At 38.6% G+C, this 144,179-nt stretch overlaps 1 protein-coding gene across 1 annotated transcript; it reads right to left on the reverse strand.

The window, feature by feature from the left end:
- Positions 1–43,894: 43,894 nt before the first annotated feature.
- On the reverse strand, positions 43,895–115,735 carry FGF18 (fibroblast growth factor 18). Its single transcript, XM_070956152.1, has 3 exons — positions 115,555–115,735; positions 71,207–71,313; positions 43,895–44,161 (listed from the first exon to the last, which is right to left on the reverse strand). Exons 1-3 carry the CDS (start codon positions 115,733–115,735, stop codon positions 43,895–43,897), a joined length of 555 nt encoding a protein of 184 aa, XP_070812253.1.
- Positions 115,736–144,179: the final 28,444 nt, after the last annotated feature.

Genomic DNA, 144,179 nt, shown 5'->3' on the forward strand with positions numbered 1-144,179 from the left:
GTATACATTTTATAATGCCATCTAATTGATTCTCGGTATAAAGGTACGCTCTTATTCTGATTGAAAAAGAATCAAGAATTCTAATTATTTAATCTTTTTCAGACCAACGCATGGTGGAAAAAGCATAGATCATTAAACACTAAGGATAAGAATGTTCATAAAATGAGAATCCAGTTTTCAGCAAATATTCCAGTTACATTTGGAGAGCCAAACCACAATTTTTGTTTGGGTAATTAATTATCTGGCCCTTGTGGCTGCTTTGAAGATCAGAAAAATAATATTCTGAAGCTGGGAATTGAATTATTTTCTCCCTTGTGTCTATGCAGCCTAGAAATGCTGTTACTGGTATGTTTGTGCAGGTCTTAATAGGAAAATAATGCCTTTATTCCTGTCCATCAAAATGTCAAGATCTGATACAAAAAGTTCATTGATAAATATATTAGCTCACAGTGCATTTTTCTAATAGATTAACATAGTTACATACAATTTCTTTTATGATGTGCTTCCTATCTTGATAATGGAATTGCAATACAAGGATGTTACATCAAGGAGAAGAAAGGGAAGAAAGGAATAGGATTTAATCCCAGAAACAAATTTATCTATTTTGAAAATATTTTCCCCCATAGCTTACAATTGGCCAAATAAAAATTATGAACTCTAATCAGAAATTTCCCATTTCATGTCTGATTTAGTGTCAGAAAAAGGAGAATAAAGCTATAGAAATCCAATATATTTAGAATTAAAGCATAGCTTGCACAGAAATATAGGATGTTGTCTTTGCTCACTGGAAGTACAATTTTCAATTATTGGTACATAAATCAAAGAAACTGCCAATTATAATAAATATTTTATCTTCCGAAGAGTCTGATCCAGTTGTAGTCACATGTAATAACATGTAAAAGAGAACACATATCTGAAGCAAGACTAGAAATCTGTGATCTTCTATACATTGATGAAGTTAAACATCCAGATTTTTCTCAATATTGGTTATAATATTGGAGATTTTAAGGGCTGCAGCTTGGCAGTGTCTTGATGTTCATAGTTTCCCACCTCCTTTCTTGCCCTTCTGAAGTAAAAGAAAAAATATATATGTTGCATGCCTCTCTGAAATTGTATTTAGCTGGCTCCAAATTCTTTTGAGCCTCTGGCATTTAGGAACTCAGCTGAAGAGAGTATGCATAAATATTTGTATATATAGCCTGCAAAGATTATACACACTGCATTTTACATTCATTTTTGCTAGTCTGTATATTTATGTACGCAATTTGTCATGTCAAATGTTTCTTTTGTTCATATTGTTCTCAAATAGGGCTGTCTGTGTACCTTCCCATAAGGTACACAATTCAGCAAATTTTCAAGTTAGAAATTTTGTAGTTCAGACACGAGTGCAATTTAATTTTCACATATCTGCGAGAAGTAAACTTCTTTCGTGTAACTGTTGTAAGAAGCGAGATGAAGGAGAGGCCCATGCCACAGTAAGGAAGAGAAAGGTAGTGTGCATTTGGCTTTTTTAAAGCTAAAGAACAGAAATTGAGATGACCTGCCCCTCCTGTTCTTTTTACTGTTAGTTTTTAAAGAAATTCACACGGACCTCCCATTTCTGTTCACTCCCATTTAATTCTCCATTTTTCACAAATGCAACACATTAGTAGTTTGGCACAACCCTACAAATTCCTAGGTTTGGCCATTAGCAATAAGGATAGACTAAGAGAAGGGCCAGGAAACAGAAGTGTAATCCAAGTACAATATATGTTCTGACCATCAGGATTCCTGCAAATCCTGTAGATGCAGCGGCATCAACAGGTGTATCATTCCCCAAGTATGCAGTTTGCCATAGAACTAAGACCATGAAGGTTCCCGACCAGGAGCAGCAGCCAAAAGAAGCTAATGCCATCCTATGCTGCATTCATAGAGGGATCGAATCAAAAGCATGTGAAGGTCTAGCACCGTTTTACAAAGCTTTAGTAAGACCACACTTGGAATACTGCATCCAGTTCTGGTCACCACAATATTAAAAAGATGTTGAGTCTCTGGAAAGAGTGCAGAGAAGAGCAACAAGGGGGGCTGGAGGCTAAAACATAAAAAGAATGGTTGCAGGAATTGGACATGGGTAGTCTAATGAAAAGGACTAGGGAAGACATGATAGCAGTGTTCCAGTAGTTGAGGGGCTCCTACAAAGATGAGGGGGTCAAACTATTTTCCAAAGCATCAAAAAGCAAGATGAGAAACAATGGATGGAAACTAACCAAGGAGAGAAACAACCTAGAACTAAGGAGTAATTTCCTAACGGTGAGAGCAATCAACCAATAGAACAGCTTGCCTTCAGAAGTTGTGGGGGCTCCATAACTGAAAGCTTTTAAGAAGGGACTAGACAGCCACTTGTCTAGAATGGTATAGGGTCTCCTGCTCGAGCAGAGGGTTGGACTAGAAGACCTCCAAGGTCCCTGCCAACTCTATTTTTCTATTCTATTCTATTATTATTATTACACTTTTGACAAATTTGGAATCTTTTCCTGGAAAAGCAGGGCTCGTTCTCAGCATGTTCTATTACATGCAGCTTTGAATATTATAATGTGTTTTATTTAGGGTATCCCTTCAAGATCTGTAGGAAATTAAAATTGGTACAGACTGCAAACAGACTGAGCATTCATAGAAACAAGGCATTGGGATCCTAGTAAGCTTGTTTGGCTTTTGTTTTGACCAGACATGATGGAAATTCTGAATATAAGACGCTGATACAATTTGGGACCACTTTATCGAAAACACTGCCTGCATCACACCTAGTTGTCTTTTGAAATCAGCATCTGAGGTCTTGCTCTCTGATCCAACTGTGAAAATTGTGAGATTAGCCAATATCAGAAACAGAGCTTTTTCTGAGGTGCCTCCATATTCCAACATGTCACCTAGTGGTGGGATTCAAAATTTTTTACTACCAGTTCTGTGGGCGTGGCATGGCATGGCTTGGTGGGCGGGGCAGGGCAGGGCATGGCTTGGTGGGCGTGGCATGGCATGGCTTGGTGGGCATGGCATGGTGGGCATTGCTTGGTGGGCATGGCATGGTGGGCGTTGCTTGGTGGGCATGGCATGGTGGGCGTTGCTTGGTGGGCATGGCAGGGGAAGGATACTGTAAAATCTCCATTTCCACCACACTCCAGGGGAAGGTTACTGCAAAATCCCCATTTCCTCCAGATCAGCTGGGACTCAGGAGGCAGAGAATAGATCAGGGCAGGGCCAGCCAGAGGTGGTATTTACTGGTTCTCTGAACTACTCAGAATTTCTGCTACCGGTTCTCCAGAACTGGTCAGAACCTGCTGAATACCATCTCTGATGTCGTCCCCCACCCCCACCCTTGAAGTAGGAAGAGACTCTCCTCATTGGCCTTCAGAAAGATTTGAAATACTGGGTTATCAATTTGACTTTAATTATATATTTAGCGTCATGCACATATATAACTAAGGCTTTAGGTTAATCATTATTTTAAAGACATCTACAGAAACAAAATGATGATATTGATGATGATGATGATGATGATGATGATGATGATGATGATGATCACCTTTCTGCAGCACTTAAGTTCTCTGTGGTTTGGAAACCTTTTTTTGCAATTCCTACTTTAGATCATTTCACTGAGATACCATTACATGTCATAGTGCAAAAGTAAAGATAGTTCTCAACTTACCACAGTTTGTTTATTGACCATTCAAAGTTATAATGGCACTGAAAAAAGTGACTTATGACCATTTTTCACCCTTACAACCACTGCAGCGTCCCCATGGTCACATGATCAAAATTCAGATGCTTGGCAACTGGCTCATATTTATCATGGTTGCAGTGTCCCCAGGGTCATGTGATCCCACTTTGTAACCTTCTGACAAGCAAAGTCAATGGGGAAGCCGGATCCACTTAACAACTCTGGCAAGAGAGGTCATAAAATGGGGCAAAACTCACTTAACAAATGTCTCACTTAGCAACAGAAATGCTGGCCTTGATTGTGATCGTAAGTTGAGGACTACTTCTAGTCCTAACAAAAACCATTTGAATTTCCAGTTCCAGTAGCAGTGAATTGTAGGGGGCTTGCATATTGCTACCATTTTGAAGAAAGGTTTCATGGGTTGGATTTGCATTCCAGAAAGCTATTAGAAGCTGCCATCTGTCCTGGTAAATTTTCAAAGCTTTTGATAAACTTTCCAGAAGAAATCTAGAATTAAAGGCATCAGAACTGTTGGTTCTGCTCTCTTTAATGGACCAGAAGTCTTAAGTTCAGTTAGACTGAGTGGGTGGGGGGGAAGGCCAGTTGTTTTGATTTTTCCTTTTTGATTTTTTTTTTTTTTTAATAAAAAGGCCAATATGCGCTTCTAATAAGAAAGACATTTCAGCAAAGGATCAAGCTAGGGCTTTCTTAGAAAAGCCAGATCCTGCTTTCCAAATCATCTCTTGTGATTCAGGAATGTGCCAAAACATTTTTTATGCATATGTTTACAGAAATGACAGTATAGCATTGAAATGGAAATGTGCAGCTTCAGAAAGCTACAAGAAATACCACCAGAACTAGATATAAATGGGCTGGCCTGGTCCGTGAGGTTTTGACAGGAACGAACATTGGTATTTCTTCCGAGCAGGATAAAGAGTCAAGTGGGTCCAGACCTCTTTGATATGGCAGCTCCAGGTCATTAACTACCAAACCTCAACTAGTACTGGCCTAAAGTAAGTCAGTCATTTGGACAAGACCCAACGGACTGTCTTTTTTCTCCTCTGGCTTAGCTTTCAGTCACATCTGATTCCACTCTGTGGAATGCAGTTCAACTGGCCCAGAGGACCTCCCCTCTCGACACCAGGTGTCCAGCATGGTGGGAGCGAGGAGAGGCGGTGGGCATTCCCCTCCCCTCCCCATCAATGCAGGAGTTAATGGTGGGGGTACTTCTGGTTATCATTCCAGTCATAAACAAATGATAAAATACTTCCAGGAATAAATGAATCCCTAGGTCAGCCATGCTGTGAAGGGGGAAATATTTAAGCGTTGTGAGTGTGTGTGTGTGTGTATTTAACTAAACATAGTTTAAAGTTGAGTAGGATTTTAAATCAACACGGCTCGGTATAAAAACATGCATTTTTCCCCTCTCTCTCTCTCTCTCTCATCAAGACAAGCAGGGAAGTGTTAAGCTCCCGTCTTCAGTTCTCTCACATTCACATTTAAAGGTCGTTTGGAATAAGAGAGTCAATATTCCCGTTAACTCTGTTCGTTTGAAATTGTGTGTGTATTTGTGCAGCTGTCTCTGGAAACCTTAATTGGAGCAGAAGTCCAGTACGACACCACTGTGGCCAGCGCAAAGGTTCAGCCCTTCAAAAACAAACAGAAGGACTAAAATCAACAACAACAACAACAACAACAACAACAACAACAACAACAACAACAACAGTGGTAGGGGCTTGGGAAGAGGAAAAACAACAGGGTGGGGGACCCGGCCAGACCTTCTTCTCCTTCTTAACCTGGTGATAATTGATAAACAAAAGGTACAGCAAGGAGAGCTTTCATCTCTGGCATGTTCTACCACCCCTTCACTCTAGTAGAAGTCATAACCCTCTTGCTGGCTGGCTGGCTGTCTGACTGTTCTGAGAGCTAGAGTCCCAGGGCATCAGATGGAAGATACCAGCCTGGGCCAGGCTGGACTAGGGTGGGGCAGTTCTTACAGAAATGCAGGGAACAAGGAAAAAAAATGCTAAGCTGCCTTCAAGAGGTGTTTTCTTTTTTAAAGCTAAAGAACATATTGCAAGGTCAACTGTTAATCTAAAGGTTGTTGTTGTTGTTAGTTGCGAAGTCCTGTCGGACGCATTGCGATCCCATGGACAACGTTCCTCCAGGCCTTCCTGTCCTCTACCATCCTCTGGAGTCCATTTAAGCTCACACCTATTGCTTCGGTGACTCCATCCAGCCACCACGTTCTCTGTCGTCCACTTCTTCTTTTGCCCTCAATCGTTCCCAGCATTAGGCTCTTCTCCAGGGAGTCCTTCCTTCTCATTAGGGGGCCAAAGTATTTGAGTTTCATTTTCAGGATCTGGCCTTCTAAGGAGCAGTCAGGGTTGATCTCCTCTAGGACTGACCGGTTTGACACCTTGCAATCCAAGGGACTCACAGGAGTCTTCTCCAGCACCATCTAAAGGTAGCAGCAGCTAAACATGTTCCAGTGTACAGTAGCATATTAAATAACCATGAGCGGGAGCAAAGTTGTCTTTGGTGGGGATCTCTGAAAAATACCAGAGATGATGCAGTATGTACTTTTCTATAAACTGGGGATTGGAGGTGATGGGTAGGGCCCTGTAAGCCATCTTTTGCAGTTTCTGAGATTTCACTACCGAAGTTCAGCAGTGTAATTTTTCAGCTATAGTAGAAAATGAGCATATAACAGAGTTCTGATCAGCCTAAGGCATAAGGAAGGTTGGTTAAAATTCCATCCTATCCCACTCTACCCTTGAGGCTATAATTAGGCCTACCTGATCTAGGTTGCAGAACTCTAGAGGCTGTTAGATGGCAGTAAAGAAGTTCAGAAAACTCTATTTGGTGCCACCTAGTGGTCCTTTCTATCTTTACATCACAGATCTGGTAGTCCTAGTCATAATGTCCTAGCCATTCCCAAAGTGGCTGCTGTTGACTGAAAATATGATTTAAAGTAAAGTAAAGTGATCCCCAAAATCAGTTAGATTGTCCATTCCAATTTATCAGCTCTTCTTGGTAACTTGGGGTATAGTACCTGAATTGCTGATCTTTCATGCATGAGAACATCCATAGCTTTGATTTCCATACTATTGTATATGTATTTGCAACACAGGGGTACCATTTCAGTGGTATTTGACTATTTCTAAACTTTATTTATGAGATTTGAGGGGGGGGTGTCAGGGAGGACAATGACATCACAATTGTTGGGGACAAACATTTCCAATTTATAATTCAGATGATTAGGTGAGAATAAGAGCCATCTATCTTGCAAAGGCCTTGTTGTTATCTATCCACTCTGATCTTAATATTTCTGAGAGGAAAATCATGCTACTGAAAATTGGGATTTCTTTTACTGAATTCCATCAGTACCATTTCAGGAGCTGCATATTCAGGCCATCCATGGAGGAGATCAAGATAGCATCTGGGATGTGGACATGGATGTGACCATGTGAACAATGCACATAAAAAGGAACTGAGCTTCAATTACACAATCGCAATCACCTTTGTGCTATTTTTTGTCATTCCCCTAAAGATGCCTCTTGATGGATCTCCAATATTAATCAGTCCACTGGGGTTTTTTTTTCTGATGTCTCAGAAATAAAATTAAACATAAGCTTCTATGTTATTCATACAGCCTTACACAATCATAAAATTATTCTTGGGCTGAAGCATTTTAAACTAAACTCCTATTGGTTAATTTTTGGTTGTTTTTATGTATGTAAAGATATTCCTCCACACAGAGCACTAGATCAGTGGTGGGTTTCAAAAATTTGTACTACTGGTTCTATGGGCGTGGCTTGGTGGGCGTGGTGTGGCTTGGTGGGCGTGGCAGGGGAAGGATACTGTAAAATCCCCATTTCCTCCCGATCAGCTGGGACTTGAGAGGCAGAGAATAGATGGGGGCGGGGCAAGTCACAGGTGGTATTTACCAGTTCTCCGAACTACTCAAAATTTCCGCTGCCGGTTCTCCAGAACTGGTCAGAACCTGCTGAAACCCACCTCTGCACTATATCATAAGGAGAAATCATTTTTAACACAGCTTTCTTCTGTGGTAACAATTTTATGTGTTCATTGATGGTAACGGTACTGTAGTCAGAATGAGCACTTCATGAATAATCTATCTACTTAGGTTTCAAGAAGTAACTGAATCAAGCACCAGTGTATTGTTTCCATGAGGACTAGGTTCCCAAAATAACAAGTAGGAAATAATTTCTCTTTCTTCTAATATTTAAAGAACCCCATAATTTGAATAGGAAATGTCTAAATATTGTGCCTTGTTATTCTCATGGAATAACAATGTATAAATAATCAGGAGGATATGATAATAGTTATGTTGTGTGCATGTGTGTATATTCAGACACACATATAATAGTATCTTTAGCCTTCTTCAGGCAAACATTTATAAAGCATTTTTAAAACTCATTTTAGTACCAGCATCTTTTAAAATATTCATTAAAGTAATGAACTCAGAACTGCTCAGAAAAGCGGCACAAATTATGAACTCAGAACTCTATAAAAATGGTATTCAGTTGTTTCTTTTCTCTTCTTTCAGATTTGGGTCAATGTACATGTGTAGTTGCAATGTATGGCTATGAAAGTTGGACCATAAGGAAGGCTGAGAGGTAAAAAAATTGAGGCCTTTGAACTATGGTGTTGGAGAAGACTCCTGAGAGTCCCTTGGACTGCAAGGCAATCAAACTGGTCAGTCCTAGAGGAGATCAACCCTGACTGATGTTTAGAAAGCCAGATCCTGAAGATGAAACTCAAATACTTTAGCCATTTAATGAGAAGGAAGGACTCACTGGAAAAGTGCCTAATGCTAGGAACAATTGAGAGCAAAAGAAGAAAGGAATGGCAAAGAATGAGGTGGCTGGATGGAATCACTGAAGCAGTTGGCGTGAGCTTAAATGGACTCCAGAGGATGGTAGAGTACAGGAAGGCCTAGAGGAAAGTTGTACATGGGGTCGTGATGGGTCGGACACAACTTCACAACTAACAACAACAACATGTGTAGTGCATTGACCAGTGAGGGTAGATTCTGGTCTGAGCAAACTGAAGAATTTAAATGGAAGGACAGTTTGATTCTTTAAAAGGACAGGATGGAGAAGGACTACATCATCTTCAAACACAAGTAATCTGCAAAAATTATTTGCAGCCTTTAAACAAATAAAGTACTATGAAAGAGGAAAATATCATGTCTAGAATGATTTACATTTTCTAGTTGATTACTAAGTATGAGGAATATGGTGGCTCTTTTTTAAATTCTACCTTCTCTTTGGAGAGTTGTCTGAACAGTGGGGTGTTCTAATCCTTAATGTCCGAAACAGACATACTAGCAATTTGAATGTTAGGAAACAGGCTTTTCTATCCTTCACACCTAATTTGCTATTGTTTCTTTTCAAGTCTTTGGCTTCCCTGTGGCTTTGGTGCCCCTCCTTCTGTTTTATGGCAGCCTTTATGTGTTTTGTATGGGGGGTCTTGCATGGTACATAAGGATCCTTGAGGTCTAGTTAGAATCCCCTCTCAGATTTAGCCCAAGGAAAACACAGACCTGATTGATTGTTCTCTTCATGCTGAAGAAGGACCCATGACTCTGCCAATTAGGCCATTAACCCTTTTGAACTGTAGAGCTTTTTATGGGATAGCACTTGATTATTCCAATCTCCCCTTCTGCTTCACATTCTTATCCCTCTTCCCCTTTACTCTTACTGGGTATTTACCATAGAGTCAAAGTGTGATCTATTGACAATTTTTCAAACATAGACAAAGCTCTCTCAAAATGTTCAGCTCTAAGAAACATCCCATGTTAAAGTATTGTGAGATTTACCTCATGGATTTTTGCTCAGAACGTGAAGTCTTTAAATGAGAGGATAGTCAATATCTTATTTTAATTATTATAATTAGCGTGTCAGGGTGACTTGAAATCAAATGTGCAGAACTTAATTAATGAGGTAGTATTAAAAAATCACATTTTTTTACCTTTATATGAGTTTGTCTTAAGGTATATTATTCATTCAAGCTCATATGAAGGTGAGAAAGGCTGTTTGAGTCCAGGATTTTGTTTCCACTGTGACCAGTCAGCTGTTTCTAGGTAGACTATATCCAGGACCTCATGGACTCGTATCCTCCCATCTATATAAATAAAATATAGCTATGATGATCAATTATAGTTTTGCCCTCTGAAAATTGACTGAACCTCTTTTAAAGCTGTCTAAACTGAAGGCCATTACAACATCTTGTGAAAGCAATTAAATTGGGTTAGGTGTGAAACATTTTCTCAGTTTTTATGTATAAATTGCTTCTCATTCCATAAACAAAAAACAAATGAACAAAATCAATGGTTTAGTTGGTGCTTTCTGGTTAATCATCTCATTTGCACTGAGATAAATTCAAATATAACCCGGATCCAAAACTCAGCTTCTTTTTTTTTTTCCCTTCGAAAAAGTGCTATCAGAGTCCTGATATTTTGTAAGGTACAAAATACAATATAACCATATTATACAGTTCTTAAGTCACTTAAGGCATAACAATAGAACATTGGTAAATGAGCCAAATATTCTATCACCAAGTAGATACCAATTTCAATAAAATTCTTGGCTTAGAACTTTCAAATCTCCTCCAGATATGTGTTAAAAAGTACCATAATGGTCATAAATGCAAGGATTGGTTGTCACTTTTTTCACTGTCATTGTAACTTTGAACAGTCACTAACAAATGTTTGTAATTTGAGGATTACCTGTAATTTTGTTCCCTGATTTACATGTTTTGTTTAAGAAGTATGGAGTCTGAGTGTATTCCTCTTCTAGTGTAATGTACTGGTAGCATTCTCATTGACTTAAGCAACTGTTCTACAGAATTGGATTGATGTAAACCAGTGAGTTAATGGGTGCTAAAGTATCCTTCTTACTTCATTAATATTGTAATACAACATAAAACACACATGCTGTTCAAACAATTGAGCAAATTAGACTGAAATCGCAGTAATTCATCTTCCCATGAAAGGGCAAACTTCATCCATAGTATTTTTCATAGGACTTATTGATGTTCAACTCAACCATACAATGAGGCTAATTACTGGGTGCATAAAATCTACACCTAGTTACTGGCTACCAGTTCTTAGTCACATACTTCCCCCGCACTTACAACGACAAGAAGCTCTCATTCGGGAGTATAGTAAGATCCTGTTAAATTCCTCTCTACCCATTCATGGCTACATTCCTGATCTCTTAAGATGCCGATTAAAGTCAAGAAACCCACCACTCTTGACAGCGCTTAAGCTGCTGGCCGATCATCAGAACACCACACAAAAGTGGATGGAAGTGTGGAGTAGCTATTCCCCCCAAGATATTTCTGAGCATATTAATCCTAATAGTATACCTCCAGGATTTAATTTACCCCGACACATATGGGTGACATACAATAGAATTAGAATGACTCATGGGGTGTGTGCCGACTCCTTGTATAAATGGGGAAAGACACCTTCAGTACAATGCAATTGTGGGGCCCTCCGACAGACTATCCAACATATAGTGAGGGAATGCTCTAACAGAAGGTATCCAGGAGATTTTAGGGACTTCCTCTGCGTAACAACGGCAGCTACTGACTGGATCTTCAAACTCGACATTAAACTCTGAAATGTTATTTCTGTTTTCCTCTTAGGTTTTCTTACTGCTCTTTTTTAATTTTTAATTGTTTTAACCTGTAAAAATGAAGTGTTTTAATATTGTGTGTGACCAGCCATATGCTAAATAAATAAATAAATTCATAGTAAATACTTTGAAGATCAGAGGTGGGTTTCAGCAGGTTCTGACCAGTTCTGGAGAATCGGTAGCGGAAATTTTGAGTAGTTTGGAGAACCGGTAGTAAAAATTCTGATTGGCCCCACCCCCATCTATTCTCTGCCTCCCAAGTCCCAGCTGATCAGGAGGAAATGGGGATTTTGCAGTAACCTTCCCCTGCCATGCCCACCAAGCCACACCCAGCAAGCCACACCTACAGAACTGGTAGTAAAAAAAATTGAAACCCACCACTGCTGAAGATGGCCTCAAAAACTCTAGTACGGGGCCAGGAAATGCCCACTTCCATTGTAATAATGTGACATAGTAACAATAAACAACTCTGACTAGTTTGTAATCTGCCATGTTAAAAATATGGAAGACAGTTGAACAATAAAAGTACATAGAAACAGATAGTCACAATTTAATTCAATGCAATAGCATTCCTGCAACATTAAGAGACAACCAAAAGAACTTGCTCTTCTGTAATACAGGAAAGTAAAATCCTGCTAACATGTAGTGATCCTAAAATATCATTATATAAAAACATGTGAGCTATCATAAAATGTGAAATGTATGAAATAAACTATTATCTCCCATACCTATAACACTTGGAAACAGTAATTCTAGATCATTTTCCAAGGATATTAACAGGATTACTAGGATAATATATAGTATGTAAATCATTTGAATAGTTAATTCTATAACAAACAACTATTAGTATTACTGTACTTTGAATGCCTGTTGCCAATCATTTTACTGCTATACTCTATAGCTTAGACTGGAACTGAAATGTGGTCAATAACTTTTTGGATGAGGGGTGATGCTAGCAGTTTTCAAAGAGGCTGTGTTGCACTAACTCCTTAAAAAGTTCTCCCTGTCCATCTGCCTCTAACCTTCCTTTTGGAAGATTACTGAGGCTGTGGTCAGAGAATAGCTATAGAGTACCCTAGAGGAAGCAAATTATCTGGTCTCTTTCAAATCAGAGTTCAGACCTAACATGAGTTACTCATGTTAACATTAACAGTAACTAATGTTAACAACATTAGTTACTCTTATGGATGTCATGTATTGTGATCTGCGGGATAGAAATATGTCCCTCCCAGTTTTGATGATCTGTTCAGAGGCAATGAACACCATCAAAAACCATCAAGGAATACCACCAGAGGTATCTCTTTGAACCTCTTCTAGGGTTTAGGGATTGAAGGCCTTATTCTGCAGTGGTTCTGGTTTTTTTCTCAGTGGGCAGGATTAGTTGTTAGTGGTGGAAAACAATGAGATCAACCAGGCAGTTTCTCTGTCTTCTTTCCCCTGCTCTATAACATGTACAGCTTGGAGTATACTATCATGAATATGCTGATGATACTCAACTCTATATTACTTCTCCAGACCATACAAGAGATACTGTCAACCCATTGCTTGGAAGATCTGTGAGTCTGATGGGATGAACAAGCTGAGCCCAAGCAAGTTGAATCTTCTGTTTGTCCATCATGGTTTTCTCAAATCTCCAATGTTGTCTCCTGATGGGGTGGCACTGTCCTGAAGGAAAAGATTTGAGGACAGTCTTCCTGGACTCATGGCTATTGCTAAAAGGGCAGGTAATTGTGTCTCCTGTGGGGCCTTTACCCAACTTCAAGCTCATTAGTTGCAACTTATCTGGAATGTGAGGATCTCCAAGAATAACTCAGGTTCTCATCATCACTCATCTGGACTACTGCAACTTGCTCTACATGGAGTGGCCTTTGAAAACTATCCACTGAAAACTACCCTTTCAGTTAGTCCAGTATACAATGGGGTGGGGGTGGGTTATGTGTCAGCACAAGCATGTGACACCAGTACTCCAAAGTAGGGGTCTCCAACCTAGGCTACGTTAAGACTTGTGGACTCTGGCTGAGGAATTCTGGGAGTTGAAGTCCACAAGTCTTAACGTGGCCAAGGTTGAAGACCCCTGCTCCAAAGCATTAGCTTCCAAATGTCATTCAAAATGCTAGTTTTGATCTTTAAATCCTTACAAGTCTTGCCTTCAGCAAATTTCCAGCATCATCCCTGCCAAGTAATTTTAATCCATCCACGAATCTCAGGAAAACCTGTTAGTTAGCTTCCCTGTTTTTCTGAAGCCTGGAGGATGGAAGCTCCCAGGTATGGTTTTTCTGTGATTGACCCCAGACTCTGAAATGCTCTCCTCCCAGAAATCTTTATCAATTCCCACTTTATTGGCTTTTAATACATTGATGAGAGACTATTAATTTACACAATAATGTTTTAATATATTCGATTTTTTAAAAAAGATAAAGGTTTCCCCTGCCAGTCTATATTGTCAACCACCAGCCTTTTGAAAATCCAACAGATAAATGAATGAATGATTAAATGAATGAATGACTGGATGAATAAAGGTTACTTCAGAGGCTCTAGATATATTTCTCACGCAACCTGTTAATATGGACATGGAAACAAAGCTCCATGAGTTTGCCAAAACTAAACACGGCATTTTTTCGGCTCATGTTATTTCACAGTTGGTTTTTTAAGTAAAAAATGTGTGACCTCACTTTAAAGTAGAGAACCTGCTGCTGCAGAATATAAGGTAACATGGTTGTTAGTTCCAGTAAAATTATGCACCGTATGAAGCATGTCAGAAATGAGTTCTTTTTCTCCATGGGGATCAAGAGCTCAGTGTAATGGATCATTTACTCCCTTGTTAAGTTAGCTCATTGAGTTTTAAGGGTGTTGACAACCTTGTATGTGAGAATGATCTGGTATTATATTATTTACTTAGCTTTCCAAAAAGTATTTGACAAATTCCCAAACCCTTAGGTTTGTAACGAAGCATAGCAATCATGCAATAAGAGATGGATTGTTGTATGGATTGGCAATTGGATAAATGGCAGGAAGCAAAAAGCAGGGGAGTTTTTGCAGAGGACAGTTTTCACTGGTTGGAAGGAAATAGTCGAGTGCAAAAATAGTATTACATTAGTTCATAAAATTTGGACCTGGAATGAGAAGTGAGCTGTCCGTCTACCACTTTTGCTGATCATATCACATTATTCAGAATGGTGAAACCAAAAGGAGCAAAGAGAGTGCAAATGGTAAATGAGATTCATTGTAATGTAAATTAATGCAGAGAGGAACAAGACTTGACATATGAAATTAAGAAGATCTAAATTGCCTTTGACATCTCTTTTTTAAAAGGCTATTAATATCTTGAGAAAAGTCCTTCAGTTTGAGTACAAACAATGCTGCAGCCCATTCTACCCCTTTACCTGCAGTGATCTCCTAAATGGTAGCCATCTCTTTTCTTATATGGATAAAGAACACCTTTGTGACTTTGCCTATCTTCCTTGAGAAGATATATGGGCTTTGGCCAATTGGACCACCTTTTGTGGTCTTGGATTGATTGATTGATTGATTGATTGATTGATTGATTGATTTAATATGCTGCCCATTTTACTATCAAGGGATTCTAGATTGTTGGGAGTAATACAAAAATGGAGGCAGGAAAAGTGGGATCTTTTTTAAAATGTATTTTTATTGATTTTTAATTAATAATAACAATAGAAAAAAAAGAACAGGATATAAAGATAATAATGATGGGGATACAGACATTGTCAAAGAAAAGAGGACAAAAAGAACACATAAGCAGGTCTAACAAAAAGAGTAAAAAATATGACAAAAGGAAAAAATTATTTGAAGCATTGGAAAGATAAATGTATTGTATTGTATTGTATTGTATTGTATTGTATTGTATTGTATTGTATTGTATTGTATTGTATTGTATTGTATTGTATTGTATTGTATTGTATTGTATTGTATTGTATTGTATTGTATTGTATTACAAATGGATTGTAAATGGATTGAAGACCAGATTGCCCTTGCCACTTACAAGTGGATTGCCTATATACGTAGATTTTATATAGACAAATATAATGAGATATAGGCCCAGTGGTCGGTTGCCCCTGGTTCGGACCAGTTCACAAGAACCGGTAGTAAAACCAGCCGGAGGCTCCGCCCACCGACCCCAACATCATCAGGAAGCTTCTGCGCGCAGCCCCATTGTGAACAAGTAGTAAAGGTAAGTAGAATCCACCCCTGTATAGGGCTCATTATTATACATAATACAGTAGGTTAAAATGTTAGTCATATAATGTATTAGAACTATATACCTATTTGAACAATATTTGCATTAGATAAGTATATATTGAATTTTAATTGTTTACTCTTCTAATGAGTAAACATGGCGGCGCATGGGTAGAATGCAATACTGCAGGGAATGGGACAACTTGCCACAACCAACTTGCTATGGCCAACTCGCCATGGCCAACTCGTCGCAGCCAATTCATCACAAGCCAACTTACTGCAGGACAACATAACAATTCTATTTAATTATTTGAACTAAATAAAAAATATTTCAATTTTTGCCATTCCCATTTAATCTGTTGCTCCTTTTGCATCCTTTCTTTAATGATTCCATTCCACCATTTCTTTGATATTAGTGCAACTCTTGTCCTATAGTGAGTTGTCCTGTGGCGAGATGGCTATGACAAGTTAGCTGTGGTGAGTTGGCTGAGGCAAGTTGGTCATGGCAAATTGGCCATGGCGAATTGTCATAGACCCATACTGCAGGCTACTTCTGCTGACTGCCGGCTGCCAGCAGTTTGGCAGTTTGAATCTCACTGGCTCAGGGTTGACTCAGCCTTCCATCCTTCTGAGGTCAGTAAAATGAGGACTCAGATTGTTGGGGACATAGGCTGACTCTGTAAAAACCATTTAGACAGGGCTGTAAAGAACTGTAAAGCAGTATATATGTGCTATTGCTATTGCTAATGACTTCTTTAAAAAGTACTAATTTCATTCCTCCTCTCCAACTTTGCTGAGCAGGAAAAACTAATCCCCAGACAATGGAAATGGAAGATACAGGAAGTACACGGGGAAAAAATGGCTAATGTTGCTCCATCACAGAATTAGCTCCAGAAATTCAATCCAAACAGAGGCCTCCCTTCATCCACCTCCCCCCACTTCTAATATGAAGTTCAGAATATTGTTTTTGCCTTCTGTGGTTCCTTACCTCTCTTTCTTGTTTTCCATTTCTCCAGCCAGAAAAGTTACAGCCATGCTTATAAGACCATCACTAATGCGTCCTGAGTTACAGTCAAGACCCTAACATTCAAAGCATTACAAAGGAGCTCACTTTGACAGCTTCTCACTCATAAAAGGTACTAATCAGACTTTGCTCTGCAAACTCTGAAAAGATGAATTCAGACTGAGATCTTATATATTAGGATAATAACTCTGTGACCATAATCAACTCTATCTATGTACTGGGATAAGGAATTGTTTTAAAGGTCATAGGCAGAGGTGGGTTTCAGCAGGTTCTGACAGTTCTGGAGAACCGGTAGCGGAAATTTTGAGTAGTTCGGAGAACCGGTAGTAAAAATTCTGTCTGGCCCCACCCCCATCTATTCTCTGCCTCCCGAGTCCCAGCTGATCGGGGGGGAATGGGGATTTTTCAGTAACCTTCCCCTGGATTGGGGAGGGAATGGAGATTTTACAGTAGCCTTCCCCTGCCACGCCCACCAAGCCACATCCACCAAATCATGCCATGCCCACCAAGCCACACCCACCGAATCGGTAGTAAAAAATTTTGAAACCCACCACTTGTCATAGGTTATGCTTGGAATGTTTGTGGGGGGCAACAAAGAAAAGTAGATAGAAAATTATCTTACAGACTGACAGACTTTAGATGATTGGTTGATTGATTGATTGATGCCTCACCTTGATTTTGTGTAACTCAAGGCAGCATTATTGTTGAGAAAAACTAACTGGCTGAAATTCACCCAACCAGCTTTCATGACTAAGGGAGAACTAACAAACACCCAGTTTTTAATCCAGTGCCTTAATCACTACGGTAGTCCTCATCTTACAACCAAAATTGGGACCAGAATTTATATTGTCAAGCAAAGCAGTTGTTGTGAATCAAGCCAGATTTTCTGATGCTTTTGTCACAGTTATTAAATGAATCCCTGCGGTCGTTAAGCAAAGCCGACTTTGCTTGTGGGAAGCTGGGAAGGCTTCAAATGGGGATCACGTGACCCAAGGATGCCGCAACTGTCATAAATATATGTAAGTTGCCAAGCCCCTGAATTTTGATCACTTGGCTGTGGAGAAGTTGCAACAATTGTAAAAGTGAGGATCCGTTATAAATTACTTTTTTCAATGCTGTTGTAACTTTAAACAGTCGCTAAACCAATGGTTGTGAGTCGAGGACTACCTGTATGCTAAAGTGGCTTTCTTGTTGTTGGAGCTTTATAGCATGGAGGGTTTCTTTCAGAATCAGAATAGAGCTGGAAGGGACCCTGGAGGTCTTCTAGTCCAGCCCACTGCTCAAGCAGGAGATCCTATATACCATTTCAGACAAGTAACTGTCCAGTCTCATTGTTCTTAAATGTCTGCATTTTATATGATGCTTCTTGTTCCAACAATAGGAAAGCATCAGGGGTTGGTTCTACTTACCTTTACTACCAGTTCGTACGCGCCTTCCTTCTGCGCATGCACAGAAGCTTCTGATGACATCAGGGTCAGTGGGCGGAGCCTCCCACTGGTTTTACTCTTTGGAACAGGTCCGAACCGGGAGCAACCCACCACTGGAAAGTATGTGTCTATAGAGATTCTCAGATATCCAGGTCATGGCTGTCCCAAATGTGCTTTTTCCAAGAGGCAATTGGACTTTTCTCTTGAAAAAGCACCTTTGAGACACTAGCATGTTGCCAAATTTATTGTGGCTCCCCATAATAAACAGCAGCAATGATTTAAACCAAGAATTCTTGTCTTATGAAGAGAAGTAAACTGTTCTCAGATATCCTTGTAATATCAGTAACCTATTATTGTAAGAGGGATGCGGTGGCTCGGTGGCTAAGATGCTGAGCTTGTTGATCGAAAGGTCGGCAGTTCAGCGGTTCAAATCCCTAGTGCCGCATAACAGGGTGAGCTCCTGTTACTTGTCCCAGCTTCTGCCAATCTAGCAATTCGAAAGCCCATAAAAAATGCAAGTAGAAAAATAGGGACCACCTTTGGTGGGAAGGTAACAGCGTTCCGTGCGCCTTTGGCATTTAGTCATGCTGGCCACATGACCACGGAGACGTCTTCGGACAGCACTGGCTCTTCAGCTTTGAAACGGAGATGAGCACTACCCCCTAGAGTTGGGAACGACTAGCACATATGTCCGAGAAGAATCTTTACCTTTACCTTATTATTGTAGGAAGAAAGTAATCCCTTCCCACCTATATGTATGTGAGTCCTGAATTATGTACCAAAGAAACATCAGACAAGTGGAGATCCATTCATTGGCAAGATCATGTTTCCAATCTGGCAGTCATGGATCGTTCCGAGTCCACCAACATTGAATTCCCGATTATCAGAGCCCAGATGAGATGGAGGGAAGACATTATCAGAATGGACATCCACTGTATACCTCACCAGTTGCTCTATGGTGCACTGGAGTCTGAGGAGAGATCTCAGGGTCGACAAACAACTTTGCATGCAAATGCTGCAAAGATGTTATAAAAGAAACCCTATGACATCCAGCCAAGAGAAGGAGAAGCTGTGGCTGCTTACAGAACTCGCTGGTGAGGCCCATGCTATGAAGCCTCCACTGGCTTTGAAAACAGGTGCGGCCAAAAACTGATAAAGAACTGTGAGTGGCGTCACAGAATAACACCCACAGTTATTACAATAACGGACTTCCAGTGCTCCCCATTGTGCTAGACACTATGCTTCCAGACTGGGACTGCAGAACCACCTCCGTGTTCATAGAGGAACTGCACAACAATGTGTCTTCAACAAAGAATACACACATATGCACACGCGCACGCATGCACACACACACACACACACACACACAAATAGGAACAAACTCAGGATAAAACTCTGCCCAACAGCTGCAGCTCTTTCAAATTACATAAGCTGCTGTGGGCCAAAAATGAATTGCTGACACACAGTTAGCAATTGTCCCTCCCACACGAGCTCAAATGCCAAAGTAATTTCTGAGAAATGGGGATCCTATCTTTTCCCCCCTCCCCCCCTCCACTGCATCTTTGGAATGCCACGATAACCGTTATAATTTAAAAGTTTGAAATCCTATGAGATAGCTGATCTTCGCATGTTCTCAGATGAGTTTTGATTTTATATAAATACTGTTTATTTACTCACCAATTTTGCCAGTATAACGTGAAATTGGAGAACAGTCTCCACTTCTGGAAAAAGTTTCAGACACTTGCTTTGTCCTAACATTGAGAGTTGTCAAGACTGACTGAAAATAAACTGAGTGGAACCAGCCAAAGGTTTATGCTTCACATGTTGTGCTTCTTACTTAGCGAAGGGTCATGGTTTTTCCACCTCCAACTTGGGTTCCACTAATTTTTTTCCTTTAGGCTTCCAAAAATATATATATAAATAAATACCAACAACAATGGGACTTATAGAGCAACGCACAAATGGCCTCCAGACCTCTCCAATCCGGTGATGGGATTCAGCCAGTTCGCACCACTTCGGGAGAACCAGTTGTTAACTTTCTGAGCAGTTTGGCAAACTGGTTGTTGGAAGAAATTATTAGGGCAGAGAACCGGTTGTTAAATTACTTGAATCCCACCACTGCTCCAATCCCTTTGCATGCACAGAAAGGGTAAAATTTTCACTTAATTTTTCTAGAGAACTGAGGAAGACTGTTTGTCTCAAAGAAGCAGCAGCAGAGATACTATTGGCAGCCACACTGAATTCTTTACTATACAGTAGTCCTTGACTTATGACCACAAGTAAAATTTATGTTGCTAAGCGAGACATTTGTTGAGTGAATTTTGCCGCATTTTACAACCTTTCTTGCCACAGTTGTTAAGTGAATCACTGCAGTTGTTAAATTAGTAACTTGGTTGTTAAGTGAAGCTGGTTTCCCCATTGACTTCGCTTGTCAGAATATCGCAAAAACTGATCAAATGAGCCTGGGACACCGCAATGTTATAAATGTGAATCAGTTGCCAAGCACCTGAATTTTTGATCACATGACCATGGAGATGCTGCAATGGTTGTAAGTGCGAAAAACGGTCATATCACTTTTTCCAGTGCTGTTGTAACTTTGAACAGACACTCAATGTACTTGCAGGAGTATCTTTCCAAGACACCGACCTATATAACAGGGCTGGTACCTTGGCAAGCCAAACTACTGCTCTGCAATAGCATTGTGGTCTCCTGGCTACTGTAACAATACCATGCGCTAATAATACTGAAAGAAGGAGCTGACAATCATAATTTTCTGCAAAGGACATCTTTGGAGTAAACAGCCGTAAGTAGGCTATTGTTGAAGTAAAGGAGGGAAGCTGAAATATTTCCTGGGGGGGAGGGTGTCGAGGGGTTGTTTGACACTTTGAATTTTTGTTGAAATGTCTTCCAACTCTAGACCTTGCCTCCCAGAGACCAGGGAGAGCGCAAAACGGAGTCTTTTCCTCCATTGAAGTCAATATCCGACAGCCAAGGAGGGGCATGGATCCTTTCCCTAGGTTCGGGCAGGTTCCGTTGCCTCCTTTCCCCTCACACTATCCACCTGCAACACAATCTGGGCAGTCATTTGATCCCTTCTCCTTATCCTCTCAACTCTTTCCTTTTGACTTCCTCTAGTTCCTCCTCATTCTCCTCCTCACTATATTCACATCTCCTAACCTCACATTTCTCTCAACTCAATTAAAAATAACAAGCCTCGATATATGCACAAGTCAAAAAGAGGACTGTGAAAGTATCCACAGAGCCCTCATATCCTGGACATAAACTGTTTCAACTCCTACCCTCAAAAAGACCCTATACAGCACTACACACCAGAACAACTAGACACAAGAACAGTTTTTTCCCAAATGCCATCACTCTGCTAAACAAATAATTCCCTCAACACTGTCAAATAATTTACTAAGACTGTATTACTATTATTCTTCTCTTCCTTACTAGTATCTATCTCTTCCCACTTATTACTATAACCATGTTGCTTGTATCTTTCAATTATATTGTTTGTACTTGTTTCCTAGTACGATTTGATAGCTTATTAGTAACCTTGACTATCACTAAGTGTTGTATCTTTTTATTCTTGAAGAATGTATTTTATTCTCCTTATGTACACTGAGAGCATATACACCAAAGACAAATTCCTTGTGTGTCTGATCACACTTGGCCAATAAAGAATTCAATTCAATTCAATTCTATTCTATTCTATTCTATTCTATTCTATTCTATTCTATTCTATTCTATTCAGAAAGCTACTGGGATGTTTTTTTCTTTTCCCTGGAAACGGTTCCTTCTTTTTTCTTTCTCTGCCCCTCCCCTCTCTTCCCCGCCTGAAAGTTCAGAGAGAGAGAGAGAGAGAGAGAGAGAGAGAGAGAGAGAGAGAGAGAGAGAGAGGTGGTGGAGCAAGGAAATATACTGTTTTTATTCCCTTCCAGTACTCTCATTCTGGTGTCAGCTAAGGCTATGATCACGCTGCCTTTAGGCCAGAAAAGAGCAAATGAACTGGACAGATTGGCAGAAATGAAGGTACTTTTTATACTAACATAAAGCACATGGGACTTTGAAGGAGCTATAAAGGGGCTATGGATTGGACACAGTCTTCTAGGCAAACACAGTTTGCACACAGTTTCCTCTGGAGAGATCAATGGAACAAGCCATAAATAACTTTCCACACTGATTTTGGTGGGGCTTCAGTGCAGCCAATTTAGCATTGGCTTAATCTGTTTAGGGCTACTTTTCTAGGCCTGTCATCTTCAACCTTTTCAGATTTAAGAACCACCATTATTGCCAGTTGTCTTCCCCCGCTCCACATCCATGGATCACTAGCAAATATAAACTTTTGGATGCAGAGCTACAGTATTTGGATGCTGGATGTACTCCAGCATCCAAATAGCTTTTTATTGTGGAGGAAAAGACAATAAAGAAATGTGATATAATAATTACAATAATTGAATGCATCAAACTTTGCAAGAGAATTTGTACCATTTGCTCAAGATACAGTTTGCAACTAAAAGGGGGAAACAGTTAAAACTAGTTTTATTTTCTCTGGCTCACTTTAATTTGGTTTTATTTTTGTTTTAACTTTTCCACTGTATTTAATGGCGACCCTTCTGTCTAATGTTTTGTGCAGCCTTGCTATTGTGCACCTACAAAGAGACGAGGGGGTTGCAATCTCAGGTTACATTAGTATTTAGAGGCATTGCATTAAGGTGCTGTTTTATTTCCCTTACAAATCTTTCCATTACTCTGCAGTTTCCATGGCTGCTCCTGCTTCCTGATCTCAAAAAACCCAATGAAAGGGTTTTTTTTTTTCTCTTTGAAGTCATCCTTTTAAATTTAGTAGCAGTCAGGAAAGCTATAGAAATGATTGTGCAGTCAACCCCAAAATATCTCAAGTACCTCACACTATAACTAAACAAAATGTAAAATCTCAGTCTGACCCAGTCATGATTTTTCAAAATGATGATTTCACCTAAAAAAAAAAAAAAAAGTGAAAGCAATTTCGCTACACTTTCTGGCAGATTAAAAAATAGGAAAAGAAACAGAACAGAAATTTACTATATTGCTAGAAGAAATGTAGGAAATATAGGGGAAAAATCATTTTGATGGATAAAATGTTCTGAATATTAGGATTGCTTTTAAAAAATCTTTTAACAGAACCCAAGTCTTGTCAGTTTGTTAACAGGTATCAAACAAAATAAGGATGCATAAAACAACTTACAAGTTTTAAAATGACACCGATTAGCTTCAGTGAAATGGCTGCCATATGTGCTCTTAGCTCATGCTTTGGGACTAATGACAGATGGTCTCTGAAAGCCATAATCAATATGGGACTGGGATCTTGTGATGGAGCATAATGGCTGGTGGTGAAAAATCTGTGGCAAACCAAACAACTGAATATAACCAAACAGATTTCTATTAGCTCTGGTGAAATGAAAGCTCATGGTGAAATGTAAAATTTGTTACTACTGGTTCTGTGGGCGTGGCTTGGTGGGGGGGAGGTAATGTGACTGGGTGGGCATGGCCAACTTTTCTTTTTTTTTTACTTTTAAAAGCATTTTTTCTACAACCTCTTCGGCCGAATTAGAATTAGAGTTAGAATTAGAATTAGAGAAGTGGGAGAAGATGTGGAGAACGAATATGAAATTGACAATTGCGACGGCATACAAAGAAAACCAGATGAAAATGTTTCATAGATGGCACCTCCCCCCAGCCAGAATTGCGAAAATGTTCCCTAGCAACTCCCCGAAGTGTTGGAAGTGCAAGACTAGTTATGGAACATACTACCATCAATGGTGAACATGCCCGATTGCAACGGAATTCTGGATGAAAATTAAAACTTGGATAGAAGAAATAATTCAGAATTCAATAGAGGGAGAACCAGAACAGTTTTTGTTAGGAATCTCGATAGAAAATTATACTAAAGAAATACAGTACCTCTTATTGCATATACTGACTGCAGCACGTATTGTATATGTGCAATATTGGAAGAAAGAAAACTCACCATCCGAAGAGGATTTAATTAAGAAAATTCTGGAATGTGCAGAATTAGATAAACTAACTAAAGAAATTAAGGGAAAAGAAGAATCAAAATACTATAAGGTATGGAGTAGATGGTATGAATGGTTGAAAAATAAGGAAATAAGATAAATGAATGAAGAAAGGAGGGGGAAATGTGTTCGAACAACTGATAGGCTAGAAGGAATGATAGAAAGTAGAAAATGAATGTTAAATAAGTTAATACTAAAATATCTGTAAATATTGATATATAGAAAGAATGGATCACTGCACTTAGCTGAAAAGAAAAGTGATATTTTCTTTTTTATTTTTCTATAAATGTTGTATGTCTATGTTTTGTTTTTAATGTGTTTAAAATAAAAAAACTTTTTAACAAAAAAATAAAAGCCTTTGATGATCAGGCAACTCAGCTGGGATCGTCAGAGCCTTTTAAAAGCATTTTTTCTACAACCTCTTCGGCTTTTAAAAGGCTCTGACGATCCCAGCCAAGCCACATGATCAGCAGAGGCTTTTTTTTTACTTTTAAAAGCATTTTTTCGGCAGAAGAAAAAATGCTTTTAAAAGTAAAAAAAAAGCCTCTGATGATCATGCGGCTCAGCTGGGCATGGGGAGTGGCAGGGATTTTTGCTACCAGTTCTCCGAACCACCTGCCGTCGTCACTACTGGTTCAAGCGATCCGGTCCAAACCGGGAGCATTTCACCCAGTGTACAATTCCTGACCTTATTATAAACTGTATCTTCTCATCTGCTTTGTGAAAAAAATGGCTTTCCATACATTTCGCCAAATACATTTATAATTTCCCTGTGATGCATTGCTTTAACAAAGTATTTAATATAGCTCAATATTTATTTTACATTTGTATCCTCCTATTGGGATTTTAGCATGGTGGTGCAGTGGTTAGAGTGCAGTACTGTAGGCTACTTCTTGCCTGCAATTTGGCAGTTTAAATCTCGTCAGGCTCAAGCTTGACTCAGTCTTCCATCCTTCTGAGGTGGGTAAAATGAGGACCCAAATTGTTGGGGGCAATATGCTGACTCTGTAAAACCACTTAGAGAGGGCTATAAAGCACTGTAAAGCAGTATATAAGTCTAAGTGCTATTGCTATTGTTATTGCTAGCGTCTTCCCAAAAATACAACAAATATTTAAAAATCACAATCAATAAAATTCAAATATAAAAAACAAACTAATCAGAAATCAGAATAATCCAAAACCAATTCAAAACAATTTAATAAAACAGGCATCCCACCTAAAATGGTTCTGGAAGAGCATCATTTTCAACTGTTTCTGGAAGGTTTAAACAGATTAAACAGATTAACAGGGTTGGAAGGGACCTTATAGGTCATCTAGTCCACCCCCCTCCGCTCAAGCAGGAGACCCTATACCATTTCTGACAAATGACAGTCCAATCTTTTCTTGAAAGTCTCAAGTGATGAAGCTCCCACAACTTCCGAAGGCAAGCTGTTCCATTGGTTGACTGTTCTTCCTGTCAGAAAGTTCCTCCTCATTTCTAGGTTGAATCTCTCCTTGGTCAGTTTCCATCCATTATTCATTGTCTGGCCTTCAGGTTCTACCTAACCTGATCCCTAGAGTGCTGTTATTCAGAAGGTATCTTCCAGTTGGCTGGTGCTACTACAGAAGAATATCGCCTCTATGACTCAGTCCCCCCCCCCCCACACACACCTCCCAAAACCACTAGCTGCTTTTCCATTTTTTAATTAGTTTATAATACAAAAATACAAAAGAAAATAGTAGAAAAAGTAGGGGAGGGAGAAGGGGAGGGGAAAATATAGGGAGGAAAAGGGGAAATAGAAAGAAAAAGTGTTGACTCCCTTTGGTGCAGTAGAGTAAGATAATAACATCATACCTCAACTTTTTACTTTTTATATAATAGTATAAAACAGCCATTTCTATAACAATAAACCTATCTAATCGGTAGAACCCAAAATCAAAGTTTCATTTTTCCCCACCTCAAGCACAAAGTTCCAAGTAGAAACAAAAGTAATTGTGTTTTTTTCCCCCCCTTTAATCAAAGCAGTCAATTTAGTCATCTCTGCTAACTCCATCAACTTTTATGCCGTTCATCCATTGTGGGAATCAAAGCGCCCTTCCACACTAGTTGCTTTTCCTGACAAGACTTGAACTGGGTGGGCCTAATATGGCGACTAAGTACAGTCCTGTGGGGAACTTGGTGCCAATATATAAAAGGTTTTATAAGTGAACACCATCACTTTAAATTGTACTAGGAAGTCTATTGAAACTCAATGCATCCTGTTTTTTTTTTCTTTTTCTTTTTTCTTTTTCTTCTTTTTTTCTTTTGTGTTATATTGTCCTGTGTTTTGTGTGTTATTTATATGATGTGTTGTTTTCTCTTTTTAATGGAAAATGTAAATAAAGACTATTTAAAAAAAAAAAAGAAAGAAACTCAATGCATCCAACACCCAAGTACTGTAAGCAGAAAAAAATCAAGGACAAAGCAATTTCCCCAAATTATCATATATGAACAGCCAAACTACACTCTATCGTGCATTGATGATGTTATTAGCCTATTGATACGTTTGCAAATGCAGAGATCATCAAAAGCCCAACAGCTCCCTCTTTTTTTTTTTTTATTAGCTGTCAAAATATTCTAGATCCCCAAAACCTGGATTCATCTTCCCCTTGACCCTTTTCAAAACAGCACTCAATCTGTTTGAATGGAGAAAGGCCTACCTGCCAGACCCATCCTTGGATCTCAGTTTTCAACCTGGGTTTCAGATTGTTTGAGTCAGTAGTGGGTTGCTCCTGGTCCGCGCGAACCGGTAGCGGCAGCGGGAGGCTCCGCCTACCCACCCAGACATCATCAAAAACACTCTGCACAGAAGCACCGCACGCTCGCAAAGCAAGTGCACGTGCCTGCGCGCTACCGATAGTGAACCGGTAGTGCCGGGATTTGAAATCCACTACTGGTTTGAGTGTGACTGTTTCCTCAGGTGAATGATTTCTATCCAGGAAGATAAATATGCTGCCTAACCTGTTCTAGAATCTCCCCCTCACTTAATATCTGTGTGAGGTTGGAACAGGAAATCTCTTTTCGCTGGTAAGCTCAAGCAGTTTTGGAGTACATGATGTTAAATTGCAAACGCAACATTGAGAATAATCAAAGGGGGGGGGGGGAAAGATGTCATTAAAGAATTAAGATGTAATTCAACAACAACTAAGGCAACTAAGTAATTATTTGTATGCCAATATAATAGATTACATGAGCTGAGATTTGCAGACTGAAGTAAACTCAATGTACTGTAAATAGTCTGAACAAACGGATAAAGAAGTCGAAAAAGAGTAAGCTGAAGCAGCAGTAAAAATTGTCCCAAACTGAGCAAGCAGCAGTGAACAGAAATAAAAGCTCCCTCCTATCATTGGCTAATGAAGACTAAGAAAATGAGTCCTTCTTCTCTCCCTGAATCTCACCTCTTGCCTCTCGTTGAAGTAGATAGTAGATAGTTTTATTTTGAGAATGCATAAATGCCCCCCCACTCCACCCAACGGACTATTCAGATTTAAGAGTCCATTAATTCACGGCACTATTTCTGTTATTCAGGCATAGATGCCATTGCTCTTACACCAGCAACACTCAAGAGGGAAGTCTTGCGGCACGGGAAAATGTCAAGGATTGAACAAAGGAGACAGTGTAAAGGGTGGGGGATCAAAGGAAACAATACCTGATACAATTCTGCGAGTATTTAGAAAAGAGTTAACTGGCTGACTTGAACAAGGTGGATTTTTCCTGAAAATAGCTCCTATTGAACATAGTGTGTCCTTCTTCACAGTAAACACACATAGGATTATATTGTAGATCTGCAGTCTTAAATAGTTACCAAAGTAAGTTGCTGGAATGCATTTTGAAGGTAACCTATCTACCTGAGAATAAAGGGATATACTGTAGTTGCAAGTAAAATATAGAGTTAGAAAACATAGTAAATATGGTAATTTCAAGGAGTTAATAAAACCAAGCCAATACTTTCTTTCCATTGCATCTGAACATGAGCTGTACAAGTAGTCCTTGACGTACGATCAAAATTTCTGTTGCTAAGTGAGACATTTGTTAAGTGAGTGTTGCCCCATTTTACGACCTTTCTTGCCACCGTTAAGTGAATCGCTGCAGTTGTTAGGTTAGTGACACGGTTGTTAAGTGAATCTGGCTTCCCCATTTGACTTTGCTTGTCAGGAGATTGTAAAAGGTGATCCCATGACCTTGGGACACTGCAACAGGCATAAATATGAGTCAATTGCCAAGCGTCTGAATTTTCATCACATATCCATGAGGATGCTACAACGGTTGTAAGTGTGAAAAATGGTCATAACTCACTTTTTAAAATGGTCACTAAATGAATTGTTGTAAATCACGGACTACCTGTATAAGAAATATTGATGAATTCAGCATATTGTTGTACAACAAAAGCCTTGGATTTATAGACCATTCTTTGCATCCCTTTGCTAAGCACTTCAATTTGGTCTTTTCTCTTTTCATGGTATGTCTGAATAAGAATGTCTGAATAAGAATTTAAAAAAAAACTTCAGAGAAAATGCCATACCATACATTGATTGTAATGGCATGCAGCCATTACAGTTTTCAGAACTGGCATAATAATTTTCAGGGATGGCTGTTTGAATAGAAATACAATCTCCTTCATCATAACTGGAAAGACTTCCTGAATGCCTACTCAGATTATTATCCAGGAGCTAATTGTTTGATGGGCAACATCAAAATTCTTCTCTGTTGCAAGCCTACTGAAATGTGAACAGTGGGTATTATATAATAGACCATGATATCAATAGAGGGAACAGCTTGAGCAAAGCAAGATTAAACATAAGAGCAGGGATGCACAATTTATCCTAAGCTAAAGAATTGATCTTTGATTGACATGCTAATTGATCTTTGAGACATGCATTCCAAAAAGTTGTGGCCAAATCTAAAATTACATTGGATTAAATATTATAGAGATCCTGGAACAGCAGTATGGTGAATGAATACGCTACATTTGATAATTTCTACATACCCAGAAATCCTACAAAATATTTAATCAAATTATGATTTTTATTCAGAGATTTTTGGGAGAACTACACATGGCCTTGGAGTTTCGAGTTCTGCCTTCCAAAGTTAGAGGTTAGAAAAAGAACAAATAAACCTTGCAAAATGATCCCATATGTTACGGAAGAACGCAGACATAATTCAAAGAAGAATAAGTCAATGAGGTTTTGGCTCTCTCCCGTTATGATCATTGATGCATCTTGCTAATACGTCAGAGATAGAAAGGTGTTATCAAAGCAATTACTGCTTTCCACTCTTGCTTTTTTTGCTGACTCTCTGGAACCCTGAAGGTTTATTTCCTATATCCCCCAGATAAAGCTCTCTTTGCCTAATATGAATTAAGGCATCATAATAAAAGTTTGGAAAAATTCAGAAAGAGCATGATTTAATCTGGGAATGTTTTCCATGAGAAAATTGTGCCTTTTCGTAGTTGAATTATTCTTTAGGATATTTCCAGGAAGTATAACAGTTAAAGGGAAAGGATGGCAACAGCATAATCCTCATCAATCATCAACTTATTTATTTATAACAATCTAAGGAAGACTCTACAGACAGCAGTTGAGCCCCTGCAATTAACATTGTCACACTGGGATCGAACTGCACCATTCCACTTCCTTCATTAAATACACGATATTTAAACTACAGGCTACAAAGTTTGAAGAAGACAACAATCCAATTCTGAAGGTGAAATAGTTTCTTAGTTGTCTGATGGATCCAGTATTTTCCCTAGGGGAAGGGGAGGAGAAATGGCATTTTTTAAATCTGCTCTGCCAACTTTAAAAAATGCCCCTTGTTGCAAGAATGGGAAGGAAATGCTTGAGAACAATAACAAAATTGGTCTAAATATTTTCTTGGGATGGGAATGGAGCTGGAGCAGTTCAGTTTCTTCAATACCTAACCCAATCCACATGTACCACCACCACCCACCCCATTTTCCCCACTCCAAGTTTTAGTATCTGGGTGGGAAGGAGTTCAGATGTATTTTGCTGAGGGCAAAAGGAGAAATATGATATTGGATTTCCCTGCCTGAATTTGAAGCTTGTTTCTGCATGTTTCTGCCTTGGAGGGGAAATTCTAATACAACTTACAAATCCTGAGACATCCTTCTAGAGTCTATAGAATTTGCAGCCTGGTTGTAGTCAAGATATCCACTACATATAACACTTTTTGAACAAAATGCAGAATGAACGAATTGGAGGGGACTTCAAAGGACATCCAGTTCTCCTTGGTGATGCATTCCTAATAGGTTGCCATGCAATCTCAGTTTGAATTTTTAAAAAAATAAACTTTCACATGCCATGGCTCATACTAACAGGAAGTTTTTCCTTATACTAACTAATTCCTAATTACCTAACACTGCTCCTGTACCTTTAACTAATTGACTTGGATCCTACTTTTTGGAGCTATAGAAAAGTAACTGTTTATTTCTGACTCACCATGCATCCCTGATATTTTTCTTCATGGCACATAACATTGCAAGCAAGATAACATGTGACATGTTCACTTATGGGTATGGATAGCAAGTTACATTTAAGAAAATGAACTTGAACTTTAAAAAATGAATAATAGGGAAGTAAATAAAACATATTGGTTTAAACCGCTTGTCTAGCAACAAACACTTACATGGCCCACAGATTTCCCCACAAGTTTTACATTATTTGATTCTTGGCCCTAAGTTTTCCAGAGCAACGTGGAAGTTTTACTTGACTGATGCATTTGCGGTTGTGTGGTTTTTCTGTAGAAATCCATCTCCTTGCTAATAAAATGTAGTCTCTTTTTGCAGGGATTAGGTTCCAAAAGAAGAGTTGGAGATACACAGTGGAACAGTTGATACTGCAAGGGAACGTCAAGGAGGCAGAATATAGCATTTACTCCAAGTAGAATTTGGCTTCCATTCCCTAGTTACCGTCCCAACGGAGTTTTCCATTATTTTGAGTGACAAGGATTCTGATGCTGTGGCTTTCAAAGATAACCCTCTTTGCAACCTTACATTTCGGGCCCAGGTTCCTATCCTATTAATAATATTAAGCAGGGCATTTAAATGAGTTCCCTCCTCCTGGGTGACTGTAAATTCTTAATTGTTTACCAGAAGATTTGTCACTTAAAATAAGCCATTCTAGGTACTCTGAGTTTAACTGACACTCACCCAAGTTGTTGCCAGCAGTTTTTCAAGTTGTTTTCTTCTGCATATTAAGAGACAGCCTAGCCCTTTCTCGTCTGGCTGCAGAGCAGCCAAAAAGAGCTTTTGATTTCCGTTCTGGTTTTCAAAGCTCTTGGCTTCCATGGAAAGGTGTTTAATGAAGCACATACCGTAAAGGTATGTGCTCCATCACAAAGTCCTGCTTCTGACTCCCTTTGCAATGCATGGTTACCCAGGAGCCTAAGAGATACAAAAGTGGCAAAGCAACCTGTAAGGAACTGGATCCTGTGGATGAAAGCTTCCTATTGATGAAATCGTGCCAAGAATGTGTTGAGACCTTATTTGCCTTCATACAAAGCCAATGTTTCCATTGATTTCAGTATTAACACTGAGATGGGAATTTCAAAACAGGGCTGCAGATCTCAGCGAGTTTACAATATCCTAGTCTAATTTTTGAAGCAGACTGCTGACCTGGGGTTCATTGTGCTTGCCATTTGTATCAAGGCCAACACATCGAGTAGATGACAGACAGACAGACAGACAGACAGACAGACAGACAGACAGACAGACAGATATAGATGACAGACAGATACTTCAATTTATTTATTTATTTATTTATTTATTTATTTATTTATTTATTTATTTATTTTATTGAATTTGTATACCGCCCTACTCCCGAAGGATTCAGGGCGGTGAACAGCCATAGAATAAAATTGCAGTCTTAGACCAAAATACAAAACGTATAATCAATAGAAGCCTTAATTAATATTATTAATAATAAACCCTCAGCAAGGCACTACCTTGATGTGGTTTTGGAGCTTGTGTGTTCTGAGGAAGATAATAGCTATGCCACAGATTCAACCATATTAGGCAGGTCTTATCAAAGGAGCCAAATGAAGAGTATATCTCTCATTAACAGAAACCCATAATAGTTCAGTTGTCACCTAAGTCAACAAGGACTAGAGTTGGAGTTCTTGGATATCTGGTGACAAATGAGCTACAGGAATGTTGGCTGTGCAATCAGGGCCAGCAGCTGCAGGACTAGTGGAAGAAAAGTTCACCCATTTGCAAATATGAAAAAATTAGAAACAGAGAAATAAGTATTTGTTATTCAAATCAAGTCCAGCAAGAAGAGGATACCTGAAAACAACATACCGGTTCAGGAATGAACAACATTCAGAATTAGAAATAACAGAGGCTAGCAGATCAAAAGTGACGTATAATATTAAATAAAGAATTCACAGAAATAGAATTGAAATAACTGCAAAGGTCTACCTAGGGCAAAGAAACTGAAACCTTGCCATTGGCATTGACAAAAATCACCACCAATCAATTACAAGAACAGAACAGCTTGCATCCTGGGATGATACCTTTGTCACCATCAAAGAACAACATCTGCCTATCCCAGGTCCTTCAGAAGGACTCAATAGGTGGACAAAAATGCCAAATCTAGTCTCAACAGCTGGCTGAACTAGTCAAAGAAATGTTGCTTCCGCATCACAAAGACTGTATACAAAGACTGAAAACAAATAACACTTTGCTATTGGAACAACAGACAGCCATTGCAGCCATTGTTGCAAAGAAGCTGAAGAAAGACTGGATCACTTAGTTAACTGTATGCACAGAATGATTACAAACATCAGCATGACAAAGTAGGAACAATGGTGACTTGGAAGATCAGCAAGAAATACCACTTGCCTCCCAGCAAGTTGTACTGGTGGGGTCTTTATGGTAGGTTCAAAGAAGACATGGGCATGGAGAAGGCTGCGTAGTCCCAGTCTAGCACAATGGGGCATTGGAAATCCACTCTCGCTTCCCCCCTCCCCACATTCTTAATTATAATTCATGGAAATTGAGGTTCCAAAACAGTATCCCATTGTCTGGAGTACTTCTGATCTGTGTTTCTGCAAGCCAAACATGCTCTTTTCACATGCAGCTAATTCCAGCGTCTCTTCTCCATGACTATAAGTTTATTCTTCTCAAAATCAGCCAGCATAACATCCCTTGTTGATTGAACCTCCTCGGTTCTCCTTGGGCTGGAACAGTAACCACACCCATTTCAGCACAAAAGTCCTCATTAGACCAGTTGATGTGGAAGCAGAAAATGCTATGAGACCCAGGCAGAAGCTATCTCAAGTCCATCCCAGGCATGAAGGGGAAGATGGTGCCTGGCCCAAAAGCAATTGTACTTCTGAACTGCTTGTGGATGAAAAGCAAGTGAGCAGATCAAGCATGAAAGCTAAGTAATGTTCACATTTCTTTTAGAGTGTACTAATAGAAGTATGGCACCTTCAGTAAAGCAGTCGGCTCAAAATAACACATAATAGCTCAGTACCAATGAGAGATCAGGAAAACGCCACCTGTTCCTTTTCAGGGTTAAAGAAAAGAAAATGGAGCTGTAGGGAGTTAGACCAGTATATTTATTTATTTATTTATTTATTTATTTATTTATTTATTTATTTATTGTTTGTTTGTTTGTTTGTTTGTTTGTTTGTTTGTTTGTTTGTGTCACTGCGTTTTTGTATTTACCAGATGAGCTCTTATTTTTGGACTCTAAGACTTACCGTAGCTTGCCAAGTTTCTTATCAGTAAACTAACTGCGCATGTCTACATTCCTTCACTTTTCTTCTAACTTTTCTTTGTTCTCCTGCCAGGAGAGGTCCGGCCAAGAGAGGTGGCGGGCAGGAACGTTGCCAAAATGTAACTAATTAGACTAGTGAGATGTTTTATTTTCTTTATAACAAATAAATGAGTTTTTCTTAGAAAACATATCTTCGGGTTTATTTTCTTAAGTATACTTCAAGGAAAAGCCTCGATTCATCCTCTGAATCAGTGGTTCTCAACCTTCCTAATGCCGCGACCCTTTAATACAGTTCCTCATGTTGTGGTGACCCCCAACTAGGGGTGGGTTCTAAATTTTTTTACTACTGGTTCTGTGGGCGTGGCTTATTTTGTGGGCATGGCTTGGAGGTCATGTGACTGGGTAGGCGTGGCTAGCTGGTCATGTGACCGGGTGGCCATGGCTATGTGTATAGGGACTACTCAGAGGGCTGAAAAAAGTCATTTCTGACAGGTCCTCGCACTTTTGAGTGGTCCTTACACTTATGACCATCCTCACATTTATGCCCGTGCAGCATTCTTAACAACCGTGTCACTCATTTCACAACTGCTTCTCTTCACCATGGTGACAAGATAGGGCAAAAACGTAAAATGTGAGGACAGTCGTAAGTTCGAGGACTGGTCAAAAGTGCGAGGACCAGTCAGAAATAACTTTTTCAGCCCTCTGAGTAGTCCATATGCATAAAAGGATACAGCAATAGAGAGGGATGAAGGAAGGGAAAGGAAATTAGAGTAGGAGGGATGGTAAGAGAGGGAGGAAGAGAGGAGGAGAAGGAGAAAGGAAGAGGAAATAGGGAGGAGAAGAAGAGGGGGAGGAAGAAAAAGTAAGAAGGAAAGAAAAGAGAGAGGTGGTAGGTTTGAGGAGAAAGATTGCTGTACAATAAAAAGATGAAAGGGAAGAAAGCCAATCCCAAACAAATATAAAGATATTAAGATAAAGAATGAATTGTTAAACTTTAAAGAATAAAAGAGAACAAATATGAATAAATAGCAATAATTAGAAACACAGATAAAAACATACAATGTATTTTCTTTGAACAGAGTATTTGGCCGGTTCACAAATTTAAACAGTGTTTAGTCATTTCAATTAAATTTACAATTTCTATATTTCCTTTTTGCCATATTTATTCATCTATTTTTGTAAATAACCAATATTACCCTTCATCCTCATCTCTAATCCTAATCAAATTCAATTTTTCCCTTCTATTCTATATTATACCCCTTCCCATTGTCATCTATTTTTATATCCATCCTCACATTGGTTAATTATGTAATATTATAGTTGTTTAATATAAATTCAACATTTTAATATAAATCAATTAGTTATATAACTACCTTTTTTGTATATTAATCAATATGAACATGAATATTCCAATTATTTCCATGCAATCCAATTTCTTATAAATCAATTAATTATATTTACCAATAATAATAAACCAAATAATTTCCCCATATTCCTCCAAACCACAACTTAACCATTTCTGTTTTCACAAATATACAACTAATAGTATCTCAATTATTACAATTCCCTAGTTAAATAGAGCTTTTTTTCTTTTGTGTTTTAAAATCTTGAACTCTCCTCTTTTTCCCTAAATTTCCCATTGTTTGCACCTACCTTTTTTGGTGAGGAAAAAGAAAAGAAATCTGCCTGCCTAATTTTCCAACCTTGCAGCAACAGCAAAGCAGTTTCAGTTTCGTTTTTCAGCATAGCTAGGGGGAAAAAAATTGCTCCAGCACTCTTTGCAAACAAGCAGCAGAGCCCTGAGCAAAACAGCTGAGAGTCGGGAGCCGATCTAATCAAGGGCTAATTAGCCTATGCTGAAGCTCCGCGAACCAATAAAATTACAAAAAAACACCGAACCATTTGTTAAATTGCTGACTCACCCGCCCCTCGCCCACCACTATTTATTGGCAATAAAAAGTGGTGCGGAGGGGTGGGGCACCAGCAGAATCCCACCACTGGCTATAGGGCGCCCCTTTGAAGCCCCGCGGCAAGAATTTGAACAGTTTTTTTTTTCTCTAGCCATCAACTGGGACTCAGGAGGCAGCAATAGATTGGGAGTGGGCGGGGTAAGCGAACGGCCGGTGATCCAACAGAGCAGAGAGTGTGAGTGAAGGCGTGGGGGGGGGCTAGAGAGGGCTTTGGCGACCCCTGTGAAATGGCCGTTTGACCCCCAGGTTGAGAACCGCTGCTCTAAATCAAGGTGCGATTACCCAAAAGCAGAATGGGATTAATTAGCACCCTGACAGTTTGCTTGTCATATTTCTATGCCGCCCACTCTCTGAGGACTCTGGGCGGCTTATACCAAAGACAGTATACTAAATAGCATATTGCCCCCAACAATCTGGGTCCTCATTTTACCCACCTCGGAAGGATAGAAGGCTGAGTCAACCTTGAGCCAGTGAGATTTGATCTGCTGCAGTACTGCACTCTAACCACTGCGCCACCTCGGCTCCTATTCAGCTGCACAACTGAATGTAGAGCATATTTTCTATATTTATTCTGTTATAAATGCTTAGAAACTGGTATTCTGGTCAATGTTGTGGGATTTTTCTTTATTTTATTTTATTATTTAGATTCCCACGGAACTATCAGTGAATGTCAGATTTCAACAAAAACTTCCTTTTTTCCCCAATGCCACCCACTGCACTGGACTGGAAAAAATCCAGAACAAGTATAGATTCAGCTTAAGTATTGTACAGTTATTCACCAATTGTTTTCCCATCCATCAAGTATTTAATATTACCAGGAAGAAACATCTCCAGTATTGACTGTTTCTTACCTTGCATTACAAAGTTGAGGGGCCTGTATTTTGTGTACAAAATGGATTGACATTCAAGTCTACTCTTCTTTTTCCTGTGGTTATTCCTGTAATCTGGTCAATACCTTCAAGGATTTTCACTCCATTCTGTGTTGTTTTTTCCTACATTATAGGTCCTGTTTAAGCTACATTAAGTGAGGTTTGCAACTGTTTCAGTCAATAATTAGTCTGGTTTCTGTGAGAGTCTATTATGTACTTTTTAAAATTGCCTATAATGGATCTCCAATTTGAACATTCACTAGATTTTTAGGATATCAGATTAAGGAAGTCTGACTTTAAAACAACCCCCTTTCTCCTATTTGCTCAAAGTTTGTCCCAAATCAATTTGTGACAGAATAATAATGTGAAAAGATATTGCCTATCAGATGGAATACGTAGATGTTACAGGCAGCAACAGAGAAGCTGATCTCCCACTGAAAACAGATAACCACTAAGGAATAAAAGCATATGAAAAAATTGTAAGTATAATAAATAAGATTTTATAACAACTATACTTTCCTATTATCTTGGTGCTCCAGCCAATGAATGCGAAGTAATTTACTGAACCACAGACTGAAAACCAAGATGCTCAGGATGTCATAATGCCAGTCGTAAATTTTGACTTGGGTCACAGATGGAACTACACCATCTGGGGAGGACAGTGACTATTGCATTCATGCATAATTTGTTGTGCATATATTTCCAAACATGCTGTATATTTCCAAACATGATATGAATAGCCATCCATGAAAGTAAAAAAGAATCACTGATTTTGTGAGATGAGCGGCAATAGAAATTAGACAAACAAACAAACAAATGTTCCTGGTGGACTTTGCTAGTTAAAGATCGTCTCTTTGGCTGTGTGAGAAAACAGTCCATGACGGCAGCTATTAACTAGAACAACTTTCATGAGCTCACAGATTAGCGTTTTTAACTCAGGCACTTAATGCTGTGAAGGTAGTTGCAAGATCTCTCTTGCCATTGGGCCTAAATTCAGCCTGCTGTGTTTTATATCCTTGGCCTTTCACATTCAACTCAGCTGAAATTCTCTTCTTCCTCCTCTCTCTATATACGACCACCATGACTGGCTGAAGTGGTCCTCCCCCCTTCCCCATGTTCCCACCGCCTTCGTTCTTAAGGAGATACAGTTCCTTTGAAGGAGTGCATTGTATGCGCCTTGTCTTTGTGAATAGTGGATTTCACCTCAGTTGGGTGCAGAGAAGCAGTTGCTTAGCTTTTGTGTGGTCCTCACGATCAGACCCCAAGGTGGTATGGTTTCAAGGCCCTGCCATTTACAAGGGCTAATTAAGATCCCACCTACAACCCTCCACTTAATTCATACATGAAGCAGTCAGCAAAAGATTTTGATTTCTCTTTTGGCTGGAAGACCTTTTGGCTCCTGTAAAGCAAAGGAGGATTAGGAAGGGAAAGCACATAAAGGTATGTGCAAAGTGTGTCAAAATGGCTGTCTCCCAGGAATATAAAATGTTCTGAGCAGAGAGGCCTAATTAGAAGCTGGTTCAGAACTGAGAGAGGCCAAACATGGATTATTGGTTCCATGGTATATAGACAGGTCTCCTGTTCCCTCATTCTCTCACTGGTTTATTTTCAGAAAAAGATCCTTTTTGTTTATTTTTCCTCACCTAGACCATAACTGTCTCAAAACCAGCAGCCAGATAGACAAAAAATAACATACCCCACAAAATGTCATATTCTCCTTGTCTGAGCTGGGGAAAAAAAAGATAATAGATTTAAAAGGTACCTTTTAAATCTATTAAGGCTACACCTCTTTATAAGTTCCACTGGGTACAGTTGAATTTATTTCTATATGAGCACATATAGTATCACAACTTTGAGATAAAGAATTGTTTACATTTACTAAGCCTGTCGGAAAAGAAGAAGCTATCTTCTACTGAAGGAGATCATGATCCATATAGCCCATGCAGATTCAGTTAAGATTTCACCTTAATCCTGCCTAGCAATTCCAAATAATAAACACACATACAATGTGTTGTGCCACTTCGCCAGACCTGGCATTTGTTGAGTTGGGTCTCTATAGAAATAAAATTTAAAAACTATATTTTTTAGTAATCTTGGATAACAATTATGAATTTAAAGGTCAGAGGCAGTGGTGTCAAACTCGATTTCATTGCGTGCTGCAATCAGGGTTGTGTTTGACCTTGGGGGGCTGAGGTGGATGTGGCTCAACATCACTCGTGTCGGGAGTGCCTGTGGTGGCCCGAGCGCTCTGCCAGCAAAAATGGGCTCCCGAGGTCCATTTCTGCTGTGACGGCCTCCTGCAACCCTCTGCCAATGAAAACTGAGCTCTGTTTTTGTTAATAGAAGCACCGCGGGCCAGTCCTTCACTGTTTCCAGGGCAGCCCTGCGGGCCAGATCTAAGCACCCCGTGGGCCAGATCCGGCCCTCGGACCTTGATTTTGACACCCCTGGTCTGAGGCATGAAGGTCAAGCTGCTTTTGGAAGTTACTGTCCAAAGACACAGAAGCCTTTTGAAACTGATCCGAGGGTTTATAGTTCTTGATAAATTGCTGTTTGATGGCCATTAATTTGCTGTTTGAAAAGAGATGAGACACATTAATGGGGTAGAGGGTTTCCAGGCTGCAGTCTTAATAGTTTTGTACTTCCAACCAGAATTACAGCAGTGTTCTCAGAATCATCTGCTAGTGACCAACAGTGGAAGAGGAATATCCTTGTTTATCTTTCCAGGTGAATAGAGGACTGTGTTATACATCATATTGAGCTAAAGAGGCCTTTGAATCAGTTTGCCATTTTTCTTATTTTCTTAAATCAATGTAACATTTGTTGTCTTTTGTTTCCTTTCACAAAGACTTCCCAGAGAAAACAGAAAACAAATTGCAGACAATGCTGCCTGTCATCCTATCCACACAACAAAAAAGATATATGATCACAATATGGGTCTGCAAAATCACATTCCTTCAGTGTTTTAAATTACTATATACAGGGTTGGAATGTAGATTTGTAATGGGAATTGTTGACTCTTAGCATCATTCACATTCTTCTAAGTTTACAACCAGTCCCATCTCCTAATGCTCTCCCATTATTGCTGAAAGCTTGAAGAAGTGGTGAAACATTACTTTTGTTCCTATCTTAGTCATAAGACATATTATAATATATCTCGTGTCCAAGGTTTGATCCCAGTTGTCATTACAAGAGGGAATGTAATTTAAAGTATGAACGCCTTGCAAATCCCTATGGCTGGCATTCCTTTTTGTTCCTTATGAGCAAGTCTTGCTACTTACCTGCAGGGGTCATTTATTGAACAAACAAAAAAGCTCTTTTCTGAATGTCTTTGCAGAGATTCTTCTGGCTCCCTTTTCCTGTGAGAAATCTTTCTTTCTCAGTAACCATTTCTCTTATAAAGCAAACCAAATGGTTAAAATCTTAAATTTGAAGTAAAGGCAACCACTTTATATGTGATTTCTGACTTTCTTGGCAGCAGTTTCACATCCATCCCTGGTCAGCAAACACTTGGGAAGAAGGATCAATTCACACTGGGAATTAACTGAAGGTGATTAGTAACCCTTTGCCACCTTTATTTTGTCCTATACGATTGCTAGTCTAAGACATTTTGATCTCTGAGACAATCACAAATTTACATCCCTAAAATCTGATTGCCAATGGCTGATGTTGTTACTTCAATTAATTTTTTTAAATTGTAATGTTCTGCCCTTTTATGAAACCCCAATTATCTATTACATTTGCTCAATAGGTTCTGGTTTCATGATTATTCAGAATATAAATGTTGATGTAGCCAAAAGTCATAACTGAATCATGAAAAATTATCGATTGGATACCCCTCTTTTATAGTAATGAGCACCTAACTGAATATTGAAGCAAAAGAAAAGGTCTGTTAGCTAAATCTTTAATTCCGCAATGTTGTCTTGGTATATATGAATCAAGGAAAACTTACATCCAAGTCATCCTTTGTTTGTAAGCACCAAGTATACCAAGCTTTCAAATATTTACATGTACTCATCAAGGTCTCAGGGTTACTTAAATTACTTCCCACAATTATAACAGGATTCCAATACATTTCTGAACCAGTGAGCTTATAATGAATAATGCTTGTGAAAACCTTGTTCAACAGAATTGCCTAACATCAAGACGGAGAACTGCATGAGAATCAAAGTACCAGCACTAGGTTTACCGGATATGCAAGCAGTGGTCCCAGTCTGTCCTGTGTTAACCTGAAATATAATGCATGTGCATGAAATAGGACCAAAGCACAATTCTAAATTTTGGGGTTCAAGAGCTTGCCTAGCAAATACTTTAGGAAACCAGATCAGTTATCCGTTAGCCTTTTCTCCACTCGACAGCTGTTATCATAATATGAAAGGAGAACCACGAGTACACATATCTTTGATGTTTCCCTACATCATTGTACTCACTGCTCTCCTCAGAGACTGGCCAAACCCCTGAAGCAGGCAGCATCTTGCTTGGCATTTTTTCCATGCCCTAGAAGAATTATAAGAAAGGGGGGGGGGGGGGCAAAGTCCAAATTGCCACTGGTCAATGGTCAGACTAGTCCAGATGCATTGTGCAAACTAGTCATGAGAGGGAAACATTCCTCATTCCTGCTCCACTCCTATCACTAGATTTATTGGTTGCAGTATAACAGTGATAGCATACTTTTTGGGTTTGGTATGTCAATTTGGATAATGCTTAACTTGACTCTGCTGGCATGTCACTCCACCCCCAGCACCCAAATAAAAGAGATCTAATCCCCCCCCCAAATCTAGGCCAACCTGAATAGCAGCACCCAGCAGTGCCGAGTCTGGGCCTAAAGCAGAGTCCCAGGCCTCCACTTCAGCCCTAAATCTACTGCTGCCACTCAAAAAAACATCTTCTGCCATTCCCCAAGACACACGAGCCTTGGAAAATGGTGCCATTGCCCTCACAGCCCAGTACTCTGGAACTGCCATGCACTACTTACTTTCAAATGGCATTCTCTTTCTGTTGGCAGGCCCTGCAGTCTACCTGAGGCTGCTCTGGGTGGCAAAAGACCTTTGTTCTTGAAACAGCTCCTAAAAATGCTCTTCTGTGGCCTACAAAAACCATGCAAAAGCACACCCCATTCTCATGAAATTTTTGGAAGCTGCAGACACCATATGAGAACATGGCTCTCTCTCACACACATGACCACTGGAGGGTTCAGAGGATACACACTTCCCATACGGCCTCCACACTCCCCCCAAAAAAGTGTGAGAATAGGGCATAGTTTTGAGAATAGTTGTTGTCAGGTGTTGGTGAACGTTGGCAAGTTACCTGAAATGTCATAGCATGTTACCTTTGACATGTGTGTCATAGCTTTGACATCATTGCAGTTTAGCTAATCCTTTTCTTTCTTTTTTACAGAGTAGCAGGGCTACATCAGGCTGAATAAATATAAATCCGAACATGGGCAAGGTTTAGCTGGTTGCAAGTCACCTCGATAGGAAGACTGAATGAAGAAGGGAGAAAAAGAAGGAAAGAAACCTCTCATTGGACAATTAACGACTGGGTCTCCCACATGCAAAAGCCTCTCTTGCTTTCTCTCCCATTCACTTGATTGAGAGCATTTTCTACAGCAATGCACATATTAAACATTTTTCTGAGCAATCACAACATATCTTGGTTTCTTATTTAAGGAAAATAAAGTTTATTTTAAAAGGCTTTTGACTAAGAGTGCATTTAAAAAAAAAAAAAGTACATAATCTTCTGAAGGTAAGCACACTAGCTCCCCAGGCCTTGCCACTTCATCTCACTGTCCTCTTGCTCCTGTCCTGGATACAGGGCTACTTCCAGTGGGGTCCAGCAGCGTCTTCAGATCTTGATTGGTTCCAGTTTGGCTAGAAAAGCGAGAAGCCTTTGGCTGACTAAGAGCAGGAAGGTCACCTTGCGTTGTGGAGAGGACACACTGGGGGCATTCAGTAATGGGATATCCCCATTATCCCCACTAAGCACTTAATAACAGGTGGTCCCCTAGTCAGCTTGGTCCCAGTAGAACACAATGGGCAAAAGAACACAGCAAGAAGAAATCCTTTGCACACCGCATTTCAAAACTCTGCCTGTGCTTGGACAAGGCTGAGCATTTTGCAGGAAGTCAACAAAGTGGAATGGGAAGAGATGGGAGGACTAGCATAACAAAGGAGAAACAATTATTTCCCGTCCTGGCACATAAAATTCTATTACTGATCTCTAAATTCTCACCGAGCCCAAGCTCTGGTAACAAGTTTAAGAGTCTCAGTGTAGTTTGGCGAAAAGCTGGGGGAGAGGGGAATGTATGAACAGCAGTAATACGTCTATGTGTTTTAAATAATTTTTAATTGCTGAGGCAGTAATACCTGGTTCATGGAACTGCAATATACAGAGAAATGAAATAAATAGCTTTATAATATAATACATATATATTTATATATATATATAAATATATGTATTATATTTATGTGCATAAATATAATACATGCATTCATATATATATATATATAATAGAGCTGGTTTTTAAAATACTCCCTTATCATTGGTGTATTAGGTTATTTTACTTAGTCACTTGAAGGTCATTAGCAGCATTCTCCAGAAGTGAGCAGAACAATGCAGGATCACAGAGTCGTGACACCTTATGTCATTGGAAACATTACAAAGGATTGAGGTACTGAGCCCTCCAGGGAAGCCCCATGCCAGATCAGCAGATCTTCACATCTCAGCCTAGCTTGCAGAGACGAAGTAACCAAGGGCTGCAACACCAGAGAATTATCCAAGGATTTTCAGGGGTTGGATGGGAGAGGGAGGGGTGGGGGGGAAAACTTTGGCTTTCTTTGGTTTTGTGGTTTTGGTTTTTTAGTATTATTATTATTATAATTATTATTATTATTATAACATGAACTTTTTCCCCTCTAGGGATTGGCTTGAATATGTTGTCCATTCCAAACGTTGTCCATTCCCAGTGAGAAATAAAGCACCTGTATGTCAATCCACAGCACAAAAAAGTCAATTTAAATAGAGCCATTCATTTTTTTTTCTTCTTCTTCAAGTTACAATAAATCTTTTACAGCTTCCCCAGTGGATTTCTATTTTTAACCCAGTCTTTAAAAAAAAAAATTAAAAAACAATGTACAAAAATAGAACTTCTCCCTTATTTTTAGTGTAAAAATATTTCTCTGGTACAGTTTATTCTTGTAGTTTATTTGCAAGACACTGCCTTGGTCTTTTAACTGGGGTTGGTTGGTCGTATTCTCCTAGTCCTCTTCGTCACTGTGGTATACTTGAAAGGTTTCTGTAACTCCACTTGTCCCTTTGGGTATCGTTTCATAAAGTGGACATCTTGCTGGTTCTCCCGGGTTTTGGGCCCTTTCCGGGGCCTCCCTTTTTTGGTGAATCCAACATACCAGCCTGAGTACTTTGCTGACATCAGAGCCGTGTAGTTGTTCTCCAAGACTTTTTCAATGAAGACACATTCTTTGCTGGTGCCATCTGGCTGCAAAGGAAACACAGAGAAGGTTTTTTTTAAAAAAAGTTGCCAAAGGTTTTCAAGCAAGGGGACAAATGTGGGCAGACAACCCCCTCCCCATCTATCAGAAGAGAAGCCACCAAATCACTACACCTGCACCCTCCATGGGGGGGTGGGGGAGGCAGCTCAGGGTGGGCCAGTGAAAATCTTCATTCTGAAACATGATTATCATTCAAGTCAACTCAACTCAAAGAGGAAATGGGATTATATTTAATGACTTCTTCCTTCTAACAGATAAAAAAGTATCATTTGATGACAACAATTGGAGGCACTCTGGGGCTTTGCCCCAGTCCTTCAGGGGCCTTGAGTGAGCCTGAAGTCTCAGGCTAGTATTATACCCTGCCCAGAGATATACAGCATGTATGCCGTAATGATGGAGGACTACAGTAAAAGCCAACAGTCCTGCAATAGTCACTGGTCTCTGTTTCCTTCAGGAATGCAGCTGTCCTCTGGTTAGAAAAGGAGCTTCCTATTTTATATGACTGAGGAAATATTTGTGAAATGATGGCTGAGTTTCTTTCACTTACCTGCCCATCAATAACAAAACCAGGATTATGCAGTGTTGCAAAGAAAAAAAAATATGTAATGCAAATACCAATTGTGCAGTCTAGCTTGTTGATATTTAATTTTTATTACCTAGCTGTTTGTTGTTATTATTTTAAACAGCTGAGTACAGAAGTACATTTTATAAATTTAACATGCTCAAGCAAGTTTCCTTCTTATCCCTACATAAAAAAGGATCCATCGTGCATGAAATTGTAACTGTCTCACTGCTGCCACCATAGCTGTATGCAGTCAAATATTTTTTTCAATTCCATGGTTGGCTAAATTCTTTCCTAGATAAATTTCATCAGAGTTGCAATCATGTGTGCTTAGAAGAGAAGGTGTAATATTGCTTTCTTTTCTTTAAGAAACCTATATAGTTTGTATTAAAAGCTAGTTTAAAAGTATATACAAGTAATTCAGCAAAATCAATGAAACACTCCAATCAGACAAAGTTAGGGGATGAGAAATCACATTCAGTTTCTCCATTATCATTCTCCATGTTCATCTATGCTAAACAAAAAGATCAAAGGTAACTTACTTATTTAAACTACACATATTGGACTTGTTTCAGAGATAAGTAATAATTGTAATGCTTATAATTTGTGTTGAAATAACACAGATGGATTATATTTGAGGATGTGTTTCTGCCAAGTTGGAGGCAAGAAGAAAATTCTTTAGCTTCTCTTTGGAACTGATCTATTGATTTCCTGCCAACACGCAGGGGAGTCACAGAGATATGATTCTAGAGATCTGAAGTAATACTGTATGTTGTCTTTTTGCACCAAATACTTGGTTCTTTCAAGCAACTGTTACTGTTGCCAAATCAGCAACTTTCAGAACTATGAAAACACTGCCATTACTGATACGATTCTAGCTCTCTGCATCTAGACTTAAGCAAAGTATGTACTTTTAAAAATAGGCGGGGGGGAGGGAAAAGGGGGAAAAACCCAAAGTTAAGACCAATCTAAAAATACGGGGAAAATGTCTTCAATTCATATTACAATACAAATTTAGTTTATAGTTCCCCAAGCAATTCACAAATGAAACAGTGTTACATTTCAGTATTTACATTTCTCAACATTTTATGGCACGCTTCCCCAATAAAAGTGCAAACATTCTATATGATTGTACACTTATTATATTTATTGAAAACATATATTGTAATATTTTATGCAAATACAAAAGTGTGTATTGTATGTTATGAGAAAATGTTTATAGAATTGCATCTGTTTGGTGAAATGTGCAAGAAAAAAACCCCAAATTCATTTTATGCAAATTTTAAAAAATAATAAACAGATGCAGAAATGGGATAAAGTGAACATAAAAGTGGATAAAAGTGGACAGATTCAACTATTCCTAGTCATTCAAAGATGTGACAAAGATACCGGTCCAAAATAAATATTTAATGCCTTGACTGAGAATGAAGCATGTCCTACATCAGGCTTGTTCAAAATTATGTCTCTAGCGCTTATTATTAAAATAGAATTTAGTAGAATGTTGCTGTTGTCCCAAAGGTCCAGCTTTCACTTTAACATCTCAGGATAGATGTTTTAGGATACCAAATTTGCATACAACTGATAAGTCAAAGAAACAGCATTTCCCTGCCTCTAAAGTAGCAATCAACATCCAAGAATGATCTGATATGGAAGATCATCACCCCCACACCTCAAATATGCAGGTGGTAAGAAACATAAAATCCCAACCATTATGGATTTGGTGGATTTGATTGTTTTTTTACTCCATTCCCAGAAAAAGAAGGGGGGGATCTTATCTTCCGTTCTAAGAAGCTAATTGCTCTCTCGTGTCTTTATTTTCAATTTTCACGTTAACCCTTACCTTCTCGGCTGCCACTTCCTTCCTCTATGCCTGCTGGGATCACAACGCCACAGATGGTAGCTTGGCACTGGCAACAGCTCCAGCCTGAGACAACCCCTTCCTGCTGTCGCCACTGCCTTTCCTACCCCCACTCCCAACCTCTTTTTCTTTGAAACCCTCCCCCATTCCATCCTCTCTCCTGACATCTTCTCTTATCAATCACAATCTTCATAGGAGAGCAAGCCCAGGCAGTATGGAGCACCAGGCCAAGGCAGCTTCATCTCCTAACAGAGAACTGCATGCAACTAATCTCTGACATAATGTCTATGGCATTAGACATTATGTTCTATAATGTGTAAAATTCATCATATTGCCTTTTGTTGTCCTGTTTTGGCAAGATGCTTATTCTTATGGCAGGGGCTGTGTTTGTTGGTGGGGGAGGGCTAAATAATACAACATTCACTCGCCTATTGGTCAATTGGATCAGCAGCTGATAGGCTGGTGGTGAGTCATGTCTTCGGTGTTCTGCTATTGGGCAGCTGGAGGGGGTTGCTGTTAGCTCACAATGATTCAACCTGCTTCCTGGCTAGCCAGAACCCTGGCAATCATTCAGTTGACTTTTGGGATAGAGGAGGGAAGGTTGTAGATCATTTTTTCAGGCAATGAAAATAACATTTACTCCAGCAGAAGATGTAGCATACACTTGCCTAGGCACCACTGACCATGCTCACAAGGCTCTTGGGTAACCTCTTTGCAGCCACAGCACTTGAATGCATTATGAGGAATTACATTTCTCTGTTTAAGGGAAATTCCAGGATGGAGAATGCTGTTCTTGGAATAGCAGAGCTGAGGCTGCTATGATTAAATCCTGAGCAGAAATGAATGGCAGGCAAAGTGTGTGTGTGGGGGGGAGAAGTCACTCAGTTCATGATGTTGTCAAGTTCTTTACAAGCAGGCTAAATTTGGGTTCTGAGAATTAAGCTAGACATTCCTCAGTACGCAGCATATGTTATACGTCCTGCTTTCCCCTTTATTACAACTTTCTAGCATGTGTTACTAGAAAATGCAGTGCGGTGAGAAGGGACCTTTTTTTCTCCCTTGTGATCAGAGCCAACTCACTTTCCTACTCTTTGATATAACACGCACACAACCTTAGTTAGCACTTGTACTTTTGTTATAAATGTTCATGGCATGCCAAGCAGGAGGTCCATTACAATTATGCTAGGGGAGGAGAGGGTTAAACTTCCCCTCCTTGTAAGAGTCCCTCTTTTCCTTCCTTCACATTTGTAATGAATCCAGAGAAAACAGGAGGTATAGTTGCCTGCTAAGTATTGAGGGAATGTTTGATTAGGCTCAGAGATAGATAATTAAGAACTTGGTGCTTGCATTTGTTATCACTTGTTATCACTTGCCCAGGAGATGAGAGCTGGTGAGAAAATATGTGTCCTCAGCTGCTGTGAAACATGTTAGATGCGACAGTCCCTACCCTCTCTTGTAAGCTGGCCATTGGCAAATCCTGCTGTTTCACTCAGAAGCTGAATTATGGGGAAAGCGAGGAAGCCAAAATCCATAAGCCCTCCCACTTATGTGTTCCAAAAATTTAAAAACATTAGCTAGGGATTTATTACAATAATCTGAACATTATTTCACTGCCAATCACAACAGGGGGTATATATACTCATATATTTCTACCATTTTTCTTTACTTTCCATTGAACAGGCTCAAAATATACTAGCAGAATGTAGCCTACTCCATTATTTCTAAGGGCTCCAGCCATGAGATGATACCTGCATACCTGTAGTTGTGCATAGGGCATGTTCTTTTTTTTTAAAAAAAAACCTATAATTTTTAACATTTAATAAAAATATCAAAATTTATATTCAGTACAGTGGTGAAATTCATTTTTTTTTACTACCAGTTCTGTGGGCGTGGCTTGGTGGGCATGGTGTGGCTTGGTGGGCATGGCTTGATGGGCGTGGCAGGGGAAGGATATTGCAAAATCTCCATTCCCACACGACTCCAGAGGAAGGATACTGCAAAATCCCCACTCCTGGGGGAAGGATATTGCAAAATCTCCATTCCCACCGCACTCCGGGACCAGCCAGAGGCGGTTTTGCCGGTTCTCCAAACTACTCAGAATTTCCGCTACTGGTTCTCCAGAACCTGTCAGAACCTGCTGGATCTCACCCCTGATTCAGTATTAACCAGTTTAGTTTTAAAGCTTTATAGCCCATCAAGGGTTGTTTTATTGTGGGGAAAAAAAGATGTTTCTAGGAAGGACGAGTAAAGAATGTTGGAAATATATGCCAAAAATATACAATCCCAGTGGAGTCACCCAAGTTGTGAAAGTGATCTTGGTTGCCCAGTTAAAGTAAGCTACATTTTTAAAAATATTTTTAAAATTCACTTTTATTATTTTTATAAAGTTGGTAGCAAACATACCCAATACTCTCCTTCCACTTCCTATTTTCTCAACAACAATAACAAATAACCCTGTGAGGTGAGTTGGGCTGAGAGAGAATGATTGGCCCAAGTCATCCAGCCGGCTTTCATGCCTAAGACAAGACTTAAATCCTAACCACTGCTAGACCAAATTGGGCAGCAGTAATATAGGAAGATGCTGGAGGCAGATAATAATTTTAGTGACAACAGATTAAGGTATCATTTCAAACTGGGCAGGAGAAGGCAATAGAAAACCACTCCTATATTTTACCCATAGATAGACAAGGTAAAGCGATAGATGATATAACGCCATTGGTTGGATGGCACTCAGTATGCTTCTGAGGAAGAACTGAGGATCTTTCAAATTAGTCATGGTACTCATGATACAGCTAGATTAAAGCCTTCAGACCGCTAGATGCTGATATTGCCACATAGGAAACAAAAATCCAAAGCTGCAAAAATGGAAATACAGTGTAAACATGGAATGTAAGAAGCATGAAAGTGAGGAAATTTAACAAAGTGACAAATGACATGAAGATGGGAAGAACATATTGAAATACTGTATAGTAGAGATGTCAAAATCCAAAATACCTTAGAAAATATCCCTGTTTTACCAATATGTTCCATTGATTATAGACAGGATTTCAATTGGGTTGACTAGGTCAAACGATGGGATGTCCTTGGGAAAACAGGAACCCTAGAATATCTCATTCTCCTCATGCAAAGCCTATACACAGGACAGAAAGCCAGAAAGGTGGAACATCGCAAAGCAGATTGACTCCAGAATAGAAAAGAAGTGAGATTGGGTGGTATACTCTTCCCTTATTTAGTCAATTTATATTCTGAATATATGCTGGAGAGATGCTGGAGTGAAAAAGCACCGAAATTGGAGATGAAACATCAATGACCTGTGCTATCTGATAACACTTCTGAAAAATGGTAATGCAAACAATCTGGAAATTCTAGTAAAGAAAGTCAAGGAGCACAGTGAAAACATGAAAGTTTAAATATAAATAAAATGAAACTAATGACAACAGCCTTGGAATTGACAGTGAAGATACTGAAGTGGTTGTCAGCTTCTTCCTTTTAGGATTAACCCCCAATAATAAAGAAATCAGCAGTCATGAAATGTGCTGCAGACCAGCATTTAGCAGGATAATAATGAAGGTCCTGGGGGGGAAAAAAGATACTCAGATTCCACAATGTGTCTATTTCTACTAAGATCAGACCTATGCACACAGCCATTTTCCTAGTGACATGCTGTGAAGAGAAAGTTTGATTTTTAAGAAGCATGATAGAAAGAATACTGACATTTGTGAGCATTAATGTTGGAGAACACATAGATAGCCAAGAAAAACAAATGGTTCACGGAACAAAGTTCTCACTCAAGGCAAAGATTAGCCCAAATTGTGATATTTTAGACACATTATACAAAGACCTAGCTCTTTGGATAAGACTTTGAAAGTCAAAAAAGAAGGAAAGAGAAAAGGCTAATCAGCAGTAAGGTAGATGGACCTAGCTAGAGTGATGATGGGTACATGTGTTGGAAGACCTCAAGGGCCAGGTTGAGAAGCAATCTTCCTGAAAGCGATCCTCTAGCTAAGAGCGTGCTAAGAGATGATGCCAACTTGACACCATATAAGTGATCAACTAGCCAACGCTTTATAAGCTGTTCCAATCAAAAATAATGAATAGCTCACAACCATGTTAAATCTGAAATGTCACAGAAAGGTAAAATATAATCAATTAAATAACCATTAAAATATACATATCATGAGCCGTGATGACACAGTGGTTAGAATGCAGTATTGCAGCTGACTCTGCCCTCTGCCAGGAGTTTGGTCCTCATCGGCTCAAGGTTGATTCAGGCTCCATCCTTCCAAGGTTATAAAATGAGAACCCAGATTGTTGGGGGCAATATGCTGACTCTATAAACTGCTTAGAGAGGGCTGTAAAGCACTATGAAGCAGTATAAAAGTCTACATGCTATTGCTATCATAATCATAATAAAACAATAAAATCAGAAATCAAACTAGCAGCAGCCGTAATAGTACTATGCTCCAAAGGTTCACCAGAGAATAGTTGTCTTAGCCACTCCCCTAAAGGTGACTGAAGACAACCCATCCAGAGGACATTCAGATTGGAAAGGCTGTAATGGTCAGTAGTTGAAGCAGAGGAGAGCAAAAATAGGACAAGGTCTAACTATCTCCAAGTGATTTGCATTGGACTCAAAAGATATTTTGCTCCCGATTATGTATTCATGGCAAAAATTAAAGCAATTTTTGTCTTAATTCAGCTTCTGAATTTCAGAAACTTTAAAAAGGAAGAAGGAATGGGTTATATTTTTTATTATTGCTGAAAGGACTGCAAACTCATTAGGTAAGCCGAGCTAAGCAAGTTGGACACAAGTCTAATGTTTGGTCCACTATTAGATAAGTGTTAGAATGTTAGGACTCTGATTGTGAACAAACCCAACTGCAAATGAAAGATCAGTTCCATCTAAAGGAACTAGTATCTAGCATTCTTCGGGAAACACACATGCAAAACTTCATGTTATATTGTAATAGATTCTACAGCTGTTTCTGTGATTTTGCTCATGCAAGAAAAATCATACGGGGTTTGGGGGTTTTTTGCTCATGCAAAAAAACCCATAGGTATCTTTTCAGTTTGGAAATTAAAAGTCCCAATCCAGTGCTCAGCCCAGCTATCTTGCAAATATGACTCGCAAACAGATGGTCAGTCACAGTGTCTGCTTCTCAATATAGCTAACAGAGAATCCAGTGTCTCCCAAGAGAATCTCTTCTTCTGCCCAAGGAATTTGGATCAACTAAAGGTTTCTTTGAAAATACTCCAGTGCAAGATGTTAAACGAACCCTTCTTTGAGAGCAGTTACTTTCTGGGTGCAGAAAAGAATCTTTCGTTCCAACTCAGCGAGTTCTCACCCCCAAATTCTCTTGCAGCCAACGCTCCCCTCTAACACCAAATAACCCTTGGAATGTATCATATCTTCTGCTTGCATGTGGAAAATAAAGAAAAACTGGTGGTGGTGGGGGAATATCACAGTAATAAAAAAATCTAAGGGAAAAAATGGCAGAATGTGGTGGGTATCAAGGAAGACAATTGAGCTGGAGCTACAAGTTTTACATAATGAAGCTATTGCATCGAATTGTCATAAGACTCTCCTGTTCTCAGCTGTCTGACTTCAGGCCAAGAAATCCTGAAAATATGACCAGATTGATTCCCCATAGTCTATGCATTTCAGCTGCTTCATAATATTGTAGGCCAGGCCATCCCTAACAGTAAATGAAGGCCAAGTGTTACTCATTACATGCAATCCCTCCAACATGCTGACCTCTGAACTTTAAGACTACTCTGAGAAACATCCTCAGGAGTCTTAGTAAGAAAGTTCAGCAAAGATATCAGAAGTGTACTACAACTGTGAAAGTGACTTCTAGGTATTGCCAGGGTATGAGTTTTGCCAGTGAAAGGAGCAAGGGGGGAGGTAAACAAGATGGAAATATGTTCATGTAGGCACCATTTTCATAAATTTGTGTTCTGCCGAGTACAGTAACATCTTCAGATTGGCTATCATGTCTTGGGAAAAGAAAGAGCCACCACTCATTGTTAGAACATGAAAAAAAATCTTGCTTCACATCAGTAAGCTATGGAATTTATTTCCATAAAACATGGTGATAAACCTAGATGGGATTTTGAAAGAATATGGCTATATGAAGGAATCCATTATAATGGTCATGTGCTGTTTTAGCAAAATCCTGAAGAAATCCAATGGTTCTCCAACCACTTTTTTATTTTATTTTATTTTATTTCAAATTTATATACCGCACCTTTTCCCAAGGGACTCAGGGCAGTGTACAGCCAGATAAAAACATACAATACAAACATTAAGAACAATTAAAAGAATATATATTAATTTAGCCCCAGTTTAAAATGACAAACCAATTAAAAATTAAAAATTTTAAAATATGTTAAGCCAGCCCAGCTTGATGAAAAAAGAAAGTTTTAAGGGCACGGCGGAAGGCACCGAGGTCTTGGATTCTCCTTATCTCAGGGGGCAGCTGGTTCCATAGGGTAGGTGCCCCCACAGAGAAGGCCCTCCCCCTGGGGGTCACCAGCCTACATTGTTTGGCTGATGGCACCCCGAGGAGGCCCTCTCTGTGGGAGCGCACGGGTCAATGGGAGGTTGTCGGTAGCAGCAGGCGGTCTCGAAGATAACTAGGTCCTATGCCATGGAGCGCTTTAAAGGTGGTAACCAACACCTTGAAGCACACCCGGAAGACCACTGGGAGCCAGTGCAGCTCGCGCAGGAGCGATGTTATGTGGGAGCACCATGCAGCTCCCGTAATTACCCGCGCGGCCGCATTCTGGACCAGTTGGAGCTGCTCCCGTAATTACCCGCGTGGCCGCATTCTGGACCAGTTGGAGCCTCCAGGTGCTCTTCAAGGGGAGCTTCATGTAGAGAGCGTTGCAGTAATCCAGGCGAGAGGTGACGAGGGCATGAGTGACTGTGCACATGGAATCCCGATCAAGAAAGGGTCGCAACTGGTGAATCAGGCGAACCTGACAAAAGGTCCCCCTGGCTACAGCCGTCAGATGTTCCTCCAAGGACAGCTGCGTATCCAGGAGGACTCCCAGACTGCGCGCCCTCTCCGAGGGGGCCAAAGACTCACCCCCAATAGTCAGCGATGGAGTCAGCTGACTAAATCGGGATGCCAGGAACCACAGCCACTCAGTCTTGGAAGGGTTGAGCTTGAGCCTGTTCCTCCCCATCCAGATCCGCACAGCCTCCAGGCACTGAGACATCACTTCAAGGGCATCGTTGGGGTGGCCTGGGGTGGAGATGTACAGCTGGGTGTCATCAGCATACTGGTGGTACTTCACCCCAAAGCCACGGATGATCTCACCCAGCGGCTTCACATAAATGTTGAACAAAAGGGGCGAGAGGACCGACCCCTGAGGCACTCCACAGATGAGAGGCCTTGAGGTCGACCTCTGCAGAAATGAATCACGTTTTCTTGCAAGATTTTGAGCGATCTAGTTGGCCACTAAGGAAATAAAATGCTAAACTAGCTAGCCTATTGCTTAGATCCAGCCAGCTTTTCTTATGCTCAGAAGAACTTGAATTCAAAGGGTAATTGTATGAATTAATATATAGCGACTTTATTTATTCAACACATCCCATTGTTTAAACAGACATGCCTGTTAATCATGTGAATGTATGAATGTATGAAAATGCCTAATTCTGTTAGTGTTTTTTTTATTTTTCAAAATAACAGCCATGGTAATCCTTACTATAATACATGGCATGCCATGCTCATCATGAAAAATGCCCCGCTCAAGAACCATTTTGGTATAATGGTTGAGGCACCAGGCTAGAAACCAGGAGTCCATGAGTTTTAGTTCCATCTTAATCACAAAGCAAGCTGGGTGATCTTGGACCAATCACCCTCTCTCAGCCCTAGGAAGGAGGCAATGGCAAACCACTTCTGAAAACCCTTACCAAGAAACCTGTAGGGACTTGTTCAGCAATCTCCTGGAATCTGACAAAACTGAACAGAAGGGGGACCAGGAAATAACCCACTGGGAATACACTTTCAGGGATGTTATAATTCTAAACTAAGTACAGATAGACACAGGCTCCTTGTGGCCCAGCACAGTAAAACATTTTAACATCTTAAACAATTAACTGAAAATATTCCTGATACTCCACAGATATTCATCCAATTACATAGAATAGTTCATTACATAGATTCATCCTAAACTTAAGGACATTTCCCATTATTGCTGTTTAAACTTCTAATTTATTGTTCAAATGCTTAGTCCCAAAACCTATTTTTTCATTTCTTATCTGAAAGCAATATAGAGAGAAATACTATTTTCAAAATATTTATTTCTTTTAACATAATTACAAAACATACCAGAAGCCACAGAATCTCATAGATTTATTTTCAAAATAATTTTATATGATATTATCTTGTAAAGTTTTGTCATTTTCCTAGAATAGTATTTTAATATACACACGCACGCACAAAAACATACACATGCATATATACATACTGTATATAGACTTATAGAACAATTTTAAAATGTTAACTATGTTAATGTGATATTGACTTATATGCCAAAACTTTGAAATCTGATTGTCTGTGGTACTGTACATGGAGGGTAGTTAAAAGAATAAGAATGAAAAATTGGAAAACTGGCATTATTCCAGGTAGTAAGGACTGGCTTTTGGGAATGTGTTGCTTACCTGTCCTAGAAAAGACAATATTTTCCAGTAATCAAAGGATGAAGCAATAGGACAAATATTTTATGAAGTTTTACAATAATATGTTGTATTTGATTACTGTACTATACAGTATTACATGATATTTTCTTTTCTTTTATTTTATTTTAAGTGACCATGAGTTTAAAGTAGATTAGTTTCTTTTTCTTTTTTCCTCTTCATTCTTATTTTTTGAATTGTTGTATATATTGTATAAAGGATGTGGTAGCTCAGTGGCTAAGAAGCTGAGGTTGTTGATCGAAAGGTTGGGAGTTCAGCAGTTTGAATCCCTAGTGCCGCGTAATGGGGTGAGCTCCTGTTACTTGTCCCAGCTTCTGCCAACCTAGCAGTTCAAAAGCATGTAAAAAATGCAAGTAGAAAAATAGGGGGGCTTCCGGTTTGCTCTTCGTAGCCACCAGACGGTCTCTCGGGACCGCCAGCCCCTTCGCCTGTAAAGAGCCGCCTGTACAGCGCAAAGGCGGCTCGAAAAAACCCATTTCCAGGAGGAAATGTGGGATAGAGCAGGTGAGTGTAGGTAGAGCTCTCCGTAGCCCCCAGGGTTTTTTTTTTTACTCTTGGGGGCGGGCGGAGGAAGCTCCCTATAGCACTCGCCGCCCGCTCCGGGCGTTGGGAGACTTCTGCCTTTTTGCAGAACAAGGCTACGAAGACAAGCTTCTTAAGATATTTAACAGATTAACTAAAGATGATGAGATTTGGATCTGGACCTGTGACCCTAAATTGCAAGTATTAATACTTATTTCGCAAAGGATATTCAACAAAGTAAAAAAGACCTTTTAAAATGGCGATTGCCGAAACTGGAGCAGGGAAGCTGAAAAGAGAAAGTCCTTCCGTTTCTTATTAAGTTACAAAGTAGCAGAATAAATGCTCCTGGTTACATTTGAAGGGATTTGAGCTGGACCTGTGACCCTGAATTGCAAGTATCTCACTTATTTTATAACAATTATTGAAGAAGGAAAAGGAAAAGGAAAAAAGAATCTTTAAAAAGGGCGATTGCCGAGGCTTGAGAAGGGGCTGAAAGGGAGAGTCCTTCCGTTTTCTATTGAGATACAAAGTAGCTGAATAAATATTTTTGGCTACACTTGAAAATAAAGCTCTACTTTTGTGTTTTTTCTCTTCCTGGAGATTTGATATTGATCTTGGTTGGAAAGAAGTTTTTTTTTTCTCTGCTGCCTCTCTTTTCTTTTTTTTAAAAAAAATAGTTTGTCTGTGTTGAAACATGGCATTAAAGCCGGACAAACAAGCAATGGGGGGAGGATTCCCCCATTAACAAATTACGTGACCAAGTTTTAAAGCTCCAGTCTCAGAAAACTGATTTTAATATAATTGAATTTCTTTTGGAGGAGATTGTAAGAAGGGATGAGATTGTGAATCAGAACTTTGAAAAATTTAAGCAGGAAATTAAAGAATTAGTGCAATTAAAGTTTGATATTCTGGATCGAAAGATTATAAAAATGGCTAATGGTTTTGTAGGATTTATGATTAAGTTGGATGAAAATACTAACTTATTAGAGTCTAAAGTGGAAGAAATTGAGGACAATTTGGATAATAAAATACAAAAAATTGAAAATGATTTGACAAACATTCAAGACAATAGCTCAGAAGAAAAATCTAAAATGGAGGTTGAACAAAAGTCTTGTAATGCAGAAAATTTACAACAACGGATTGAAAGAGAGGTCCTAATGGTGCATTACAATTTTACAGAATATGCAATCAGACTCAGAGGTTTGCAGGAAAATAACAGAGATGATTTAAGGAAAATATCTTCTGAAATTCTGGCTGGGATTTTAAAGGTTCAACCTGAGGAAGTGTTTTGTAGGATTGACAGAGTGTACAGAATAAACTCCTGGATTGCAAAGCAGAGGCAATTGCCTAGAGATGTGGTGATTTATTTTACAGATAAGGAAATTAGGAATAATATTGTGCAAAATTCCTTCAATTCTACTTTGCAATTGTATGGAAGAAAGATATGGATCTACAAAGAGCTCCCCCCCAAGATGTTAATGGAAAGGAAGAAATTTGGTTTTCTGGTGACTGAGTTAAAATACAGAAATATTCCATTTAGGTGGGATGCCCCAGTTGGCATAATATTGAGATATCAAGGAGAAAGATACCAATTAGATACTGTTGAAAAAGCGGAAGAATTTTATCAAAAATTTTTGAAAATGAACTTAACATCTATAGGCACAATACAGGATAAGCAGAAGGAGTTGGAAATAAAGGGAAAACATCGAATTACAGAGGTTGCGGTAGACAAATTGTCTTTGGATTCTCTCGATACTCCAGCTGGATTATCTACAAATATGAGAGAAGCGGCATCTGATTTCAACGTGATGATTCACCAAGTTAAAGACAAGTATGGAAATCAATTAGCTGATATGCAATTGGCAAAAAAGAAATATGAGATACAAAAACAAAACCAACAAGATCAACTTATAAAGCAGAATGAAAACCGATCAGTTGATATACAACTTGTAGAAAGGAAAACAGGATGGAAATTAAACCCACAAAAAGAAAAGAAAAAAAGAAATAGGTCTCATAAAAACAGAAATTTCTAAATTAAGCAACGGTGAAGCCAGTGATTTTAAAAAAATGAATGAATATGTGAAAAGATAGTGGAGGCGAAGTATTGGTTAATATCATCCTGAGGACAGTGACAGACCTCTGCAATGCCGTAATTTTGGGATGTGAAAAAAGCCTTAAACTGTTGGATTTGAATGATCTATTTTGGATTTTTTTCTTGTGTTGATAAATATATTATAACTATTCTGAGCTACAAGGCAAGAGAGCTACGTTGGGGCATGCAGAAGATCTGGTTGTTACCCATTACGATGATGGGAATTAATAATCCTGATGAAAGCCACAATTACAACTATATGGAATACAATCATAATGTCATTCGGGTGGTTGTTTTTACTTTTATATATATATGAGGATATTCATTACTGATGGGGGCAGATGATGACTGAAGACTTTGAACAAACTGTTGCACCAGGATGCTACGTTACCCAATTATGGATGAGGGACTCAACAATCCAGTGGAAAGACATCAAAGAAGATATTATATGGATTATAAATTTAAAGTTATTGTCTTTTTTTTTTAAAATAACGGAATATATACATATATATATATATATATATATTAGCAGAGTGGGCAGTGGATTGAAGATATTAAGAATTGTTGTGCATGGTAATTTTGTAGGAAAGTGGGTGGAAATATGTTAGTCTACTGATGGATTAGCTTAAGAAAAGGGATGTTTAAGTGATATATTTAGGGTAGTGGAGGAAATGGATAGAGTTGAATAAATGTTAAATTAGGATTTATGGGGAAGGCTGCTTTGAAATGTTATATTAATATACACAAAGAATAAATGTTAAAGTAGGATCTATTATACAGTCTTAAAGTGGAAGGTTGCTTTGAAATGTTGTAATAATACATAGATATAAGTTTTGGGGAGGACAAAAAGGGCAGATTATTGCTAAATTGGGAGTTATAATAATATTATGCTAAACTAGAAGTTATCATACAATGTTATAGCAGACTGCTTTTTTTTTTGAAATGTATGGTAAAAGGGGAAAGTAACAATATTAATAATATTTTTAGTAAGTAAGGGTCAGTATATAGAGGAGGGAGTAAGGCGATGGTAAAATATTATGTAATCTGTTATGAATTAGGTTTTTGGTGTGAAGAAGTCACGGGGGGGATGGGTGGCGAGGGGGGGTTAGGGAGGAGGGGGGGAAGGAAAAAAGGGGGAAAAATTTGTATTTGAAAACTTTTTCAATAAAAAAAAAAAGAAAAATAGGGGCCACTTTTGGTGGGAAGGTAATTGTGTTTCATGCGCCTTTGGCGTTTAGTCATGCCATGGAGACGTCTTCGGACAGCGCTGGCTCTTCAGCTTTGAAATGGAGATGAGCACCGCCCCCTAGAGTCAGGAACAACTTAGCACATATGTGCGAGGGGAACCTTTATCTTTTTATATAATATATTGTATTGTATTGTATTATTGTATAATATATTATTGTATATATTGATATGTTTTAAAATAAATAAAAAATTTAAGGGTACTTTTAAAAGTTCAAGATTTGTATTTCATAATTAACTTTTAGTTCCCCTTAAAATTAAGAACTCCAACATTACTTAATCACTTCATCCAATGTATCTGCTGATCCCATTAAGGGATTTTTGAGTGAATTAAAGGTTTGGCATTCCTATTCTCCCTCTTGTTCCATCAGAACTAAGGTCAGTGTAGTTTGTATATTGTAGAAACTCAGCTAAGAAATTTTAAAAGATTTTTATATATATATATAAAATCCTAGTGTGGCTTTTGGGAATCATTGAAATCTGAAACACATCAACCAATGTTTGCAAGCAACTTGCTGGATCACTTCAGTAGTTGGCCATACTTAATGGCAACTCTCAGTCAAGGACTTATAAAAGACTTAACTTTCTGCTGCATTTTTGAGATGATTTTTCACAGAAAGGTCTTCACAAATGAATAATTAGGTTGCCTTCTGGTCTCTTTCTAACCAGTTGGACCAACAACTTCAAACCAGAAAATAGCTTAAGAACTAAGAATAATTTAAGAAGACATTAAGAATATCTTTGCTGGGTCAAGGGTGAAACATAATAGGATGCCACAGATCAAGAAAAAAAAAATCTGAATTTTTAAACCTCTCCTTAATAGCTCTTTCACATAAATGTATTTTTACAATTCCTTTATTTCCCATCCTATTAAACTACTGTTTATAATCTTATACATTGTCCAACACTATTAGAATTACTTTTCACCAAAGGTGAAGCTGATATGTGAGTGAGAGATACAGAACCATGAAGAAAATGTTGCCCATGGTTTGGCTGAAGTAGCTAAATTTTTACTCTCTAAAAGTCTACCAATATCAATCGGTAAAATCTGTAGACAGCCCGAACTGAAGATAATATAAAACAGCTTAGCAAAAAGCTTAAATATTTACATTTTTGTTCCACTGGATGTCAGGTTGATATTTTCTAACATTTTAAACATTATCTACCTGGCAGGATAACCAAATTGGAATTTAACCACAATAGAAAGCTCAGTGTTTATATATATATTAATAGCTTCCATTTATGAAATATGTGACTGAAATGCAGCTCGCTCCAAAACGTATGACCTTCTTCCACATACTTCTGACAGCCACTGACAGAGTATTTGCACATGGATGAATGATAGCTGAGGAGAGTCTGTCAGACCCAACTATCATATTCCCTTTATAATGAATTTGTTATAGTTATTATAAACTGCTGCAATGTTTCTCTTATACATATGGAAAAAAAACCCTGACAAGTTCAGTTTCTGATTTGGATATTCTAGTTTCACTAGTATAGAAAATTACATCGACTTTTCTGGATGTTCTAGTCTGTCTGTCTGTCTGTCTGTCTGTCTGTCTGTCTGTCCATACACCCATCCACCCATCCACCCATCCACCCATCCACCCACCCACCCATCCATCCATCCATCCATCATCTAGCATCCATTTTGTGGCTTCAAGTCAGTGTTGACTTCTGGTGACCCACTGGACTACTTCCTTCAGTTTTCTGGACAAGAAGTTTTTTTTTTTTTCAAAAGTGCTTTGCCATTGCCTGTTTCCTAGGGCTGAGAAAGAAACTGGCCCAAGGTCACTTAAGGTGGGACTATAAACTCATGGTCTTCCGCTTTCTAGCCTGATGCCTCAACCACTAATCAAACTGGCTCTTGTATCAAATTTACTCTCTCTGTACTGGAAATAGTACTGCAGAAAATTGCATGCAAAATTGTTTGGCGGATAAACAGCATCCAGAAAAGAAAATTCTTACGGAAATTAATTGGTGTCTGTGATATCAATATGGAAAGTGCCTTCAAAAACACAGACTAATATGCACTTCACTGAAAGCAGTGGTAGAGAGAGGCTACTTCCTTATTTAAGGACACATGTAAACCTGCAGCCCATTGAAACAAATGCATCAGACAAACTGTCTGCATTGAAGTGCACATTTGATGTATATTTCCATATCCATTCAATATCTACTGGCGGACTGTAAAAAAAAAAAGGCTATCGATTGTATATTCTGTTGAAATAAGTGAAAGTCTTTTATAAACTCACAACTCAACATACAAAATTATTCTGTACCTATTAATCGACCTCGGGGGGGGTTCTCCCCACCCCCTAGGAATTCTTACTATCTTCATGCTTACACAGACTGGAAACTCATCCCTGTCAATCCTTTGAGTTAGGCCAGGTCAGGAAACAGACTCCACAATAAATACTGGAACTCTACTAATATAAACTACAATAAAAAATTCTTGAAAACTTGACAGCATTTTTCCTCTCCCTTTTATACCCATGAAAATCAAGGTAGCAGAATCTTGAGTTTCTTTCTAACATTTTCTTCCCTTCATGGGCTTAGTTCATATTTTGCCAATTGCCATCACATTCCTTCTCCAAAATCATTTCTGCAGTTCGCTAGCCTATACAGGTAGTCCTCGACTTACAACAGTTCATTTAGTGACCGTTCAAAGTTACAATGGCACTGAAAAACATGACTTATGACCATTTTTCACACTTACAATCATTGCAGCATACCCATAGTCACATGATCAAACTGGATGTTTGGCAACTGACTAATATTTGCAGTATCTTGGGGTCATGTGATCATCTTTTGTGACCTTCTGACAACAAATTCAACAGGGAAACCAGATTCACTTAACAATCATGTCACTAACTTTACAACTGCAGTGATTCACTTAACAACTGTGGCAAAAAAAGGTCATAAAATGGGGCAAATCTCACTTAACAAATATCTCACTTAGCAACAGACCTTTTGGGCTCAATTGTGGAGGTAAGTCGAGAACTACCTGTGCTTTAATTTTTAACATGAGGAAACAAACATATAGGAAATCCCCCAAACTTTTATAAAAGATATTACTTCATTGCTGAAGTAATGTGCTCTCCTATGCTTTCTGGCACACTGAAATTCATTTATCTATCTATCTATCTATCTATCTATCTATCTATCTATCTATCTATCTATCTATCTATCATAACAATCCAGGGAACTAATGAATGCCCTGCTCATTAGGAGCAGCCATCTTGATAGCATTCACACCACTTGTCACTACCTTCTTTTGCATTTTGAACAGTTTTTTTAAAATGTCCCTGAGCCCCCTTTCTACCTCCATTCCAATGCTACTTACTACCTGGAGGAGGGGGAGGGAGGGAAACCACTGTTCTCATCTGTACATGCAGCAGTTTAAGAGGATTAAGGGCATGCTAATCCAAATCAATGCAACACATATCAAGTAAGTTAAGTTCAGTATATCTACAAATCACCCAGGATACTCTGGGGAAATTATGGTGTCCTCCTCATCCCAAAATAAACAAGATTCTGGGACCACTAGCCATCTCCCATCCAGAGTTACATTTCTAGACTGTTATCTGCAAGACAGTCACAACATTGCTGTTTTGAACTGAAAGCTGATGAACCCCCCCCCCCAAGCAATCACAGTATATTATTATAGTGTATGCTGACAGTTCACTATTGTCAATAGAGATATTGAAGATTTTCTCCAGCTAGGTTACTTTGGGCCTGTCACTCTCTCTCAGTCAAACCCTGCTTTCAGGGTTGTTGTTTTGGGGGAAATAGGAGGAGGAAGGAATATTAGGTATGTTTGCCGCCTTGAGTTATTTATAAAAAGAATAAAGGCAGGATACAAATAAATATTTTTTTTTATCATTTTGATGAAATGATAAAAGATAAAATTTAAAAAAATCAAAATCCCAATGCCCTGTCTTGGGGATCTGATGCCTATAAAAAAAGAAAAAAGCTCTTACTAGCAAGGAGGAAAAACCTAAGCTATGAGAGAACCTATTAAAAAACAACAACAATTGGGGTGTGCGTGAAGGTATCATAAGAAAGTAGGCATCAGAATGAGGATTAACAACCTGCAGGACTATGGACAGCTCCAAGGCAGAGAACTTGCTCCAACCACTGTGAGAGCCAAATGGTAAATCACTTATTACCAAGCCAGGCCTCTCTTGGGGAAAACTCTGCCTTGAAATCTACTTTTCTGTTTGCTTGGAAGACAAGCTGGAAAAAAGGTCAAGAAAAAAGGACACAGTGCTTGCTAACAAGATGGTTCCACTTCTAATGAATTAAGCTGCTGATCTTGGATCTATCCTATACCTGCCCTACTCCTATTGGATTTGGTCATTAAGAAATGAGAAGACCTGGCATAATCTAATATCACATGTTCAAAGCATAATTATGGGTCCCCTGCTTCTTAAGCTTCAGAATTCAGACTAGAGCTGGAAGGGACCTTGGAGGTCTTGTAGTCCAACTCTCTTGCTCAAGCAGGAGACTCTATACCATTTCAGACAAGTGGACAGACTCAACTCACTTGACAGTGCAATGATGGAAGCGGTGGGAGGCAGAGGGGCATGGAGTGTGCTGTTCCATAGAGTGGCCGAGGGTTGGACACTACTGAATGGCTGACAACAAAGACAACACAATGATGACCTGTCCACTTTTATGACCTGTCATATAATTACTGTAAGATTACAGGTAATGTAAGCTATTAAAAGAACAGTCCTATTGTCCTACTCTGTGTGGATAGCCAGAGTAATTTCATGTACAAAACATGAACATTTTCCTCTTCTGTTCATGTAATATGGTAGATTGTAGGAAAGATGGATTAAATGATCCTATTCCAATGTAGCTTCCACTCGGCTAATTTATGATCATCAAGAAAAATACCAGAGAGCAAAGAGCTCTCCAAATCTAGGAATAAATGTCCATAATTCTCTTAATAGTTATGGTGGCTTGGGAACTCTGGAAACTGAAACCCATCAGTCTGGAGGTGTCTATAGAGATTCTCAGTCATCCAGGTCATAGTTGTCCTCAAGTGGTTTTTTCAAAGGTGGTTTTTTGTCTTTTGAAAACAATACAACTTTGGGACATTAATCTGGAGGTTATCCTTATTGAAGAAAACTGTTTTACACCAAAGTGGAAATCCATAAGAATGTTTGCATGGTATGTGTGTGTGTGTGTGTGTTAATTCCTGTCCTTTCAGAAGGAAATTCCTGATCACCATGTTGTAAAATGACTACGTTTTAGATAAGGACGCCACCAACATTCCATGAAAAAGCTTTGCTTATATAGATCAAACCAAGACTTGTATTGGTCTTTCCAGCCTTAATCCAGTGTTCTGATTGGCAGCACCTTTCTTAAATGCTAATAGAGAGGGGCCATTCCCCAATTCTAAGGTTTTGAAGAAACCAAGACCCAGGCTTGGGATTTTCAGGACTTAAACATCATGTTCCATGAGCCAAACAATGCATTAAGATTAGGACTATCCAAAACCATCTGCTTGGATTACAGTTTACCTCTATTTCCTTTGACAAATATGAAGACAGACATAAAGCCAGTATAGATCTTAGACTTACTGGAAATGATCTCATTGATTTATGTGCAGTGACTGAGGGGTTATTTACAATGCAAATAATGATTAAGAGTTGTAATCCACTGTACTCTAAAAGCTCAAAGAAGCCAAAACTCTAAAGATTAGTTGCCTAACATTGAGTGCCATATTTGTATTTTTTATTTGCAACACTGTTATGTTACTATCATTAGTGTTTTTTAATAAAGTTAATTAAATACCTAGAAATTGAATATTAAAACATGTAACTGGCAGAGGGATCCATCAGAACCTTTGTGATACATAGATCTTGCTAAAACCTTTATCCTATACAAAAACAATGACAGCCGCTCTTATGTTATCAGTTTGCTGTACAGACATTAGATCCAGCAGAGGAAAAACTGATAGTATGAATACACAAATAGCTATATGATATAATCAGCAATTAGGCCTAATGCTGGATGTACGTCTGACAAGTAAAAAAATAGATATATAGTTCAGAAGTTAAATTCAGGGAATAATAGAGATGCTAAAAAAGAGAGAGATTTGGATGCTAAAAAAAAAACAGCTTGAGGCATTTTGCACAACTGCCTCTGAGCGCCGAAAGAAATACAGGCTCTATTATTATATATCATCATAATTATTGTTGCATATTTTATGTTACATATGTAATGATCAAAAGAGCAAATTTCAACATAACAAAGGACGAGACCCTGCTTTAGTATCAAAGGGAGGGAATAGTGAAGACAGGCTCACCTCCATTGAAATTGGAATAAACTACATGAAATATAGACTTGACCTTGACTAGCCTGCTCATGTTTAAAATTATTAGCCTTGTCTACACTCATAGCATTTGCTAAGTTGGCTGATTTGGCTACATTTTTTGTTAATGTAGACCAGCTGTGTATATGCACCGAACGCAAACATACAATAAACAGATTTAGAATCCTGCTCGTAATATCATGACCAAATTGAGTGGCAAACAATAATCAACAAGGGGAAAAAGTGTGCATGAAGGAAAGAGAAAGAGTGAGAGAGTGAGAACAAATGCCAGAAAGATTGCATTCCAAGATTTTTTTTTTTTAAACTCTACTGGAAACCTTGGCACAGGAAAACTGGAAGAGATGTAATTTAGCTTCAATGAAAAAATGATGGAGAAACTCTTCCTGTTAGGTCTGGGGGTGAATGCCACTTGTGAAGATACCTCACCTAACAAATCACAAGGCGGGGAACTCATCCTGTTTCTCAAAAACCTAGCCCTGGTCAGGTTTCCCTGCTCTTATTTGTAATGCCCTTTGTAGGCGATAATAGGAAACCAAGAGTTTAAAACTCAGACCAGGTTTTCAGCTGGGGAAGAATCCAAAGATGTTCATTGGGAAAAAGAAGAAAGCCAGATGGCACATGCTAGGAAAGACTTATGCTAAGTAGGTTAATAGGAAAGGAAAGGGGGGGGGAGGAATGGTGGACGGTTTCATTATTGGCAAATGAACTTAAAGGGATACTTGCCCCTAGAGTGGACTTAAATATCTGTATCTTGATCTAGGCACAAATATGTATTGCGAGTTTTATTGGCTGTTGAATATATTAAAAATGCAGTTGCTCAAGTTATTGCCAGAAAAAGGGCTGAGGCTAAGATATTAATGATGAACACGACCTTCAGTATCACTAACATTTGTTTCCCGTTTTGTATCCTCCCTCACCGACCCCAACCCACCTGCCTTAAGATGTTATTGATATTGCCAATGCAGCTGTACTGGAAAGCTTTGTTTCTATAACGGAATGTTTATACAGGTAGTCTTTGACTTACAACCATTCATTTTCATGACCATTCAAAGATATGACACTGAAAAAAGGGACTTAAAACCAGTCTTCACACTTACAACAATGGCAGAATCCCCATAGACATGTGATCAAAATTCGGGCACTTGACAACTGGCCTATGAATGCAGTGTCCCAGGGTCATGTGTTCACCATTTGTGACATTCCCAGCTGGCTTCCGGCAAGCAAACCGAATGGGAGAAGCCATATTCACTTAGTAACTGTGTGATTCATTTAACAAGTGTAGCAAAAAGGTAAAATTGAGCACAACTAACTTAGCCTTGCTTAGCAATGGAAATCCAGGTCCCAACTGTGGTCATAAGTTGAGGACTACCTGCACAGTTTCCCAATTGGTCATGCTAATCTATTTGTTGGAATTGTTAGGAATTGGAACAAGAAAAGGAAGGCCAGGATAAGATGTAAATGTGATATTTTACAATGAGGTTATAGACACACACATGCAAGATTGATGATCAAATATCATTTTTTAAAAAATAGAAGAAATCTATGAAAAAATACAGTCTGTTCACTTGATTAAAATAAAGTTTGAATGAAAAATAATTTATTTCCTTGTCGAAAGCTACCAAAAATCATGAAGGCATCTGAACCAACATCTTCCAATCAGTAGCATTGATGGGCTGGATAAAAATTCACATCTCCTGCCATCCTGACCAGTGAGTAAGGTTATATGTTAACAGTACTTCATTTACATAGACAATCTAAAGCTGTTTGGGAAAACACCATCTGAAATAGAATTGCTGCTCCACACTGTCCAAATATACAGCCAAGATATTGCAATGGAGTTCGGACTGGACAAATGTGCCACCCTCACTATAAATAGGAGGGAAATGGTGAAAACTGAAGGAGTCAAGATACCTTATAAAATAACATCAAGAGTCTGAATGAAGACAATCACTACAAATACCTGGGCATCCATCAAGCTGACAACATCCAACACACTGAAGTCAAAAAGAAAGTAAGAAATGAAAACATCATTAAAGTGAATAAAAATCATAAATTTCAAAGTCAATGGAGAAAAGACAATTAATACTTGGGCAAATCCAGGCATTAGACACACAGCTGGAACAGTGGACTGGACTCAAGCAAAACTAAAAGCTTTGGGTACATTGAGGTGTGTGTTAACACAATACCAAAGATTAGCAATGATCTTAGAACAGCGGTGTCAAACTTGTGGCCCATGGGCTGCATGCATCACGTGCTGGCCATGCTCACCCCTGGTTTAGTGAAGGGGAAAAAGTTGTGATATGTCACATGATGACAATGTGACTAGTGGTGGGTTGCTCCTGGTTCGTCCCAGTTCAGGCGAGCCGGTAGTGGTGATGATGTGACATCAGCGAACCGGTTCTCTATGACTGTGAGCTGGGCCCTCCCGCTTGCCCCCACATTATACCTATCTTTATTTGTCGCTTTTTAGCCCAGCTGATAGGCACAGCAGAGTGGATTGCTGCACCTCAGCTGGACTGAAATTTAATGCACTTGTACGGCGCGCACGTTCAGCGCATGTGTGAGCAAAGTGAGCATGTCTGTGGCGAAGCGCGTGCGTGAAGAGAACCAGTGGTAACACCAGTTGGAACCCACCACTGAATGTGACGCTGTGAGTTTGACACCCCTGTGTTAGAAGAAGCAATTGTTGCTGTTAGTCTTTCACACATGGCTTCTCCATTTTGGCTTTCTTTTTGTAAAATGATAACATGATGTAATATGTCATGTGTTGTTCATATGAGGTTGTATTCACCTATTTTTAAGAACTGCTAAGGACCAGATGATTTTTACTATGTCCTGATACATAAAACCATAGAACTCAAAGCGGGTATACTATACTTAGTTTTTCACGACTCTGTCTCTGTGTGTGTGTGTGTGCGTGCGCGTGCATGCATACATACATACATATACATATGTATGTACATATATGTATATATACTTATATATATACAGAGAGAGAGAGAGAGAGAGAGATTACTATATATAGTAGACCTGAAGACAGAAAAATAGAACAGACAAAAACTGAAGAGAAATTACAAAATACAAAGATCTGCAAATAAACTTGAACAACTCTGGCAAAAGAAAGCAGAGGTAATATCAATATTAACAGGCACCTCGGGTGCAATCCCAAAAACATCTGGAGCACCACTTGAACACCATCAGCATTGACAAAATCAGCGTCAGTCATTTGCAAAAGGCAGTTTCACTTGGAACAGCTTGCATCCTGTGATGATACCTTTAATACCATCAAAGAATAACATCTGCCTATCCTTGATCCTTAAGAAGGACTCATTAGGTGGATACCAATGCCAAATCCAGTCTAAACATCTGGCTGACTGTGCCAACCATAATATATTCAATATATTTGCTGCCTGACTCCCAATGACTTTAGGCAATTATTGCAGCCCAGCTGTTTGCCTAGGATGGATATTTTTTTTTCTGATTTTACATATGAAAATAAAAGAATAAGAGAGGGTAAGATAATAGCACCAGTTGGGACAGAGGAGATCTGATACAGCCCAGTGATTTATAAAACTGCAATTCTAGAAATCCCTGATCCAAGTTTCACCTCTCATGTAATCTTGTTGCATGTCATTAGGCAAGTCTCTCTTAGTGGCATTCTTCCCCCGTTCCATCTGAAATACTGGAATAACTAGCAATACAGATCCATTTTTAAAGACTGTTGGAGGAATTATAATGCATACTTCATATCAAACACATGATATGAAGTATGAATCTTTATTAATAATAATCTATTAATAGTTTGGATAACAGGATAGAAATGATTTTTCAAATAATTACTATTATTTTTATTAATTTATACTCTTCCATTTGTGCAAGAAAATTGGGCAGTATACAGATTTATTTCTTTTCCTCTCCATTCCTACAGCATCCTTGCGAAGTAGATCAGGTTGTGAGCCAGTAAATAGTGGAAGATTTCCACTTGGCTAAATGTTGATCTGAAGCTGGATCTCTAATCCGAGAGTAATCACTATACTGTACTATCACTGTTGCTAATGCTGGTCTCCTGACCTAGTAATGCCTGTTTTATCAGATTAAATAATTTGCTGTTGTGAATAAAAGTGTTCCTTGCCAGTTGTTAGTAAAAACAAAACGATACTTTTCCTAGTTAATAGGGAAGCAGTGTTATCTATTCAGGGCTTAAACAAACCAGAGACTTTATTCTCTGACTGTTTCTATTGTTACCTAGAAATAAGAATTGTAAAACAATTTTTGTGTTGGTCTTGCCTCTTCATGGTAGCCCACCATCAGTTCAAAGGACATGAGGAGAGATTGTAGGGGGTTCCCATACAGCTAGTCCTCAATTTATGACCACAATTGAGCCCAAAATTTATGTTGTGAGATATTTGTTAAGTGAGTTTTGACCAATTTTACGACATTTCTTGCCACAGTTGTTAAGGTAATCATTGCAGTTGTTAAGTTAGTAACTCAGCTGTTAAGTGAATCTGGCTTCCTTGTTTGTCCGAAGTTTGGAAAAGGTGATCCCATGACCTTAGGACACTACACCTGTCATAAATATGAACCAATTGCCAAGCACCGGAATTTTGATTATGCGACCATGGGGATGCTGCAATGGTTGTAAGTGTGAAAAAATGGTCATATGTCACTTTTTCTAGTGCCGTTGTAACGTTGAGCAGTCACTAAATGAACTATTGCAAGTTGAGACACAAAGAAGTTTGCTTAAAACTAAGTAATGTATCTTTCTGCACCTGGCTTCCAGACGTACAAATCTATTTTCTCTAAATTTAATTCACACTGTCTCCCACCACTAAACATTTAGATTCCTCCCCCCCCCAAAAAAAAAAAAATCTGATGCCAGTGTAAGAATTAATTTTGGAAGGGAGACAGGGAAGATCCTTTTTAAATATCTGGAGTCTGGATTTGCCTGTTGCCTACCTTGTCAAACTCCAAACGTGCCAAAAATGTGACCTAAACAAACCAACAAGAGCAAAACATGGGTGGGAACTAACACCCACCCCCACCCCCACCCCCGACCCTCAAAAGTAATGGATTCATTTTAATCTGAAGCTAGCAGCTAAGAGGCACAGGCAAATGTTACATAATTCATTGCATGCTTCCACTGTTTGTATATGAAGATCAAAGGTAATGAAATATTCTTGTAATATAAGAAGCATAAACCCATCCCCAATATGACCTAAAGACTGCAATATCATTTCATTTTAAACTGTTTTTATTTTAAGAGGGATACCCCATTGTCTAACATCTTAACATGTTTCTGCAGTTTTCTCTTTCTGTTCCTGCCTGTTTAAACCACCAAGGTAAGAGAAATTTCTATCACGTAATGCAAACTCCCAATTGTTTTGGAGAGAGAACGAGAGAAGCACATCTTTTAACAATTTATGCATCTGTAAAATGGAAACCTGCATGTACGCAGAGAAATCAGTAATAAAACCCCAGTGGTTAGCCACAGTACTTAATTTTATGAGTTAGGATTTTTTTTCTTCTTTTTTTCTGTTTTTAAGTAAAAGCATGAATGCTTGAAGAATTCCACATTCCTCAAATCCTGCTTTTCATTTGGGGCTGACAGGCAAAGTTCAGAACACATCATTATGGGAGTTCACAGTCACTGCTAAAGGTAACACTCATATTACAAATGAATTAATAGAAAACACTTACCTTCCCTACTAGCTTGCCTTTCCTGTTCATGCAAAGGTAAAAGTCTGTCTCTCTCCCTTTGATCCGGACTTGACTGCCAAATGTGTCTGTTTCCACTAGAAGCTGGGCTTGTAAAGGAAGAGGAAGAAGAAGGAAAAAAGAAAAAAGGGGGAAAAATTACAAGCATTTACCAGACTGGTCATAGAGTGAATGAAGAAGACGACTTCTTATATGTTCTCCAATTCAGAGACAGAGTATCATTGCTATATGACTGGAGGCATGCAGTACAAAACGAGCACACCAGCTTTCATAAATGATCCATTATATATCATAAGGAAAACTCACATGCGGTACATAATTGGGTTGTTTTTTTGGACAAAAAGACAGGCTGACAACTCTGATCAAAAGAACACCATAGAAATGAGAACAGCATTAGTTTCACACAAAAAAACAACAACCCCATTTTCTTTTAAATTTCAGGGGGCATCCGGATGTTACTGATTCCAGATTGTACTTTATATCACAAAGCCAATCCCCCTCCCCCCATTCAATCCAATCCAGGTAAATCAAGAAAAGGGGGGGGGAGTTACTACAACTACTTTTCTACTGCTACTTTGTGTGGGAGCAAATAAAGCATTAGATTAGTAAGAAAGATGGTCCTGCCACCTGTTTCAAATGGCATCGTGAGATGGGACAATAACTGCTGGCAAGAACTGGCATCTCAAATGGTGCAGCAAATCTTTTGAAATGAAGTCAAGGCTTCCAATAACTCTCCTCCTTGTCAACTGTCTCAGAATGGCACTATCACCAAATAAAGCCACGCTGAGATTCCTCAAAAGAAAGTTCCAAGAAAGTTCCTGAGATTATTTTCTTACTTCCCAGCTGCACTAGAAAAAAAGTTGTCTGCTTGACTGAATGTACTTTGAAAATTCTCCTATTAGGTTTTTCCCTGGCCACACATTATCCTAATACACCAAAGATGGAACATACATTCCTTGAGTGTCCTTACCCATTTTATTATTTCTTTCAAAACAAATGGGTCCATGTTTTATCATGCACTGAAATTCATGCATTAAAACAACAGGGGGCAGCTCATCATTGTGACCTCAAAAGTAAAAGGAATATGATACCAATTGCAGCTCACAATAGTAGAGCTCATGCCCAAACAGAGTGTGGCATGTGACATCTACGGCAAAATAATACATTGTACGATGTTCCAGCCACCCAAACCTGTCTTCTTTCAGTTTATTCCATGAATTTCTCTTCTTTGCACCTCTTCCCACCAAAATATGAGGCAGCCTTTGAAGCCACTGAGCAAGATTCAGGCCTTTTTAGGTTTTCTACTTTTCCTTAAGAGTTCTACTTTTCCTTAAGAATTCACACACACACACTTTTTACAAATCTTGACTTGTTTCTGAGCTTGTTTATAATTCCATCTTGTTTATGCAGAACACAATTTTAGCAATGGGAAGGTCCATCTTTGGAAAACGAGTCTGCTAACCTCATGAAAATCTTTCTGGACATTTTAGAATAATCTTTCTATAGTTTCAAAAGAGCATTTGTGGTGGTGGAAACAAATAAGGGCAAGTAATAAAAATTGACAGGTATGTTCTTAATTTAAGTCCGTCAATCTCATGCTGCAGATTTAGAATAAATAAGTTAACCTCGTCTGACCAGACCAAACTCAAACCCTAAATTAAAGTTGATCAAAGACGAAACACAGGGCAATTTATTCACATCATGGTTCTAAGCCCAAAGCAGGCCACCTTGACTGCAGAGAAGTGCAGTGAGCCAAGTTCCAGGAACCAGGCTCAGCAGTTTCACAGAGAGCCATGAACAGATGCTTTGGAAAAGAGATAGCAGGTGTTCCTTGGTTTAAAAAAAATGCCTGTGAGGAAGATGTTAGCAGAGATGGTAAGAAAGACCCATAAGGAACAGGGAAACAGCTTTGCCAAAGAGTTGTGAGAAAGAGCTCTTTCTGGGATCCAAGAGAGCTGCTGCCAGTCAAAACAGATAACACTGGGCACGGAAAGCCAATGGATTAACCCAGTGTGAGGAAAATTTGCCTGTTGGCCAGCATAACTGCACATTAACTTTGCTGCTTCTGTCTGCCAGTGTTGCTGCAGTTATAGGTCAAATGCTCAGGGAATTCAATCCTTCAACTTTTTTTTTTTTTTTTTTTTTGCTGTGTATAATGTTGACTGTCAGATAAAAACAATTTTTGGCAAACTCTGTCCTGTAGATTCAATAACAAATCCTAATGATAAAAAGACTGCCTACCTCACATCCTCCATTCTCTGGAGCCAAATTGTCAATTTCAATCATGTTAAAGCAAATGCCTCAGCCTCTTTTAAAATGCATGTGTACCTCTCCACTCCAAAATACTCCAAGGAAAGCTGGGCAGTTTCAAAACTACAAGATACATCACCTCTCTCTTAAAGTAAAACAAGTATGAGTAATACCCAGCCTGATTTTAATTTGAAAAGTATCACCTTAAAAAGATGTCAGTTCCCTGCTGTGAAAATCAAAACCATCTGGATGGCGTGATTTCCAATAATTAATGTAGCTCTCCTTTGACACGGTGACTAATTAAAATATGATACCCCCTGTTTTTTTTCCAAGTACCACATTTGAATTACAATTACAATAAAGTGCCAATAAAATAATGGGAATAACTTTGGAAGAAATGAAAAATACATTTTTCTGCTTTTTTGACTTGGCAAGGAATAATATAGACAAAGCTTTATGCTAGCAAGAATTAAACAAGGCAAAAGTGAAGCAGGTAACCTTTCTGGAAAAGCACAAGGAACAACTTCCAAACGTACCAAAACAAGAAGCAGTTGCCACCAAGAAACAGGTTTGAAATGCACACAATTCAGAAACAACATACTGGAATGGACAAGAACACACCCACTACGAAAGAACTTACATCTCAGTTTAATCAACCACAAGTGATTCTTGTGATTCTTGAAAGCCTTATTCTCAGAGATCTCCAGAAGTTGTCGCTGTATTGTCATTTTTAATGAGACACAGGGGGACAGAATGAAATACCCATTTTAAACTTAACACCAGTTGATGATTTTATCCCCACAAAACAAAACGAAATTTATTTTATAAACTCACAACATTTTACAACAGGGCCGCTGGTATCCTAGTCAAAGCCCCAATGGGACTCCTTGCCTTGAAAAAAGGTTACCCTCCTCTAATGCAAAGATCATAATGTGAATTTGAAATGAGGCAAATGGAATTAGCCCATTTTAGAGGCTGTGAATCCAGTTCTGGGACAGATAAATTAGCCAATTAAGTAACGGGGTACACTAAAGAAGGCAGTCCAAATTTCATTTATCATTGCTGTTCATATACAATCATGAATATTTTTTGTCCTGTTGGAGTGCCAGCACCAATTGGCGCACTGCAGCCAAATTTCTTAAATTTGTATAAATTTGCATAAACAAACAAATAAGCCTGTACATGCTAGTGCCCTCCTACAGTTTTTCAACTTTTTAAAAAAGTCTTTATGGTAGAATACAGGTAGTCCTCATTCTATGACCACAATTGAGCCCAAAATTTCTGTTGCTAAGCGAGACATTTGTTAAGTGAGTTTTGCCCCATTTTACAACCTTTCTTGCCACAGTTGTTAAGTGAATCCCTGCAGTTGTTAAATTAGTAACATAGTTGTAAAGTGAATTTGGCTTCCCCGTTGACTTTGCTTGTCAGAAAGTTACAAAAGGCGATCACACAACCCCGGGACACTGCAACCGTCATAAATATGAGTCAATTACCAAGCGTCTGAATTTTGGACACGTGACCATGGGGATGCTGCAACAATCATAAGTGTAAAAAATGGTCATAAGTCACTTTTTTCAGCGCTGTTGGTAACTTTGAACTATCACGAAACGAACTGTTGTAAATCAAGGACTAACTGTAATATTTTTTTAAGCAGCACCATATTTTCCATAAATTACCAAATGACGCACATTTGTGAGATGGATATATAAATTTGCTTGATTGAAAGACACAGAGAAATAGATAAATACCACTACAAGAGTGAGAATTACATATTATACTACAGAAATAAATATTACTGAAAATCTATAGATCTGACTTCTTTGCAGAATGGGAGGGGTTATTTGCATGAGAGAAGGGGTGAAAAGGAAAGAGTACTTAACTACTGCAGCACAACTTCCAATCCTAGCTAAACTTAATCCCCAGGATACCTGGGCCCACATTTGCAAAATAAACATAGGCTGGAACTCAAAAGAATAAAAGTCTCAAGAGGAAGGAATTTCAGAGGAAAAAAATAGCAGGCAAGGGAAACATTATGCACATATATCCTTCCCCCAAATCAACCTCTTCTGAATCAAATGTAATGTATAGCCCACCATGAGATTTGTCTCTTGAGGAAAAAACCAACTGCAATGCACTCCTTCCATTAGCTAATTCAAGATTAGTGCCAACAGACTTGTAAGCAAATTCAATCACTGAGAAACAAACAAATGTATAATTCTTTTTATCTACACGGCATAAGCAACCACAATTTCAGATGCAGGTCCAGATAAACAATCCCTACATCTTTCAACTGTGAAAATATTCAAAAAGAGTTTATTGTAAACAAATAATATATCACCACATGTATAATGTACATATGTACCGTAAATGGTTGTGGCTGGATGGATTTAAGAGGTCCTTAGAAAGACAGAGGTGAGAAGTCTAAAAAACAGAAGTATATGGATATGGCGGAAGCAAGGATGATTTGCAAGGATAGAAAGATATGGAGAGGAATAGTGGATGGTGTTAGTGTAAACAAGATTTAGCCAAATTTCCTTCTCTTGTCTCCTGCATTTACTCTTTTTTGCTCTTATTGTTTCTTACTCCTTTTAAAGTTTATATCTAAAAATTTGGGTGCAGCAATTTGAGAATCCCTGGCAAAATAAATAGTTTCCTAAAGTATGCTGAATCTTATTGGAAATTTCCACAAGGATCTATTAATTTGCTTCTCCTGCAGCGTCTCAAACTGTATCTGGAGGGATCTCTTCTGAGGAGCATGGGGGCATGTGAAGGAATGGAAAGGCAACATAGTCTATTTTATGAATGAAAATTCTGTTCTCTTCATTTGGGATACAAATCAACTCTACCTGCAAAGAGAAATTGTCACTCAGTACCATTCAGAGGATCAGGTGAGCATAACTTGTGGAACTTGAATATTTCCTTTTCTGAAAATGATTTTGCAGAATTTTTAGCTGGCTTTATAAAACAAGTATAAATATATGATCTTGTTTTCTTTTAATTCAAATGCCTGTCCTATAAATAAAACTGTCTGCAGTAGGTGAAAGGACAAATTATCTTGCTTTGATCACATAATACTTTTGGGTTAGTCTTGATGGCATTCATTAATAGTTTATTTCACTACAAGATAAAAAAAAGGACGCCTAGGCTTTTTGGGAACAATAGAAATGTGGTTTTAACACTGCCCTCTTCCAGGATTAATTAATTAATTAGTTTTATCCAAAAAGTCCTTGAATTTCCAGGTAAGTTCTCACCCTACTAAGGAAAGATCCCCCTTCATGCAGATGCTTAGAAATCACTGAATCCCAATAGAATTTTCTTGCTCAAAAATAATGTAAAAAACTCAGCCACTTCGGATATTTTTGGTGCATTAGGAAACAAGCCATACATTTCTATAAAGGGATCTTTTCTCTGCATAATATATGAAAATGTGTGAAGCAACTCTTAAAATACCCGAAATAGTATTTTCAGCCACAGCTCACATTTAGAACCCCAATTTGAAAGCTGCCATACATGATAGAAGGAGCCTATAAATAGTAAATATTATAAATAGTATGATTATATAAATCATATTCATCATTTTCCCTTTCCCCTTATTCTAGTGCATAGGAGATGTTGAAGCAGGAATTACTAAGGATGGGGCAGGGGGAGCGAGTATCTTCTCCACAATTTCTCATCTTGAGTTACAAAGCTGTGAATAATGCAATAAAAAGAAAGCAATGAAAATGATCTGTAAGAAAAATCTTGGATATGGGGTTAATATTTCCAATCTTTTCCCATATTTAATCATAAATAAATACTCTGTTCATTTTTTTCAAAGAGGGCTTAATATTCTCTTTCAGAGGAGGGTCTTGCCCTCAAGTCATTGGTACAGTCCGCATCCCGCACTGAGATATGCTCAAAATAAGGGAAATTAATATTTTCAAAGGAGTGAGGAGGATAGGTTCAGCTGGTAAATCAAGGTTGACAAAGTGGCACAGTGGTGGGTTGCTCCCGGTTTGGTCCGGTTCTTACGAACCGGTAGTAACGTCAGCGGGAGGCTCCACCCACCCACCCAGACGTCATCATGAACGATCTTGCGCATGCACAGAAACTTCTGCACGTGCGCTCCTGTTGCGAACCAGTAGTGGAGGTTAAGTAGAACCCACCCCTGAAGTGGCACTCATGTAAAAATATCCTCATTTACACTACAGCTGGCTTCTGTTTCTCTCTCTGCTTTTTGAATCTACTTTAAGAATTAAAATAATCTAGCAGCCCACCATGGAGAAGAGATAAGAACAGAAATAGAGAGGGCCAAAATCAAACAATGATTTCCTTGATCATGTCCAAGAAGATTGGTCCTTTGCAGATGAAATATGCTGTAGCAGTTGTGTAACTTTCCTACACCATTATTGTTATTTCCTACACCATTGGACGATGTTGGAGAGAGATCCTCATGGAAAATATCTATCTATATTTCCGCTAGCAATAGCAATAGCATTTAGGCTTCTATATTGCCCCATAGCACTTTGCAGTGCTCTCTGGGTGGGTGACATTATTTACATATTGCCCCGAACAATCTCAGTCCTCATTTTACTGACCTCGGAAGTATAGAAGGCTTAGTCAACCTTGAGCCCCGTCAGGATTGAACTCCAGGCTAGGGTCAGAGTTAGCCTGCAATACTGTACTTTAACCACTGTGCCACCAGGGTTCTCCCTAAGAATCCATACCAACTTGATGGCAATTAATTCTGCTCCCGTCCAATAGTGACTTCATTCTGCCTTTCCTCCAGGAGTTCAAGGTAAGGCACATGATACTCGCCTCTCCAATATCTCCCACAACAACAACCCTGTGGGTTAGGATGAACCAACACACACACACACACACACACACACACACACACACACACACACAAAGATCCTCCCTCCCTTAACAAAAATCATCATTCAGAATCAGTTAGGAAGCAGTTTCCCCCGCCTAATAACATCTGTATGAAACCACTCTGCAAGTACTTTTGCCAAGTATGTTTAATGACTAGAATCAGACATCCACATGGGTAGATTTTAAATGGCTTTTATGGATGGATGGATGGATGGATGGATGGATGGATAGATAGATAGATAGATAGATAGATAGATAGATAGATAGATAGAGATAGGCAGACAGGCAGGTGGAAATAAAATTGCAGGAGAAAACCAAGTTATGTGATCATCTTCAAAGTGGTCCTAATTTTGGCCAGATGTTCAGTTGATTTCTATTTTTATTTATTTATTAAATTGGTATGTCGCCCATCTCCCCATCTTCTGTTTAACTAGAACTATATCATCAATCCATCTGGGGCAGCTCAGAAATCAATTCCTGTTGCACAGGAGGAGAAATAACAGCACACCATCTTCTCTTCCCACATCAATCTCTTTCTAGGCAACCTGTCCAGTGTCTCCAAGGTCCTGGGCTGTTATGATTATAAATGTTCCAAGCACAAGTTAATCCGGAGGAATGTGCTGAACATTTATAAGGGCCACACGAATTCAGATTACAAGCTATGCCTAATGTAGGAGGGTATTTTCTCTATATGGTGAGCAAGTTTTATTACTCTGTGCCCACTAATAAAAGTTGGAGGGGAAATGATTCATTTTACAAATGGGAATACTTATGTTTGTATATTTACTCAAAGGAACTCACTGTAACTTTTCTCTCCCAGCAAAGTGAGAAATATCCTGAAAATAAGTTTGTTCTCTGCTACTCTGCCCAGCAGGAAAGATTCTTGTGGATCTAGAATTCAGGGAATAAGGACAGAAGGGAAACAGTAATCACAAAGAATGAACAATAGTTGTATTTCATGCATTCCTAAAGCAAACAAAACATTCTCGGGCAAATTGAGGTAAAATATTGAGGTTTGAATTCAGAGCGGTTTTCCCTAAATGGGCACAGAAGAAAAACAGGTTTTGCTGCAGGCCATGCTATAGGTGTCTGTAGGGCTCCCATTCTTTCGTAAGATATACAGGTAGTCCCCGATTTACAACAGTTCATTTGGTGACCATTCGAAGTTACAACAGAGCGGGGAAAAAGTGTCTTATGACCGTTTTTCACACTTATGACCTTTGCAGCATCCCTATGGTCACATGATCAAAATCCAGACACTTGACAACTGGTTCATATTTATGACAGTTGTGGTGTCCTGGGGTCCTGTGATCAGCTTTTGCGACCTTCTGACAAGCAAAGTCAACGGGGAATCCAGATTCACTTAACAACCGTGCTACTAACTTAACAAATGCAATGATTCACTTAACAACTGTGGCAAGAAAAGTTGTAAAATGGGGCAAAACTCACTTAACAAATGTTTCACTTAGCAACATAAATATTGGGCTCAATTATGGTCGTTACTCGAGGACTACCTGTGAAAGACAGAACTGAAAGATCTCCACTCTCTAAAGAACTCATTTATGCAAGTCAAGGTCGAACACATAGGGCCTTGAGCTTTTAGTGTTAGGGCATCGCCACCTACTGCTCCTGTGTAAAGACAATGCGTTCTTAGTGAGAGTTTTGAATTTTGCAAGTTATATGGCATTTTCTACTTGGGTTTGTTTTTTAATAAGATTTCTTGCTTTCTCTCCTGCCTGATTATACAACATGTTTGAGAAACACAAAACAATGTTCCCTAGGGGTCTTTAGCATATTTAAGTTATACACTAAAATCCACCGTAACAATTTTGTATTATCCATCTTCAGTAAGCCAAGTCGTAAATAACCTAATTCATCTGAAAACATCACTTGCAATGCCATTTAAAATAGCTATTTAATCATATACAGTACAGGCACTGATGGAAAGCCAATTTTCCAAAGCATTATTAAAATTCACTTGTGTGAACAACTGAATTGTGCAGTCATTACGTTCTGGTAACTTTGTGATAGTGTGGTACATACAAGAAATAACCAGGGAACTGAGAAACATGCAAAAACTAACCTGGGGTGGAAATAATATTTTATCGGGACTTCATGGCTCTCTAGCGAGTTAGATACTAACAGTCCATACTTCCTAACCCCAGAGAAAGGCAGGTTTTTATTTCTTCCTAAATTCCCTGTGAACATGATGGGAAGGATCATCTTACATTCCCTGAGAGAAGAAAAGAAGGTACTACTGAAGACAAAAGAAGGGATGTGGAGATGCCAAATAATTGTAGACCTGGATGCCTTTCAAGATTAACCATTAGTTGGCGGGACACTTTGTGGAATTCTAACTCAATTTTTGTAACATTTAATCAGGGCTTCTTTTTAGTTTCTTCTCTGTTCAGTTACTTGCTCGCTCCCCCGCAACTCATCTCCATCCAGAGATGATGTGGCCTATTTTTCCATTGCTGTTCCTGAGATTGCTGTTTTTGAGATATCAAATTGCTTCGTTATCATGCCCAGTCCTGTCCACAACTGTCACTCACAGGAATCATTTGAGCAAAGTGTTCACTTCTTAATATCAGCCTTCCCCCAGCTGTTGCCTTCCAGATGAGTTGGTCCCATAATTTATAGATACAGAGGGATCCTAGGTGGCAATTATGGGAATTATATTGTAATCCCGACCGATTTGAAGAGCAGGGATTGAAAAAAGCCGCTGAAGACATTGCACAGCAAAACAGAAACCTTGGCTAATGAAGCAGCATGATTGAAAAAACTCATTAACAACTCAGTTTTAGGTACTTAGAAGGCAACATTAACTTGTATGATGACACTGACTTCCAAGAAAGTGCAGATAGCATTTCCCTTGATTAGGCACTGCTATCTCTTCCAGGAGGTGAGTCCCCTCAGCCAAAGATATTATCCAGAAGGTCCTTGCCGGTCTCTTTTTTCTTCAATTTGAGGAACAACTTCAGAAGTTCAGTGTTGTATTATTTATTTACCCATGTATTTATTTAACAAATTTATATAGCTGCCGAGCTCAACTTCTAACAACATTTTTTTAAAATCCATCATATAATTAAACTATTTTATCCCATTTCCCATGGCAGCAACAATGTTACTATCAGATTAGCCACTTAATTGGCTAATTGATTGTCAGCCCGCTGACAAAGCCACATTTTTAGGGCCTTTTGGAAAAACAGCAGAGTGGGGCCACCCATACTTGGGGATAATGATGTTCCATAGGGCGGTGGCCACTACTGAGAAGGCCCTTTTTGTGGTCATACCAATCGAGAATCGAAGAACTTGTTACATGCTCTGCCTTCCCATCCTAGTGGGCCAGCAGATTCAATAGCGGAGAGGTAGTCTTTCAAATAACTTGATCCCAAGGTATGCAAGGCTTTAAAGCTGATAACCAGAACCTTTAATTATAATTTTATATATAACTGATCAGGGTCTGCAATATTGCCAAAGATGCTGCATATCCCCTCCATAACCAGTTTTCTTTGTTATGGAAGGAGGCTTCAAGGTATTTGAAGCAGAACAACTACATTCTGTAAATGCTTTGTACCAAATAGTATCAACCTTCTTAACTTATCTCTGTCTGTCTCTGTCTGTCTGTCTGTCTATCTTATTCTTTTGAGGATGGGCATCAGAATTTTAATGTATGCTATTATGTATATAGAAAAGTGACAATAAAGCAGCAGTGAAATCCACTTACCTTCACTAGCGGTTCAGGATTGGGAGTGCGCGGGAGTGCGTGGGTGCTACACATGCATGTGCCTCTTATGCGCATGTGCAGAACTTTCTGCACATGCGCAGACGGTTAAAAATGGGACATAATGACGTCCTGGTGGGTGGGCGGAGCCTCCCACCACCAGCACTATCGATTCGGCGAGCCGGATAGAACTGGGGGGATTTCATTGCTGCAATAAAGGTTCTCTCACTCACTCGCTATATATGTAAATACAGTACATATTACACACACACACACACACACCACACACACACACACACACACCATATTTTTTCTTCTCATTATTTTGTCTATTACTCCAGGGTAGAAGCTCATCGGCACTATTGCTCTTCCAGGTCAGCAGCTTGTCTCCCGTTCATTTACTGCCTCATAGCAAATGAAAGAAATTGACAGGAAACCCATGAGTGGAGGTAAAGGGTTGCTAATGTGTTTCCTATGAGAGCTGAAGGGCCGGAAATTGCAACTTCCCAGGCAAGAAGATCAATTGTACATCAGCATCTCAAGCTGGTGGGATTGTTTCTCATCTATAGTTCTGATGCTGCTATAGTTGGATGCTATCATGTTGCCAAGTGATAACTTACCAGACTGCCCGTGATTAAGAGTTGCATAATATTAACTATGTTAGATAAGCCAAAAGGTTCCTTTCTTTTAATGAGAAAAAGACTTTCCATCCTCAAAACCAAACCCTTCGGTTGGAGGAAGAAATATTGGGATTTCAAAATAAAGATCCAACCCTGAGTTCAGTCAGACCAAACTGACATGCTTTGCCACAAGAGATTCTACCCTGGTGCAAATTCACAAAATCTAAAATCCAACGTTCTCCACTCCAGTATTCATGTAAAATAAACAGGCATATTAAAAAAAGAGGGTAAGTTTTGGAAAGCTGCCTAACAAAGAGTACATATTAGGACTGGTACATTTCTTTAAAATCTTATTTTAGAAAATGTTGCACATATAATTTGGCTTATTAAAAAGAACCATGTACAAAGTTGGGAAAGAGAATGAATTATTTTTTTCTGGCATTTTTAATGGCAAAAAAGAGAAAAGATCATTATTTACTTTTTGTCACATTTATAGACCACTGAAATCCCCAAGATTTCTTGGCTGTTTACATGTCATACAAGTTTTTTTTTTTTATCTGCCAACAGAATAGAAGGAAAATTAGTTTTCTGCAGGCATGTAAAACCAATATTACCAACTCTACCAAAAATAAATTATATATATATTTAGCTGTCATTTAGCTAATAGAACATATAATAGCATATATCTAATGACACCAACAAGGCATAGATTGAGCTTAGGTTGGTCATCTTTAAAGGCCACACATATACTTCTATTGTATTATAAATCTTTTTAAAAAAAAAAACCTCTTGGGATATTTTTGTTTGTGTGTGTGTGTTTATTTATGAAACATTACCAGGGTTTGAATTTAAAGATTTGTTAAGTGAAAGGAAAATATCTACAGATACTTACAGAAGAGCATACTGTTATTCAAGGGGTTCCACATGCTTCAAAATTATTCAGAAGAAATGTTTCAGAGTGACAGTGAGCACAACTCTGTGCCGTTCATGAAAGCCTATAATAATTATCCAGGCTTTCATGGGGTGGGGAGGGGGGGAAGATGTTTCTGTGCAAGAATCACATTAAAGATAGAAGAATACTTCTTTAAGCACTCAGAATGAAGTTGATAACAGCAGTAGTAAAGATAGGGTAAGATTTTCCATAATCTCTTAAAGAAACAAAATATAAAAATGCTAACCCTGGAGCAGACAGTTAGAGTTTAGAAGTCGTGGACTCATTTATTTTTTCCCCTTCCCTCCCATTTTGCAAGCAAATCTGGCATACATATTTTACCTGGCTTTTCTTTAACAAAATATTTGCCCAAATAAGAAAAAAGTAGATTACTCAGACGATGGCAAGGCTTCATATTGATAAACTATAAGCAGTAAATTATAAAGAGGCCTTCAAACTTCACCTTGAATGCAGAGAGCAAACTGAGATAACAATATTATGGAGCAGATCAGAACCAAGAATAAAGGAATGAAGGAATAAAATATCTGATGCAGTTTTCTGGTGTTTTTCACCTCCTACTGACTGTCCTGGACATAATCAAGAGATACAATTACATTTTCAAACGTTTCCTAGGATATATCTGTCTGCTCTAGGAAACCATCTGGCATGCACTGATTTTATTTATTTAAATTTAAATGTATATGTTACCTGATTCCCAAAGACTCCAAAGTTCATAAACAAAAACATTAAATACAAAAAAAGTACAATAACAGGCAAAAATGAAAAATAAAAAAATGCAAGGATGACAAAAAAAACAACCACACCCAGATAGGTACAAAAAAAAAACCACACACACACAACCCAAGGGATCTTCACTCACCCTCACCAAAAGCAAGGATTTTGTCAGTGTTTTCACAACTCTTTCTGTTCAACTGGTCTAGAAGCTCCAGACATGTAAAGCATCAGTTAATACATCCTAGAAAGAAGTCACCTCAAAATATGAACTTACGAACATATAACAACAGGACTTGACGCTGGGCTACACTAGGTTCAAATCCACATTAAATATGAAGCTGGTTATTTGAGGCCAGTCATTAGATAGTTGTGGGAATAAAAGAGGAAAGCAGTTTCCATTCTTATATCATCCATGCTCTTCAGAGCAGAAATACAGAAGCACAGAAAATTGACAGCAGCAGAAAAAGATCTAATTGTCCATTGAGTCTGTCCTTTGAGGTTTTTTTTTAATTAATTAATTTATTTATTTAGATTCTTTTTTTTATTTTTTTGTTGGATGATGGGTGTGTGTTAAGCCCAAGCATGTTTAAACTCAGTTTCTGACGACTGAACCACTACCTCTGACTGGAAATTTGGTGCAAGCTTTCATTACTCTTTCTGTGATATAATATGTTCTAACATTACTCATGAACTTCCCTCCTGTTGATTTGAGATTATGCCCCATGTTCTTGATTTTTGCTTAATATTGGAAACACTGACTTCTAGAACCTTATTCCAATCCCACCCTTAATATATTTAAAGGTTTCAATCATGTCCCCACCACCTTTCCTTTTTGTTCTGTTCTCAGGCTGTACATATTCAGTTCCTCCAAACTCTTCTGACACGTTTTGTCCCTCAGATCTTGCGCCATTTTTGTTGCCATCAACTAGATTTTCAGGCCATTTGGCTTTTGAGGGGGGGATGTTCAAAATGTTGCCTTTCAAATTAAATGAAAGCAAAGCAAAGATGTGAGCATAACAGAAACTGATTTGAAGGGATTAGATTTAGATTTTAATTAAGTAATTGAAATGAAATTAAGACAGTAACAGATGTGTAGTAATCTGGATATGGAAGGCATTTCCATCTGTCCTTAGCCATTGTCAGATCACTTCCTGGTCCAGATGAGCTTGACAGTTACCCAGGGCCTCCGCAGTGTGAACAGACCCATTAAGTCTATGCTCCGCATCTTATGGGTCCTGATGGTTTCTAATAGGCACTTAGGGTTTTCCTCAGCAATCACAGTTCCTTTGAGGGTCTGCTCAATTCTATAGCAAGTTAAAGAAACACCATCTGGTAAAGGCCATTTGAAGCTGAATATGGATCCCAAAAATTCAAGGCAAGAAAAGGTTTTAGACAAAAACAAAGCAATAATGTTGTTACTGTAATTTTTATAAAATGTATAATTGTATGCAATTTCTAATCTATACAAATACTCAAAATAAAATAACAATCTATCATTTTCTGTGTTTTCCTTCTATGCTCATGTGTATTTCCCATTAGGATGATTTTTTTTTTTAGTTGAATTGTATTGGACTGTCAGGCAACTAAGCATGGAAATATTTGAATTACTGAATATTGTTTTTGAAGTTCAACTCCAGTCCCCCCTTTCTGGGTTTTACCCACCATCACAACGTACCTAATGAATTCTAGAAGGTGTCTGTAGCACCTTTTCCAACTAACTATTTTTTTAAAATGCCTACACTTTTCTGAACTATACCTTACTTCCCTCTACTTATCTGGTGAACTGCAGCCCACATGTTATGGCTTTGAATAAAATTGTTAAAAGTGCTACTTCTTGGAATTTTTTCTCTCTCTCCCCCCCCCCCTCTGACAATGTAATTATTTTTAGACATTCAGAGAAGAAAATCATAATCTGCTTTAGATGCCTCATCTCACTTTTGAATTTCCTAGAACATTAGGTTATAAATTAAAATTATCAACAACATTAAAACATTCTCGATATTTAGTTCTTTAGTCTGACCAGTTAGCATAACAACTCTATGGTCTGGCAGTTCTTTTTAAAAAATTGTATGTTGTTTCAATACACTGCTTTGAGAAATTGCTGATATCTGAAAACCAGTTTTCTGTAAATATGCATTAATCGTTGCACAACTCCCTTTTTCTCTGCCTCTGTTTTCAGTGACTGTGTTTACATACTGCACTAATCCATAATGACTGAGTTACACAACAGATTAGGGTAGATTAAATTGGGGGTTAGTAATCTATGATTCAGCACAATATCTCTTAGCATATTCTGAAAACTACATTTATTGATTTGGGCATAATATAATATGTCAATAAAGCGACTGTGACATGTAAGCGCTTATTGAGAGTTAAGGATGCTATGTGAACCTATTAAATGTGATTTGTTGGGGTTTGATATAACACTGTTCATAGGTGTATGAACAGATTCATACATGTGGTTTATTCAATAAAAATGGTTAAACAAATCACAATGTGCAAACTAGTTCAAAGTATTCTAATTTGAATTGCAAGCTTGCTGGAGCACCGTTGTCTGGTCTTTTACTGTAGAAAAGCCCATTTTTAGACAAGCTTAGCTTGCAGCAAAAATCACACTCCCTAAACAGCCTTCTCTCAATACAAATCTCTTTGTGAAATTGCCCTGATTCAATCTAAACATCCTGAACTGAATCAGAATGTAGGAAGAGACATTGACTATAGTATTTTATTTCTGAAGTAAGGGGGTAATGCAATCACTGAGATGTACTTAATGCTGTTGTTTCATATTGGAATGAAAATGGGGCCTGGGCAACCCAGAGCCTGGAGAAGCTTCCACCTTGGATACTCTAGGCTACGGTAAGTGTCCAGCCTTGGCAACTTTTAAGACTTGTGAACTTTAATTCCAAGAGTTCCCCAGTCAGCATGGCTGGTTGGACAATTCTGGGAGATGAAGTCCACTACTTACAATTGCCAAGATTGGACACCCCTGCTCTAAAGGCTTCAAACTCCAGGGACAATCTGAACTTTTCCATGTACCTGGTAGGCTTAGATTTTCTAAGCAGTTTTACCATGCATGCTCAAAGAAAGCAAGGAAAAATAAGTCAGGTTTGTTACTTGCACCCTGGGAGTCAGAGAATTGTGTAAAGAAATTGGGTAGGATAAACATAAACATTTCCATTCATATGTCAAAACTCCTTGGAGTTTATCCACTTGGTTCTATTGTCTAAAATCATCTGGTTTTCATTAAGAATAAGTAAATCTAGAGGAATTAGAGATTTAGCAGCAATTTGCTTATAAGTTATGTTATCAGATGACCAGTGTTTTGGTATCTTCCATCCTATAGCTCCAGCAGAATGTACAAGACTGTTAATTTTCTTAATGCATCTAGGCCCATATAAATTGTTCCTTCTTGCCACTTAGAGAAACTATTTGTGATACTAATTTAATTTCTGAAGAGCTGACTCTCTCAATGCGAACATCAGGATCAAAGTAAATGGCAGTGTACAATTCAATTATTCTGTAGGAGTACAGGATCATGCAAATCATGAGCAAATAATTTGTTACATAACCTACACAGGTACACAGCCTTAGACTAAGTTGTCATCTAAGTACCAGTGATTCCAAAACTAAAATATATAGAACTGATTGTTCGTCAACAAAAAAACCTTCTAAGAGGTAGCTAAATGTTATATTTTGCCTTGATTTATATTTTACCTTTTTAGTTAAAGCAGTGGGAAGAAATAGAGGGGAAAGCCTTAGTTTTAATTGATGCCTACCTACTCTTAAAATGTCATTATATGAAGAGATCTAATTTTGAAATTCTATTCAGCATGTGGCTAATGTGTCTTCTGCAGGGACTTTTATAAAACACAAGAAGATGCTAGGATTAATTGCATGATCCTAAGTGCAAATTACAAAACCTTTCCCACTTAAAGGCTAAGTCTCAAAGGGAGTTTAATAAGATTGGGAGTTGCTCCTTGGAGGGTTTTTGTAAACAGGAAAAGGATAATCATAAGGGTGGGGGATGAATCTTGAGTCTACCATATGGCTAGTCCTAGTGTATCTATCCCTAAAGAGAAAAGGTGTGATTACAGAAGGTTTTGCATCAATCCAGTTGGTCAGTACAGAACATCTTGCCTCATGCCAGGTGCAATTCTCACAATAAGGAGAGAAGGAGGGAGGGAGGGAGAGAGAGAGAGAGAGAGAGAGAGAGAGAGAGAGAGAGGGAGGGAGGGAGGGAGGGAGGTATCTGTAGAGTTTGTTTGGGTGATCTGGGGCATGTTTGGGAAAAAGCAAAGAAAGTTACAATAGCATCATATACCCTCATTAGCTTAACAGTGCTAGTTTTGCTGACAGTCTATAAAATCCTTCTGCACTTTTGTTACACAGCTTCCCCCTCCCTTACAGGATAATAAAGAGGCCCCAATGATCAGAAAGAGAATAATTTGAAGGGGATTCCAGTAAGAACATTTCCCTGCAGCCTAACATTATTTCCCTGCAAAAGCTCCATCTTCCATGCCCCTGAATCACCCCCCAACAGGGAAAATACAGTCCTGGCTGCAGCATGTTTGGAGGTCAAATAAAATCAATAGTGCTCTCTTTTAAACGGTTTACGCTAAGCCTCTCCCAACAGCATCAGGAAGAAGAGGGGCCTTCCTTGATCATTTCTGCCTAGGTTCTTTTTTAACCACTAAAGATCCAAACAGATCTCAGCAGTACAGCTTGTAAAGTCATCTTGCCCCTTTTGTTGTACAATGCAATTGTTTCCTTATTTTGGGGAGCAGGACTGGGAGGAGACAAGAATTTAAATCAATACACCCCCAATGGATCAAAAATTATATTTAAAGCTGGCATCAATTAGTTGAGCACAGCTCACAGTTTAAAGGACATATCAATTTAGCTTCAAGAGATGAAATTTTCTGTACTTCCTCAGTTACTTCCCTGCTGAGAAATGTATTTGTTCAAAGCTATAAAATACTGTAAGTAAGGTTGTAAGGTTAGCTTACAAAGCATTGTAAAAGACTAAACGATGTGTGTCTCAGCAGCTAAAAAAATCCTATGCACTTCTTAACTCTCTTTTATTCCAAGGTAGAGTTTCCTAAATGTGAAATACAGTAACACACATTTTAGAATAATTTGATAATACTCAACAATCTGCATTCCCTCTTATTAGTCATTCTCATTTTTAGCCAACTAAGTTAAATGAATGGATTAATTGAAAAGGGAGCAGATATTGAAACATATCAGATGTGTCTACAAAATTGAAAAAAGTAAACATTTAGGGAGAGCCATCCCCCTCCCACCCCCACCCCCATACCTTTTTACATGATCAAGCAAGAAAATATACTTATATTAAAATGGTTCTTGCTGTTGTGCACTTTCTTTCAGGAAAATAGTATTTTTTTTTCTTCAGAAGTATTGCATTATTTTTATACAACTAGCTAACCATTGTATCTGTTCCTGAATAATCTCATTTAAATTTAATTTAAACTGATGAAATTACTTGTCTAAGATTCCTTACATTGGATGGTAGATTTTGAAAGAAATCTACAAAATGTACAGAGTGCAACATTTTCCTCAATTTTGAATTTGCTAATTATTCAATTTTATGCTGTCTGAATCCTCACTGCGGAAGAGAAGAGAAAGAACAGTTCTGGCTCTAAAGATTCAGGTCCTAGCACTAGAAGTGAGATGGAGCATGCCTCATTGCTCCTATTTGCTGCTGCAATTTTGAACCTGGTCACCTAATTTATGATGATGTCATCACTATTGCATAAAAATCCAAAGGGCCAAGAGGTGCATTGGACTGCATGGACAAGCACTTTGGGAACCACTGTCTACTCAAGAATAAATTGTTGCTCCTGATGAGTACAATTTAAGCAATCAGGAATTACTAATGGCTACTGTCCTTGAGTGTATACTGGAGTTTCCTGGATAAAAAAAACTCTATGTGAAAGCAGTCAAACACTGGAGAAAATTCATATGAATTTGACTTTAGGTATCTTTGTTTTGACATCAAGTTATGTCTGCTTTCCCAGAAACCTCAGTACATCACCTGGTCCTGACAGGACTATTCTCCCCATTGAACTTTTGTTTCCAGTAAGAAACTTGGTGCATCTTGAACCTTGGACTGGATGGGTAAAGGCTATTCAAAAAAAATGCAAGTGAGGCCTTGAAGATACTGTCATAAATTGAGGACCTGCATACTGCATGAGTCAAAAAGAGGGCTGTGAAAATATTTACAGACCCCTCGCATCCTAGACATAAATTGTTTCAACTCCTACCCTCAAAACGATGCTATAGAGCACTGCACACCAAAACAACTAGACACAAGAACAGTTTTTCCCCGAACGCCATCACTCTGCTAAACAAATAATTCCCTCAACACTGTCAAACTATTCATATTAGGCTGCATTACTATTAGTCTTCTCATCGTTCCTATCACCCATCTCCTCCCACTTATGATTGCATGACTGTAATTTTATTGCTTGTATCCTTACGATTTATATTTATATTGATTGTTTCCTAGTATGATTTGATTGCTTATTTGTACCTTATGACTATCACTAAGTGTTGTACCTTATGATTCTTGACAAATGTATCTTGTCCTTTTATGTACACTGAGAACATATGCACCAAAGACAAATTCCTTGCGTGTCCAATCACACTTGGCCAATAAAGAATTCTATTCTGTTCTATTCTATAAAACAGGTTGTATATATAATTTTTGCCTTCCTTCTTTGACAATGCATGTGACCTTCCTATTTTCAATTGGACATCAGCCTAAATCTTTTGCAGTTATTTTTTTTTCTCTTATTATAAATTACTTAAAAAGGGATTCCCCCTTTCTGTGTGTAATACTCTAGAGTGTATCAGGTGCACTGTGTCAAAGAAGATTTACAAACATCTTTTTGAAAATAAAAGGGGTTTCAAAATCATTTTGTGCAATAACCTGAGGGATAGCTGGTTAAGGTCAAAAGTTTCTGGGCCAGAGCAAGCTATCTCTATGATCCTAAGCAGTTATTTGGATTGTGCCCAGCAAGACAATATTTACACTTACAGATGAAAATATTTCTTTTTAAAAAAAAAAATCTTATGAAAACAGCTGAGAAAGTTGGATCTGTTTAGCCTAAATAAAATTATACTTTAAAGTAAAATACATGTAACTTATTCCATGTGATTTATTCCTAGGAAAGTGCTATGGGTTTGCAGATATAAGGAACAAGCCCATCATCAGAAAATTAATCTGTGTGGAAAGACTTTGGTTGACAGATACCATTTATATATATATATGAAACCTCGTTCTACCAGCAGAGAAGCATTTTCACTAAATGCTAAAACCCCTTAGATCCCAGGATTGTACTCTAAGTTATTTTCTTTTTATCTTTTCAAAAATTGAAGGGAAACCATTGCCCACTAATCTCATGGCCAAAGAAGGCCCCTTTAGTTTAAACATTAAAGAAAACAGACAACTTTTAAAGAACTCTCATAAAGATCTTCCAGTAGCAAGTATTGTTTTTTTTCTCCCTCAGAAATATGGAGTTCTACACTGGATTAGTCTAATTATCTCCTTCAGCAGTTCAACTGTTTTTGTTTGTTTCTGTATAATTCTTTCTGTCATAATCCAACGACAATCTGAATTATGATATAATCAGCACCTGTGTTGCCCTACAGGTAGTTCTCGACTTATGACCACAATTGGGAATGGAATTTCCATCATCAAGTAATGTGGTACCTAAGTGTGTTCTGTTTTATGATTAGCTCCGTTTTATGATTAGAAACAAATAAACAAATAAACAAGTAAAAATGGAAGAAGAAGTAAAAGCAATATCAGTGAATATAAATGGACTAAATTCAGTAATAAAAAGAAGAAGAATATTCAACAAATTAGAAAAATTAAAATTAGAGATTATATGTTTACAAGAAGTTCATATTAAGAAACAACATAAATATGTATTGGAGCAAACGAAATTGGGAAGACTGTACACAACACTTGCCAGTCAAAGTAAAAGAAGAGTAGCATTATACATTAAAAAAAAAAAACAATTCAATCCAAACAGATCTTTGAAGATGAGGAAGGAAGAATACTAATGGTTGAAATAACTATGAATTAAAAAAAATCTTGGTTAGTGGCAATATATGCTCCAAATGTTAATCAAGAAGAATATTATGGCAGCAAAACAAAAACACTTCGAATCAACTAATAAATTAGGAAGACGGCTCACATTTAGATTAAAAAAAGAAAAACAGATTAGACGAATTGATCAATTCCAATTTAACGAAAGAAATACTAGAAGAGGAAATTACTTTACCGGAGATTGAAAAAGCAGTAAAGAAACAGGGAAATTTGAAAACGCCTGGTACAGCTGGGCTTCTTCTTATATAACTTCCGGCGGAGTTATATAAAACAACGTTTGAGGTTATGGGAGAACATATGAAAGATCTATTTAATGAAATCCTGGGGAAAGCAGAAATCCCCCACTCATGGAGGGAGGCCAATATCAGTTTAATTCCTAAAGAGGATCCCCCCTCAACAGATATAAAAAATTATAAAATTATAGACCAATATCCCTTCTGAATTCAGATTACAAAATTTTTACCACAATTCTAGCAAACAGATTAAAAGGCTTCCTGAATGAATTTATACATATTGACCAAAATGGATTTTTACCATCACGACAATTACGAGATAATATGAGAGTCATGCTAAACATATTGAAATATTACGAAGAATACCCAAGCAAACAGGTCCCACTAGTTTTTATAGATGCCCAGAAGGCATTTGACAGAGTCAACTGGGAGTTTATATTATTACAGCTAGAACACATGGGCTTTGGACAAAGATTTATAAACACAATCAAAGCTATCTATTCCAAACAAACGGCCAGACTACTGATAAATGGGGACCTGACAGAAGAATTTTCTATTGGTAATGGCACAAGACAGGGCTGTCCTTTATCCCCTTTACTTTTTATCTTATCATTAGAAACATTATTGCGTAAAATAAGGAACGAAGAAAGAATAAAAGGACTTAGAATTGGACAACAGGTATATAAAACACAGGCCTTCGCAGATGATATGGTTTTTATCTTGGAAGAGCCCATAGAATCTTGTTTATATCTATTAGAGACAATTGAGGAATTTGGGGCGGTAGCAGGTTTATTAATTAACAAAAAGAAAACAAATATATTAACTAAGAACATTTTAGAAGAAGTCAAGAAAGGCCTACAGGAAATGACTGGATTAAAAGTAGTTAACAAAGTTAAATATTTGGGAATTTGGCTAACTGGCAGATGTTCGAGCATACAGGAGGACAATTATAATAAACTATTAATTCAAACAAGAAAAGATTTAGACAAACGGGGTAAAATACAACTCTCACTCCTAGGACGAGTAATAACAGTAAAATCCTATGTTTTACCGAAGTTTAATTTTTTGTTTCAAACCGCCCCAGCGAATTTACCCAAAAAATTTTTCATGGAGTTAAACCAAATAATAACCAAATTTATCTGGCAGGGGAAGAAGCCACGGATTAAAAAAAAGATGATGCAAGAGATAAAAGAAAGAGGAGGCCTAGGTTTACCTTGTTGGGAGATTTACTAGCCGCTTTATTAGCCTGGATAAAAGAATGGATTACTTTAGGTAATAGCCGTCTTCTTAAAATAGAAGGTTTCGACCTACAACAGGGTTGGCATATGGCACTTTGGCGTGATAATACCCCACAAAGCAAATGGTTCACCCGACATTACATAAGAAATATCTTAATTCGAAACTGGGAAAAAGTTAGTAAAAATATTATACTAAAACACCATGCTGGATAGCACCCCTAGAAGCATTGACATACCCCAAACTCTATAACCCTGCGAAAAAATTAATATATAAGGATTTGCTGAACATACAAGGAAAATTAAAATCTAAACAGGAATTAAACTCCCAAGGGTTGCAAGTGGATTGGTGGACCTATCTACAGATCCAATCTAAATATAAAAAAGATAGAGATAGGAAAGGTATTAACGGTGAGTTACAAGAATTAGACAAAATCCTGATGGGCCAAGAAAAAGGCATGATTTCGAAAACTTATAAATTGCTGATGAGAATAGAGATAGGTGAGGAGATAATTAAGGATACAATGATTGCCTGGGGAAAAAATTTTGGGTATTCAATCCATTTAGAAAAATGGCAAGAGATTTGGTGGGGGAATATGAAATTAGTAGTGTCTACGGCTTACAAAGAAAACATCTACAAGTTGATATACAGGTGGCATCTTCCCCCCGATAGACTAGCTAAAATGTTCACTGGACAGTCTGCTGAATGCTGGAAATGTAGGTTTGAGCATGGCACCTATTACCATCAGTGGTGGACGTGCCCAAAAGCAGTAAAATTTTGGGGAAAAATAAAAAAATGGCTTAATGAGATTTTAAATCAAAAGAACAAATAGCGACCAGAGACATACCTGCTTGGCTCCAAGCCAGAAAATATTAAAAGAGACTCATGGTATCTTGCATTACACATTATCACAGCGGCGAGATTGGCGTACACTCAACTTTGGAAAAATCAAAATACCCCATCAGAGGAGGCAATTATAAAGAAGATTTTAGAATGTGGGGAAGCAGATAAATTGACTAAAAAACTAAAAGACAGAGACCAAACACAAACATATTTATCTTGGGAAAAATTTTATATGTGGTTAGAGAAGAGGAAATTATAACCCAAACTAGATGAAGAATTGTATCTATGAGAAACTTATACTATACAAGTAAAGTGAGGTCAGATAGACATAATTGATGTGTAAAGGTACACAAGTTGTTCTGTCTTCTCCGGAATATAATATAGATATACAGTACCGAATATTAGGTTATTAAGGTACTACATATAGGTATGCTTGGTTTTTTTTTGTTGTGTTGTCTTGTTTGTTATTTATATGATGTGTTGTCTTTTTTTTTAATGGAAAATGTAAATAAAGATTATTTTTTTTAAAAAAAAAAGAAGAATATTATGGGAAATTACATAAAAAAATAATAAAATATGTATATTAGGGGATTTCAATGCAATAATAGACAATGACTTGGACTATAAACCTACAAAATTAAATAAGAAGATAAGAAAAACATTGCCAAAATCTTTTTTCACAATGATAGCTATATTAAGCCTACAAGATGCTTGGAGACGAACCCATCCAAAAGAAAAGCAGTATACATTCTACTCAAATAGGCATCTGTCGTGATCAAGAATAAATATGATGTGGATGTCAACAGAATTAATAGCTAAAATACAAGAAATTGATATTGGAACAAATGTATGGGCAGACTACAATCCAATAATAATGACATGGAAAGGGAAAAAAAGAAAAATGAGATGGACATTAAATCAAAAATTACTAAATGAAAAAAAATTCCAACAATATATGGAAAAAGAATTGACTTTCTTTTTTAAAGAGAATAAGACACATCTTTACAAAATGTATGGGATACCAGTAAAGCATATATTAGAGGATTGGCAATGACATATTTAGGAAAACGAAATAAGCAGAACAGAAAAATGCAAAAGAATTTAGAGGAAGAATATAAGAGATTAGAGATGGAATTACAAAAAAACCCGCACAACAAAAAGATTAAAAATTTGTTGGATTTGAAAAAACATAAGATGAATTTAATGGAAAATGAAGAATTGGCGAATAAAATAAAAGCTACAAAGCAAATTTTTTTTGAAAATACAAATAAACCAGGACGATGGTTAGCATATAAAATGAAAAAAGAGAAAGAAAAGAAATGAATAAGTCAATTAATAGATCAAGATGGAAAGATACCGTATTTTTCAGAGTATAAGACGCACCTTTTTCCCCCCTAAAAGGGGGTGAAAATTTAGGTGCGTCTTATACACCGAATGTAGCCCTGCCCACCCACTGGCCCCCACCCTTTGGCCTGTGCCTCGCAGCAGTTACCTCCTTGCAAGCAACAGCAAGAAAAAACAGCTCCTTTCAGCTTCAGCATAGACTAATTAGCACAAGTTGATTAGATCGGCCTCCCGACTTTCAGCTGTTTTGCGCATTGCTCTGCTGCTTGCTACAAAGAGGTAAATTGGAGCAGATTTTTTTTCCCTTGTGCTAATCAAGCTATGCTGAAAATGAAACTGAAAGTAAAGCAGGCTGTTTGCTGCAAAGGCAAAATTAGGCAGAGGCAGAGGGAGATTTCTTTTTTTTCTTTTTCCTCACCAAAAAAGGTAGGTGCAAACAATGGGAAATTTAGGGCAAAAGAAGAGAGTTCAAGATTTTAAACACAAAAGAAAAAAAGGAGAAAGAAAAAGGCAAAAATAAAAATGGGAAGGGAGAAAAAGAAATGAAAGAGAAAAATGTTATACATATTTAGAATTGAAATATGAATAGTAGTAAGAAATAAATGGGAAATCATGATTGTAAAAATTAAATGAATAATAAATGGAATATTTGTCTTTGTATTTTTGAAATCTAGACAATGATAAATTTTTATTTTTTTATTTTTTTTTAAAAATATGAATAAATATAAACTGTAACAATTGAAATACCTTTAATGGTATATGGTGGTGAAAGTAAATAGGATTAAATTATAGCTTGGATAACAGCTAGAACATTTTTAAATTTAATTAGGGAAATTGTAATGATTGAAATATTTTTAATTATATATTGTGATGAAAGTAGAAAGTTGTGATTTGGAGGATTATATGGGCAAAACTATGTGGGTTATTGGGAGAGTTTAAGATGTGAAAATGAGTAACATAAGAGGGGAAAATTATTTGGTTTATTATTATTGGTAAATATAATTAATTGATTTGTAAGAAATTGGATTGTATGGAAATAATTGGAATATTCATGTTCATATTGATTAATATACAAAAAAGATAGTTATATAACTAATTGATTTATAGTAAAATGTTGAATTTGTATTAAACAATTGTAATATTACATAATTAACCAATGTGAGGGATGGATATAAAAATAGATGACAATGGGAAGGGGTATAATATAGAATAGAAGGGAAAAATTGAATTTGATTAAGATTAGAGATGAGGAGGAAGGGTAATATTGTTTTTTTTAAAAAAAATAGATGAGGAATAAATATGGCAAAAAGGAAATATAGAAATTGTAAATTTAATTGAAATGACTAAACACTGTTTAAATTTGTGAACCAGCCAAATACTCTGTTCAAAGAAAATACATTGTATGTTTATATGTCTGTTTGTCTAAAAAATAAAAAAAAACCTTTTTTAAAAAAACAAAAAAGATAGGTGCGTCTTATACTCTGAAAAATACGGTATGTTATAAAAGTGAGGAAAAGAAAAGGATAATTGAGAAATACTAAAATGGATTGTATCAACAATAATAGAAGAAGACAAGATAGAACAATATTTGAAAAAAGTGGAACTGCCTAGAATCCCGGAAAAGTTCAAAAAACTATTAGAAGAAAGAATATTTATGATGGAATTAATGGAGAGAATTAAAAGACAGAAAAATGAGAAGACTCCAGGCCCGGATGGATTACCAGCAGAGGTATATAAAACCCTACAAGATGTACTAAGCAGTGTGATGCTGCAAGCACCACTGTAATTTCGAACAGTGACTAAACGAACGGTCGTGGGTTGGGGGCTACCCTGTCCTGTGTCTTCTTCGCACAGAACACTGATATAGAGATATTATAGCTTTTCACATCCATAAACATTTCAAATAAACTTTAGACAAACCATTTACAATATTGGAATTACAGAAAAGGTAAGAGCCAGTGTGGTGTAGTAGTTAAGGCATTAGGGTAGAAACAGGGGACTGGGAGTCCTAGACTTGCCTAAGGCAGAAAGCCAGGAGGTGACCTTAGGCTAGTCACACTCTCTGAGCCCTAGCAAGGAGGGGATTGCAAACCACTTCTGAAAAACCTTGCCAAGAAAACTGCAGGGACTTGTCCAGGCAGTCTCCAAAAATTGGACATGACTGAACAGAAATTTAAAAAAAAAAACCAGAAAAGGCACTATGAATAAGACATGTGTTAATTAATCCTTACTCTTAATATATATACTGCATAAAAACACAGAGATCATACTCCAATAAACTCTGAGATAAAAGCAAAGCTTAACAAATTCTTCCCTAAATTGGGAAGGAAAAAATAACAATAATTTACACTGAGTATTCCCAGTTTAAATTTCTCAAACACCTTTTATAGAAGCTAATAGCAAATTAATATTATTAAATCTTCACAGATTTCAATAAAGCAATTAGGAAAAGCAGGTGCAATTAATTAATTCTGCAATCCAGGATCCCCCATGTATCTCCCCTTCCCCCCAAATTAGGATGGGCTTTCATAGTGGCTTACAAAACCTTACTTTTAAGCATCAAAAAATAGTTTGTGCAGGAAAGAAACCCAGCTTGATGGCACCTCATTGCTATATGTCAGCTACCGTATGATCCATAAAGAATGGAAGGTAGATTATGCACAGAAGATAATACAAAGTATTTCCAGTTGTTCTATCCTCATCAAAATAAGGAATTTTCTTCTTCAGTCACTCTTATTCATTTATTTAGTCACTCTCTTTCAGTCCAACTCACTTCACAAGTTGATGTGGGGAAACTAGGAGGCAGAAGGTATATTGCAGGGGTGTCAAACTCGATTTCATTGAGGGCCGCATCAGGGTTTTATTTGACCTCGGGGGACTGGGGTGGGTGTGGCCAGTGTGGGCGTGGCCAGCTCAATGTCACTCGTGTCAAGGGCGCCTGTGGTGGCCCGAGCACTCTGCCAGTTAAACAGGCACTCGCAGTCCGTTTTCGACTGCAACGGCCTCCTGCAAACCTCTGCCAGCGAAAATGGAGCTCAGGAGGACCGCATGCAGCTCTCATGAGCTGTTTTTACTGGCAGAGGCACCACAGGCCAGTTCTTTGCTGTTTCCAGGGCAGCCCCGTGAGTCAGATCTAAGCACCCCACGGGCCAGCATTGAGTTTGACAGCCCTGGTGTATTGGATATGTTCATCACCTTAATTTATTAGCAAAAACAACAAAGGCAGGACACAAATAAATAAAAAGCTCTTACATTAGCTTTCAAATCTTCTTAGACCACAAGAATAGTCTAGAAAACGCAATACCAAGAAAAAGTTAAAAGGTTCAGAAATAAGAGCGCAATAATAAAAATTATACATAACCCAGTCTTATGAATCTTTATTAAGGGGAAAAAGTCTCCAGGTTTCTGTGACATTTCCTCCCAAATAAATATGCATAGGATTGCAGCCAAGCATTCCAATCCTATTACTTTCTACTCTGAAGTAAGGATAGCCAAATCTGTCAAATTTAGTTTCTCTGAATTGCTCATTTTTCATTCCACCCTGTTTCCTCATGCAATTTCCAAACAGCCAGCTTAAAAAATATGTATACATTCTGTCGACCTTTTTCTGATACACAGTTGTTTATTCCTTACAAGTTAGTCCAATGTATACATTTTTGAAGGATAATTTTTTGAACATTTCTCTACCAGTACATGTATTTTCTATTCCTTTTTAACCAGGAAACACCGTTACAGAATTTTAAGAAACAGCAAGAGTTAACTACAATCTAGTTCACGTACTTATTCAAAAAGAGATTAGTTTAATCCATATTCGTCCCGAACAAAAAGTTGTTCCCATTGCAAATTTGAAATACAGTGTTAATGTGATTTCCTGTTAAGTGATGGAACATAGAATGTTAGCCTCATACTGCAATTCTTTATGAATTTACTCAAAAGGAAAGCCTACTGAATTAGGTAAGAACGCTTAATTCTTACCTGAATTAGGTTAGGTTAGAACACCCGAACACCTGAATTATTTTTAGGACCACAGCCTACATTTTAAAAATCGCTATTTCTAATGTTCTCACTTCATTAACATTTTAGCAACCATTCAGACAACAGTCCTAAACACAGCAAAGCTTAGGTTAATTGCACTTAGATCAGTAGCTTCTACTTCCAAATAACCACGTAGGCGACTGAATAGCTAGACAAAGATTCTCAACTCTGAAATTAGTAATCCCAAAATGAATGCATACTCAATCCTGATTTGTTTATCAGCTATGGTTAAACATCTGCCCAAATAAAGAGTGGTCTACTAAAAGCTTTATAACTTCTATCAATGCTGTATTAAATCAGATACCACAGCAGTTTCGTGGCAGCTATGCTACTCAAGAGCATTACAGTTTCTTTCTGATTCAGCATTCAGGGCTGAATAAGCGACCACATCATTTCCTGCTGCAGCTAAACTACAAATGTTCTTCAGAAGACAAATGACTCTAACCCATGATCTAAAGTGGGCAGATTGCCACACTCACTACTCCCATGAAATTTTACCCCTCTCCTATGAACGCTTTTCACTTTCCTTGACAATCCCAGAAAAGCAACCTGAAAACTTGCAAATTCATCTTGCAAATTTATCCGAAATTCACTTTCTGATAATAGCAAGAGCACTTAGACTGATATACTGCTTCACAGTGCTTTACAGCCCTCGCTAAGCTGTTTTACAGAGTCAGCATATTGCTCCCCCAACAATCTGGGTCCTCATTTTACCCACCTTGGAAGGATGGAAGTCTGAGTCAACCTTGAGCCTGGTGAGATTCGAACTGCCAAATTGCAGGAAGCCAACAGTCAGCAGAAGTAGCCTGCAGTACTGCACTCTAACCACTGCTCATAAAATGTGAAGTGTATGAATTACAGGTCCAAAAAGCCTCATTGGAAGAGAATGCAAAGACCTTTTTTTTTTTTGAGCCTCTACAATTGGGTGATATAGCACTGCATGTTCACTGTGTAGAAAATAGACTCCCTATACATTTCTGCACTTGAAATGAGTATTGCTAATCCATCTGTAGTGACTATCATTGCTAGGTGGGTATTAGTTTTGTACAAAGTAGCTTTCTGTGGAAAAATTGGGAAAGCTATGATAATGGATGACTTAAATGTTAATAGATACTATTTGTGTAATAGCAATAGCGCTTAGACTTATATACTGCTTCACAGTGCTTTACAGCCCTCTCTAAGCGGTTTATAGACTCAGCCTATTGCCCCCAACAATCTGTATACTCATTTTATCAACCTCGGAAGGATGGAAGGCTGAGTCAACCTTGAGCTGGTCAGGATCGAACCCCTGGCAGTGAGCAGTGAGTTAGCTTGCAATACTGCATTCTAACCACTGCGCCACCACGGTTCTAAGATACAGTGACTTTCTGTATTTGTTCCACTCTAGTTTCAGATGATGATGTTATCCATTCAGTCATGTCCAACTCTTGGCAATTCTATGGGCCAGGTGTCTCCACATCTTTCGATCTTGCACTACTTTTTTGAGTTTTTCTAGGCTCTGGCTGGTGTCAGCTTTGATGGTGTCCAACCACTGAGTTTTTTGGTGGCATGATTTCCTTTTACCACTAATTCTTCCAAACATAATTGCTTTCTCTAATCAATTCCCCTGCCTGACATGGCCAAAGTAAGACACTTCGTATTAGGGGAGATGCAAATTCTGTTTGTGATTGCCACTAGCAAAAAAGAGTCTCAAGCACTCTTCTTCCCCAGCCACACACACACAGAAATGAAAAAACTTGTGCTGGCACCAATAGATGTGTTGTTGTCTTTTATGACTCTGTACATATGGAAAGGGATTGGAGGATATTTAAGCCTCCTCCACTTTCACATGGTGGATTCAGTAAAGTCAAGTCCCCACCTATCATGATAAAATGAAGTAAATACTACAGTAAAGAAAACCCACTACTATAACAAAAATTACAACTGCATTTATGCGAGCTTCTGATAACTTTCAGAGCTGTCCCAGCAGCTTTCAGAAGAGCAGCTGGGATGATGTTGCAAAGAAATAACTGAGCCACAATAAGGTGCTGTAATATTATATTGACTAGCCTTCAGGGGATAGGCATTCACATTGTTATAAAGCTCCTTGCAAGATCAATCATTACACTAACAATATTTGTGTTGACTATCTAAAGTGGAACTGCTATTGGCTCCATTGTCTCACTTCCGCTTAAATGGGTCACACATGGGGTCCTATTTTTTTAGCTTACAATTCTGGAAGGGGGCTCTTAAATCAACACAAAGCATTATAGACAGAGACATATAAAAATAGTGAATGAAAATGACTAAAAAGTGAAAGTTTCCCCTGCTTAGTCATGCCCGACTCTAGGGGATGGTGCTCATCTCCATTTATTAGCTGAGAAAGCCAATGTTATCTGAAGACATTTCTGTGGTCATGTGGCCGGCATGACTATGCGCCAAGGAACCCCGAATGCTGTTACCTCCCCACTAAAGTGGTATTTATTTATCTACTCGCATTTGCATGCTTTCGAACTGCTAGATTGGCAGGAGCTGGAGCAAGGAACAGGAACTCACCTCTTTGTGAGCCTTTGTGCAAGGCTCTCGGGTCTCACACCCAGACTGTCAGTTTTCCAGCTCTTTAACCACTGAGCCATTGCGCTCCTCTTGAAAAAGACTAATTATCCTTAAAACATTTGGAGCCATATTTTTCTTAACTTCAGGGCTGAGTAAATTCTTTAAAACTATTGAAACTTGCTGCTTCCATATACGTTAGAAATACAACTCCCAGAATTCAAAGCCAGTGTTAGAATTCTGGGACTTGTCATCCTAACATAAGCAGAGTAGCTGCAGATTGGGGAAGTCTGATTTAAAATGATAGGCATATTTTGGTAACCCCTCTGCTAAATGTATTATACAAAAATAACAGATCAGGATTTCATAGAGTAATCTGTCTGCCTTTGGGGAGAAATTTGGCAAGTTGCAAGACAAACACAAAACTGAACAGAAGGGAGAGGATGCCATAAAAAATATGACTGACCTGTATGCCAGCAACATCATAAAAGTAAAGTCTCCTTCAAGTTGAACTCACCTCCTGGTGACTTTAAAAACACATCCATGTAGCTTTCTTGGCAACAACACAGAAGTGCCTTTTTCTGAGTTTTTTAAAATTTATTTATTTCCCAGTCTAACCCAATCCCTTGGGATTTTCTAGTGGCCTTCCATCCAAGTGACTGACTTAAATCTGATTCTGCCTTTTTTGAGATCAGCCAATCAGTCAAGGACAACTACCTACAGTAGCTGGGTAACAACCAACTCTTCCAATTTTCTCACAAATTAAAATAGGGATATATTTTCCTGCACTCCCCAATCATAAATATTCACGAAATCATCACTTTTTTCATTGCTGAAAAAAACTGCATAAAGTGTCTGCTTTATTTAGTTACCATAAAATAACTTGTCCTCCCCTGATTTGAAAGACCAGAGGTAATGCGAGTTCTCATTAAAGATAATGGTATACAGATAGTCCTAGAGTTACAACTTGTCCAGGCAGTCATCAGGAGTCAAGATTGATTAGAAGGCATAAAAAAAAAAAAAACCTCTTGATACAAAAGGGTTTGCCCATTCATCCATTCCCAAACATTCTGTGAATTTAATAAATTCAAGAAAGTCATCAAAGTGGACACTAAATTAGACTCAAAAAAAAAGGGGGGGGAACTATTTGTTAAAATAAGAACAACGAAAGAAAAGCATTATCTGCCAGTCCCTGCTTCCTTCACCCTTAATAAACACATGCACCAAACAGGCCAATTCTAGGCCAAATAGGCAATCCTGTAGGTACTTAGAAGCCAAGCCATATCTGACTCTGTAAGTTAAAATGTTCATTGTGACTTGCATCCAGAAAGTTATTGGTGACCCATAGAGGGTCTGCAGCACCAGTCTTAACCAGTTACTTTAATAAGATGTAAAACCCTATTCGGGCCATAAGGCAATATGACTGAAAATAAATAAATAAATGATTTTTTTTGTCTGGTTATTTTGTAACCTAATAAAGAACAAAATAATATCTATTAGAATAAATAAATAAATATCTGGTGAACATTAGTGTTACGAGTGCCGCTCTGCTTATGTTAGGACAACATTCCAGAATTGCACATTTCTATGAATACTACATCAAAAATCAGAGGCATGTCACTTCTATTTGTTTCTTTAAAAAATTAGCATCCTAGCACCCTCTAAGGTGCATTTCTGTGTAATGTATTATATGCGACTACAGTTTAGTTACACTCTGGAGAGAAGTGAACTGAATATATAGGAATGACAATTCTAGCAGCTCTTGGTTTTACTTGGTTGAAGAAAACAATTCCCAAAGGCAAAAAAAAAAAAAAAAAGGACTTGTGATTTTATTAGAAACAAGAATTAGAAAATACATCTGCCTTTGATCAGCAGAAATGGATGGAATCGATAAAGTTTCTCTGTTCTCCACACATGTCACAAGCATAGTGGGCAATAAAAGGACAGAAAGAAACTATCTCTCATTTGGGGATATCTCATGTTTTGATGAACACACTAAGATAGATGAAAAGTGCCTGTCAGACCATACCAAGCCTGTTTTTAGGCTCAGCTGCAGCAACAAAGCTGCATGTAGGACTTGGCACTTCACACCTCCCTGTTGGCTGCATGCCACAACATGCCTCCTGGGACTGACACATACATCCAGTTCCTCTTTCCAAAGCTGGCCTCTAAAATTAGGCAATCTAAAGATCTCATAATTCACTTTAGCGCTGCCACTAAATAGATTCAATAAAGAAATAAACAACAGCCACATTTATTGTACAAAAGCACATGTCACACTGACCCAGGACAATTTTGGGCGACAGGTGAGGGCTCTTTCACATGTTGCATTCTAACTGTGCACATGTAATGCCTGATAAAACAAATGTAATCCAGGCAGGAGCCTAACCCATTTTTAAAGACATAGATGCATATGACAAGCCAGTTGGCAATCTCTGCTCTGTGAACTGTCTGCCTCTTTAAAAACCTATCTTGGCGTCCTCTCGTCTTGTGTGAAATGGTTCTCAGGCTGGCCCATTTCTTAGATATGTGTCATTGCATCTGGGGGGACAAAAACATTACCATTCAACATCAATGGGCCTAAAGCCAATGTTCAAAATAGAATTCTTCTAGGAAAGTGCTCCTTTCCCCTCCACCCCTTAGTTTCTTGAAAGTATCTGCAAAAATGCAAAACAAACCAACTTAAATAAAGAATGAACTCCTAGGAGCACAGATGTTTCAAATAAGATGATTACGGCACATTTTAAATGGTTGCTGAACCTTTCAGAACAGGATCCAAGGTGATGGTAATTGAGTCCTTCCCTCTAACCCAGAGAATCCTGGGAGGTCCTGCTTGCTTGGCTTTCTGTGGTTCAATGGAGCAGCCTGCCTTGTTCACCCCTGCTTCTAATTCCTGCTGCTGCCCAGTTATTCCTTCCTGACTTCTTTGTAGCCAGTTTCAAAGAAAAATCCTGCCAAACACCCACACCACTGAAATGTGCTCAGAGAGATGGGGGTGAGGATTGTCACAGGGAGAACACCGGCCCAGACGCAAACTTCCCTGCTTGTCCTTGTTCAGTTCTGGGTCCCCCCTGTGAAAGCACAGCTGCCACCATGAGTGATCATTATTATGTTGAGGTCATCACTGCCCCCAGGTTAACTTTATGAAAATAAATGGTTGGGAAGATGTAGGGTAGGGTAAAGAGGGGGGGGGAGAGAAGGTCTTTTAAAAGTTATTTTGTCCTACTGAGACTCTGAAGGGAAGACGAGTACAAGCAGAAATATTTGGCTTGAAAGAGAAAACTGCCATCCCTTCTAGTTCCACTAAATAAATTATAGATCAGAGTCGCAGTTCAGAGAGAGCTGTTTGGTGATCCAGAACCATCAGGCTGCTTGCGGACAGCTAGCTCTTAGGAAGAAGTACTAATTTCTAAATAGTTTTCATTTGAACTGATGCTTACAGAAAAGAAGGCTTGTCTTTGGCTAACCAATCTCTTAGGCTCAGCTCAGTATTGCCTTCACATGTTGAACTCTTCAGTATGGCAATTTCTTTCTTTCTTTTTCTTATGTATTTTATGCATTATGAATAGAAGGAAGAACTAATCTACTATCCCTTCCTTTTATATCCCTTATTCTTTCTAAACTGGCAAACATGGAGGACATCTTGATGGTCTTCCTTCCAGGACATGGATTAATCTCACAAACTCCTAAACCTAATCTTGCGTAGCTTCTTCTCTGGTAATATCACACTACTAACCAGAGCATACAAAACATTTGCTAGACCAATTCTCGAATACAGCTCATCTGTCTGGAACCCGCACTACATATCGGACATTAATACAATTGACTGTGTCCAGAAATATTTCAAAAGAAGTGTTCTCCACTCCTCTGCTTGCAACAAAATACCTTTGCTACCGGACTTGAAATTCTAGACCTAAGCATAGTTCATAAAATTATCTGCTACAATGTCCTACCTGTCAATGATTACTTCAGCTTCAACCACAACAATACACAAGCACACAATAGATACAAACTTAAAGTGAAGCTCTCCAAACTCAATTGCAGAAAATTGAGCAACAAAGTGGTCAATGCCTGGGATGCACTACCTGACTTTGTGGTTTCATCCCCAAACCCCCAAAATTTTAACCTAAGACTGTCTACTGTTGACCTCACCCCATTCCTAAGAGGTCTGTAAGGGGCGTGCAAAAGAGCACCAGCATGCCTACCGTCCCTGTCCTAATGTTTCCTATTTGTATCTATTTTATATATTCAATTCTTGCTTATACTTATATATATTACCTAATACGTTCTTGACAAATAAAATAAAAAAAATAATCATGTTTGCTCAGTCACAGGCCTTCCAAAATGTTACGTCTTGGTAACAATCTACAAGATCGTTCAATAAAGAGCTCAGGCTTTCTCTCCATTTTACTTCTTGATTCAGTCCGCAACATCTCTAGGATCTTTTTTATGACTATCTGAGCCTCCCAGAATCATGCACTGACCAATTCATAACAGTACCATTTTCTGCATTCCCCCCCCCCTCGAAAAATAGAAAGTATAATCTCTCAGACTTCCACGTCTAAAATAATAAAGAAAATTAAAACCAACTTCCAAAACCTACCTTGAAAAACCAGGCATTGCCCACTTAAATGTGGACATGACGTTACCAGTTATTCACTGCAGCCCTCTGTCTTTCTACCCATGCTCCAAAATGTTGCCCATCCCTGTCTTCAGGGGCTACTGTTAGTCACTGGAGATATTTCTGGGTTAAATGAACTAATGGACTGGCTCACTACGAGGCAACTTTATATGTCGAGAAATATTTCCATTATATAGAAGGATTTAGAAAGCTTTACCTAATCTTATTTGCATGCATGGTTGAAGAAACTTACTAGCAGAACTCTTCCTTTCTCATTGCAACCCCTACTTAAATTACTTTTTCTAACACAGAGATTAGCCTCACAATATAAAATCACAGCATCAGCAGAATCAAGCTCCTGGGGGAGCGTTAACACATGCAACACCCCACTTGCAGCTTGTCGTGATTCTATCAAACCAGCCACAGTCTGCTGAACATAACTCAGCTTTTGAAATCCACTTTTGTCTCATAAACTGAGAATGGGAAGTTTCAGAAACAATTTGTCTGGCAAAACAAAACAAGAAAAATAGTTATGGAGCATTAGAGGAATCTCCTCCAGGAATAAATACTCCAAAAAATATAAAGTCACTGTACAATAGCTTTGCAAGTTGATATTCTAATATATATATTCTAACAGTATATAGATATTAGAAAATAAACAGAAATATAAAATAACTGCTTGATAGCAATAGCACTTAGACTTATATACCACTTCATAATGCTTTATAGCCCTCTCTCTAAGTGGTTTACAGAGTGAGTATATTGCCCCCAACAATCTCAGTCCTCATTTTACCAATCTCAGAAGGATGGAAGGCTGAGTCAACCTTGAGCCAATGGTAGGATTATTAAAAGACATTCAGAAGTTAAAACTGAATATGATGCAAGGTTATAAAATGCAAATAACCTTTAAATTTGACAAGCAGAAATACTGCAACCAGGGCTCAGAAAGACATAGTGGTCAATCAGGTTAATATCTGATACAGGGAACAGACTCTTCTGGCTCTAATGCAATTGAATGCCAGTCATTTCCTCAATGTTATTTTTAAACATTGAATTATTAATGTGTTCTAACATACATTGGGATATACAAGTTTTGTACACACTTAGCTATCTTCAGAATGTCGGGAAAGAGGCATAAATAGTATCTATAGAAATTATCTTTCCTCAAAAAAATATGGACTAGGAACTCATAGCAATTTTTTCTGTTGGGGATGACTATCTATCTATGTCCCATCCAGTTATTCCAAGAGAAGAAAGAAGGAATCCTCATTTCTGTATTGTGGCTCCTTTGTCCACTAGCTGCTGTTAAGCTCATCCTTCTCTAATGCCTTCCATTGAGGACCTGTATACTACACAAGTCAAAAAATGTGAAAATATTTAAAGACCCCTTGCATCCTGGACATAAACTGTTTCAACACCTACCCTCAAAGCGACGCTATAGAGCACTGCACACCAGAACAACTAGACACAAGAACAGTTTTTTCACTCTGCTAAACAAATAATTCCCTCAACACTGTCAAACTATTCACTATGTCTACATTACTATTACCAGGGCCTAGACTCCTGGTTTAGGCCTAAATGCACAGCTCCTGCAAGAAGCTTAGTGCAACGCCGCAGATGGGAGAAGAATGCAGATAAGGACTCCAGACGCCGTTGCAGAGAAACTCCCACGGATGCTTGCCTTTTGCTGTTTTGTAGCATGCAAGCTATCATCGGGACTGCTGTTGCTGGACCTTTTTCCTCCCACAAGCTTCAAGCAATGTTTGCTGTTTGAACTGTTTTTATTTCAGGTGACTTTTAGCTGTGATGTTTGTGCTGCCCCCATTTTGATTGCCTTGATGATGTATCGACGCCAAAGCTGCTTACCTTCATGCTAGCTTTATTCTCTTGTGAACTGTTTCGGTATTGTGGAGAGGAATCTAGGGAGATAGCCTTGCTTCACATACCCAGATAAGACTTTGTTTTTAATGTGCTTTCTTAAAGACATAGTGCTTTTTAAATGTTTTAAAGTAAATTATATTTTTACACAAGACGCCTCTGTCAGAATTATTTCAGTCTCAGTGTGTTTACTCATGAGCTGGTTCACAGTCCGGGGTACCCCTCAACCCCATTTCATAACATTATGATTCTTGACAATGTATCTTTCTTTTATGTACTCTGAGAGCTTATGCACCAAGACATATTCCTTGTGTGTCCAATCACACTTAGCCAATAAAGAATTCTATTCTATTCCACATAACAGCAAAAACCACCATCTAGCACCTAAGTGTTCAATTAAGAGGCCGGTTAGTTATAATATCTGAGTATAAGTACTTCATAGAAAATTGCCTTATGCTACATTAGTATACTCGCCCACCAGCTTCAGTATTATTTACTGTTTGGATTTGAATTATCAATTTTGGAATTTCTTTTTGTGTTGATAAACATATTATATTATCTTGAATTACAAGGCAAGAGAATTATGCTGGGGCATGCAGAAGATCGGGTTGTTACCCACTACGATGATGGGAATTAATAATCCTGATGAAACCCACAATTATTACTATACGGAATATAATTATAATGTCACTCGGGTGGTTGTTTTTACTTTTATACATATAAGAAGATATTTACTACTGATGGGGGCAGATATGATTGAAGATCCTGAATAAACTGTTGCACCAGTAAGCTATGTTACCCGATTATGGATGTTGGTTCTACCAATCCAGTGGAAAGACCTTAAAGAAGATACTATATGGATTATAAATTTAAAGTCATTGTCTTTTCTTTTTTTTTATTTAGATATAATGGAAAATATAGACATATATTTTTAAGTAGTGTGGGCAGTGAATCAAAGATATTAAGAAATGTTGTGTATGGTAATCTTGCATGATAGTGGGTGAATAAGCTAATTAGTAGATTGATTAGTCTAAGAAAAGGGATTTTTAAGTGATATATTTAGGGGAGTGGAGGAAATGGATAGAGTGGAATAAATGTTAAACTAGATTTTATGGGGAAGGCCGCTTTGAAATGTTATAGTAATATATATAGAAGATTAAATGTTAAAGTAGGACTTATTGTATAGTTTTAAAGTGGAGAAGTTATTTTATAATGTCATAGTATAATGTCTTTTTTTTTTCCTTTTTTTTCCCTTTCTTTTCTCTTTTCTGAAATGTATGGATAAAGGGGGATGTTATAATATTAATAATATTTTTAGTAAGTAAAGGTCAATATCTAGAGGAGGGAGTAAGTAATCTGTTATGAATTAGGTTTTTTTTTTTTTGTTGTTATGAAGAAGTCATGGGGGGATGGGTGGGGAGGGGGGGTTAGGGAGGGGGAGGGAGAGGGGGGAAAAAAGGGGGAAAAAATTGTATTTGAAAACTTTTTCAATAAAAAAAAAAAGAATTCTATTCTATTACACATAACAGCAAAAACCACCATCTAGCACCTAAGTGTTCAATTAAGAGGCCGGTTAGTTATAATATCTGAGTATAAGTACTTCATAGAAAATTGCCTTATGCTACATTAGTATACTCGCCCACCAGCTTCAGTATTATTTACTGTAACTAGATATGCTGAGAGTAAACCAGAGATCTCCTGCATGCAAAACATGTGCTCCCTCCTGAGCTACAGCTTGGATCTGATCAAATTCATTATCCAGAATTCCAAATCAGTCAATTTCACCTCTGCATCCTGTCCTATATTATGTGCATGTCACCTCTCTATAATTTATCATTTGCCCCTTGTTTTGGCTCTCAGGAAACCATTCAGGTCCAGAGTTTGACTGTGCATAACACAATGCTGCCTGGCACACAGGAAACATTAACATTACCTTTCAACATTAACAGGCAAGTCCCATACTTTGAAATAGAATCTCCCAGCCATGAAACACAAATAAAGCCTTTTTCTACCCCAAGCAAGACCAGCCCTGTAAATGAACTGCACACAAAGAGAGAACAAACAGTATAGAATGTCCTCTTGCTTTTGTGTGCTGAAAATCCAGTGTTTCATCTTACATATGGCTGTCTCTCCTATCTATTCCATCAGTGTGAGATACCATGTAATGTGAATCTTTTACCTTCCATTTCCCACCCTTTTCCTTTTTAAAAGTCAGTGTGTGCAAGAGAATTAGTCAACCACTTCACATTGTTATAGTCAAATGGGAAAAGCATTGTACAGAATTGCAAGATTTAAATCTAATTGATGAATAGGCAGCTACTTTTTAAGTAACCTGTCCAGACATAATCCCCCCTCTCCGTTCTCCATGATCTAAAAGCACTTCAGTAACACTCAGCATCAATATGAAATATTTGGAGAATCTTTCACATTATCAGTCTAGACATAGCCTGATTAATAACCAATTAAATGGATCCTAGTTTAAAAGCTATCAAAATGATTACACCACTCAGTTCAATATATTGTTGTAATGTTTTCTGGTTAGAGTTCAGAATCAAATCTACTACAAGAATGTTCCATGTCTGGCTGATGGCAAAATATTTTTTTATGCTTCTATATAAACCCTAATCATTTAAGTGTAGCATAATTTTTTAAACGTTGAAGTTACTTGACTGCTGGGATCACTGATGAGACAGATCAAACTCTTACAAAAGTTATGAGTACTGTTGTGGCCTGTCAGCTGCCAGCAGAGCTGGGGGCAGACTTGGATGATGAGGAGGTTGGGGAGGAACTTGGGCCAGTGCTGGAGTCTGGGAAAGGCTCTGATGGATGCTCTATGTTGGACGCAGAGATAGAACCAGGGCCGTCTGATATTTCCCAGCCACCGGAGAGGAGGAAGAACAGCTGGGGCCCATTCCAGATGCAGCTATAAACAGAGCAGTTAGAAAAGGTGAGCAATGGAGGAGAGGTGAGCAACAGAGGACAAAGAGTCGACTCGGGAAGCAAAGCACACATGGACGCTGAATGGCTCCTCCCTGGCTGGGGAATAAATAGAAGGAAAGGAGAGTGGTTGTCGTAGGAGACAACAGTTCTTATTTCTGAAGATTTTGCTCATTGTGTTTTGTGCATTAAAGACTGCTTGCCAGAACTTAATTTGCAGCCTTTCAGCTGGGAGTTCACAGCCTTGCAATTATCGCAAGAAACTGATAAGGTCTGTTACTGCAGTTAATTCCTTGAAGGGCTATTGCCTGGACTTTTCGGTGGGTGAATGCAATTAATTCACAAGAGGTAAATAAAGAGGGGTTTTCATAACAAGGAGTCTGTTTCTTGCTTCTGTTAAGGTTGGGTCAGAACAAGTACTTTATTTTTTTTTTTCAGTGTAAAGGACCACAGTATAATAAATCCTCCACTCTGTTTTACTCCTTCAGCCCACCATATTTGAAATATGTCAGTTCCGGTAGCAAAAATCCCTGCCCCCCCCCCCCATGTCCAGTTGAGCCACGCGATCATCAGAGGCTTTTTTTTTTACTTTTAAAAGCATTTTTTCTACAACCTCTTCCGTCGAAAAAATGCTTTTAAAAGTTTTAAAAAAAGCTTCTGATGATCGCGCGGTTCAGCTGGGATCGTCAGAGGCTTTTCAAAGCATTTTTTTCTGCAACCTCTTGGCCGAAGAGGTTGTAGGAAAAAAAAATGTCTTTAAAAGTCTCTGACGATCCCAGCTGAGTTGCCTGATCGACAGAGGCTTTTCAAAGCAATAGAAAAAATGCTTTGAAAAGTTTTTTAAAAAAAGTTGGCCACACCCACCCGGTCACATTACCCCACCACCACCAAGCCACGCCCACAGAACTGGTAGTAACAAATTTTACATTTCACCCTGCTGTCAGGACTTTATTGTGTCCAGTATGTGTAGATTTCCCTGATATTGTAAGCCACATGCTAAATAAATAAATAAATGTTTTGTTAGAGTAGCAAACATAAACCCTCAATCTTTTCTCACTTGTTCATTCTTCCAAAGACTAAGAATGAGCAACTGCTCCATAGCAAGTCCACATTTTCTAAAAATTTTCCTGAGCACTGAGAGCTACAGGATCACCTAGAGAATTTTCTGCAGGCCAGAATTTTCAGAACCCTTTTGACAGAATGCAGAGTCGCAGAAAAACTCTTGAACTTGAGGATAAAAGGCAACCAAGTCTAATATGCTGTACCAATGCAGCCAATGGGTTTGAAAATGACCTAGTGAAGTACAATATGGACCCTGTATATCTTCTTGTCTTTTAAAACTAAAATAGTAGTACCTTATACCAGCAGTATGCTACCATATTTCAACTATATAATCTTATGGGCTCAGGACACTGGACTATAAAACAAGGGCATAGGGATGCAGCTTGCCCACCCCTGCCATATACACATATGTATAGGTAGTCCTCGACTTACATCCACAATTGAGCCCAAAATCTCTGTTGCTAAGTGAAACATTTGTTAAGTGGGTTTTGCCCCATTTTACGACTTTTCCTGCCTCAGTTGTTAAGTGAATCCCTGCAGTTGATAAGTTAGGTTGTTAACTCGGTTGTTAAGTGAATCTGGCTTCCCCATTGACTTTGCTTAGAAGAAGGTCATAAAAAGTGATCACACAACCTTGGGACACAGCAACGGTCACAAATAGGAGTCAGTTGCCGAGCATCCAAATTTTGATCACATGATCACAGAGATGCTGCAAAGGTCGTAACTGTGAAAAACAGTCATAAGTCCCTTTTTTCAGTGCCGTTGTAACTTGGAGAGGTCACTAAATGAACTGTTGTAAGTCAAGGACTACCTATATAACACAAAATATATGTAAAGCAAAGTATTGCCCACACCCCTACCATATACACATATGTATAACACAAAATTTGTATAACGCAAAATATAGTTGGGTCCTAAATCTATCTTACATCCGTGATGCCATAGTAATTATCATGCAGCAGAGAAGTGGCTTTGTGTGCAGTCTAGAAGGTTATGGTACCATTCCCGAGGTGCCTCTTTTACCAAGCCAAACTCCTTCAGTGCCTTGATGTACATCATTCAGCTGAGAGCAATGAAAGACACTGGGCAACAAGCTCGAGAGTTGGTCCACTTATCTGGAATTTGCAATCAATACAGGTGGTCCTTTAATGATTAATCACTTAACAACCATTTGAAGTTGTGAAAGATTGCAAAACAGCTACTTATTATTCCATCCTCAAAGTTATGACTACACACACCCCTGTGGTCACATGACTGAATTTTGGGCTCTTGGCAACCAGCTTGTATTTATGGCCAGTTGCAGCATCCTGAAAATTCATGATCACAATTTGCAAACTTTTTTGACATTTTCCGCCATGGCGGCAACCATGGTGACTCACTTAACAACCATAATACAAATGGTTGTAAAATTAAGCCAGGTCATATACCTGTTTAATGACTGCAACAACTTAACAACCAGTATTCCAGCCTCAATTGTAGTTGTAAGTCAAGGACTACCTGTAGAATAGGAAGGATAGGTTAACCTTTTTGAGTTCTAATTTTCTGAGTTGAAAATATATTCATAATGGATGGACCTGGCAAGACATCAAAATAAATATTACTGTATTTTATTCATCTCTACCTCTTATCCCACTGAAACTAAAGGGATGAATCTGGTCTCTCTTTTTTCCCTGCATTTTTCCACAACCAATCATGAATAATAGATGGACTTCCACTATGAACTTCTTTTACCATACCATTTTTCTATGTTAGAAGTTTTGAGGACATGCTGTTCCAATGGAGAATCTGAGAAGTTCAAAGATAATGACCAGCAAGTTGTGATTTTCCCGTTCATCCCAAATTTAGACAGGTTGAAACAAGTACTACAATCTACTCAGAACAGTCATGGAAGAAGCACTTCCAGATTAGATGCTTGTTTTCCAAAAGATGATCCGTTGTTTAACCCCTTTTAAGTTAGCCACAAAGTTCCCCAGAGGAGTTTCAATCAACGAGCCTCTCATTTGCTATCATTTACCCCATAGTATTATCATGAGGAATTTTTTTACAAAAGGAAAGACAATTCTTTTCAGAAAGGAATTACAGTAAAAAAAAAAAACCCTAAGAAATATAGTGAAAAGTATACTAACAATTATTGGAATTACCTAGACCATTTAAGCAACGAACAAGGCAAAATCATTTTCTTTTATTTTTGTAATTTGCCTCATATTTAACAATCTAATGGTCCTCTCATTTTGGTACTGGATCACTGTATGTCCATTGTCTTGGCTTATTTTATTCAAGTTTGACCAATCAGAGAAGCTCCATGCTTTAGGCACACCCAAGAATAGCAGATGGAAGTACTGTAAATTCTCTTACCATATTTGTCTCCATCTTCTCCTTTGGCACTGATCCGCCTTCCCAGCACCTGGATATGCTTCCCACTGGTTCGGCTGTAGAGCTGATAAAGCCTGAGCTGCTTCCTGCTGACATCGTCTCTTGCTCGTGTCTGATTTTCCACATGTATCCGAAAATCCACATTTTCTTCAGCAACAAACATCTAATTTTCAGAACAAAAAAAAACAAACCATAAATGACGATGCCGCTTTCAACGCACAGATGTCAAGTAGCACAGTCGATATTTTGTCTAACCAACTTTCAGAAGCTTGTAGACATAAGGCTGATGCTGGCCATTGGAATCTGCAAGATGACATGTTAAGAGCCAAAGCTGATTTGACTTGTTTCGAGAAGGACTGGCTACAACTGTGGGAATATTCTTGAGGAATGGGAGAAGGAACAGCTGCACCTAGGGTAACAGTCAGATAAGAGACATCTCGGTCCACAGAAGGAATGGGAGTGGAGAAAGCATTTTCCAAGTACTCTGGAAAGTAAAGGCAAGAAAGAGGAAAAAGGTGTTTAGACTTGCAATATTTTGTTATGATAACCTTAAATAAAGGTAGTGTTAGTAGTCATGGTTTTGGTTTCTTCTCTGGACTACCTTGAAAGGTTGGCATGCCTTCGGTCTCCAGAACCCTATCAAGTTCTATGTTGGAGAAGAAGTTACTAGGTTGAAGCTCCTTTTCATTCCATCTGAAAGCATGGAGTTAAGAGCACACAGTGTTGAATGACAGTGCCAGGTAGCTACAGGTAGCCCAACTCAAGCCTTATGCCAGCATCCAGCAGTGCATTCCCTTGGCCCCCAGAAAGTCTATTCCTGATCCTTTTGACATCACCATGTTGCAAAATCAAGCAAATCCAGACTACTATATACCTACTATATGCCCAGCAAAACAAAAACAAAAAAACAGAGCAACTCAATACGAAAGCAAACAGAATTATATTTCTGGATGAGCCTAATGATACATGTACTCCAGTGGTGAAATCCAAATTTTTTTACTACCTGTTCTGTGGTCGTGGCTTGGTGGGCATGGCAGGGAAAGGATACTGCAAAATCCCCATTCCCTCCCCACTCTGGGGCCAGCCAGAGGTGGTATTTGCTGGTTCTCCGAACTACTCAAAATTTCCGCTGCCGGTTCTCCAAACTGCTCAAAATTTCCGCTACCGGTTCTCCAGAACCTGTCAGAACCTGCTGGATTTCATCCCTGATGTACTCCAGGTAATTTGGGAAAGAACCAAAGCTCATTTATGATGAAATATGTGCCTGATATTGTGCAGGAGAAAGAGCATGCAAAGTCGTGAGTGTCTCTCCCCCAATTTTTAAAATCAATCAAACTTTTATTTGTATCCCACCTTTTATTCCAGACTCAAGATAACTTCCTCTTCTCCTTTTTCCCCACAACAATCCTAGGTAGATCTGAGAAGGAGTGAAATCTCATACATTTTTTGGTATTCTTGCCAAAATTATACAGAAGAAACAAATGCACCTACACATACATGAGTGCTATGCAAAGCTCTATCCTCATTTGTCCATCCGTCTGCCCCCTTTTTTTTATGTCACATTTTCTCTTAAGAATGCATAAGTGGTCAAAATGGCTACGCTAGGTAACCTTGAATATAATGAATATTTTATTTTCATTAGTTGCAAAAGGATAGCAATGCTTTCATCAAATGAATAGGAATCTGAGTGTGGCCTTCACACAAACCATTTGGCTTGGCTTATTCTACCAGAGCATTTAATAATGTAAAGTATATAAAAAGGGTTCAGCTGTCACTGCTTTTAAAGGAGATTCATTTCTAAAAATTAAATATTTCTCCATTTAGGCCTCTTTCTGGTTTCAAAAAGTAAAGCATCGTGTCCCTTTAATACTCCAAAAACACTTCTTTTAAGTTCCAGACCAGCCTAATAGCAATTATTTCCTTTATGACCTTCCAAACATATAAAATTATCTCAGCAACGTCAACATGAAATATCTAAGATGTCTCTTTCCATCGTCTGGAAAGTAGGGTAATCACTATTTTGTTTTCATGGTTTGGGCAGATTTCCACTCTGTCAATTAGAAAATCTGCAAAGCCGCTTCCTGAGTTCTTTTTTTTTTTTTTTTCAGGTGTGTCTTGAAAAATAACAGATTTATTATTTGCTACCATTTTCTTTTCCAATCTTAAATGCAGCAACCTTCATCAGCAAACTGCTGGGTTGAGGTTGCTGATCGAATCAGAGATGGGATAGAGAGAGATCCTATTTAACAATGACACGTTTCTAATGAAGTTAGCTACTATAAGGTAAAGGTTCCCCTCACACATATGTACTAGTTGTTCCAGACTTTAGGGGGTGGTGCTCATCTCCGTTTCAAAGCCGAAGAGCCAGCGCTGTCTGAAGACGTCTCTGTGGTCATGTGGCCATCATGACTAAAGGCCAAAGGCGCACGGAACGCTGTTACCTTCCCACCAAAGGTGGTCCCTATTTTTTCTACTTGCATTTTTTACATGTTTTCGAACTGCTAGGTTGGCAGAAGATGGGACAAGTAACGGGAGCTCACCCTATTACGCGGCACTAGGGATTCGAACCGCTGAATTGCCAACCTTTCGATCGACAAGCTCAGCGTCTTAGCCACTGAGCCACCACATCCCTTATTACTACTATAGGTTCATACATACAAATAGTAACACGTATGTTTGTGTGTCTCTGTTGCACCTGACAGAGAGGAACAAGGAATACAGGTAGTCCTCAACTTACAACTACAATTAACCTGAAATTTATGTTGCTAAGTGAAACATTTGTTAAGTGAGTTTTGCACCATTTTACAACTTTTCTTGTCACATTTGTTAAGTGAATCACTCCAGCTGATAAGTTAGTGACATGGTTGTTAACTGAATCTGGTTTCCCCATTGACTTTGCTTGTAGGTAGCAAAAGGGGATCACATGACCCACGGGACACTGCGACCGTCACAAATATGAGTCCATTGCCAAGCATCTGAATTTTGATCACGTGACCATGGGAGGTGGTGCAATGTTCGTAAGTGTGGGAAAAGGATCATAAATCACTTTTTTCAGTGACTTTGTAATTTCAAACTAAGTGAACTGTTGTAAACCAGGGACTACATGTATGTGTCACTTTTTGTCATCACGGTCTGAGAGTATTAATTCCTCAAAATGTGGAAATCAGGTTGCTATTGGAACTTCAATTCATCTTACTCTTGCCACTTTCCATTATTTTCATTGAAAGCACGCACACAAAACAAAGGAAATAAGAATGTTTCTCACTGGATTGAGTAACAATTTCATCTTCCCATCTCTACCATCCTGGGTTTTTTTTATAAAGTTTTTTATTTTTATTTTTCAAAAACACATTTACATGTACAGTCATTTCCATCATTTTTCATTCATCTTTTCTTTTAACTTTCATTTTTCATTTTTACTTTTTCGGGGCTGCTCTCCTTTACTCCAACCTTTCTTCTTCTCCTCCCCTACTCTTCCCCTGTTTCTCCTCCTACTTCCTTCATTCTTCCTCTCCTTCTCTTTCCTACTTCCCCTTCTCTTCCCCCACTCCTCTCTTCTTCCCCCTTCTAACCTTCTCCTCTACTCCTTTCCCCTCCCTCTTCTTCCTCTCCTTTTCCTTTTCTTCTTTCTCCTCTCCTCTTCTCTCCTCTCTTTTCCCTTCCTCTCTCTCTATTCCTTCCCCTCTCTCCTGTTGTTTCCCTTTTCAGTTCAATCTACCATCTGTTAACTTGATTCCCCTTCCCCCCCACCCCCCGCCATCCATCATGTAAGTTTCTAGACAGTTAGGAAGTTGACAGAGACTTTCAGTTTTCTTGATCTATATATCTTCCTAATGGCATGGGAAATTACTCTTATGCTAACTTTCATTTAACAGAATGAGATGAAGCCGTCAGCAGGCATCTGTTTCTGGCTTTTAGAACACAGAAAGGAATATGGTGCAAAACAGGTAAAGTTAATTTTTGCAGAAGACAAAATAATGAGTTGAAGCACAGAGGAGAATGCAGAGCCAGAAGCAGTTAAAAGGCCAACCACCTGACAATGAAAGATCAGATTAGTATTGTTTTATTTAGTGTGATGGGGAAAAATAGGGAGGAGGCGGGAAGGTGTGAAATTTTTGCACAATATAGTTATGAGATCATGAAAGGTTATTTTTTTCCATTGTATGGTATTTTTTCCCCAATGATCTGCAGCTTTAGCGATTTCCCACACTTCAGTTAAATCCAGATGGACGGTCTCACAAGGAAACACCTCTACGGTGTTTTTTCACACCAGGAAGCCAGGGCATCCTGGGAATCTGCAGCTTGGCAGGCAAATGAGGAACAGAAAATAGCAGTCTGCCTTCAGTAACCAACCACAAGTTCATTCTACCCTGAGAATGAGGTAATAAAAACAGAATCTTCTTTTGCAGAAGAGGAAAATAATGGGGAATTAGAGGAGAGATTTCAGCACCGTATTAGTCACAGGTATAAGTTAGGCACAAGCCAGCAGTGGTTAAGAGTGAAGACAAGAAGCAAAAATGGGATAAAAGAAACAGAGTCGAAGCAATTTGCTCAAATTGAATAAAATCTTGGGGGGGGGGCAGTGGTTTATATAATCAGGTGAACACAATTTGTGAAGTTATTTGACAATACTCAGACACAGCAATCACGCATCTTAGATGGTACCCTTAAAACACAGAATTCAATCTGTCAGATTTCCTGGGGAATCAGAAGTTTCAGGACCCAACCACTGAAAACGTCAAATTGTGAGAGACAGAGAAATGAAATAACGAGAAACAAGAAATAGGACCTTTGTAAGCATAGAACATCTTCTTGGAAAATGGTAATGACACAAGGACACAATTTTTTGCAATACAAAAAAATACTAAATCTAAAAAAGAAACCTTTTTGCAAATCTTTTATATCAGCTTCTTTAATTTAACTGCACATGTGGCACAGACAGCCAACCTATGATTGGTGCAGGAAAGTCTAGCAACAGAGTTAGATTTTGTGATCTTTTCAGAGTTGGGTGATGTGAGAACTGAGGTTTTCACATCATGCCTTTGCTCCTACAAAAGGGCAAATAGCATTGAATGCTACATTCTGTTCCAAAGAAAAGATACAGGGATCATAAAAACGTAGCATGCTTCCCTTGCAAATAACTGCTTCAGACTTCAGTATCTTCAGTTAAAACGATCCAGTTAGAAAAGGCCTCCATCAGCATCCAAGTAAGGCCCTCATTCAATACTTATACACGCATCTTACTATTTCTTTTTAAGGTAGTCATTGTTATGCAAAGTGCTAGCAAAGAATGAAAAGTAGTGAACGACAGGAATTAAAGACAGGCAACCGAAAGTCTAGTTTACATCAACACAGTGCACTAATATATTTCCATTCATTTCTTTTCATTGTAGACTATCCTTGTTTTCACCTGCCTCACCGATTTCCATTTGTCTTTAAACTTCTCAGCTCTTTTTCAGAATGTCAGCAACACTATCTAGTCATGATTTTCATATGCCTGCCTTCCTTCCTTCCTTCCTTCCTTCCTTCCTTCCTTCCTTCCTTCCTTCCTCCCTCCCTCCCTCCCTCCCTTCCTTCCTCGCTGGAACTTCTGAGCTGTATCACTAGGCACAACTGGATGGTCAGTGCCATTGCCTATTTTTAAGCACACTGCCTACCATGTGTTATTAAAAGCCAAGTGGAGAGATGCCTGGGAAAAAACCCTGGCTAAATAACATTCTTGCATCATCCATTCATTCTTAATCCAATTTCTTTTAGTTTATCACTCCTCAAATACCCGACACTTCCACCATATACTGTAAAACTCACTTTTATTACTCTCTGGATATACCCAAGTCTCATTTTCATATAGCAAAGTAGGTAGGAGCACATTCTTGTCATAATAATTTTCATGTCTTTGGACAAAGAAGTGAATTCATTAATTCCCTAAAACAGATCACTTTTCTACCAGCATATATTCATCTTAACATTTCTCCATTCATTTTGCTACATTTAGTAACTATTCTGCCACTGTACACTAATTCACTCACTTGCTTTAATTTGGGGGCAATTATGTAAAATGTGCAATTGTTCATTCTGTTTTCCTGTCAAACTGAAATAACTTGATCTTCAATATATTAATTTTTTGATACATACACTTCACTGTATACATTACCTAACATTCCCTGCAAATAAATTGATTCTCCATCAACAAGGTATCATCTGCATATAAAAATGCATGAATATTCCCAATCAATATACTTCTAACACTAGGAGCATTCCTTACACATTTATTGATAAATACATTAAGCAACCATTTGCTAAATATTCATTTTATTTTAATATATTCGTTATTTCCATTATATACCAAATTCAACACAAACTCTCAACTCTATATTTATCTAATGCATTCCAAAATAGAAGCTTATTCGCTTTCTGATATACATTCTCTAAATAACAATAAACTTCTCTTTGCTCATTCATATGTTTCTCAGTCAACTGCTGTAGAGCAAAAATCTATACCTTGCTCTCAAATATTTACTCATTGTTACATCTCATATGTTTTCTGTCAGATTCTGCAGTGCTTTCCAAGGGATTCTGAACAAGCAAATCCCCATGTTTATACATTCTTTCTTATTACCTTTTCCTTTTTATAAGAGAATCATAATGGCATTCTTTTAATAATTATGCATGAACTTTATATTCATATGCACATTAAACAAACTACATAGCTAACATCACATCAATTGTACCAACTACCTTTGCGAGGTTATCAATCGTCCACATTCTCATCACACATTTCATCATGTTTTGTCTTGGTCAGTTACATTTATATTTATAATATCTAAAGATAACTATAACATATACAAATTTTCATCATTGCACTCTGAAAAATCCTTCCAGTAAGCATCAATAATAGCAATCTAATGCACATTATGATGAGGATCCAATTGATTGTAAACTTTGAGAACATTTCAAGGAGTATTGTATCTGACAACATACTAGAATAACTAGACTCCATTTTCCTGAATCAATTAGTCTTTGGCAGTAACATCATCCCCTTACCAATTGTTTGGAATTCTGATACGCAGTATCATCCTACTTGAAAACTTCTCATCACTGTTGATTGTTTCTCTTTGGAGCCAATTTGGAATCTAATTTGAGTTGCTCTGCTACATCATTGATTGGAGTGCTTTTGGGTAAGTGAAATTCAATGACGTTCCCTTGAAAAGTCTTTGTTAATGCAATCTAAGTAAAAAGCACTTAGGAGATGAAACTGAAATTGAACAGGAAGAAGAAGCTGACTGTTGGGACAAACCTCCCTTCAGTTGCCAGAATTTAGAAATATGAGATGGGACAAAAATACAAGGGCACCTTTGGAGGATGGGTCCTCTCTGAATTGGAATGACATTCAAAACAATTATTCTAACCTTTGCTTTATTTTATCACATTGAACTAAGCATACTGTGAATTAAACATCAGGAATATGCTCCCTCTTGTACTTTTAACCATTAATACTTTCTACATATTAAAAGAAAAATCCTGAATTTCTGTAGAAGTCATATCAAAATATTGATCCAGCGATTCTTTTTTAACACTCTTTTTTTTAATTGACTTCTTTTAAAACTTTGAACCCATCAAAATACCTTTTACAAAGGCTCCTTCCACATATTCTCTTGATACATTCATAAATTAACTCTGTAACAGAATGCTAGTCAAGCCACAGCAGGATTGTGTTACTACACAAACTTTGAAACTTGATCCATCCTGGAAAGTTCAGTTAGTTGTATACAATAGGCTTAATTATAAAACATCAAACAACAGCTGTGAACAGCTATGGCAATATGTAAAAGAAAATACAAAAAACAAGGGTAGGTTTATGAACAAACTTCTTTTCCCATCCACCATCATAGCTATTTTTACAGGAGAAATGCCTATTCACAAAACAATCTGTGTCATTCTCATAGTTAATAGAGCATAAGCTCTGAGAATATGGGAAGTTATCAAGCATATTATTAGTATTAGTATTCCTCAATTTATGACCACAAGTAAGCCCAAAATTTCTGTTGTTAAGAGAGACAGTTGTTAAATGAGTTTTGCCCCATTTTACGACTGTTCTTGCCACAGTTATTAAGTGAATCACTGCAGTTGTTAAGTTACTACGGTTATTAGAGCCATTAGAACTAAAATAAAATAAAACAGCCACAATAAATGGCTTTAATCAAGAGGCCGACTATGGTTGTCTTTCCCATTTTTATGCCCTTCTCAGCCAGCTATATATTATATAATATCTTTGTTTCAGATTAATTAAATTGATTCAGTCTTAGATTTTAATTCCAACTGTCCATTTACTAAACTTCTTTTCTTTTAAACTTTTACTGTTTTGGCTGAATTAAAATTTTCAAAAAGGAAAATACTTGATGTTGCTTTGTCTTCTTCTAATAACATCACAACATGCTTATATCCCAAGTAAACACATAAGGCTGTAATATCATAGTACAGGCATGTATTGAGTTTATTTATTACATTTGTACCCCACCATAATCCTATCAAAGTTACTGTTGCAGAAGAAGAGAGGCAGGCATAATTACGGTTCCAAAAAATAGAATTAAAGAATGGAACACAAAGCAAATATCTGCCTTTCACCTATCTCAATCCATTTTACAGATAATTGAATGTTGCTTATTTATCTTTGGATGTGAAAACTATTAGAAAACTGTAGGGCCTGAAATTTTGTATTTTTTTTTTTAATGAATTGTTATTTTGTGGCACAGTCAAAACGGATTGGAGAGTTGGCCATACTGTCTAGAGATTCAAAAAAGACAACTCTGGAGGATGTCAGATTAAGGTTAGGTGCTGTAATTCATGACACAGCATGGAACAGGTCAAAGGAGACATAGCAGAAACCAGTAATTCATGTCACAATGGCCAGCTGAGATTACGGTGTCAAATTGGAGGGGAAGGCCACACACTGTGGGTCACTTTCCAATATTTGCCTGGTAAAATAGATATATTTGATTTCCCACATTTCTTGAAAATACAACAGAACAAGTCAGGTGAATACCCAAGCGCCATTGAGCCTAACACTTCATCAGTCCAACAGAATTTGTCATAGCATTTTAAGTTTCAGAAGCACTTTCCCTTTCATCAGAAGAGTACAATCAGGTTATTTATTTGGGCATTTAGTATCCCCATGTGTGTGTGTTGACATTCAGCATACTGTATAATGCAGCACTAGATTCTAGAATTTTGAGATCATAAAGAGAACAATCCCATGATATTGCCAGAACCAGGAAAAGATACTTATGTATCTCGTGCTTACCCATAAAAAGCAATTGGCTTTAGCAACTTTTTATAAAGAGCAATAAGAAATTAAGCAAAATTTGCTTAGGCTAACACTAAGAGCTACTGAACCAGGGAAAAAGTGCTGAAAGCCAGAAAGTGAGATTTTTTTAAAAAAATAATACAGTTGTTAGTTAATGTACAGTATAATAGGAACAAAACATTTTGTTCTATTTGAATGTAAATGTTAAAATTCACAGAAAAACTAAACATTCATAATACTTTGAAATAAGCACTTATCTGAGCTTTGCAATGCAGTTGGATACTCCACAGGAAAACTCTATATTGAGGATAGATAGTTAGTTAGTTAGATAGATAGATAGATAGATAGATAGATAGATAGATAGATAGATAGAGAGATAGATAGAGAGATAGAGAGAGAGAGAGATAGATAGAGAGATAGATATAGATAGAAAGATGATAGATGATAGATAGATAGATAGATAGATAGATAGATAGATAGACAGACAGATGATAGATAGATAGATGATAGTTAATTAGATAGACAGATGATAGATAGATAGATAGATAGATAGATAGATAGATAGATAGATAGATAGATAGATAGATAGATATGGATGGACAGACGGACGGACGGACGGACGGACATGCACAAATATGTAGTTTGGAAAATATTATTGGAAATTCTTTCCAAAATGTATGTATGTATATGAATGGAGAATGGAGAAATGAACAGAAATATATGTTTTTGTACATTTTCTTTAAAAAAGCAAATTACAAATGCAAATGCATATCAAACTCATAAAAATATACTGAGACATAGTAAAACTGATAGAGAAAAACAAAATGGATAGTTTTATAGGGTTTTTCTCATTTTAACAGTTATATTTCTCATCACACCCTATCATGGGATGGCTGAACATATTCAACTCACAAAAACTGTGATAGATTTGCTTGAATTAAATTTAAATTTTAGGCCATCTGCTACCTGATAGCTTTTTAAAACAAGATTTGTTAAATAGCTATAGTTTGAGGGCATTTGTAAGGGTGAGAAGGCAACGGGTGATGTTGTTAGTGAAGATGGCAAAATGGACTGTTTTAATTAAAGAAAAGATTTTGTCTAGTTTTATCTCTCCTTGGAAATTGTTTCTGGGCTTTTGCTCAAAACTGGGGGAAAAAAATGAAACTTTGATTTTAGATTTTGAAGATTAGAATGATTTTGCAATTAAAAAAATGGCTTGAAATGTTGTGAAATGTAAAGCAAAAGGTTGATGTTGTATTATTTTTGTTATCTATTGCGGGGGTCCCCAACCCCCTCAGGCCATGGGCCGGCACCAGGCCACTGCATACCAGCAAGTGGGCCACACAAGCAAGCAAAGCCCCATCCAGCATGCTGCATGGGGCAGCATGTGAAACCACGCCCCCTCCAGTCTGTGGAAAAACCTTTCTCCATGAAACCGAAGCACAAAAGGTTGGGGCCCATTGATCTATTGCACCAAAGAAAGTCTTCTATATTTTTATCTTAAAATAAAACTTTAAAACTGGAGAAAGCAAGACTGTTTTGGCAACACAGAGTGTTTTCACTGGCTTACTGCTAAAGAAAAAGAGTTCATATCAGTTGCTGCTTCTTTCAGAGACCATCTCTTAAAAACAGAAGAGTGTGTGTGTATGTGTGTGTGTGTGTGTATCAGCTGCCTGCTCTGTGGATGCAGATTTATACTTACAAAGGAATTTATTTCTGATGCTTCAAGATAAATTTGAAGACACATTTTTTTGGTTGCAATGAGTGGAAACTACTAACCAAACTTTTACCCTATACAAGGAGAGCAGCAAGTCAATGTTGCAATGCTTCAGCAGCAGCAAATTGACCTAAAGCAAAAAAAAAAAAAAGATTGGCAACCTTTAAAAAATTCACAGATAGAAATCACGAAGGAGGATTAAATTGTCACATTATTTTCTTAAGGTCATTTCAGGATTTACAAGGTTAGTGGTGCAATTGTGCGTGTATGTGCGTCTGTGTAAGACCGAGTGTGTCCCAGGGAGTCCTATGTTTTTAAAAAAAAAAACTGCAAAGAGTTAATTGTGTAACTTCACAGAGTGGCCAGGCAGAATGTGAATAGTCTAATGTTAGGAGCTCCAAGTCTGCTGCAAAATTCTACCTGAAATTCTCCCTAATATACAAAGTACCTATTTATTCCTGAGTTAATATTTCTCTCTCTCTCTGCATGTCTCTTTTTTAAAAAAAACTGGAAAGCATGTAAGAATAAACTGGACTGGAAAAGTGGCACTGTTTATTCAGTTCTTCAGCATGATCTGAACCCCTTCTTTCAGAGAAAAGGTAATGGGATGTTCCCCTTACAGAGTATACAGAAGCACAGGGATAGGTTATTAATTGCTACTTAATTACTTGTGTTGCTTATGTATGAAAAAGAAGATGAACACAATACAATAATATGAAAAATAAAGGGGAGAAATATACATGTATTACATTATGCAATATATTAAAGAAAGAAAACAGCTCCATTTTTAAATTGCTGATTAAACTTTAATCAAATTAGATGATATTGTCCACACACCGATAGAGGGTGAACACATATCTTCAGGCCAACATTTTAAAACTAGAATAACAATATATTTCCATCATAACAAAACAAACTATTTTGATATACTCCAAGCACAATAAACTTGTTATAAATTGATAAATTCCAAATGGTTATTATATAGTTCAACACCATGTTCACATCTCTACACCACTTATTTCCATCTGCCAAATCATATTTACAAACTTAGGGCTATTAAATTCCTGGTAATCAAAACAGGAAAACTGCAGAACATGCTCCAGTCCTGTGTCAAAATCCCCTTCACGTAGAGTATAATGAGGTCTGACAATGAACCTTTTTCTGAACATCCTCTGAGGAGTCCAATAAATATTTTTAAAAAGGGAAACTTTCATAGAATTTTGCATACTCTAATATTGTAGGAAACATATTTAACATTCTTTAAAAACCACTTCCATTGATTTGTTAACATGGGACATTCCCAAATTCTTACAGATTACCAATATCTGATTTATTATTCTTTAATTGTATATAAACATGAATTGTAAATTTAGAATCTCCCAAAACTCATTTCAATAGTAATATTTAGGGATTCAGATACTGCCAATGCATCAGGTTGAAATTGTAAGCTGAGAGGACTGTTAATTTAATATAATGCCATTGTTTAAATTGTTCTGGCAAAACAGCAGATGATATAAAAGATTCGTTTACAATGAGCAAACCTAAAGAATTAATACCACTTTTTGCCCAAGGACTCCAGAAAAAAAAAAAGATTTTCTTTCAATTTTCAATTGAGTATTATCCAAAAAGTGTCATGTGTCATGAGAATGGGGACCCTGAGAATAAGGATCATGTTTAAATTTCCATCCCAAGGTTTTCCAAATATGCCTTCAATGAGGAAAAACAACTGAATTTCCAATAGGAAATTCATGCCAATAATACAGCCAATCCTGCCAAGAATTTAAAGGGGTCAAATAATATCTTTCTAGATGTACCCATAATAGTTTTTATGCAATTCACACAGTAGAATGCAAATCATAACATAGGTGGTGTTAAGACTAGAAGTCCAGAAAAAATAAAGCCCCTATCTTTGTAAGAAAATTGCAATTTAGATAACAAAAATGTTGGAATCTTTTAAGAATTAAAGGGCACAAAGCAAACTATATAGCATTGTTGACATTGTACCAGCCTCTTTAGTACATGAAGCAACCATCAATGCTGTCTAATGGAAGGCCAAGCCTCCCAAGTTCTAGAGCCAGGTGTCTATTAGGAATTGTTTCTGATAAACGCTCCCATAAATTCAGGTTATAAATTCATCCCTAAGAGAAGCTGCAGTCTTTTGGAGGGGGGAGTGAGTGATCAATTGAGGACCTAGATCAGGGGTGTCAAACTCGATTTCACTGAGGGCCACATCAGGGTTTTGTTTGACCTCGAGGGGTGGTGGCATGGCCAAGGGGCATGGTCAAGGTGCATGGCCAGGGTGGGCATGGCCAGCTCAATGTCACTCGTGTTGGGGCACCTATGGTGACCAAGTGCTAAGGCAGGACTTCCCTGAGACCCTTACTCACTCTCATAATCTCCCTCCCTCCTTCCTTCCTTCCTTCCTTCCTTCCTTCCTTCCTTCCTTCCTTCTTTTTCTTCTTTTGTTTTCTTCCTTTGTTTTCTTCTTTTTCCTTTCCTCTTCATTCTTTCTTCTTCCTTCCCCGCCTTTCCTTATTTTTCCTTTGTTTGGTTTTGTTTTTAGTTTGTTTTTCTAGCCCTCTGCCAGCAAAAACAGAGGGCTGTAGGAGGCCATCGTGGGCTAAAACAGGGCCCGGTAGGGCTGCGCACAGCCCCCCTGAGCTCCGTCTTTGCTGGCAGAGACACCGCGGGCCGGTCCTCTGCTGTTTCCAGGGCAGCCCCACGGGCCAGATCTAAGCACCCCCACGGGCTTGATCCAGCTTGCGGACCTTGAGTTTGACACCGCTGACCAAGATTGTACCTTTAACAATAGGGATGTGTTCCACCATGCCTAATCAGAACATGCTAGACTTCATGACAAAAGAGACGAGTTCAGAATTAAGTTTTGACATAGGACTAGAATGTATATTTATTGACTTATATTTTATGTTTATGTTTTATTTTTATTTTTCAATTTATATACCACCCTTCTCCCTAAGGACTCAGGGCGGTGCACAGCCAGAATTAAGAACATGAAATACAAATATTAAGAACAATTAAAATATATATAAATTTGGCCCAAAAATTTAAAAATCACAAACCAATTAAAACATTTAAAAAAATTTAAAAATTTCTTCTTAAGCCAGCCCGGCTTGCTGGAAAAAGTGGGTTTTAAGGGCACGGCGGAAGGCACTGAGGTCTTGGATTCTCCTTATCTCTGGGGGCAACTGATTCCAGAGGGTAGGTGCCCCCACAGAGAAGGCTCTCCCCCTGGGGGGTCACCAGCCTACATTGTTTGGCCAATGGCACCCTGAGGAGGCCCTCTCTGTGGGAGCGCACGGGTCGATGGGAGGTCGTCGGTAGCAGCAGGCGGTCTCGAAGATAGCTAGGCCCTATGCCATGGAGCGCTTTAAAGGTGATAACCAACACCTTGAAGCGCACCCGGAAGACCACCGGGAGCCAGTGCAGCTCGCGCAGGAGCGGTGTTACATGGGAGCGCCATGCTGCTCCCGTCACTACCCATGCTGCTGCGTTCTGGACAGCTGGAGCCTCCGGGTGTCCTTCAAGGGGAGCCCCATGTAGAGAGCGTTGCAGTAGTCAAGGCGAGAGGTGACGAGGGCGTGAGTGACTGTGCACAGGGAATCCCGATCAAGAAAGGGCCGCAACTGGCGAATCAGGTGAACCTGATAAAAGGTCCCCCTGGTTACAGCTGTCAGATGTTCCTCCAAGGACAGTTGCATATCTAGGAGGACTCCCAGATTGCGAGCCCTTTCTGTGGGGGGCAAAGACTCGCCCCCAATAGTCAGTGATGGAGTCAACTGACTATATCGGGATGCTGGGAGCCACAGCCACTCAGTCTTGGAAGGGTTGAGCTTGAGCCTGTTCCTCCCCATCCCTGAATTTTCTTTTCATTCAGGGATGGATCCCAGGACACAGAAACACCAATTATGAAGAACAATATTCTGTTCTTTAGTATATATGAGGAACAAAATAGAACATAGAACAGAATATATGAAGAACAATATATAAAGGTATATAGGTCATCCTCTCTGCTTACTATTTAAAAAAAATCCTTATAGCAATTTTTCTTATTAACCACAAAGGCATGAAATTCTGTGAGCTACTCATGACCACAAATGGCTTTCATACTTGAAACACAACAGGGAAAGTGGTTATCTGCACACAAACCCAACATTGTCACAACATATTTAAACATGCCCTCATATAGGAAATACCTCTTTTCCAGTACCTGATTACTAATTAGTACCCAGGTACTGATTAGTACCTGGGTACTAATTTGCCCATTCTCTGTCTTCATGAACAGGATAGATTTCTACCCTCTTGTAGACAGATGTGATTTGCAAACGTAAACAGCAAGACAATTTTACAATCATGCTTCAAGTTGTGATAACTTTCCTGCAACTTATTTCCAAAAGTACAGCTGGATCACTTTTTAATCACTTGCTTGGGGGCTGTTATCAGAGATGGAGACCTGATGGATTTCCAGATCTCAGTGCAGTGCAATTCCTGTTATCTAACCACTTGTTAACAGGGCGTGCTAGATGTTGTAAGTGCTAGATGTTAGGCAATGCTGGATCCACCTTATAGTGACAAATGGTAAGACACAGTCCAAGGGATGAAGAAATGAACTAATGGTGCAAAGTTCTTAAACGGAAAAAAATATTAAGCAACAATATTGCTTCCCTGGCTCCAAACACATGTATGATGTTATTTCCACCAAGTAAGTGTAATTTCTCCATTCCACATACTTAGACAATAAATCTGAGGATGCCTTTCACTTATTTGGCCCTGGGTCAGTGGTGGGTTCCTCCCAGTTCCTCCCAGTTCCACCGAGCCGGTACCGGTGACGATATGACGTCACCGAACCAGTTCTGCCCCCCGCCGCCCCCCCGCCTCCCGTTATTCTTCCCTTTTATTTGACCCCACCCCCAATCTATTGCTGCCTCCTGAGTCCCAGCTGATCGGCTAGAAGGAAAAAAACTGTTTAAACTCTTGCTGCGGGGCTTCAAAGGGCCGCCCTACAGCTGATCAGTGTTAAAAGGCAATGTGGTGGGAGACCAGTGCCTCCAAAAACAAATGAATAGACCGGTGCCTCCAAAAATAAATGTGTAGACCGATACAGCTCTGCAAGCAGTTAAAAGCCTGGTAGACCAGTACCTCTAATAAATCCTAAAGAATTATCACATGACCATCAAACCATGCCCACAAAATAAGCCACGCCCACAGAACTGTTAGTAAAAAAATTTAGAACCCACTCCTGCCTTGGGTACACTTCTCATATTTAGACAAAGGGGTCTTATCCTTGAAAAAAGCCAATGGTCATTCATGTGCTTACAGAAGGCTTTTACAATGTCCACGAGTCCAAATAAAGCTAAACAGTTGGCATAGAGAGGTCAAGGGAAGGGGCTTTCCAAAATAACAGACAGAAGAATGGGACTTAATTCTTCAAACAAGTGACAGAGGGAATATTCCAATGCCAAGCTGGTTCAGTTTTCCATTATGACTGATTCATATGATTGGTTGGAGAATAGAATAGAATAGAATAGAATAGAATAGAATAGAATAGAATAGAATAGAATAGAATAGAATAGAATAGAATAGAATAGAATAGAATAGAATAGAATAGTTGGAAGGGACTTTGGAGGTCTTCTAATCCAACCCTCCTTAGGCAGGAAACCCTATACCCATGATGGCGAACCTATGGCACGTGTGCCCAAAGTGGCACGTGAAGCCATGTCGCCCTGCATGTGCGGCCTTACCTGTTTGTCTTCCGGGTTTCTGGCACACATGCACATGCAAAACTCAGCTGTCCATCTGTGTGGCAGTGCCAAAAACTGGTGCGCGCATGCACGCTGGCCAGCTGATTTTTGGGTGCGCATGCACGTCAGAACCTGGAAGTTCAGGTTTTCTGGAGCGTGATCCATTTGTGCGCATGGCACAGCTGAAAACCGGCCTGCTGATCACTGGCCGCGCATGCACGCTAGAACCCGGAAGCTCAGCTTTTCTAGAGCACAGTCCCGACGAGGGCCCGTGTGCACGCGTGACGTTTCTGTATGACCTTTTCGGCACTTGGTGCCGAAAAGGTTCGCCATCACTGCCCTGTACCATTTCAGACTTGATTAGTTTCCACCCATTGCTCATAATTATGAACAGCCAGTTTCCTAATTACATGAGGTGTGGACCTTGTAACTTAGTTGCTTTTGTCTGATTTTTTTTTACCACCATACTGCATAGCCTCACTATTGAATTGTCCTTCTATAGCCATAACAAAGAGAAACAGTGTGATATTTAACATATAACCTTGGTGCTGCTCACTTTTTTCTTTCTTAATTATGGCTGGATGTACACATGGTCCCAGATTTCATCAAACTGTCCCTCAACCTTTTCCAATCATATTGACTAGAGATAATTAGAGGTCTGTTCCAACACACCTGTCGTACAGAGCTTTAGGAAGGGATGACCTGGATCAACCTTTGAGCACCTTTCCTTTCCATCAGGTTATTTTAAGACCAATTTTTTCTACCTACCATTTTCATGCTGTCTCCATTTTTAAAAAAGAGGATGCATTATGTATAACATCCAATAGATCCCTATGAAAGCGATCTCCAACCCACACATAGCTACACTGCATAAGGTTCTTGCAGTTGTAATCAGTATGCTGGTTGGATGATGGGGGGCAGGCTGCTCCAAAGAATTGTTCTTCATCATAATATGATGAGTTTCACAGAAGTGCTACCTGGGAGGAAAGCATTTGGATTGTGTGGAACAATGGAGTAAAACACTACACATTACAAGAAAAGAAGTTATGTTACATGGATTAAGTATCCATGTTTGGAACCAGCAACCTCACCAACCAGAAAGTAGTGGGATAGGAAATGACCAAGTGGCTTGGTCTATGGGGCTTCCTGCCCCCAGAATTTCCAGAGCTTTCCCATGTAGCTATCCCAGAGTCTCAAATATCATTTCTTGAGCGCAAAAGGTACAGAAGGCCTAAAGGATTCAATAGATATCCATGAAGAACTATTTCTCAATTCTTGGCAGGTTAAAATATGTGAGCTCGATGCAATGTTCTCCTGCAACTTACTTCTGTCTTTGACAGTTAGTACATTTATGAGCAAACACATTCCTTGCTGAACCTTAAACAGTGTTAGCTGAGATATTCATTAACTGATTGTGATTTCCAAACCTGCCTCAATGCTGCCAATTTTTTATCATATCCTGGGAACTGCCTAAATGGCATCACTGAATGTGTGGCACACCCATCGTCTGCGGTCTGGACATTTTTATTCCTGTGTTACAAACTCAAAACACAGACTGAACATTCTTAACCATTTGTCCACAGAGAAATCCAATTTAGTTAACCCAATCCACACATACATAAAAAGCAACATTTTCCATTAATGGCAGGGCTGAGATTTGATTCAGACTTATGGGCTAAGACAGGGTGGTCATTTCAAAGGCATTTTTGGAAGATTTCTGATGCTGAAATATGCATGTGTGTATTCGTGATACTGACAGTACATGGACTGTTGTAAGGGCAAGGCTTCATTTCTTAAAATCTTGCTTAATAGTTTGCCTTGGGATGAACTGTACTCAAACTCCATTTGTTCTAGCCAGCTCCTTAATATTAGCTTGAAAGAAACATCTACATGAAGAATCTTTCCTCTCATACCTGTCACATAGCCAAGTCTGTCCAGTTTCATATTTATCTGATCTAATGTAAAAATTTCCATCTTCTCCAACTCTGCCTCTCCTCCACAAGACTGAAAGTGGGACTTCCCTCCATGGCTGTTTTGGAGTGATCAAGCACCAGGCATTTAGCCACATAAAGCCTCATTCGAGCTTCATAAACCACCAGCCATGCATTACACAGGCACCTTATCAACATGAGTTTAAACAGGTGTAAAAAAAAGGTCACAAATGGCCAATGGTTCATGCAGCGGACCACACCAGTTGAAGGTTAGAGTTCCTCTGTGCAAGGCTGGTCAACAGCTCCCCATCAAAATGAGACAGACAGCAAAATAATGAGTAAGAGCATGAGCATCAGAGTGAGAGGAAGCATAAGAGATAGGAATGAATTAAAAAAAAACGAGGAAGGGATAGTGTTAAAAAAGTAGAACAAAAGAGCATAGGACACAGTGAGAGTAAGAGAGAGGGTGCACTAAAGAGAGAGGAGAGAGAGAGAGAGAGAAAGAATGAGAATTAAGGGACATAGATGTACAAATGAAACAGATGAGCAAATCAGACAACAGCAAGACACACACAGAGAAAAATACTTGGTCAAATGGTTGTCCAGTCTATTTTTGAAAACTTCCAGTGATGGAGCATCCACAACTTCAGGAGGCAAGCTATTCCATTAATTAATTATGCTTACTTTTCCTTACTTCTAGGTTGGATCTCTCTTTAACAAGCTTACACTCATTACTTCTTGTCCTACCCTTTGGCGCTTTGGAGAATAAGTCAATCCCCTCTTCTGGGTAATGCAGGGGTGTCAAACTGGCAAGCCGCGGGCCAGATGTGTCACATGCAGGCCACGCCCACCCCAGCTCCTTGAATGGGAAAAACACCACAAGACTGCAATGTGACGTGGCAAGTTTGACACCCGTGATTTAATGGATAAAAAGCCACTATCCACTCTGCATATCAGATTCTGACAAATAACTAAACTCTTGGGTCTACCTAGCTATCTAAATTCTACTCTTCTCACAGCCTCACACCAGCGGATGGACAGAAATTGGTAGATTTCTGTCCACCCACTTCTTCTATGACAAGAAATCCACAAATCACTGCACCTTCATCTGATCCAGGGTAAGCTATCAGATCAGCACCAATCAACAATCTCATTATAAAGGCAGTGCAGAGGCTCCATATTGGGGCAATTCAACTTATTCCAGGATATTTTTGTGCTGCCTCATCACCTGGCATAAAGCACATTAAGTCAGCTGTGCCTCTAGCCTAATAAAACCAGCCTGCATTTATGACATCGTTAAAAAGAGCTCGCAAAAGATCCTGAAATTAACAAGGTTACACACAGAGACACATGTATTCTGAGCATCCTGGCCGTGCTACAGAAACCAATGATTACTCCAACTCATCATTCACTCTAGCAAAGCAGGATCAATTCTGATTGGATGGAGAAACACCCCATGATATTAGCTTTGGCTTTCTTCCTTTGACTTGATCCGCTCGCACCTTGCAAGATCATCTAAGGAAAGCAGCTCCCATACTCCTCAAGCAAATACTTGTGTTTGTGAAAGATGCCAGTCTTCTTTTCTTCCCTTTAGCAATCTGAAACCATCGGCTTTTTGTACATTTAGCACTGCAGCTTATTTGGAGATGTCCCAGAGCCAGGAATCCAAAGGGGTCGGTTAGAAGGATGAACGTGTCCCTTTCTCAAAGGGTAGCACAAGGTTGGCAAATCAAGCTCATTAGCTGCCCATCTAATATTGGAAAGGTACACTGCTCTGGTTGTGCAAGGTGCTAAACAAAACACGGGCCAAATGGCAAGCCCTGTGCATTAATCAAACAGCTTGATCCCTCTGGACCACCCCAACCAACAGCATCGCATCAGGATAGACAGTATTCAGAGCCAGCTGTACAAGTTGGAGGTTGTTAAATTCACACAAGGGAAAGCACCTGGTTTGCATTACTGGCAAAGGCATCTATGAGCAACGCACTTTCACCAGGAGTGAGGGGAGTTAAGAAAGCCTAAGGGGAAGTCCCCGCATAAACTGAATATTGTGTATGCCTGATCTGGTAATATACAAAAAGAAACAGGGAAAATATATATATATACAGGGAACAGAGATTGTTCTTGGCCAAGGATTTTTTGTAACTCTGGGAGGAGAAAGGCAAAAGTCCCCTCCCTACCTTACCTTCTGCCCTTCTAGCCTTCGTTCCCCAGGCATTCAATGTATCCATAACTTCACTGCCAAGCAAGAATCCCAAGTTCCCCTCTGTTGCTCTTTGAAAATTAAACTTTGGCACCACAGAATGGAGTTCAGTCCTGCTGATGTTTTCAAACCCGATTTTTTGCAAGCAGAAGTATTTGGGCTTCTGCAAAGAGATTGCCAGGGAGGTGGTAAAATGCTGCACCTCAAATTCATGTAGTGATAGCAAGAGAGATAAAGTCAAATCATTTATACATATTTCCTACGTAGGGCAAAAAAGCCACAAAAGTGCTTTCTTTATGCATTCTCTCCAAATAAGTTTCAGAAAGGGATAAGATTGTGCCAGATGATTTGGGGGATACATGCCCAGGATCATGAGAAGTATAGGGAAATAAGAAGAGGTATGGTGCATATGTACTAGAAAACAGACACCAACAATCAAGAGTTTGCATGGTTTCTCCCAATAGATTCTTCCATGCAGCAAAATTTGTGTTGTTGAAAGCTGTCAAAAAGGTACAGGGAAACATAGAGGAGAATGCACAGACGAAGCAAACCTCACATATAATTTTAAATTCATCGTTACAACTATGAAGGCTATGACCTTCCTCTTTTAAAAAAAAATGCTAGAGTTCTTAGGAATCCAAATTATGTGCCAGAGACCAAATTCTTTGGACAAGTGCAGGAGATGAACAACTCAAGAGAGAAACAGAGAAAGAGATAATGAAAAGATGGGAGAGGGAAGGAGAATTGCTGATCTACATTTTGTAGATTTAGACACGAATGATGATTGTGCTGAAAGCACAATCTTAGTTAAAGAAAACATATAATTCGGGCTGTATGGCACAGGTGGCAGAGCAGCCAAATATGGACATCTGTTCAGTTCCTGCTGGGCACCCGGGGCTCTGAACCTGTGCGTTTTGCACAAAGCAAGGAGCATGTGATCTTGGCAGTGGGTCTTTCTAGAAACCAACCAAATTAGATCAATGGGGGTGGTATTCAAAGTTGAGAAAAGAGAAACAGGAGGAAGAATTTTATTTTCTTCACCTGCTAACCACACTCTGATCAGACTGCTGCTGATTCATGTTAGTCTCTCTCTCCTCATCACTAATAGCAAGGCCAGAGAGATGAGGGACAAGACACTCTATCTATATGGGCCCAGGCCCACCCCATATTTTGTCCAGGGACTCCTGGTCCAACACTCTCTTTTTCCTTCTCCCTGGTCACTTTTTGCTTACCACCTCACTATGCAGCACTTTCTCCCTCCCTCTCCCTCTCTCTTCACACCCAGCTTCTTCATTTCCCTCCTGGATCTCTTGACAGCTCATACAGAGTCACCAAGAGCCCTTTTGGAACTCAAGATATGAGATGCATGTACATCACTCTCTAGCAGGTCTAGCCACTCTATATAGTTAAAGAAAATGAGAGGGGGGGGGGGAAGTAGTGCCTCTGCCATTGCACCACTTGAGAAGTGAAAGGAAGCAAGCAAAGGTGGAGGGGGGGACATTTCACACTAAATATCAGAACCCTACAAGCTGCTGGGGCCTGATCATGCGCCTGGGGATTTTGCCTCAGTGGGCTGATCTACATTACACACTCTGGTGGTGTTGCAAAGCAGGTAGCGAACCTTGGGGAAGGAATCCAAAGATCTTTAGGGAAAGTTTGGGAACAGAAGAAACATGCCTTCAGTCAAAGGAGTATTACAAAGAGATTCAGGTTAGCCTCCCCATCACTCCCATCTCCCTATAATGTACCTTATGATTCTTGACGAATGTATCTTTTCTTTTATGTACTCTGAGAGCGTATGCACCAAGACAAATTCCTTGTGTGTCCAATCACACTTGGCCAATAAAGAATTCTATTCTATTCTATTCTAAAGTGCAAGAGAGATGGAAGAGAAGACAGTAACGTTCTATTAATGCAGCCTATCTCAACAAAGCAGAAGTCTAGCCTTCCTGTGGAGTCTGTTTCCTGGTTTGCAGTACTTTCAAAGAGTAGGAGGTGATGCCTGTGCTTCCCACCAGGACTCTGACATGTGGGTCTTCCGTCAATCAGACTCAGCAAAAACATAAGGCCATGACAGTCTCAGTATAGAGAAACACCTGGCTCCAGAATCCCCGAGAAGGAGTTGCAGACATCCATAGGAAACTCAGGCCCATAATTCCATCCACCCCCCCCCTTCTGTGTTCTTTTGTAAAGCAAAAGTGGAGAAAAGAGAAAGACAAATGTCGAGTGGATATTTTATAAACCGATGTAGCCATCCAGTAAATTAATAGCAGAGAGAGACGGGCACAGATATTTTGGTGACTTCATGAGTACTATCTCTCTCTTATGTGTTTCCCCATTGTTCTAAGATATATTCTGAATGAGAAATAACATCATAACTATGTAATATGATGGACTGCAGGGCTGGCGCAATGTGTAACATGTTCACACCGGTGCAATAGGATTGGGTGTTTTGTTAATATGATTTATTGGGTTAGGGATTTTCTGTCTTCACTGTAAGTTGTATTGTGTGTGGGGGGGGGGGTGCACTGAGGGAGCTCAACCAATCTCATTGTACATATGTTGTGCACTGACAATAAAGAATTGAATTGAATTTGAATTGAATTGAAGCTAAAGACCACAATGCTTCAATAGGTTGGAGATGGTTACAGATTGATACAGAGCAATGATTTCCTTAATTGAAAAACCATCAAGGGAGAGACATTCATTGGACCTTACATTGTTAGAGTTCAACAACTGTCTATAATTATGAGTTACTGGAAAACACAAGCATATGTTGTTATCTAGCTGTAACCCCATTAGACTGGGACCCAAAATGGAAGCTTTCCAGGTACCAACGCCTTACCTGGTGCTGCTTGGTGGTGAGAAGACAATGTGACGCATGGCTTGCTACCCTCTCCAGACTCCTGTGGCACTAGGGAGAGCACCATAGTACTAATTAGCGTCACCATGCTTACCTTCTATTTGTGGGATTTCCACGGGCTCTGACTTGGCCAAGATGGGAACAATACTTGTGTTCAATAAAGATTGAACACAAATCTTTAGACTAATCCAACAGAACTCTTTTTCAGAGTCTAGAGGGAAATGCTATTAAGTCTTGTATAACACACGGGCTTGAGAGGCAGCCTGGGTTTGGCTTAACCAATTGGCTTTCATGCTAGCCTTCCAGGAGATTCTGTTATACAGCTCTGCTTTACAACACAAATGGCACATTGTGCTAACAAATAAAAAGCCTGTCCTAGAATTAGGCAACTCTACTAATACATTACTACTGTTGTTCTAAATGACATTGCCTCCATAAATACCTTCAAATCCACTCCTTCATGTATAGCTATGGTGTCCCTGCTCAGCACCATGAAAATAAATTCTTCAGTTCAACTGAATTGAATTCAACTGAAATATCATGCCTTTGCTTGCATAAGAACCTGAGTTTTACCATATTATACCATCTAAAATAAAAATGACTGCCCTAGCAAGCAGCAGTTTCTAAGACTATCAAACTAAAGCTTTTTTGTGTGTCCTGCTGCCTGATTCTACTTTTAACCCGAAATGCCCAAGGTTCAACCTGGGTTTCCAGCATGAAAGCAAGTACTTTAAGGAGGAGCAGGTGTCTTTCTCTTTTCTCTCTACTTGTGAATTGTAGTTTATAAGTCCCATGGGCAGGGGGTGGGGGGGATACCTGTGTTTTTGTTATTCTCCTGAAAAGTACTTGGTAATCTATGTTCATGTTGTTATATAAGCAATCAACAAAGTTCCAAAGAGATCAAGCTCAGAATCTCCACCCTGACCAACTATAAGTGGCAAATAAATTTAACAAATATTTCACAACCTAGAGCCTGACACCTCATTCCACAAAGAAAAATAGCCCAACCTGAACATTTTGAAAAAATGTGATCCTGACACCATAAGACTCAGAAGATGTTCTTCTCCACATACAAACTCTTTAAGTTGTCACAAATAGGAGCTGCCTTGTAAAAGAAATGATAAGTAACAATCACAAAACTGTACTGAATGTGTTCAGAAAGTAGCAATTGGAACAGCAAAACCGTAGTTAGTAAAACAACTGGTATCAGCAAAAGATATTAACCCTGAGTGCTAATGTACATTAGGGTTTTATCGTGGTCTGCAGCATCTGGTTCGCGGCATCACACACAGCATTTCCTGACATTATCTTTCCCTCAGTACACCATTTATTCCCAGACACTTTTCATATTTTGTTCCCCCAGTGGACTGTGGTTTCCATGCACTACTGAATTTGTGTGGTCCAGTCCAGAGCTGTTAATACTGAAAATTGTATTAAAGCTGAAAAATTTGTTATTCTATTTTCCCCCTTACTTAAAGCAGCGAGTGGGAAGAAGGCATTCCAAGCAGAAAACTCCCCATTATTTTTTCCTTATAATCTGTGTTTTAATATGTAAATTCTGTTGCTACATGCCATCTTTATTTCAAGAGCATCATTCTTGTGTAACTGTGCAAATGTCCGTGCATTATTTGTTTTCTTTCTTTCTTTTAAAGCAAACTTCAACCTCCCACTTCTCTCACAGTGCCATGTGCCTCTAATTATAAATCAAACCAAGCACATGAGCCATGCATCATCAGCTCCTCCCACAATTAGACTGTTTTGGGTTGATGGAGAGACAGTACACCAGATATACACTATTGTATAACTATGGACAGCCCCACATCAATTATTGCATTTGGAGAAAACAGTACATTGGCACAGTGATACCTTTTTAACTTAGGAGGCTCGTGTTTAGATTCTTTTCCTTGTGTTTCCTTTAGACAAAATATGTAATGCTCCACAGCCTCTTTTACGGTCTTTTTTCTGCCATCCCCCATCAGTCCTACAAGTTGTTGGAAGTTATGGAGAGGCAATTCATGACATCACTACTTGCATGAGCCTGATGGAGCCAATGATCTCTAAGATTGATACTTTCTGCTTTTTGTTTCTTTATGTAAGGAAATCCTAGAGGATTTCTCAGTGGGGAAAAAGAATCTGAAAGAGTAACTTATGATTGATTTCTGTACCGAACGTAACCCCGCCTCTTCACCACAAGCATGTTAACTGGGGAAATCAGCACATAGTTTTAGACTTACCTCAATTTTCTTTTCAAGGTCAGAGTTCAGTTTTGCAAGTTCTTGATACCTAATAGCTAATAGCGCGTCCCTATGTGTCTTCAAGTAGTTCTTTCTCACCAGATGCTATTGCACGGCTGCACATCACCTTACTAATACCTCAACCCTGCTGCTAGCATCCCTGATTACCTGGGGTTCTCTAGTTTTGCACCCTCTGGGCAAACTAATGCCAACTGCTGAGACTATGTCACAAGAACCCCTTTTGTTGGTTCACTTGGAAAAATGGTCAGATGCTCTAAAACTAATGGCTCTTCCTGCCTCTTTTGTGTTTTGATTCATTTCCACATTCCCCCAAACCACTCAAATAACTCAGGAAGGTAAGTTATCTTCCTCCTGTGTTCTCCTTCCCATTGAAGAGAGCTAGCATCACCACCTGTCCTGGGTAGAAGGGACCCACAAAATGTGGCTTACAGTACAATATTAGGGTGCTGTAATACAGCAGAATCCACTTGGGAACAACTTGGTGGAGACTTAACAGTCATTGCTGCATTTCACTTCGTTCATGCGGTACAGGATCTTATGTGGTTTCATGGGCTTATACATGAACAACTTCTTGCAATGCAAAACAGGAGCATGAAAGGAAGAGGGGATCTGGTTTCATGACACAGGGCGAGAAAGCTCATATTTTAGTAGTTTACAATTCATTACAGCTTTTTTTGTTGTTGTTGTTCTTTTGCTTTCTTTCAATTTTATTAAGTGGGAGATTGTTCAGCCCAGTAAAATGTGGGTGTGTTTGGATTCAGGGTCACATGAATATAGCACCTCAGCAACTACTCAAGCTGTTTCGATATGTATGATTGATAGATAGATATAGAGAGAGAGATAGGGAGAGAGAGAGAGAGAGACAGACAAACAGACAGGACAGGACAGGCTTGATAAATCGATACTTACAGCTTGAATCCTCCCCTATCCTATCCCCTTCTCTCCCTCAGCCTTGCCCCACAGAAACGTCTCCCATCCAGTCCCCTTCTCTCCCTCAGGCTTTCTAGCCCAGGGGTGAGTTCTACTTACCTTTACTACCGGTTCGCATCGTGCCCGTGCGCGCTCTTGTGCGCATGCGAAGCTTCTGTGCATGCGCAGATCAACTTTGATGACGTCTGGGTCAGTGGGCAGAACCTCCCACTGCTTTTACTACCAGTTCTTGAGAACCGGTCTGAACCGGGGACAACCCACCACTGTTCTAGCCCCTTCTCTCCATGAGGCTTGCCCCACAGAAGCCTGTCCTATGCTATCCCATACTCTCCAGAGTTATTTTCAAGTTGGGAGTGGGAGTAGAACGTCTAACTAATTAGCATCAGAGCGTGTTATAATAATGTAGGAAATACTAATGCTCTGGTGATCATTTCGAAAAATCCTTTCTTAGTGAGCACCTAAAAGCCAGGAGGAACATACGTGGCAAATTTCAAGTTTGTAAGCTTTACAGTTTTTGAGATTCCATGATTAATGCGTGAGTGGTTTTCGCTGATGGATGGATAGATAGATAGATAGATAGATAGATAGATAGATAGATAGATAGATAGATAGATAACTCAAGGTGACAAACAATCATAATACTCCTTCCTCCTCTTTTTACCCAAGAGAGACCTGTGAATTGAGTTGGGCTGAGAGCAGGGGTGAAATCTAAAAATTTTTGCTACCGGTTCTGTGGGCGTGGCTTAATTAGTGGGAGTGGCTTGGTGGTAAGGTGACTGGGTGGGCATGGCCAAGTCAATGTCACTTCTTTGCCCTTTTTTAACCTACAAAACACAACACAACACAACTGGCTCACCCACAATGTAAAAGCAGCTGTGCTAGACTCAAAATGGCCCCGCAACAAGCAGGAACCTCACACAGCCACAAAAAGCCACAAAAAACAACTTTCACACTTTACACACACAAAATTCCACATACAGCTTAGTGAGATTTTGTGTGTTTGTGTAGTTAGAGTGAAACACTACAGAAACACACTAAATCTCAGAAAGCTGCACAAATATTATTTTAATTTATTTTTATTTTTATATAAAGCAGCTAAATTTAAAACTTCCTAAACTTTAAATGGCTAGGTCTAAAAAAAGAACAACTAAAAAAAAAACCCAATTAACTATTTTTTTTAAAGCTCCCAAAGGGGGAAAAAACTTACCCAATAGAACAGGGGTCTCCAACCTTGGCAAGACTTGTGAACTTCATCTCCCAGAATTCCTCAACCAGCTTTGCTGGGAGTTGAAGTCCATAAGTCTAGGCAGGAAGGCAGGCAGGCAGAAAGAGCTGCTCACCAATGAGCTTGATTTCAGGCAGGGAGATTCAGTTGCTTGCTGATGCATGGATTGCTCGTCATGCGATCAGCAGCTAAGGTAAGCAAGCTGGAGGCTGTGGGGGGGAGAAAAAAAAGAAACTTTTTTTCTTTTACATGGCTCTGGCGATCCCAGCTGAGTTGCCTGATTAGCAGACAACTCAGCTGGGATGTCAGAGCTTGGCTGGTCAGAACCATTTAAAAGGAAAAAAAGGCTCTGATGATCGCGGGGCTCAGCTGGGCATGGGGGGCAGGGGCAGGCATTTTTGTTACCGGTTCTCCGAACTG

Source organism: Pituophis catenifer, unplaced genomic scaffold (genome assembly GCF_029215685.1).
Source record: "Pituophis catenifer annectens isolate HBS135680 unplaced genomic scaffold, rPitCat1.0.hap2 SCAF_1, whole genome shotgun sequence".
Classification (NCBI taxonomy): Eukaryota; Metazoa; Chordata; class Lepidosauria; order Squamata; family Colubridae; genus Pituophis; species Pituophis catenifer.

Coding starts and splice junctions, on each gene's coding strand:
- FGF18 (XM_070956152.1), bottom strand. CDS start 115,735: ATGTTTGTTGCTGAAGAAAATGTGGATTTTCGGATACATGTGGAAAAT. Junction 71,314..115,554: donor AGAAGATGGAGACAAATATG/GTAAGAGAATTT, acceptor TTCCTTTACAAG/CCCAGCTTCTAGTGGAAACA. Junction 44,162..71,206: donor AAGGCAAGCTAGTAGGGAAG/GTAAGTGTTTTC, acceptor TTTCCTTTGCAG/CCAGATGGCACCAGCAAAGA.